Genomic DNA, 134,145 nt, shown 5'->3' on the forward strand with positions numbered 1-134,145 from the left:
TTTTTCTTTTAATATATGGTGGGATTTGGCTAATTTCTATTGCTGTATTTCCCCAACTGGCTCAGAAATAGTCCTGTGAAACTGATAGAAGAAACATAGAATGTCACCTTCAAGAAATGATTGAGAGAGTGGATTATAAATAGGAAGGTTGGGATGCCAAATAAAACATGGGCTATTTAGCAAAACCTTACCATGAACATATGTACCCAGGCCAGGCCTTCTGCAGACCCTGGGTGGTGTGGCTCAATGGATTGAGCACCAGCCTGTGAACCAAAAGTTTGCCTGTTCAATTCTGGGTGAAGGCACATATCTGGGTTGCAGGTCAGGTCCCCTGTTGAGTGTGTGAGAGAGACAACTGATCAATGTTTCTCTCCTTCTCTCCCTCCCTTCCCCTCTCTTCAAAAATGAATAAATTCTTCTAAAGTATATTGGAGAAAAAGAGAAATTTGTCTCGCTCTGTTTTGTGATGTGAAAATGTTATGTGCATTTCCTTTCTTTGAAGTGGCATGTCAAGGGAATCAATTTGACTGACCAATGATGAACTTTAATTCATAAAAAAGTCTTCTGACCACTTCACACTGAAAGAAATATTTGATAATAGAGCTAACTATGAAAATAATGAAGTGTGCAACTAAATATGGTACCAGATGAATTATAAAAACACATCTGAGGTGGCACTTTTGTCCTTCAAAGGCTATTCTGTTGGAGCAGGAGACATCCCTATGAAACTCCCTGTCCTCTGCTGGGAGCGTTGGCTTAACAGGCTTTTTAGTGGGAACAGAGCACACTCTCTTTATATTATACCACATGGTGATGGTCTTATTATAGCTTCTTGTCTAATTTATGAATTTCTTCTGGAAAGAATTTCCCACAAATATATGATGGGGAACTGTATAGCATTGATGTTCATTCTGCCTGTGAATGTCTTTAGTATTAGCAGCTGGCATCCAGGCTGGAATCCACACGTGTTCCAGTGACTGACCAACCAACACTATATGTTGCCTTCTCTACTTTTGAGAAATGGGCAGACGATAGAAAACTAATCAGATCCTAAGAGTGACTTTTTAAAAATTTCCTAATATCTCTGCACTGTTCAGAAGGTGCCAATGATAGCAATATTTTTTTGAGATGATAAAACCTTGAAACAAATTTTAGGTTTTTGTTTACTTAGTGTTTAATTTGTTTTCATTCTTTGACATCAGGCCACTGCTTATCATAATTTCTTGCCCTTTGAGATACAGGGGACATCAGATTAGGATTCCTCCATGTTCATGATTTGTATGTACTTTGTAAGTGTTATAAATATTAGGTATTTCTTGTTTTTCAATTCTAGTGAGGAAATACCATTGAATGTTGTTCAATGTTTTTCCTCTTTTGATGTGTTTGTGGAAAATTGGTGTGACCCAAAAAGCACATTAGAGTAGTTCAAACTGGTCCTTTAGAGAAAATGATATTTTCTATGAAATGGATAGAGTAAGCCTTTGATGGAAATTTTCCCATGTGGACTACATCCTTTGTAAAACATTGAAATATATGAGAATTGACACATTAGAGTTTTATTCCCTTTTATTTGTGTATTAGTAATAGTTGGATGCAAGTATATTAACATATAACTAAGACAGAGATAGTTTTCTTAGCTATGGGATAAAAGTAATTTTTAAAGGGACCCCTTATTTTATTTTATTTATCCATACTCACCCAAGGACATGCTCATTGAGTTTAGAGAGAAGGGAAAGGAGGGAGAGAGGAGGGGAGAGAAGCACCCACGTGACAGAGAAACATTGATCGGTTGTGGTGGGAACTGAACCCACAACCCAGGCATATGCTGAGACTGGGAATTGAACCTGCAACCTTTCAGTTTACAGGACAACACTCCAACCAGCTGAGTCACACCAACCAGATAGGGTTAGGGAGCCCCTATTTTAAATAGTGGAAGCTTCATATTTAAAAAAAATTTTATACTCTAATTCTAAAATCATCTGAACTATTCTGTATGGTATAGGTTTAGTCATATATCAGCTTAGATATATAAACTTCAGACATATCAGTATATAGATCAGCCTGCACAAAGAATATGATTTTAAAAGCCACAAGAATCTGTGTGCATTCACCTTTAAAAATAGCCATGAGGATGTGAAACACAGCATAGGGAATATAGTAAAAAATATTGTAATACCTATGTATGGTGCCAAGTAGGTACTGGACTTATGTCTAACCACTATGCTGTACACCTGAAACTAATACAATATTGAATGTCAACTGTAATTGAAAAAATAAAAATACTTATTTATATTCATGACTTGAACAGGAAAAAAGGAAGATGCCATTGGTATATTTGGCTTATAGACTTTAAGTCATCCTCTTATGGGCACCGATACTCTTGGCCAAGGAGCAGTGAGTACTGTGATGATCAGAGTAGGGAATCTGTGGGGAGAAGAGCCAAGTATTTCCCAAGTCATCTTTTTTTTTTAAATTTATTTAGTTATTTTTCAAGTACAGTTTTTTTTGTCAATTTCTCCCATCCCAGCCCCCCTTCCGCCCCGTCTCCCCACCTCCCTCCCATTCCCCCCCACAGTCCTCATCCCTGTGTCTTTCATACTTGTTCTTCAAAATCCCTCCCCGTTTTTCCCCTTAAATTCCCTTCCCTCTCCCCTCTGATCGCTGCCTTTATTTCACTTTCTGCTCACCTCTCAACCCTTGTGTTTACGTATGTATGCACGTACATGCACACACATCCCACATTTCCCTGTATCCCTGTGGCCCTGGAGTAATGTGTCAGAAAATAAACACTCTTTCTGCTAGAATATGCACGTAAAAAGTGACAGGACCTTCACTATAGGACAGTCAGTGGTATACATTGCTCTACTGGAGAAGGCTGGTAGATTCAAATAGCATACTGCTTCCATTTAGAATATCTGAATGAAATATCATATTGTGCCCCCATCTTAAAAAAAAACTTTTTGACACTAAAAGTTAATATTTCTGGAAGCCCTCAGAAAATGTTTCCATGTTAATGTGCTAAAATGTTTTTAAGGTGGGGGGTTGTGGTCTCTTTGTTAATAGGAAAGTATGATCTTAACAACTTCAGGCCCATCAAGATCTTTCCTTGGCGAAAATAGACTGGGCTTCTCTGGTGGGATTCTGAATTTTCATTGACTTTCATAGTCACTTGGGGAAAACAACTCTTCAACCTGCTTGGATTTTTTTCAGATCTTTATCTGTATCTTTATTTATAGTCTTTCAATTGTGAGAAGTCATGATCAACTTCAAGTGAATTCACCAAAAACAAATTTTAGAAAGTTTTCTGCCAAATGATCAATTTGTACAGTAGCCAAATTGCCAAAAATCAGTTCATCCAGAACCAACTAAAAATTTTAATTGAGAAAAAATTTAAATATCTTCCTTTAAAAATTTGGAATGTGAATTTATTTTCTCAGTTGTACATTTTATGAAATATACATAAAATTCTTCTTATGAAAATTTAGTGTCCAAATTGTGATGTTCAACACAAATCAGATTTCCAAGATTTAGCATAAAAAATAAAATATAAAATATATCACTAATTTGCTTATGTAGATTATATACTGGAATAAGAATATTTTGAATATATTGGGTCGAATAAAACATTATTTTAAGATAAATTAAAAAAATTAATTGAAATGACCAATTAAATGGGTATTGGCTGGTATTTCCTTATTGATTTTCTGCTTGGATGATCTATCTATCACTGTCAATGGAGTGTTTACCGTTCACTACTATAATTACATTTTTGTTAGTTTGTCCCTTCATTTCTCTTAGTAGTTGCTTTATATATTTTGGTGCTCCCAGGTTGGGTACATATATATTAATGTGTTAGATCTTCTTGATGTATTGTACCCTTTATCATTATAAAATGTCCATCTTTGTCTCTTGTTACATTTTTGTCTTGAAATCTATTTTGTCATCTATAAGTATGACTATACCTGCTTTTCTCAGGATGCTGTTTACTTGGAGTATCATTTTCCACCCCTTTGCTTTAAGTTTATATTTGTCCTTGCAGGTGAGATCTGTCTCCTAAAGGTAGCATATACTTGAATTTTGGTGTTTTTTTTTTTTTTTGATCCACCCTGCTACTCTGTCTTTTAATTGGTGAGTTTAGTCCATTTACATTTAGGATAATTATTGATACATGAGGATTTCTTATAGCCATTTTACCTTTTGTTTTCTGGTAGTTTTGTGTCTCCTTTGTTTCTTCTTACTTGTGTTTCTGTTATTTTGGTTTGGTGGCATTTTAATTTTTTCTCCTTTTTTATGTTATGTGTCTCAGTTCTAGTTTTGTTTGTGTTACTATTAGGTTTATGTAAAATAAAGCTTCATATATACAGTTGTTTTTCTTCTTCTGATTGCATCTTATCTCCATTCATATGTGCAAGTTCAGTTCTTCCCCATCTTCTTTCGTTTTTGTTGCCACAAATCATCCCTTTTATGCTCTGTGTTCATTTCCAAATTGCAGTAGCTATGATGTGATTTTTGAAAAATATTTTTACTTACTTTAACTTTTATGGTATGTTTAATAGTGTTCAATGCCTTATTATGAACAAGGATTGCAGTTTTCTGCTTCTGTTTATCTGTCAGTAATCTTACTCATGGTTTCGTATCGAAATGTCTTTATGCTTCAGGTAGAAGAGCACCTTTCATCATTTTTTTTTGCAATGCAGGTCTTGTGGTGGTAAATTCCCTCAGATTCTGTATGTCTCAGAAAGCCTTTATTTCTTCTTCATAGCTAAAGGATAACTTCTCTGGATACATTATACTTTGCTAGTGATTTCTCTCTTTCAATAATTTGAATATTTGATTCCACTTTTTTCCTAGCTTGTAGAATATCTTCTGAAAAATCTGATGATAATCTAATAAGGTTTCTTTTATAGATTATTGTCTTCTCTGGCTGCCTTGAGAATTCTCTGTCATTAATTGCTGACAATTTTAATATAATGTGCCTTGGGGAAGGCCTTTTTGGATTGAGATCATTAGGTGTTCTTGGATTGAGGATCCAGTATTTTAAGGTTTGGGAAGTTCTCATCAATTATTTGAATAGGCTCTCTCTTCCCTTCTGTTCTTCCCTTCTGGTACCAGAAGGTACCCGTTATTCTTATTTTGCTCTTTTTAGTGGACTCAGATAGTTCTCATAGAGGTTTTTTTTTTAACTCTTAGTTCTCCCTATCTTTCGCCTTAGTTATTTCTAGTTTTCTATCTTCCGTATCATTAATTCTTTCCTCTATCTGGTCTTAAGCTCATTAGTTCATTCTGTATTTCATTTACTTATTTCTTCAGCTTCAGAATTTGTTTGGTTCTTTCTTTGTAGTTTTGATCTCTTTGGTGAACAACTCCTTTTGTTCATTGATTTTATTTCTGAGTTTGCTGAACCACTTTTTTGAGTTTTCTTGTATCTTGTTAAGTTTTTTAAAACTGCAGTCTTGAATTCTGTCATTTAAATCACAGTTTTCCATGTCTTTAACTTTTTTTCTCTGGGGATTTTTTATTTTTGTTTTGAATTCCCTTGTTACCTTGGTTAGTCATTGTACTTGATGTATTATTTCTCTGCCCAGGCATTTGTGGGAGTAAAAGCATTTTAAAAGTATTTTACACTTCACCTTTGAGAACACTGACATGTAGAGAGCTTTCTTTTGTTTTCCAGCAGATGGTGTTGAAGCACAAATTTTTATTTTCCCTTCCTTTTACTATTGGGGTTTCCAGTATCTCTGTGGGACAGTGTCACATCAGCTGTGGAAAGTGCCCGTGTTCCCCAGTAGCCTTGGACTCAGGGCACCATGCCTGTAGATTGGAAATGTGGGTTGTGGACTTCATGGCCTGTGTGCTCCTGGCACTGTATTCCTGTAATCAGAAGCTGGCAGAGGCACTTTGTCTGAGTTGACCCAGCTGCCTCCAACAGGCTGAGCAGTGATGGGTGGGTGAGGAATAGGCAGGAACAAAGTGGGTTCACACATCTGTGGCTCTGTTCTTTTTAGTGGATTTAGTGACAGTGAGTACATACACTCACGCTGGATTTTTTTTTTCAGGCCTTTGTGCTCTGCTGAGTGATGATTTTACTGCTGGGATATGGGGTGGGCAGATTCTCACATATACAGAATTCTTTGTCTGGTGCTGGCAGGCTATGGATTGCTGCAACCCTTTGTATCATTTCTCTGCCCTTGACCCTGGGCTCAGCCTCAATGTGGGCAGGCCACAGAGGCCTGACTGCTCTTCCTGCCCCTCCAATTTGCCCAGTAGGGGATGCATACTAACCTTCATTGACATCATGTTTGCTGGGCCCATGGTGAGTGCTGGCCTGCCTGTAACTTATATCTTTGTTCTTACTCCTATCCCATCTCCCATATTCACTCTAATATGTCCACTTTCAGATGTCTCAATGTGTGTATCTCTCAGACATGTTTGTGTATTGAGCAGCTCTTTGTTGAATTGTAGCTTTTCAACTTGTTGTAACTTCAAGGGAAGAGATCTGGACATCCTCTCTTACCACCATGCTGCTGACATTACTATCAGAATCAGGGTTTTAGTAAATCAGTATATTTAACGACTTTTTTAATAGCAGAAAGGAGAGAGCAGATTTATTAAGTGATAGTACACTCCACAGAACATGGGAACAGGGCAACTCCAAGGAAAGACTGACGTCAGGGGCTGGAGGGATTGTATTCTTATAGGGCAGATCCTTCCTGGCTAGTTTTGGTGGGCTTTTATTGCCCATGTGCAACTACATAGTTGCACACATACTTTTTATAAATGGACCCTATAGATATGAGAACATCCAAACTTATAGAAAAGTTTTATAAAAATTTATTTGAGCCAAACACAGGATGTGCCTGGAAGGAAGAGCTCAACTGACTGAGGAAATGCCCCTCAGAATGGCAATTTACAGCTTTTTTTTTTAAATGTGTTTGGAATTAAGGAAAGTGTAAGGAAGTTTATTTTATTGATTAGGTTATTATAGTTGTGTGAATTTTCCACCCTTTTTCTACCCTCAATCATTGGATCATGCATATAAATTCTTTGGCTATTCCATTTTCTTCACTGTTCTTAACATCCCTCTGTCTATTCTGTATGTACCAGTGTCTATTTCTTAATCCCTGCACCTTTTCTCCCATTTTCCTCCTCCCCCTCACACTGATAACCCTCCAAATGATCTCCATATGTATGATTCTGTTTTTGTTCTGTTTGTTTGCTGTTTGTTTTTTAGATTAAATTCTTGATCATTGAATTTGTTGCCATTTTACTGTTTATAATTTTGATCTTTTTTGTTTTGTTTTTAATGTATTTTATTGATTATGCCATAACAGTTGTCCCATTTCTCCCCTTCATTCCCGTACACTCTGCACACCCCTCCCCCACATTCTCCCCTTTAGTTCATGTCCATGTGTCATAACTTCTTTAGCTTCTACATTTCCCACACTACTCTTGCCCTCCCCCTGTCTATTTTCTCCCCACCATCTATGCTACTTATTCTCTGTACCTTCTCCCCCCTTCTCCTCCTCCCATGCCCCTGTTGCTAACCCTCCATTTGATCTCCATTTCTGTGGCTCTACTCCTGATGTTGCTGTCCACTTAGTTTGCTTTTGTTTTAGGTGTGGTTGTTAATAACTGTGGGTTTACTGTCCTTTCACTGTTCATCTTTTTTATCTTCTTTTTCTTAGATAAGTCCCTTTGACATTTCATATAATAAGGGCTTGGTGATGATGAACTCCTTGAATTTGACCTTATCTGAGAAGCCCTTTATCTGCCCTTCCATTGTAAATGAAAGCTTTGCTGGATAGATCATTATTGGATATAGGTCTTTGGATTCCATGACTTGGAATACTTCTTTCCAGCCCCTTCTTGCCTGTAAGCTCTCTTTTGAGAAATCCACTGACAATCTGATGGGAACTCCTTTGTAGGTGACTGTCCCCTTATCTCTTACCGCTTCTAGAATTCTCTCCTTCATTTTAATCTTGGCTAATGTAATTATGATGTACCTTGGTGTATTCCTCCTTGGGTTCAACTTCTTTGGGACTCTCTGAGCTTCCTGGATTTCCTGGAAGTCTATTTCCTTTGCCAGATTGGGGAAATTCTCCTTTATTATTTGTTCAAATAAGTTTTCCACTTGTTGCTCTTCCTCTTCTCTTTCTGGTACCCCTATAATTTGGATGTTGGAATGTTTAAAGATGTCCTGGAGGTTCCTAAGCCTCTCTTCAGTTTTTTGAATTCTTATTTCTTCATTCTTTTCTGGTTAGATGTTTCTTCCTTCTGGTCTACTCCACTAATTTGAGTCCCAGTTTCCTTTCCATCACTATTGGTTTCCTGTGCATTTTCCTTCATTTCACTTAGTGTAGCCTTCATTTGTTCATCTAATTTGTGACTAAAATCAACCAGTTCTGTGCACATCCTGATTACCAGTGTTTCGAACTGTGCATCTGATAGGTTGGCTATCTCTTGGTTACCTAAAAGTATTGGCTCTGGAGCTTTGATTTTTTTCTTCCGATTGAACCATTTTTGCTCAGGTCATGCCTGTTATGTGTGAGGGGTGGAGGGAGCCTTAGGTGTTCACCAGGGCAGAGCCACCCTGTTGCTGGGCTGTGATGCTGTATGTGACTGTGGGGTCAGAGAGGGAATAAAGGCATTTGCTCTGCTCTCTCTCAGATTTAGGTCCCTTCTGCCACTTCCTACAAGCAAATTGGGCCCTTCTGGTGCTGGTTCCTGGGTGGGCGGACTTGTATATGTTCTAGGACCCTGTGGGTCTCTCCAGTGAAATGTCCTGTGGGTCTGGGAGCCTCTCCCGGCTCCTCAATCCCCACAAGTTTTTTCAGTCAGTGCTTTTAGGCTTTATTTCCCATTGCTGGGGCCCTGGGTTGAAGGATTTGTCTCACTGCCCATTTTTTGCCTGGTCTATCTGCGTGCAAATGTGTGTCTGTGGTCAGCCATCTGCCTTGCGTGCCTTACTGGGTTTGCTCATTTCCTCCCTGTGCCCAGGTCACTATCCACCACCTTTTCCTGCCAGGACCTCCACCGCTGGCCGCAAACTTCGCCCCTCTTACTGGTCTGGATGAATGGTTTGTTGTTGTTGGACTTCAGTACAGTTCAATTTTCTCTCTGTTCTTGTGTTTTTGTTTCTAAATCTTTGTTGTCCTTAAATTTGGTTGTGTGAGGAGGTACAGTGTTTCCACTGCACCTCCATCTTGGCCGGAAGTCTGATCTTCTTTTTCTTAAATAAGTCCTTTTAACATTTCATATAATAATGGCTTGGTGATGATGAACTCCTTTAGCTTTACCTTGTCTGAAGCACTTTGTGTCCATCCTTTTTGAGACTCTCTGTGTTTCCTGGACTTGTATCTATATTCTTCACCAAATTAAAGAAGTTTTCTATAATTATTTTTTTCAAATAAGTTTTCAGTTTCTTGCTCTTCCTCTTCTCCTTCTGACATCTTGATGATTTAAATGTTAGTACATTTGAAGTTGTCCCAGAGGCTCCTTAATTTATCCTTGTTTCATTAAATTCTTTTTTCTTCTTGCTGTTCTGATTGAATGCTTTTTCCTCCCTTGTGTTTCAAGTCATTGATTTGATTCTTGGGTTCATCTCCTTCACTGTTAGTTCCCTGTGCATTTTTATTTACTTCACTAAATGCAACCTTCATTTCTGCCCATGTCTTCTTTATGCTGTTGAAGTACCCAATGAGTTTCTGGAACATCATGATGACCAATGTTTTGAACTGTGCATGTGATAGATTGCTTATCTTCGTGTCATTGAGTTATTTTTTGGAGTTTTGTTCTGTTCTATCATTGGGGCCATATTTCTTTGTCATCTTATTTTGGCAGCCTTTCTGTGTTTTTTTTCTGTGTATTAGGTAGCAATACTTTGACTCCCTGTCTTAATGTACCTGTTAAGTTTTATGGGGCAGAGCCTTAGTTAATCCCCAGGGCAGAGCAACCTGTGTCACTACTCTGTCACTCTGTGTGGTGGAGGGCTCACAGATAGGACAGTGCTGCTGCCTGGCCTCTGGAGTTTTGCCTTGGAGGAAGCTCTCTCCCCACTTGCACTTTACTTTCTCCTCATAACCCACTGGTGCCCTTCCAGCTGTTGCCCTGGTGTTGAATCCCGGAGAGAGTGGGTCTTTGTGAGTCTTAAGTCCATCATAAGCTCTTTGAGAGGACACGGTTTCTCCCACTACCTCAACCCCCATTTATATTTATAGCCAGAAGTTATGGAGACTTATCTGGTTGGCACCAAGACTCATGCTAGGTGGTCAGGACTGGGGCTGGGATCCCTTGCTGGGATTCCACCCATTTTTTATCCACCACATGTGAATTTGGGACCTCCTGATTGGATTCCGTGCCTCTCTGCACTACTCTGAGTCTTCATGCCTCTTCACATCTCTGTCCCTCCTACCATTCTAGATGAATGAGGCTTCTTTAAATCCTTGGTTGTCAGACTTGCTCACAGCTCTATTTTCTGACAATTCTTGGTGAAATATGTTTTGTAGTCTAGTTGTACTTTTTGCTACATTTGCTCATGGAGGCAAGGTATGTTTACCTATGACTCCATCTTGACTCAAAGTCTTATGTTTTTAAAGCTTGCTTTTTTCCCCAATGTCAAAAAGAGGCATTGAAACCTTCAGAAAACTTCACTCTAATGAAGGTTCAGATTGTTTGTTTTACAGATATGTAAAAGAACAACTTTCACTGTGGGTAAAGCAGCACCTCAAAAATTAATGATGTTATATATTAAGAAAAATGTATTTTAAAAATATGAACCTTATTTTATTGTAGCTATAGAACATTTTGATTTAAATGGCAAGTGAGATGTGCTTACTATCTCTTTTCTCTTTTTTTACCCATTTATAGGAGTGACCTAGACCAAAGAATACGTTCTGAAATGGAATACCTGCCTGGTGGATCTACTGCTGCCTCATATGTACATACTTTGACAGCCAAAGACTAAAAGCTGAGACCCTTATTCCCATAATGTTGATTCTTTTAGAAAATGTTTTATTTACTTATTTTTAGAGAAGGGAAGGGAGGGAGAAAAGGAGGGAGAGAAACATCAATGTGTGGTTGCCTCTCACATGCCCCCTACTGGGGACCTGGCCCTCAGGCATGTGCCCTAGAGTTAGAATCAAACTGGCAACCCTTTGGTTCACAGGCTGGCAATCAATCCACTGAGCTACACCAGCCAGGGCCATAATGTTGATTCTTTACTTAATGTATGTTGCCAATGTGGGGAAGAAAAGTAATTTTTCCTCTACTAGGTTCTTGGCTAAGATTCCTTCTACATTCTTGGCTAAAATTCCTCTCTAGTACAAAGGTATATCAACAGAAGAAAAACGAACAAAAGTTTAATAACAGGATGCCTCATGTATACATGGATGGTACCCATGGAAAACTAAAACCAAGTAACTTTTTGAAATATCTCAAGCCATCACCTTAAATATCATCTTCAGCTAAAGAGAAAAGGTGTTGGGAGGGGTAGTTGGGAGGAGGCCAATTATGGAAGGTTACCAAAGAAAGCACAGTGAACAAAGGTAAGGTCATTATGCATATTTAATTCCTTGCCTTCTGCATTGATGAGATTTTTAGAGATTTTCTCATCCTTCTCTTCCTAGTACAGAACAGGTGACATCTTGACAAATGGATATTTTCCTTATAAATGTAAATGTTTCTTATAAGTGGTTAACTTTTACTTAGTTTTCACAGCTTCACTTGTGTCTGCTGTTTCTTATAAATAACAAGCTTAAAATAAGATGCCAAAGTGGCATATTTTGGGCTGACAAAATTCTGCTTCCTTTAGCTAACATATAAAACTTGTAATTTCAAGAAATATCTGAGCCTTGGGTGGTGTACCCCAGTTTGTTGGAGTGCTATTCACTAGCTGAATAGTTTTGGGTTCCATTCCCAGTCAAGGTACATACCTAGGTTGCTAGTTCATCCTGGTCTGGGCATGGGCACATGTGTCCCCTGGTCTGGATGTGGGCATATGCAACCCCCAGCCTGGATGTGTCTGATCCCCAGTAACTGCACAGAGCCCCAGTCTGGGTGCATATGAAGGGAACCAATCGATGCTTCTCTTGCATCAATGTTTCTCTCTCTCCCTTCCTCCCTTTTTTCTCTAAAAAGTTAAATGAAAAATGTCCTTGAGTGAGCATTAAAAAATATCTTATATGGGCATAGCATGAGAAGGGTGTTACACAGTTGTAGACATTTCTTGTTGGGAGACTGTAATGGCCATGATTGGAATGGTCCCTATAGTAGCTTCAAAAAGAATTAAGCAGTAACTAGAGGGGAGTGGAGAAGGGGATAACAGTGCGGGAAAGAAGAGGAAGGGTCATCAAGGAACAAGTATAAATAACCCATGGGCAAAGCCAAAGGTGGGTAGAATTGAGGGTAGGAAGTATGAGTGGGTGGGGCAGGGGAGGGTAGTGGAGACAATTGTGCTTGAACAGCAATAAAAAAAGAATGAAGAATTAGGCAAAGGTTTATTTCAGACATTATTGTTCAAGGTCTTTTTGACTTGTGAGTGCATTTCAAAATGAAAGTTTACTGATTTGCCTGCTGCATTAGGCTATAGACTCATGAGACTTTGTCACCCCATCAGGGGTAGAACCCAGTCCTAATTAACCTAGGATGTTCCCCATTGTCTTCTTAAGTCATTGAATGTATCATTCATTTAGCCATTCACCGAAGTTACTAGAGAGAATCTTATAGGGATACACATTAATAGAAAAATTAAACCTGGTTGTCCACTCAATGACCTGAATCTAGTCTGGGAGATAAGATAAGACTGCAAGAAAAATAGCATAGAAGAATAGATAAAGCATCCTAGAAAGCCTTCTTAATGAATGGATGGTCTTTCACCTTACCTGCCATTCCATAGGTGCATGTAACCCAGATGATTGGCTGGATCACTCCAGCGGTGACAGTACTGCAGAGGGAAAAGATGGCCTAGACATCAGAAGATTAGAGTTTGATTCCTGATTCTGCCACTTACCAATTATGTGACTGAGGAAAGTCACTTACCATGGAAAATCTCAGTTTCTTCATCTGTAAAGTTGATGAAGTAACTATCTCTGTCAGCCTACCTCACATATATGTAATAATGTCCAAAGGAACCTCATTTGTTAGTATATTGTCCAGATTCCTACAATAAAATGAAGCTTCTGAGAGGGCAGGGGCTGTTTGTTCATCAGTATATCCCCAAGTATATCTTCAACAAGGCTTCCTACACACTTTAGGCACTCATAAATTAATGTACACAAATGAATGCTAACTTTCTTCAAACATCCAAACTAAAACAGACAAAATCAATGAAATAATAGTTTTCAAAATAATAGACATTAAGCAACAAAAGGTAGGGACTCAAGACATGGGAAATGAAGGAAGTGAGCCCTATAATTGCCACCACTTATTACCCAGCAAGTCTCCAGGCCATATGACCAAGAGGGAGAACACACAGGATCCCAGTGGACTGCCTGAGTTGAGAGATTGAAGTGAGAATATAAGGAGTCTAAAGTTGTTAGCAGAGTACCGGAGGGGAGAGGGTTGCTTAGAAAAGAGTATGCCTGAGATCTGTGAAAGGAAAGAAGTATCCAAGAGGATTAGAGACAACAGTGCCAGCATTCATACACGGATGGTAGTAGTAGTCCCTGTTTCTCTCAGCCACCCTAGAAATTCTCATAATACACAGGAAATGAGGTGTAAGAGTATACAGAATGGTTTTACCTTAGTTTTGGGGAAAAATTAGCCATAGGCTAACTAGTGCTCTGGTTCTATCAAATCATTAAGGCAAGACAAAGGATCAAACTGTGTTCAAGTAGTTTACATTCCTGAACAAAGATGAAGCATATTTATAGGAAGGCAAAAATACCCAGTACCTTACAAAGTAAAATAAACAATTTCTGGCTTTCAGCCAAAGATCACCAGGCATTCAGTGAAGCAGTAATATATGATGTTTATTGAAAAGAAAAACCAGTTAGTAGAAACATGACAGAACCCCACCTGTGCTGTTCTGAAACAGTATGGGGTTTGATTGTCCACTGCCAAGAAGCATAACTCCCAATGCAAGAGTTGGTGAAAAAGGAAAGAGGTTATTTATTTAAAGGTTATACGGGTTTAGAATAAATGGCAGATCTCTGCCACTACCTTTAAAAACATCCAGTACACATAGTCCTGCCTCCCTTTGCCAAACCAGGCCAGTTTCAGAATATGGCGCTCAGAGGTACCATGTTTCAGAAAACCAGAATTCTGTAGCTTAGTATTCCCAGTCATGGTTCAGTTCCAAGCATCTCATAAATCCGGATGGATAGTCGATCCCTGCAGCTCCATTGGCTCTGCCACAGTCTTCTCCAGGCAGACTTACTGAGCTCTGGCAGCTCACTGAACTTCTGACTTTCAAACCTCCTCTGTCACTGCAGACCTTGTGTCTCTCTCTTCCCCTCTTTCAGCCTGCCCCAATTTAAATGCTTGGCTTGGAACTTCCTTTGTGATCTCATATCCTGCCCTTCCTGTAGGGCATTATGATCTGCCATTTTTGCCAGTTCCCTAGTATCTTTAACAGTCTTTCAGCTGCCATCTTTAGTCAAGGAAAAAGTTCCCAGTGACTCACAGATATCTGGGGTAGGCATCTTCCCCCTGCCTCTCACAAAGGTGCTGTATGAGCTCCCCCCAGGCTATGTCACAAGTCACTGCAGGTTCTCAGAGTCAGGTACATAACTTGCCCCAGGCAGCAGCCCTCCTCCCTTCAAGAAGACAGGGTTATTAACTTACCTTTTGTTATGCAATGTGTCTTAAACACTGTACCATATGCTCATCCCTACTCTGAGCACCACTGAGGAGGTGTATACAATGGAAGGGTTTTATAGGCAGACAGAGAGAGGGTCAAAGAAGTAATTAGCAAAAGATAAGAGGATTGTTTCAGGCTAGGTCCTCCTTCTTGGGGAGGGAAAGGCTGGGTTTTCATCAGGCAAATAACTTTACTAATGCTAGTCATAGGTCGAGTTTCTGGGAGAGGATGAAGTTACAATTACATGAGAGTAAATGACTTCATCTGTTTTATTTTTTGTTTAACAAGAGGATGTCAGGTAAGAAATAATCCAAACTGGAGCATCTTTTCATATGCCTATGGGCCCTCTATATATCCTCCTTGGACAAGTATCTATTTCCGGTCTTTTGCCCATTTTTTAATTGTGTTGTTTGTCTTCCTGGAGTGGACTCATGTGTGTTCTTTATATATTTTGGAGATTAAACCCTTGTCCAAGGTATCATTGGCAAATATGTTTTCCCTTACAGTTGGTTCTCTTTTTATTTTAATAGTGTTTTCTTTAGCTGTGCAGAAGCTTTTTATTTTGATGAAACCCCATTTGTTTATTCTTTCTCTTATGTTCCTTGCTCTAGGGGACATATCGGTGAAAATTTTGCTGCATGGAATATCTGAGATTTTCATCCCTATCTTTTCCTCTAGGACTTTTATGGTGTCATGACTTATATTTAAGTCTTTTATCCACATTCAGATTCATAAAAATATGAATCTTTTATTCAGATTTTATCTAAATCTGAATTTATTTTTGTGTATGGTGTAAGTTGGTGATTGAGTTTCTTTCTTTTTGCATGTAGCTATCCAGGTGTCCCAACAGCATTTGTTGAAGAGGCTATTTTTACTCTAGTTTATGTTTCTGCTCCCTTTGTCAAATATTAATTGATCATAAAGACTTGGGTTTATTTCTGGGCTCTCTGTTCTGTTCCATTGGTCTATGTGTCTGTTCTTATTCCAGTACCAGGGTGCTTTGATTTCATTGGCCTTGTAATACAGTTTGATATGAGGTACTGTGATCCCTCCTAGTTCGTTGTTCTTTCTAAAAATTGCTGCAGTTATTTGGGGTTGTTTACACTTCCACATCTAGTTTTGAAATGTTTGTTCTATATCTGTGAAATATGTCATTGGTACTTTAATAGGGATTTCGTTGAGTCTATAAATTGCTTTGGGTAGTATGGACATTTTGATGATGTTAATTCTTCCAATCTATGAACATGGTATATGCTTCCATTTGTTTGTATCTTCCTTGATTTCTTAATGCCTTTCTTTAGTGTTGTGTAGTTTTCTGAGTACATGTCTTTTACCTCCTTGGTTAGGTTTATTTCTAGGTACTTTATTTTTCTTGTTGCTATATCAAATTGAATTGTTTTCCTGATTTCTGTTTCCGATATTTCATTGTTGGTGTACAAAAATGCCTTTGATTTCTGAAAATTGACTTTGTATCCCGCTGTTTTTCCAAATTCACTTATTAGGCCAAATAGTTTTTTGGTGGAGTCTATAGGATTCTCTATGTAAACTATCATTGTGCAGAATTTTCATGTTTATTTAAGCCAAAATAATGACATGTGCCAGGGAGCAAAATATCAAATTCTCCAGAGAATAACAGTTCTGTAGCTTCTATCATGCATTTTGAAATTAAGGAGGGAACACAGGAAATTTACTTGAGGGAAGGAGAAAGCAAGGCCAGGATTAGATTACATCCTAGTTAAGATTATGTGTTCTCACAGTTAAGAAGGAGGGGTCTGAAAGGGAGCATTGCAAAAGTGTGTTAACCTAGATGTAGAGAAACAATGGACATGACTTAAGGCAAAGATAAGCCTTTTAGTAAAGAGGTTACATGCCTGGGGCATGACTACCCACCCTAACCCACCCAGTTAGGAATATATTACCAGATCGCCCTATGAGGTTACTTTCCATAGAACCCCCTTTTTCATCCACAAGGAATAACAAGGAGACCAGAGGAGCTCAGGCAGAGTGAATAGTGAGAGTTAGTATGGATGAAATCAGAGGTATAATGGGGGTTAGGTCAAGTAAGGCCGTGGAAACCATAGTATGGATTTTAGATTTTACTCTGAATGAGATGAGGAACCATTGGAGAGATGTGAGTGGAAGAATACATGGACTGATTGATTTATTAAAAGAATCTCTGTATTAAGAATAGACTGTAGGAGAAAGAGAAGAAGTGGAAGCTGAGTGCCCAGTTAGGGGATTATTTTAGCAATCCAAATGAGAGATGATGGTGGTTTGGACCAGGGTCTTAACAGTGGGGGCTATGAGAAGTGGTTGAATTGTAGATATATTTCAAAGAAAAGACTCTTGGGTTTGCTGACATTAAGTGAGACATGTCAGAAAAAGAAAGGAGTTAGTAATTAATTTAAAGTGTGTGACCTGACTAACTGGAATGATAGTATTCCATTAACTGAGATGGAGATAACTAGGATGCATTTGCAAGCTTAGGGGTGTTTGTTATGGGGTATAATAATGGAGTTTCAGCCTTGGAAGTTTTTATTTTTGAGATGCATATTAAGCAGTCAATTGGAAATGTAGAGCTGAACTGCAAACAAGAATATGGAAATTACCAACTTGGTTTGTTTTAAAGTAAAAAGCTTAGATGCAGTTATCAAGTGAGTAAGTATCAACAAAACTAAGGACCAAGAACTAAGTCTGGAGCACCCCCAAAGTTAAGAGATTAAGGAGAAGGAATCAGCAATGGAGAATGAGAGGAAGTAACCAGTTAGGTAAGAGGTAATCCAAGTGAAGTGATAATGATTATCACTTGAGATTTTAAGCAAACGTAAGTCTATGGGAGGAGCTAGGTCTTATGGGAGGAGTTCTTACCGTCTACATAATTTGGAAAACTCTTACAGGAAGAACTCTTTGCTTACAGTGAAGCTCTATGATTGTAACTAACTGTTCCTTCCCTTAATTTCCTTTCCTCTTCTATATAAACTTCTCTACCCTGGCATGCCATGCAGTGTGTGCATGAGTTACCATGTCTACACACACTGGTTTGCAACCTTTCTTTTGTTTCTGCAAATAAATCCTTTTTAGTGACAAAACACCTAGTCAGTATTACTTTCAGTTGACAGAAGAAAGTATTTCCAGGAGGAGGGAATGATGAACAGTGTCAGACACTGCTTTGTAGATTAGATAGGTGCATAACTCAGAAGTGATCATTCAATTTAAGACCTGGAAGCCATTGCTGAACTTGAGAAAAGTTTTGGTGGAATATAAAGTGGGGAAGGAGATAATATCTGACTGAGTTAGTTTAAGAAAGGCTGGTATAATTGGGCACATTGTATACTTTGCTTTTGAGAAGTTTTTCTGTCAAGGGAATCAAGTAAACGGGTTGTAGATAGAGGACAAATGGGATACAGAGAGGATTTTTAAACTGTATATTTAAAAAATTATACTGTATTTTACCTAGTATTTTCCCCATGTCTACTCAGTCTATCATCTTGACAATCTATAGCACTTTTTTTTCAAAAATGAATATGCAAGGATCTTTAAAAATCAGGCAAAGCACTTCTGACACTTATTCTAATCATGGGAAAAATGTGAAGATTGCGGGGCATGCTTCTGGATTGCCACTCCCACAATGTACACTCCTTTCTGGTTCACATAACCATTCATTATTGGAGCCTGCATTTGAAGTGTACTCTATGCCTAGCTTGAAAAGTCATGCTTCTCTTTTAAATCTCTTTAGCATACTGTTTGTGGAGACAATTAAGAAATAAAAGTGAAGTGAAAACTTCCCTTAAACTTGTAAAGGTATATTGATTACCTTCTTTTCTTCATGTATACATTTTTATTTCATCATTCTTTTTAACTTCTAGCATCCTCTCTTGAAAGGCTGTCTTCAGGCATTAGTCCTAATTGCATTTTAGACTGGTATCCTTTCGATTTCAAAGTAGTTTCTTTATTTTTTCCCCAGGCCAATTATACTCACTGTACATGATTTCCTATGTAAGCTCACAGCATGTATATAGATAGGCTAAAACATATGAACACACAAAATGGACATCTTAATATCTGTGTATATATATACATTTCTATTGAAAATCACCCCAGAAGCAAGGAGCTAGTGATTAACCAGTAAATTAATATAAGGCTATGATAAAAAGCAAGAAAAAGAGGACAGAGGGTGGTCATATCCCATCTCAGTGACTATCACTCCACCAAACATCTTTTTAAATAGTGAAAAGATTGCCACATCCCCAGCAACATATTGCTTATTTTAAGGAGTAAAAATTACAGTATACTGAAATAGTGGGGTTGCACAATTTCCTGAAGTTCAGATGTTGGGATTTGATCGAGGCAAGTGGGCTCCAACAAAGAGGTTCCTTGTAGAAAAATCAGCATGGGTATACATCTTCATCTGGTCCCAAAGAAAAGCAAGCAGACAAACTCTTTGTTGGCAAAGATGTAAAAGATTTCATCAATAAACCAGTCATTGTACTTAAAAAAAAAAGATCCAGTTGTTAAGGAAGTGGAAGTGGGTTGCTAAATATGAATACAATATATGCAGTTGAAGGCATCAAATGGCTTAAATTGAGGTGGTCAAAGGTTAGGGAAACAAGTGCTGGATTTCCAGTCACTGGATCCTCCCCTTTTCCCTCTCCTCTCCTTGCTCTTTTTCTCCTCCTTATTTGCTATATGACTTTTTCTTTGACACTATCAAGTGGGGAGGTTGCACTAGAAGCTCTCCAGGACCGTGTCCATACTATAGTAAAGGTACTTTTGCTAATAAGACTTTCAACCTTAATCTGTGTTAAAAACATGGAGTAGTTAGTTGTTAGTCGGCCATTCAGTTGGTCTTTTCTTTCTCTAAACCTAGGCTGCATGTGCCGGACCTCTGGAAAAATGGCCTGTCTGTGGTGGTACTGTTCTCCCCCAGCCCCCTCACCTCTATGAACTGGCACCTCTTTAAGTCATGTTTTCTTTTTGATTGGTGCTCATATTTATTATACTTATGCTTTTGGCTCATCTAAAATTTGTTTCTCTTTTAGGTTTTTGTAATATATTGTATGTGGCACCCATAATCTTTGCTTGTTGTTATCTTCTAGTGTATTTTTCATGGACATGTTTCATGGTGGTTTTGTGTTAGGTATTCAGTTGATTGAAGCAGTGTTAGAAATTATGTGAAATGCATCAGATTTTGTGCTCTGCTTGTGTTTCCTCTTATTTATATATCTCTTTGTCTCCAAATTGAAGTGTCATCTTCTCTTTTGAAAATTCCTAGGATGAAGCTGATATTATAGAGGTTAAGAAGTATAAATCAGAAGAATCTGCTAACAAAATTACTGTAGAATCTGATATATCTCATGACTCCAGCACATCTTCCATGGAAATCACAGGATTGGCAGGTAGGTACATTTGAACATTTATATAGGGAATATCAGAAGAAAAATAGTGGCCTCCAGAGTAGTTACAGTTTTTCAAATGAAGATAATGTTCTATTTATAATGGTGTGAAATCAAAAGAGTGAATTCTAACTTTCTTCATGTTCTGTAAACTTTTTGATATGATGCTTTGAGAGCAATGAAAATGAGTATCTCATCAGTGGTTTGAGTGCTTGGGGGGATGGAATTATTTCCTTTCATTTAATTTTAATCCTCTAGAGATTGCTGCTCTATCTCAGTCCTTGGAAGAACAGCATCTTATCTTTTCATATTCGTGCAATCTTTTCTGCTTATGGCATAGTAGTTGTATTCCAAAGAAATCTCTTGTTTTTAGAAACTGTACTATAAGAAGAATTGCTAGTAAAGGGAAAAACAGTAATATTTATTACATAAGTTTCAATATTAAAGACATTTTATAAACATAATTGTACAGTAATACAAAACTTAAAGCAGTGGTGGATGCATAATTCAGGCCATGTCCTCTAATTAGCTGATCCTGCTTCCAAATCTATTTTTTTTATTTTCTAAATCATTTTTAATTAGTGTTCGAATATAGTTGTCTCCATTTTCCCACTACTGCTTTCCCCTGCTTTACCCACCTGCACCTCACCCACAATCCTCTATCCCCCTTTGGCTTTGTTCATGGGTTCTTTATACATGTTGTAGATAATTTATATTATGTACTCTATGGCTGTGATACCTCTATTTTTTTTCATTGTCTATTCAGTCATCTTTTATTTCCATTAACTGAGGTTTGTCCTTTAACCCCAGTTCTAGGTTTATTTTTTCCTCATTTCTTTTTTTTTATTGTTGTTCAAGTACTGTTTTTTGTCTGTTCCTCCCACCCCTCCCACCATCCTAGCCCTCCCTGCCTCCCTCCCTCATTTCTACCCCCCCATTGTTGTCCATATGTCCTTTATAATTTTTCCTGTAAATCGTGATACCTCTATTTGTAAAAAATAACTCTACGTCACAACCTTTCCATTATTGCTGTGAATTTCAAAACTTTGTTTTAAAAAATCTTTAAAAACAAACGATTTTGGAGGGGAGGGGCCAAAATCCATGGATCCATGATTGTAATTTTTAAAATATCTAAGAGCAATTTAGTTTTAAATTTTCACAGAGTAGAAATCACTCTTTGAGTGTACAGTTCTGTGGGTGTGACAAAGGCAAAGAGTCATGTGTCTACTACCACAATACCAAGCAGAACAGTTCTGTCACCCTCAAATTCCTTTGTGTTGACTCTTTGAACTCAAACTCTGTCCTTGATCCTCTGGAAACCATTGATCTGTATTCCATCTGTTTTCCTTTCTCTAGAATGTCATATAAATGGAATCATATAGTATCAAAACTTTTTGGTCTGATTGATTGGTTAAGAAAATGCATTTAAAATTCATTCACGTTGCATGAATGGTTCATTTCTTTTTGTTTGCTGAGTAGTAATGTATCTCATGAATGTACTACAGTTGTTTTTGGAAATACATTCATCTGTAGAAGGACATCTGAGTTGTTTCCAAGTTTTTGTGATTATAAATAGAGCTGCTATAAACATTTGCATGGAGTTATTTTCACATGAATTTTTTTAATTCACTTGGATAAATTCCTGGAAGTGGGACTATTGGGTCATATGGGATGTATATGAACAAAACTGTCAAACTATTTTCCAAAATGACTCTACCATTTCACGTTAATCAAATAACATTCTCCACTTTGTTTTGGGGGGCTGTTGAAGGAACATCATGTTGCAACATGTTCAAGATCACTTCAAGAAGTCCTGAAATCCCAGTCTGGGGAACCTACTTTTTCAGAAGTGATGTATGACTAGGTTTAATTTGGCTTTTATCAGTTTGAAGGTATCAAAAGAATTGTATAATGAAAAAATACAACACTAATGGGTTTGGCACCCTCTTATGCTTGGTTGAGTGAAGGTAAAGTCATGCACTCCTTCCCTTTTCTTCATTTCCAGATATGAACAGATTTTTAAGTGATCTCTGAATTACTCCTGGCACCTGGCATGTCTAATTTTTAACATGAAATAAAATCAGGCTCTTGCTTTTATGATATACAGGAACTAAATAGAGAAATCTTTATTGTCTCTTTGATAGCATTGATACTTTTGCTTTTTGGGTCATGAATTTCATTGTGCTTTCTTCCTCAGCTATATCATCTTTGCAGAAACTTGAATTCAAACATAAGGTGGAAGATGTGGATGATGTAGTTGAAGAGGAACAATTGGAGAAGATTGATGAGATGGATGAGGTGAAAGAGGTAGAGAAGGAAAACCTCTCATCCTTTAGTGTGGCTGCTGGCATCAGCGCTCAGGTACCTCTGGGAATCTTGCCTCCCATTTATCTGAATGGCTATTTCTGGAAGGCTCCAGATTTCCACTGTTATGCCCAGTTTTGCTTTGAAGAAAGCATGCTTAAAAAAAAACCTATATCACTATTTCTGATGTATTGGATTTTCAGATGCATCTGAGAAATTTTGTAGGTTCTAGCAGAGAGGTTGGAGGTTGTCTGACCTCCAAACCTTGTTTTCCTCTTTTTTTTTTAATATAAATTTTATTTAGTTACTTTTCAAGTACATTTTTTTTTATCTATTTCTCCCATCCCACCCCACCCCCCCCGCCCGGTCTCCCCCCTCCATCCCATTCGCCCCCCCCCAGTCCTCATCTCTGTGTCTTTCATACTTGTTCCTCAAAATCCCTCCCCCTTTTTCCCCTTAAGTTCCCTTCCCTCTCCCCTCTGGTCGCTGCCCACTTGTTCTCTATTTCAGCGTCTTTGTTTTTGTTCTGTTTGCTTGTTTGTTGTTTTCCTCTTAATATGAAATATTCAAAGATACATTGTGCTTGAGAGAAAATTTGAGTTAAATAGGAGGCTTAACACCCAGAAAAGTTAATATTTTTAAAATATATTTTATTGATTATGCTATTACAGCTGTCCTATTTTCCCCTCTTCACTCCTCTCCACCCTGCACACCCTCTCCCACCCACATTCCCCCCTTTAGTTCATGTCCATGTATCATACTTATAAGTGTTTTACCTTCTATATTTCCCATACTATTCTTACATTCTCCCTGTCTGTTTTCTACCTACCATCTGTGCTACTTATTCTCTGTACCTTTTCCCTCTCTCTCCTCCTCCCACTTCCCTGTTGCTAACCCCCCATGTGATCCCCATTTCTGTGGTTCTGCTCCTGTTTTAGTTTGCTTAGTTTGTTTTTGTTTTTGGTGTGGTTGTTAATAATTGTGAATCTGCTGTCATTTTACTGTACATATTTTTTTATCTTCTTTTTCTTAGATAAGTCCCTTTAACATTTCATATAATAGGGGCTTGGTGATAATGAAATCTTTTAACTTCACCTTATCTGAGAAGCACTTTATCTGCTCTTCCATTCTAAATGAAAGCTTTGCTGGATAGAGCAATCTTGGATGTAGGTCTTTGGATTTCATGACTTGGAATACTTTCCAGCCCCTTCTTGCCTGCAAGGTCTCTTTTGAGAAATCAGCTGCCAGTCTGATGGGAACTCCTTTGTAGGTGACTGTCCCCTTAGATCTTGCTGCTTCTAGGATTCTCTCCTTCATTTTAATTTTGGCTAATGAATTATGATATGCCTTGGTGTGTTCCTCCTTGAGTCCAACTTCTTTGGGACTCTAAGCTTCCTGGATTTCCTGGAAGTCTATTTCCTTTGCCAGATTGGGCAAGTTCTTCTTTATTATTTGTTCAAATAAGTTTTCCACTTGTTGCTCTTCCTGGTACCCCTATAATTTGGATGTTGGAATGTTTAAAGATGTCCTGGAAGTTCCTAAGCCTCTCCTCAGTTTTTTTAATTCTTGTTTCTTCATTCTTTTATGTTTGGTTGTTTCTTTCTTCCTTCTGTTCCACTCCATTGATTCTAGTCCCAGTTCTCTTCCCATCTCTATTGGTTCCCTGTACATTTTCCTTTATTTCACTTGGTGTAGCCTTCATTTTTTCATCTAATTTGCGTCCAGATTCAACCAATTCTGTGAGCATCCTGATCTCCAGTGCTTTGAATTGTGCATCTGATAGGTTGGTTATCTCTTCATTGCTTAGTTGTAATTTTTCTGGAGCTTTGATCTGTTCTTTTTTTTGGGCCATTATTTATTTAATCTTGACGCACCTGTTATGTAGTAAGGGGCAGAGCCTTAGGTGTTCACCTGGGTGGGTCAGTCCAGTTGCTGCATTGTGATGCTGTTTGTGGGGCAGGGCTCCGAGAGGGAACAATGGTGCTTGCTCCACTCTCTGCTGGATTACAGTCACTTCTGCTGTTTCCCCTAAGCAAACTGGGCCCTTCTGTTGCTAATCTCTGTGTGGGTGGGTCTGCATACATTCTAGGGCTCTATGGGTCTCTCCAACGAACTCTCCTGTGAGGCTGGGTGTTCCTCCCAGCACCTCAACCCCCACAGGTGTTTTCAGTTGGTGTTTTGAGGCTTTCCCGTGCTAGAATCCTGGGTTGCACAGTCTCTCTTGCTCCCCAGTTTCCCCTGGTTTATCTGCTCATGAATGTGGGACCAGCCAGTTCACCAGTCACCTGGTGACCTGGCGCCCCTCCATAATCCGCCTTCTCGCTGGGTCCGCCTGCTGCCAAATTGTGCACCCAGAGTCTGCCAGCCACTGCTGTTTTTGCTGTGAACCCTCTCTGCCCAGCTGCCTGATTTCATCCCTCCTACCAGTCTGGATGAATGTGCCCACTTTAACTCCTTGGTTGTCAGACTTCCATACAGTTCAGTTTTCTGTCGTACTGGTTGTTTTTTTGTTTCTAAATTTTCGTTGTCCTTCTTTTGGTTGTGTGAGGAGGCACAGTATGTCTACCTACACCTCCATCTTGGCCAGAAGTTGAAAAGTTAATATTTTTAAGAGCTATGCTCCTCATAACCTGTAAGAGGATGCTAGCCATCTCACAGGAAGATGAATTTCTTGCCTACCCATACCAACACCTCTCCAACAGGGCTAGGTTTGCTCATTGGAATTTTTATTGGTTAGAAGCATGCCTTTCAGAATGTTAGATATATGAAACCTTCAAATGTCAGCACCAATGTATACGGTATGGTGCCAAATCAAAACAATTGGAGTGACTACTCTCTTGTTCTACCTCCAAATTTATGTATATAATCAGATTTAGATGATTAGACAAGATTATTAAAATCAGGACTGACAGCCAAGAAAATGAATTTATGGTCTGTTATGTGGAATTTTGTGCTTTGGTTACTAAACCTAAGATGAATTACTTCATTCCTAAGGCCAAGCCATCCTCTTCTGATGAGAACTGAAGTCTAGAAAAGAGTTATTTGAGTATGGGACCAGCAATGTGACCTTGGCACATTCTTGAGTCTCAGTTTCTCCCTCTTGAAATGTCAGATTGTCTTGCAGTGATTTGTAGACTGATATGAAAATTCTTCGATTTAAAAGAAAATTTCTGTAGAAATCCAGTTTCTCTTTATGTCCTTATTATGCTAAAAGCTTTTGGTTTCCCTTTCACTATTAACAGCCTTCTCTTCTCCTTTGAATTAATTTACAATTACAATTTAAATATAAATTTTATTTAAATTAATCAAAACAGCTCAGGTTGGTGTGGGTCAGTGGATTGAGTGCTGGCCTGCGAACCAAAGGGTTGCTGGTTCAATTCCCAGTCAGGGCACATGTCTGGGTTGTGGGCCAGGTCTTGAGTAGGGGGCTAGTGAGAGGCAACCACCCATTGATATTTCTCTCCCTGTCTTTCTCTCTTCTTTTCCTTCTCTCTAAAAATATATAAATAAAATATTTTTACAAATAAATTAGAACAACTAACAATGAGTGCATGTGGTCTGGCTCTGCATGTGATAGGGTATTAGGCTTCTGAGTGCCATGGATTGACATATTAGAGTGTATCTAGAAGATGAAGAACAGGATGGAGAGACACTGGAAAACGTCATCAGGTCAGTAGTGCAAGACACTGGAAAAGGGAGACTGGGGAGGGACAGGACAGCTTGATCCAAATAGATGCAGGGCCATCATGCTGCTGAAGTAGAAGATGTGTCTCCAGTGGATCCAACTAGGGTGGATAGCAAGCACCTCAGGGCAGTTTAGCATCCCACTCCCTTCAAGGAAGCCTTTCTGCAATGGGTTAGGTGACCGTCCCAGGGGGGTGAACCTCTCTCCTTCAGTGGAAAGGTTTGAGCCAAGCCTTGGTAGTTCATCTGCCAGGGATAGCAAAGAAAAGATTCTTTCCTGGAGAAGGGTGTGATGACCTATAAAGTTTGTTTATTTCAGTCCTGAGTTTAGAGATGATTTTTTTTGCTCTAATGAATGCCTACTTTCCTATAAGAAGATAGATACACACACACACACACACACACACACACACACACACACTATATAGTGAAAGAGGGCAGTTTAAATGCATTAAAAATACATATGTTTTTTTCCAAATAAGAAAAACAACTTGTATGTTTTTTTTCTCTCTCCTTTTTTAATAACTCAGCTATGTGCTTCCATTAGCCATAAGGGGTCGAAGGACCACAGTGTGATGCAATACATTGTCTTATCTTTGCTCTCTAGCAGTTGCACATGTATATATTTTTTTACTTTAAATAATTTATTTTAGTTTTTAAATTGACATATAATAACATATTAGTTTTCAGGTGTACAACTCAGTGATTTAGACATTATAACTTACAAAGTGATCACCCTGATAAATCCAGTAACCATCTGACACCATACATAGTTATTACAGTATTACTGACTATAGTCCCTGTGCTTTACTTTATTTCCCATGACTATTCTGTGACTACCAATGTGTTTCTCAATCCCTTCACATTTTTTATCCAGTCCCCTAAAGTCCCTCCACCACTAGCAACCATCAGAATGTTCTTTGTATCTCTGACTCTGTTACTGTTCTGCTTGTTTGTTTATTTGTTTTTTAGATTTCACATATGAGTGAAATCATGGCATTTGTCTTCCTCTGTGTGAATTATATCACTCAGCACAATACCCTCTAGGTCCATCCATGTTATTGTGATGGCAAGATTTCATTCTTTTTTTATCACAGAGTCATATTTCATTGTACAGATGCACCACCACTTCTTTATCCATACATTTATTGATAGACACTTAGGTTACTTCTATATCTTGGCTATTGTAAATAATGCTGCAATGAATATATGGATGTATACATCTTTTCAATTTAGTTTTTTGAGTTTGTTGGGATAAATACCCAGAAGTGAAATTGTTGGGTCCTTCTGTGTCTCTTATCGTATAGTGTTTTGTTAAGTTTATTTTACCTTTTATAAGTATTGCTACCCCTCCTTTTTGTTTGTTTGTTTCTGTTTCCATGAAATATCTTTTTCCATTTATTTATTTTCAGTTTGTATGTGTCTTTCGATCCCAAGTGAGTCTCTCTAGACAGCCTATGTAAGGGTCTTGTTTTGTTATTCATTCAGCCTTCATACGTCATTTAATTGGAGCATTTAATCCATTCGCATTTAAAGTAAATGTTGATATTTATTTATTGTCATTTTGTTATTCATATTTTTTATCTTTTTTCCTCCTTCTTAAAGAAGAACAATTTAACATTTCTTGCAATGCTATTAGGTTGGCCAAAAAGTTCATTTAGTTTTTTCCATAAAATCAATGACACATTTTCATTTTCCCTAATAAATTTATTTATTTGGGTATCTTCAGTAGTTAGCTATCTCCCAATAATGTTGTATAATGTGGTACAACATTGATAGTTCTCAATTAATGTCTAGATTTGACCAGTATCAAACTCAATGGGTCACTCTGACACTTGAGCATCATTCTGTGAGAAATCACAAAGGCACAAAATCTCATATATTCCACACAGCAATATTTTTACTGATATATCCCTTAGAGAAAGGGACATAAAGGAAAGAATAAACATATCAGATTTTATCAAAATAAAAAGTTTCTGAATGGCTAAAGAAAACAGCATTAAAATGAAAAGAGAACCAACCGTATGGGTAAACATATTTTCAAATGATACCTTGGACAAGGGTTTGATCTCCAAAATATAGAAAGAACTCACACAAGTCCACTCCAGGAAGAAAAACAACCCAATTAAAAGATGAGCAAAGGACTTGAACAGATACTATTCAAAGGAAGACATACAGAGTATCCAGAGACATATGAAAAGATAGTCAGATTCAGTTGCCGTCAGAGAGCTTCAAATTAAAACCACAATGAGATTCTGTTTCACACCAGTCAGAATGGTGATCATAAACAAATCAACAAACAAGTGTTAGAGAGGTTGTGGAGAAATGGGAACCATAGTGCACTGTTGGTGGGTATGCAGACTGGTCAACCACTGTGGAAAACAGTATATTATTTCCTCAGAAAATTAAAAATGGAGCTGCCTTTCCACCTGGCAATCCCACTGTTGGGATTATACTCTAAGGATCCTTAAATACCAATTCAAAAGAACCTATGCAAACCAATGTTTATAGCAGCACAATTTACAATAGCCAACTGCTGGAAGCAACTTAAGTGCTCATTGGTAAATGAATGGATCAAAAAACTGTGGTACATTTACACAATGGAATACTAAACAGCAAGAAGAAAGAAGGAGCTCCTACCCTTTGTGACACCATGGATGGAACGGGAGAACATAATGCTAAGTGAAATAAGCCAGGCAGTGAGGGACAAATACCATATGATCTCGCCTTTAAGTGGAACCTAATCAACAAAAGAAACAAGCAAGCAAAATACAACCAGAGATATTGAAATAAAGAAGAAACTGAAAATAACCAGAGGGGAGGGGGGAGAGGGATAATAGGGGAATGGCCATCAAAGAACATGTATAAAGGACACATGGACATAGCCAAACGGGTTAGGTTTGGTGGTGAGAGGTGGAGATGGGTGGGGTGGGGACATAGTGGGATGAAAATGGAGACAACTGTACTTGAACAATAATAAAACAATAGTAAAAATAATGGAATGAAAAAAATGTGTGTGTGCATGTGTGCGCACACACACACATATGCATACATATACATACAACTCTAGCACAGAACTTTGCAAACCACTTTTGACACATTATATCAGTCACAGCACCTTCTCCATACACTGCACAAATCTTTTTTGGGGGTGGGGTTTTGGTTGTGTTTTTATCTTTTTTGAAATAATAAAGCAAAATATGCTGAAAATGTGTATTTTTTTCTACATTCAATATTTAAATGGCTACATAAAAACTCAACAATTTTAAAATATTTATTTATTTATTTATTTATTTATTTATAGACAGAGGGGAAGTGGGAGAGAAGGAGAGAAACATCAATGTGTGGTTGCCTCTTGCATGCCCCCCACTAGGGACCTGGCCTGCAACCGAGTCATGTGCCCTGAGTAGGAATCAAATCATTGGTTCACAGGCCAGTGCTCAATCCACTGAGCCACACCAGCCAGGGCAAAAAGATTTCAACAATTTTAATAAATGTTTTAAGTGTACACCTATATGACAGCTGTCACAATGCAGTCTAGCAAAATTGTTTCTAATGAAGTTAAAGACAATTAAGCACTACTAAAGCCATCTTATGGGGAAAAAAAACAAACTTTTTGACTAAGCCAATAGTTTGGTGGTAATGATCTCCTTTAGCTTTTTCTTTTCTGGGAAGCACTTTATCTGTCCTTTGATTCTAAATGATAGATTTTTGCCCTGGTCACGTAGTTTGGTTGTTTAGAGCATCATCCTAATATGCCAAGATTGTGGGTTTAATCCTCACTCAAGGCACATACCAGAGTTAACCAATAAATGAATAAATGAGTGAAACAACAAATTAATGTTTTTTTCTCTCTCTCTAAAATCAATTAATAAATACAAATTCTAAATGATAGCTTTGTTGGGTAGAGTAATCTTGATTGTAGGTCCTTAGTTTTTATCACTTTGGATATTTTGTGCTAATCCATTCTGGCCTGCAATGTTCTTTTGAGAAATCAGCAGATAGTTACTTATGGAATCTCCCTTGTACATACATAAGTGCTTTTTTTCTTGCTGCTTTTAAGATTCTCTCTGTCTTTAATCTTTGGCATTTTAATTATGATATGTCTTTGTGTGGGCCTCTTTGGATTCATCTTGTTTGGGACTCTCTATGATTCTTGGACTTATATGTCTATTTCCTTCACCAGGTTAGGGAAGTTTTCCATCATTATTTTTTTCACATAGGTTTTCAATTTCTTGCTCTCTCTCTTCTTCTGGCACCCACATGGTGAAAATGTTGATACTTTTGAAATTGTCCAAGAGGTTCCTTCAACTGTCCTCATTTTTTTTAATTTCTTTTTTCTCTTTGCTATTTTGATTGGGTGTTTTGTGCTCTCTTGTGTTCCAAATAGAGATTTCATCCTCTGCTTCATGTACTGTAGTGTGGATTCCCTGTAATGTATTTTTCATTTCAGTTATTGCATTCTTCATTTCTAACTGATCCTTTTTGTGTTTTCTATCTCCTTTTTTTTTAATTTTATTTAGTTATTTTTCAAGTACAGTTTTTTGTCTATTTTTCCCATCCCAGCCTCCCCCGCCCCTTGCTCCCCACCTCCCTCCCATTTCTACCTCCCTTAGTTCTCGTCCCTGTGTCCTTCCTATTTGTTCCTCCAAATCCCTCCCCCTTTTTCCCCTTAACTTCCCTTCCTTCTCCCCTCTGGTCACTATCCCCTTGTTCTCTATCTATCTCCTTTTTTATATTTTCTAACTCTGTTGAAGTTTTCACTAAGTTCATCTAACATCCTTAGAACCAGTGTTTGAACTCTGCATCTGTTATATTGCTTGTCTCCATTTTGTTTAATTCTTTTTCTGGAGTTGTGTTCTGTTTCATTTGGGACATGTTTCTTTGTCTTCTTATTTTGGCAGCCTCCCTGTGTTTATTTATATATTTTAGTTATAGCTGCTACCTAATGTGGTGAGTGTTCTCTAGGGTTCAGTGCTACAGCCTCCCTGATCACCTGAGCTAGGCACTGCAGGCATGCCCCTCACTTGGGCTGTGTACACCCTCCTGTTATAGTTGAGCCTTGGTTGTTGTTGGGACCTCAATGGGAAGGGTTTACTCCCAGGCCTGTTGGCTTCAAGGACTGGTTGGGACCACTGTGGAGAGCCAGCTGGGCATGGACCTGCCCCACAGAGCAGGACTTCTTTCAGTGGGGCTCTGGTGCCTGAATCTACCCCTTGACTGTGTCACTTGTATAGATGGTTGGGTGGTGATGTGATGTGGTTTGAAGCTGTCCACTGGTGTGTTGGCTCTAGGGCTTTTTGGGAGGTACAGGCCAAGGTCAGTTGCCATCTGTACCCTGCCCAGAGCCACCTGGTATGAGTTACAAGTGATTTGCAGATGGCTTCTTCTTGTGCTGGGCTTGAAGTTTCCCAGGAGAGGCCAAGCTACAAACCAAGACTGTTTCCCACTATTGTCAGGTCTTGGGTTACTTAGCGAGAAGTACAACGTACACTAAGGCCAGATGCTGCTTGTTTGAGAGCTTTTAGGAAAGTCCAAAATAGGAGGCAATACAGGTCTTTTGTGTAGTAAAACCAATGGAAATACCTGGGTGGTCTTTCACATTGGGTGCGGTAAGGTCTCAGGGAATCACCAAAGTAAGGCAAACAGTGTTAGCCAAGTTGATGGAAGATTTAATATGGAACCAAGTTGCCAGCTCTGTTGTAAGATAGAGGGCTCAGAAAAGGAACAGTGCCCTCTGTCAGAATTTCAGTATGGGAGAAAGCCACCCCTCTAGCTCCTATCCCAAAGCCAGACAGTTCTAGTCCTCTCTGTATGTTACTGGTGCATTTTGAACTGCTGCCCCAGTGCAGGAGCTCAGAATGACTGAGTATGAGTAAGTCTGTGCACAGGGCCCTTTAAGGGGAACTGCATGTGACTCCAGCAACCCTCCATCTCCCTGGGCCATAATTCCTGCTGGTTTTTACAGATAAAGTTATGAGGACTTTTTTTTCACACACTGGAACCCTGGCCCGAGGGACCTGGTTTAGGGCTGGGGCCCCCTCCTCCTCATGGCGGGGGACTTCCACAGCCAGTATATTCCTCCCAGTTTTTAACTGTCAGATGTGGGTGTGGGACCCAACTCTTCTGTGCCTCTGCCCTTCCTACCAGTTTTGATGTGGCTTCTTTATATTCTTAGTTATAAGACTCCTTTTCACCTACATTTTAGGAGGTTTTGAATGATGGTTATTTTGCAGTTTAGTTGTGATTTTGATGTGGTTGTGGGAGGACTGGAGTATCATATTTACCCATACCACCATCATGACCAGAACATGTACTTTTTTTCCCATCATTATTAGGATTGTGGATTGGGTCTCTGGTTCTAATGTTGTTTATACACAGTGTCTAGCACAGATCAAGGCAAACAAAAGTTTCCAGGTCTTTTTGACTGCTTTCATAGTTCCTTTTCAAGAATTTCACCTCTTTTCTGTCCTCCTCAGCCAATCAATCGAGAAGTCCTATCCACTTTCTTAATTTCTCAAATATGTCCATTCCTTTCTATGTCTCCTGCTTCTGGTCTGTTTTAGGCCCCTCTTACGTCTATCTAGAATTACCTCCATATCCCTCTAACTTGTTTTTCTGACTCCAAGCTTACTGTCTCCTCACAGTTCATCTTCCACAGTGCCATTAGAAGGTACTTTCTATAACATAGGTCTGAGCATGTCAGTTCCCTAGTCAGGACTATGTTTTTTTGTTTCTTTTTGCCCCTGAAACTCAAACTTTGGTTTTCTTGTTTGAAATTATAGTTGACATACAATATTATATTAGTTTCAAGTGTACGACATAGTGATTCAAAATTTACATGCCATATAAAGTGATCACAATCATCAATCTAGTAACCACATTTCACTGTGGAAAATTATTATATCATGAGTAGATTACCTGTGCTGTGTATTACAACCCCATGTATTATTTATGTTATAACTAGAAGTTTATATCTCTTAGCGTTCAGGTCTATGTTTTAAAACACTCTTTTTGTCAGCAGCACAAAGTGGCTGATGAATAAAATTCGAGTTCTTCAGCCTCTTAAACTTGTATGGTCTACACAAAGCTCTTTGTCCACTTGTCTCATTCCTTCTATTCCAGTTAATCTGAAGTATTGTTTTGTCCCCTAACATGCACTCTACTTTTATAAACCTGTCCATTTTTCATTCTCAGATATGAGGCTGTTACTCAACTTAAAATTAGTTTCTAAGAGGAGAGTTACTCTCTAAGAGGAGAGTATTCTTCCAAGTACTATAACTGTGTATAATAGGGGTTGTGAAGGTCAGATCTGTAAATTTCTGTGTAGTACCTAGATGAGTGCCTGGAGCAAAATAAGTTGCAGTTGAGCATTCACTTTCTTCTTACCACATTGCTAATGGTCGTCCAGTGGGTGTTTCCCACATGCTTCCTTTGTGATCTTATCCTTGGCACTCTGACTTTTCCCCTAAGGACTCTGGGAATACCACTTCACTTCTCTGTGCCAATTCCAGGGCTTTATGTTTAGGGAAAAAAACAAACTAAATGATCCCCATGATCCAATTCTGATCTAGAATTTTTGGATTCTCTAACCATATCTTTAAACTTTCTAGAATGAATGAAATCAGGATTGGAATGCTACTGTTCTCATTTTTAATCTTTCAAAACATGGAAATAAAACAATATGGTAGGATTTGGAGAACCTAGTATCTCTATGAGTGATTTCTCCCTGCAGTCTTTACGACTACTATCACCAGTTGAAGCATACATCAACAAACGTGAGAAGGAACTGATTAAGTTGTTTAAGCAGCAGCTGGAAGAGAAGACTCAAATACTTCAGGCTGACATCAGAAACCAGAAAGATGCCATGGAAATGTTGAAGGAGCAGCTTAACACACTGAAGGGTTCCAACTTCAAGGTAAAAGACTGATTCTATGTAAGTGGCATAAGGGACAGGAGAAAGGGAAAGGAGTTAGTCAATAGGGACTGCTAGTAGGGACAGCTACTGCCCTGAGGCAGCACAGGACATCTGGAGTGCTCTTCAATAGGGACTTAAGACTTTTCCCTTCTTCTCTTGACTGCAGGAGTGGAGATGGACTTAGCCCAGCTCTGGGAGTGGCAGATATGGCTCATATATAGACAAGGCTTTAGTTTGGGCTTGCCTGTGGGCAGCTTTGCTCCATTCCCAGCATGTCTTGTGCTCTAAGGAATGATGTGACTCCTGAATACTTTGTGATACTCTGTCCTTACAGATGCAGCTAACCACTGACAGTTGTAATCCCCAATCTTTGGAACCACGTCCCAAGAAACAGTGCACTGAGCAAATGGAGAAGACCCTTACGGATCCCAGTGAGACCAAATGTTTTGATGCTTTATGTTCTTCTCATTCTTTGAAATTTCCTGAGGAGCTTCAGGAGCCTTGCAATGCCTTCACCCAGGTATGGCAAACCCATTTTAACTGTGTAGCTAAAAGGAGATTTCATTTTCATGAAAATATAGGTTCACCCAGTTCTCCTGAGGGTGTAATGACTATTCAGTTGGCTGCAGTTTGTATGTCTGCAGAGATTAAAAATCCTGCCTATTAAGACATAGATACACATGCACACATTCGTGTACACATTTGCTAGATTACAGCTTCTCATAGCCAGTAACATAACTGCAGTTAATGCCTTGCCAAACAAGGAGACAGTCACCCAGACTCCTGTGCCCAGAGAGGCAGGACTACTGCATTCTTCTACTTTGGGAAAATGGAGAGTTGTCCATCAATTTCTGAGAGGGTCTTATAGACCCTGAAATATTTTGATCTCTTTTCTTTTAATGCAGCAGTACCTATAGGAGCAAGAACAATATCTGCAACTACTGCAGGAGCAGCAGCCCCAGCAGTATAATATCATTGTGAAAAACCAGACACTGTAAACATCCTTAACAAACGCAGCTGACCTCTCTGGGCCCCTCCCTCTATAGCAACTCTCTTTTGTTCATACAGGCCCAGTCTACTGATGTTCATCTCCAATTAGAGAAAAACCTTGGGGGCCAGGAAGATGAAAGTCAAGGGTAAGAAGTACATGGAATAGTGGTAAGGGTTAAGGTCACTGTTACCCTCTCATGGCCGAAACCATGGGTAGCTTGCCTAAAGGGCACCAAATGTCTGTTCATCAAAAGCAGTGTGCTCCCACATATCTTACACTATGGCCACAGGACCCCTTGCCTCTACATGCACAGTGCATAGCCAAACATGTATTGATGGGACAGAGGAGTCTCCATGACTCCATCTGGAGTCATGACAGGAGGACTAGATAAAGAAGCCTCCCATCTAGGGAATTAGCATACATATCTTGAATTTGTTTAACTTCATCCACTAGAGCCCAGTCTCATTTTTCAAGGTATCTAAGAGAAGTCTTGAGTGCCAACAGCTGAATAACTCCCGGGCTCCCAGTTTTTGTCTCCCACTTCACTGAGATCTGGTGATCACAGTAATTAGGTGATTACTGCCTGGCATTGACAACCTATATGAAGGGAGCAGGTGTGATACAGTCGCTAGATCACCATTAGATACCTAAAGAGTCAAGAACACAGGTTTTAGTGCTGGAAGACAATATGAATACGTGATCACATTTGCAGCTCAGTGATAAAATCTTTGGTCTCAAATGCCAGAAAGAGGATTTGTTTCACTTTGGCAAATTGAGACTTATTCAGGCCAAAGTGAAAGTACACAAAAGTGAATCCTGATTTAGCCACACAAAAAAATGTGCTTTAAGTATGTACCAATGAACAGAACAATTTTTTTCCTGGGACATTATGTAGAGATTCATATCATTGCAGCACATATTTTCTCTTATGGTTTTGTTCCTGAGGACCAGCAAGAACAAACTTCCCTGCCATTGGCACATAGCCTAAATGGTAATGCAATTTCTTCTGCCAGCTTTTCTCAATCTCCCATAACTTATGATTCAATCACCCTGGAGACCCCCCAGGATTATGTCCAACTTGGGCAATAGCCATCAGATCCACAGAATCACCTCAATATCCAAGTGAAAGATTGGCCTCACAGTGAGCAGGAGGACCAAGCCACCTTGCCCCAGGTATACCAGCCCCTCCTCCTCTGCTCTCCAACTGAGGTCAGGGATTCTGCATAGAGTCGGGGCCCCTCCCCATAAGGTACACATCATGGGCTTATGCTCTGTATGGAATCCAGACTACAAAACTCAATAAGTTTGAGGGCAGTTGCTCACATGGTGGTAACATTCATTGTTGAGTAAAAAGATTCTCAGGCTTCTATGAAAAAGCAAGCAGTCCTTATGGATAGATAGTAAATGCATTCTGACTTAAAAACTTCTCAAAAAATATGTTATTTGGGCAAAGGGGGTCATGCCATTGTGCTGAGCCTACTGCCCCAGACCAGACACCTTTATGAATTTGTGGATTTTTAGTTCTTCTGCAAAGTCCAGGACCTAGGTGTGGGTGTGTTTTCTCATACTGAAAATAAACCAAGGGTCCTCCTGTTGAGTGGGCTTGTATACATCTGTGAGGTGCCCTGTATTTGATAGGGTAGATCCCTCTTTTAGGACTATCTACAATGCTGTGTATCCAGGGCAGTGGTGGCCTACATGGCAGTCACATAACAGGCTTTTGTCACAGGTACACTCCCAGAAGCCCCTTGGGGACCACAGACTCTCAACCTGATGAATAGCACTTAACAAAGGGTGTTTTAAATATACTTTAATGATTATGCTATTGCAGTTGTCTCATTTCCTCCCCTTTGTTCCCCTCTGCCCTGCACACCAACTCCCACCTGCATTCTCCCCCATAATTCAAGTCCATGGGTCATACATATAAGTTCCTTGGTTTTACATTTCCTGTAGCATTCTTCACCTCCCCCTATTTTGTACCTACCATTTATGCTTCTTATTCCCTGTATATTTCCCCCTAATTCTCCCCCCTCCCCTTCCCTGATGATAACCCTCCAAGTGATCTCCATTTCTGTGACTGTTCCTGTTCTAGTTGTTTGCTTAGTTTGTTTTTGTTTTTGTTTTAAGGTTTGGTTGTTGATGGTTGGGAGTTTATCATTTTACTGTTCATAGTTTTTATCTACTTTTTCTTAGATAAGTCCCTTTAACATTTCATATAAGAAGAGCTTGGTGATGATGAACTCCTTGACCTTGACCTTATCTGGGAAGCACTTTATCTGCCCTTCCATTCTAAATGAAAGCTTTGCTGGATAGAGCAACCTTGGATGCAGGTTCTTGCCTTTCATGACTTTGAATACTTCTTTCTGGCCCCTTCTTGCCTGTAGGGTCTCTTTTGAGAAATCAGCTGATAGTCTGATGGGAACTTCTTTATAGATAATTGTGTCCTTTTCTCTTGCTGCTTTTAAGATTCTCTTCTTATCTTTAATTTGAATAATGTAATTATGATGTAGTTTGGTGTGTGCTTCTTTGGGCCCATATTCTTTGGAACTCTCTGAGCTTCCTAAACTTCCTGGAAGTCTATTTCCCTTGCCACTTTGGGGGAAGTTCTTCTTCATTATTTTTTGAATTTTTCAATTTCTTGCTGCTCTTCTCCTTCTCCCATTCCTATAACTTGGATGTTGGAATGTTTAAACTTGTCCCAGAGGTTCCTAAGCCTCTTGTCATTTTTTAAAAATTCTTGTTTCTTCATTCTGTTCTGGTTGAATGTTTATTTCTTCCTTGTGATCCAAACTGTTGATTTGAGCCCTGGTTTCCTTCTCATCACTGTTGGTTCCCTGTACATGTTCCTTTATTTCACTTTTCATAGCCTTCACTTCTTCCTCTATTTTGCAACCATACTTAAGCAATTCTGTGAGCATCCTGATTACTAGTGTTTTGAACTGTGCATCTGATAGGTTGGCTATCTCTTCATCACTTAGTTCTATTTTTTTCTGGAGCTTTGATCTGTTCTTTCATTCGGGCCATACTTTTTTTTGTCTTGGTGTGCCTGTTACATAGTAAGGGGTGGAGAATTAGATATTCGCCAATGCAGGGCAACCCATATTGCTGTATGTGGTGCTGTATGTGGGGGAGGGGTCCAAGAGAGAACATTGCCACTTGTTCAGCTCTCTGCCAGCTTTCAGTCACTTCTGCCACTACCTACAAGAAAATTGGGTCCTTCTGGTGCTGATTTCCAGGTGGGTGGTTTTTTGTATGTTCTAGGACCCTGTGGATCCCTCCAGTGAACTCTTCTCCCAGAAACTGGGAGTTTCTCCTGATGCCGCAATCCTCACAGGTTTTTACGCTCAGAGGTTTTGAGGCTTTATTTTCCCATGCTAGAACCCTGGGTTACATGGTCTCTCTTACTCCCCAGTTGTTCCTCTTGGTTTATCCACATCCAAATGTGGGACTGCTCACTCCACGAGCTGCTACCTCACTTGGTCTGCCAGCTGCTGCCTTGTTGTGAGTCCACTCTGCCCAAGTGCCCATCTCCACCCCTCCTACCTGTCTGGATAAATGTTTCTTCTTTAACTCCTTGCTTTTTGGACTTCTGTATAGTTTGATTTTTCTGTTAGTTTTGTCTGTTTTTTGTTTTTGAATTTGTTGTTGTCCTTCTTTTGGTTGTCCCAGGAGGCATAGTGTATCTACCCATGCTTCCATCTTGGCCAGAAGTCAACAAAAGGTGTTTTGATTCTGGCTTAAAAATTCTTCACAGAGTCTTACCTCTTTACCTCTTTTAAAAATTAAGAAAAAAACCCAGCAAGCTAAGGCAACATGAAAAAGTTTGGATATTTTAAATGGTTAGACGTATGTTTAATTTCACATGCACACCCTAAGCAACTGGGCTGCCAGATGTCTAGAAAGTTGATCAATTAGAGGGACTACCCACACAAAGAGATCAGATGATCAGTGGATTCTGTGGTTCATTTACCAAGCCAGATTCTGGTGAGACCCTTCTCCAAGCCTCCTCTCAAAGTGCTTACCCTGACGATGGGCCCAGAGAGGCAGAGCTAAGACAAAGCTGAGAACATATCCCAGGGAAATGGAGAACTGGGGACCCAGGAGGAGTGAGCAGATGGGAGAATACAGTGGAGCTGCCAAGGGAAGGATTGAGTGTGTTCTTCCTTGTCTGTAAAACTTCAGGGACTTCCCACACTCTGTCCTGGCTCATCTCTACTACCTTCTGGGCTCTCCCTCTGCCTGGATTTCCAGACATCTCCATCTCTACCCATAGGCCAGCCTTGCTCCTTCTGTTTTTCCTATCTTCTTTTCTACTCTGTTGCGTTATACTTGTCAGAATCGTGCATCACCTTAAAACCAGTCCAATTCTCTCTTTCTCCATCAGAAAAAGCTCCCACAGCCCATTTTGTGTAACACCATTTTTTTGTTTGTTCCTCCCTCTCCCTTCCTCTACAGCTCAGAGTGAGTTGTTACTTTTCATGTCATGGTGTTCAAGTGGGCTAGGTAACTGCTGACGAGGCTTAACACAGAAGCCTTAGTCCAAGCAGAGCAATGGCAAAGTTCAAGGGTAGGGGTATGGATAGACCTTTTAAGGCCTTGGCCAGCCATGGCTCCCAGAGAAGCTGGGACAGGTAGGGCCAGACACAGGACCCAGTATCTTTAGGCATTAAGACAAGTATAGGAGAATCCAAGAGGCCTACTTCTGCTAGTCTTTAAGTTAAAATTTTGTTGGGACAAAGAAGTGGGGGAAAATCCCATTTCTCCAGCTCTACCTTTCTACCAGCCCCTTGCAAGTTTGTGTTCCAAAGTGGTACTTTTCAATACCTTGCTAACTTAAACTAAGGGGTCCTCCCACTGTTGTAAATCAGTCCCAGTAACCTCTAACAAAGGACTTCACCTTGTTTCCTTTTTGCTCTGCAGGCACTAGCTCTTGAGGCAGGAGCCCAGAGATCTTTAGGTCCACAGACTTCCCAGGACCCTGCTGAAGATCCACCAGACCAGATCATCTGTTCTTTACCTGCAGAACAATCTCACCTGGAAAAGCAGCTGAACCAGCAATGCTTTCTTACCAAGCCTTGAGTTGGGGAGACAAGTCAATGAGACCTTTGAGACCTTCATGGCTCAAGAGTCCCTTAGAGTTCAGGATTAATAATTACTTGCCTTTCTTGTGAAGTTATTTTTATAGTTGTTAGTTGAACATGACCTGTTTCTTTCAAGTGGTAATACAGACACAGTTTATAATCCTTAGTATACTAGTATGTGACAGCAGCAAGGCCATAGCAGGAGACCGCTGTCTCCATATACCCTGCTCTACCTCACACACAACTGTTCTACCATAGGCAGACAGGCTGCGGAGTCTGCTCAAGTTAGAATACCCTTATTCTGCCAAGAAATATTTCCAGCATGGTTTTCATTCTAGTAAGAAGCTGTCCTGTCTTAAGCTACAAGAATTCTGAGGCCTTGGCCTTGATTGTCAGGCTCTGCACCTGCCCTATAGTGTTATTGGGGAAATCTGCAGAGAATAGAATTCTAACTGTGAGGTGCTTTGACCTAATATAATCTCAGCTTCATTGCTTAATAAATGTTTCTGAACTTATGACTGATTTTTTTGAACCTAGAAGTGATACTGACTCAGCTGACTGATGCCGAGGTCTTGAGTGAAGGGTTCATTTGCTGAAGTTGTGCTCCATGTGTGTGACCTGCTCCCCTGAATCTCTCCTTCACACCTCAACTCCCTGCCACACTTTTAGAGGTTATTGGCTTCTGCTTTTCCAAGTGTCTGTGCTCAGGCCCTCTGTGTGGCTGAAGCCTGCTGGGTCATTCATTGACACTAAGGGCAGCCACAGTCTCACCAGGCCCACAACAGTTGGCCTAGGGGCTAGCTACTTTCTAGACTGTACTCATGCCTTAAATCACCTTAGAGATGAAAATAAGGGCAACTTTGTTTTTGCCCTTACTTTGCATGCAGCTTCATTTTCTCCTACCATAGCCCTTTTGTGGGGAGAGTTTACTCCCTGGAGAAAAAGAGATTAAGTGATGTACTCTGTGGTCAAGCATCAAGGAGAATATCTTTACAGCTGTCCACATGGGAGGGGGGCTTGGATAACTTTACCATAAGTCATTGTGTGCCTTTAATATATCAGTCTTAAGGTAATGAACCATTGCTGGATAAAGGTAAAGGAAACCTCCAGTCTCCAGTAGCAAGTTAAAATAAAGGGGGTATGTGAGTTCTCACACCTACCAGAGGATCTTGACATTCTTCAGCCAGCTTGATCTCTACAGGGGTGCTATGGACTGAATGTGCCCCCCACCAGTCATGTCAAAGCTCTGCCTTCAATGTGATGGTATTTGGAGGTGGGGCTTTTGAGAGGTGCTTAGGTTTAGATGAGGGTGGGGTCCTCCTCATAATGGGATTAGTGCATTTATGAGAAGAGACACATAGAATTTACTCCATTTTTCACCTTGTGAGAACAAAGAAGAGGTCCACATCAGCACACTACAAGATGGTGGGCTCTTACAAGCCAAAAGAAGAGATCTGAATAAAACCTACCTTATTGGCGCCTTTGTCTTAGACTTCAGCTTCCAGAACTGTGATAAGTAAAGGTTGTTGCTGAATCTCCCTATCTATGGTATTTTCTTATACCATAGCAGCTGGAGCTAACACAGAGAGGTTGTTTGCTTTCAGTCATGTCTTTTTGTAGCCACTGGGGAGGAGCAGCTGAAAGCCCCATCATTTGTTAGAATCACTACTTGTCACTTAGAGGTACATTTCCCATTGTGATTAGCAGATGTAAAACATTTCCTAGGTCCAAGTTTCTTTTAGGCTGCCCAGCAGAGATAGGAAAAGAGGTCAGGGACATTTTTGACACCTTCTTTGACATTAGAAGTGACTGGCATTCTAGGCTGTTTGCAGGGACTGTTCGCTCTTGAGTTGACAGCTGTCTCTATTGAGAGGCCGACTTGGGAGGCAAAGACTAATGCATTTGCTACTACCTTCTCTTGGAAGGTCACAGGGCCACCACAACTCCTCCTGCCACAGTACAGGAAGGATTTCACATGTGTGAGAGTAATAAGGAATTGTAAGAGAGCTAAAGGTACTGCTCCACCGGCATGGAGAGTGGGCCATGCTCTAGTCAAGGGCTGCCACATAGGTGGAGCATTAGGGCATGCAGGCTCCTTATAGCTACTTAGTATACTGGTAGCATTCCAACCACGGGGGCAGCTGAGATCATAGGCTTATTGTGCAACATTAGAAGTTACCAAGCCTGATTTGGTGTTCCAAGCTGGAAAAAGATTTGTCTCTGTCCTGATTCTCCCTTTACATGAGAAGGGAGAGGTGGTCAGGCAGGTCCTAGAGTGGCACACACTCAGGAGAGGCAGCTGAGTCCCCATTCTGCCTTGGAGAAGTCACTTAAGTTCTCTAGGTCTCAGTTTCTCCAGAAAGAAAAAGAGGGAGGAGAAGACCATGCCTTTTCTACCTAGCTCTCAGAATAGATGGGGCTAAATGGATTGATAATACTGAAGGAATCTTTGAGAAGGGTACTGTAAAAGCTGCCTACACTAAAGCCATTCTGTTGGGGTCATTGTTTGAACTGAATATTCAGAGTATGCCTGGGTCAGGATTTGTCTGACCTAGCCCAATTTATGCTGGCTTTAGCACCACCTGGATTTCAGACAAGGATTCTGCACTAGAAAGTCTGCGGTCAATTCAAGCTCTGCTTCAACCTATTGCTCAGCATCTGGATCAGCCACAGAGCTAGGTTTCCATAAGGTCAGAGGGGTCAGCTGCTTGGATCTTATTCACAGGGACCCCCACAGCAGTAACTTCAACACACCATCTTATAATAGGGGAATTTGGCAGTATAGGAGCTGAAGGTCAGAAGCAGTGTTCACACGAAGAATCATCCAGTTGTGAGTTTGTTTTATGTACTACTGAAGTCAAACCATAGTGAGTGTGTTCTTTGCAGCCTATCAGGTGGTTCTGGGCTCTATCTGTACTCAAAGAATACTGTGTATGGAACAAGCTTCCAAGGACACACACAATATGGAAATAGCTATGGTTGTCTTGATGCTCTGTGTGAAACTGCTCTAAGAGGCTCTGGGGAGACTGCAGTCCATACCACAATGTTTCACTGGGGAATACTTCAAATGGACCCCATACCTGGAACTACTGAGGAAAAGTATTTTCTGTCACCCTCCTTCCTGGCCCCACACTGCACACACAGTGCACAACTCACACAAGCTACATTGTCTTTACTTCCAGGCTCTGCTTCAGTGTGGGAGAAAGCAGAGAGAGATGAGCTGCTACTCCAGCAGCCTGTGAGCAGGTAAATCCTGGGGAAGGGAGTTAGGAGAAAGAATCCAAAGGCAAAACTGGCTTTGCTCCCAGGACACCACCCCCAGTACCCCAGCCTCAGTGCCTGGCTTTTCTTCCTGGGTAACCTGGAAGAAATGAGGGCATTCCACTTCAGGCCCTGAGCACAATGGCCCACACAGTACTCAGTGGCTTGTCACCTAGCTTGGGACACAAGTGCTGCCTGTTCCCAGACTTCCCTGGCCTTGCTGTGTACCTCTGCTTGGACAGCTGTCGCCTTCTCCTTCACCCCAGCTGTCTGGCCTGTACCAGCTTCCCCCTTGAGGAGGAGGTAGAAGCACAGAGGGGACAGGGCTTGATGATCTTGTAGACACAGGGTTCTTGTAGCAAGAGTGGGCCCAGACAGTAGATCTAAGAGTCACAGGTCCTGGGCATCCTTCCCTCAACACAGTCACCAGCAGCCCCAATATTCAAAGAAGGCAGCCCCCAATAATGCTGTCAGGGAAGTGGCCCCTGGCTGAGGCTATCATCCCTTTACCATTACCCCACAAGACTTGCTAGTGGTTCAGTGTGGATTTGTCTGCTTCTTTGCATGAAGCCCACTTTGCTCCCCCTGTGTGGGAAAGCATAGAAGTTGCATTTCTCTGCTGGTTGATGGGGTGGAGTAAGTTGGAAGGATGTGACAGAGATGCCCTGCCTGTCAGACATGGCAGAGATTCTAGGTACAGCCACCGCAACCCACCATCAACTCATTTCCAGGTGGGCAGCAGCATGGCCTCTTCACTAAGACTCTGTCTGGAAGCAGTAGAGTATTTCATGCATAGACTTAGCTAAATATTCATAAATGTTACTGTTCCCAAATGCTTTTGAAAATAAAGAAGGAAGAGTGTTATTAAAACTGTTAGCTCCACCTTGACTGGGTTGTTGGGTGGAGCATCTTCTCATGCACCAAAAAGTTGTGGGTTAGATTCTTGGTCAGGGCACACAACTAGGTTGTGGGTGTGATCCCTGGTTGGGGTGCATACAGGAGGTAACCAATCAATATTTCTTACATCAATGTTTTCCTGTCTCCCTTTCTCTCCAAAATCAATAAACTTATACTTGGATGAGAATAAAAAAAAAAACTGTTAACCCCAGTCCATGTTCTTTCTTGCCTCCATTTATAGCACACAGCACAGCTAATGCCTTTTATGGTACCTTAAATGTTCCAAGTAATGTAAAGACAGTGAAAGTGAAGGGCTTGGAATTTGTGGGGAGGGTGTGAATGTTGTTCTCTTCTGCTGAAATTACTGGGAAGGAAAGGTTGAGTGAAAAAGGTTGGGCAGAGGAGAAGGGAATAAGGTGGACACAGAAACTTGGAATTTTGCTTCTCTTACTAGATGTGAAAGGATGGTCAGCATCACTAGCCATCAAAGAGATGCAAATTAAAACCACAATGAGTACTACACACCAGTCAGAATGGCCATCATTAACAAATCAACAAATACCATATGATCTCACCTTTAACAGGAAGCTAAACAACAAAACAGACAAACAAGCAAAATAAAAACAAAGACACTGAAACAGAGAACAAGGGGACAGTGAGCAGAGGGGAAAGGGGAGGGAATTTAAGGGGAAAAATGGGAGGGATTTAGAGGAACAAGTATAAAGGACAGAGGGACAATAACTAAGGGGGTTGGAAATGGGAGGCAGGTGGGGTGCATGGGGCGGGGGAGGCTGGGATGGGAGAAATAAACAGAAAACTGTACTTGAAAAATAACTAAATAAAAATAAAAAAACAGAAAACGTAAGATTTCCAATAAAAAGTAGAAAAAAGGCCCTGGCTGGTGTAGCTCAGTGGACTGAGCGCGGGCCTGCGAACCAGACAATTGCGGTTCGATTCCCAGTCAGGGCACATGCCTGGGTTGCAAACCAGTTCCCTGCAGGCCAGTTCCCAGCAGGGGACGCATGAAAGGCAACCATACATTGATGTTTCTCTCCCTCTCTCCTTCCCTTCCCCTCTAAAGATAAATAAATAAAATATTTTTTAAAAAAAGTAGAAAAAAACAAAAAAACAAACAAGTGCTGGAGAGGTTGTGGAGAAAAGGGAATCTTAGTGCACTGTTGGTGGGGATGCAGACTTGTGCAGCCACTGTAGAAAGCAATATGGAATTTCCTCAGAAAACTAAAAATGGAACTGCCTTTTGACCTAGCAAATCCACTGCTGGTATTATACTTTAAGAATCCTGAAACACCAATTCAAAGAACTTATGCACCCCAATGTTCATAGCAACACAATTCACAACAGCCAAGTGCTGAAAGCAACCTAAATACCCACCACTAAGTGAGTGGATCAAAAAACTATGGTACATTCACACAATGGAATACAACACAGCAGCAGAAAGAGAAGGAGCTCCTGCCTTTCATGACAGCATGGATGGAACTGGAAAGCATTATGCTAAGTGAAATAAGCCAGGTGGTGAAAGACAAATACCATATGATCTCACCTATAAGTATAACCTAATCAACAAAAGAAGCAAGAAAAATATAACCAGAAACATTGAATTAAAGAACAAACTGACAGTAACTAGAGGGGAGGGGGTAGAAGAATAATGGGGGAAAATAGTGGAAGGGCCATCAAGGAACATGTATAAAAGACACATGGACAAATCCAAAGAGGGTAGGTTTGAGGGTGGGAGGTGGGAATGGCTGGGGCAGGGGGCTCAGGTGTGGTAAAAATGGAGACAACTATACTTGAACAACAGTAAAAAAAATTAGTTTTATAAATGTAGAGAATTATTCATGTTATAAACAAAATATACATCAAGATGATATTAGAATAAAACAGGTATTTCCACTTAAAAAAAAAAAAGCTTCTCTTACTAGAATGAGAAGAGGAAATCAGTTCTCTAGGACAGGACCATGTCTCCAGTCTAAGGAGAAACCATAGCAAAGTCCACCCCCATCTCTCAAAATGGACTACGACAACTTTCATGAAAACTCTGGTTTATAGCAAAGACCCAATTAAATGTTCCATAAGGGATATTAAATAATTGGGATGTGTTTCTGTTTTCATGGGTAAGCAAGAGAATGTTGAATGGTTTTCCACTGATAATCAAATAAAATTCAAGTTCTTATCCTGACTCAGTTTGGCCTTCCCTTCCCTCCATAGTTGCATGTCTGTCTTCATTTTATATATCCTGCCCTCAGCCTCACTAATCCATTGAGTTTGACCCAAGCCCTGGCCTTTCTCCTCTCATGGATTTGTCACCATTCCATATACCTGGAATGTCCTTCCCTCCTATCTCTGCAGTTCCAACCCTTACCCATGATGCAGAGCCCAGCTTGGAGGTTCCCTGTGGTCCATGCATCCCCCAACCCACCTCCCTGTGCCTCACTTGAAGCCCTTGTGCCTGTTCGGCTCCTGTTGTACATGTAGCATCTCAGTTTCTAGACTAAGCTACACCTGAGCAGCAACTGAGGCAGGTCTTTGAGGTCCCCATGCCGCAATGCCTTGCACACTGAGCCTTCCCTCTACAAATGTTCCAAGAACATTTGTAGCCACCTGGAAAATGTTTCACAAAGGTCCTCAGCAGCTACCTGGAAAATGTTTCACAAAGAAAAAGAGCTGCTTGGGGTAGGATCATCCTGCAGAAAGTAAAACTGGTGAGGCTCTTGACCCTTCTTGGGCAACTTCCTAGCACCTGGGAGGGGCCAAGAAGTCTCTAGGGCCAAAAGGTAGACTACACACCCAGCCATGGGCAACAGGAAAAACTTTCTCCTTCACTCACCCTCTATTTAGCTCAGGCATAAGCATTCTTAAGCTTCTCAACATTAGTTGGTATCCTGGCAGCCCTTCTTCAGACTTCTTTCTCAGGGAGGTTCTCAGAAATGAGGGTGTGCACAATCTGTTGAAGTGCCCTGAAGTGGGGGAACAGTTCTGGCATTTGCATTGCCACTTTCCTATGGGACTGGGGGGAGGAGGGCACTTGGATAAGAGAACAGGGTGTAAGTTGGAGTTAAAAGTACCACACTCAAGTGTGCAAGTGTTCCTAATGGTGGCTCTGATGAACATCTGCAAACCCCTTTGTGGCACACAAAAGGCTTGAACACTGCAGGGAGAAGGGGGAGGAGAGCAGAGAAATTGGCAGTGACAACTAAGTGCCAAGAGGTCCAAACTCCAGGACCCATGGGTGTTTCCTGCCCAGATGGAGGTCCAGACCCTGAGGGTCGAAGGGTAATTAAACACATGGTCACCTTGTTAATGAAACAGAATCTACAACCCTAAAGAATCAAAACACATCGAAGACATGGAGGCAAGGGTCAACAGCACAGACATTTGCAGTATTTAAAATCATGCACACAGTGAACTAAGGACCCCTTTTCTCCACAACCACTCCAACATTTGTTGTTTGTTGCTTTGTTTATGATAGCCATCCTGACTGGTGTAAAGTGGTATCTCATTGTGGTTTTAATTTGCATCTCTCTGATAGCTAACGATATTGAGCATCTCTTCATGTGTCTCTGGATATTCTGTATGTCCTCCTTGGAGAAGTGTCTGTTCAAGTCCTTTTCCCATTTTTTAATTGGGTTAGATGTCTTCTTAGAGTGGAGTTGTGTAAGTTCTTTTTATATTCTGTGCAGCAGAGAGAAAGAAGGAGCTACTACCCTATGCAACAACATGGATGGAACTGGAAAGCATTATGCTGAGTGAAATAGGCCAGGTGTTGAAAGACAAATACCATATGATTTCACCTTTAACAGGAAGCTAAACAACAAAACGAACAAGCAAGCAGGAAAAAAAAACAAAAAATAAAGACACTGAAATAGAGAACAAGGGGACAGTGACCAGAGGGGAGAGGGAAGGGAATATAAGGGAGAAGGGGGGAGGGATTTGGAGGAACAAATGTGAAGGACACAGGGATGAGAGCTGGGGGGGGTGGAGATGGGAGGGAAGTGGGGAGCACGGGACCGGGGGGCTGGGATGGGAGAAATAGACAAAAAAAACTGTACTTGAAAAATAATTAAATAAGAAAAAATAAAATAATAAATAAAACCATGCACACAAGCATTTGTGTAATCTGATTAGGGCTCTACCCTCAGCCAGGGAGGAAGGTAGTGGGGAGAGGGGTGGGAAGTTCAGCTGCAATGGGAGTGACTTCAACCAAAAACTAGTATTGGGTCTTTGGGTAGGAGCTCCACTCACAGAGAGATTTACATCCAGAACCTTGTAGCATATGATATGTTAGAAAAGCTGAGGGGCATTTGTGGACAGCAGTGGACCTGGGCAGGAGGTGGGGGCATCCAGTTTAATGCTGCTGCTTTATTCTCTTCCTTTCACCTGCCTGCAGTCAATGCCCATCAATTTTCATCTGGGATGTTGTACCCAGGATGGCAAGGCATCAAACTTATATTTTAGATTTCTACCTGCTATCCACTTGCTCTGAAATATTGGGCAAACCGCTTCACCTGTCCATGCCTCTGCAGACTCTGTGGAATATAGGGGGCAAAGATAAGAGATATGCACTAGATCAAGAAACCAATGAATGAATGAGCAAAAAATATCCTCAGTTTATTCCCTGGTTGTCTAACCCCTATACCCCCCTTAGCTCCAATGAAGAGACAGCAGGGGTTCCTTGTTCTTGAGAGGACAGATATACTACAGAGACCACTCACCCCATTGTTGCCTTCACTTTCCCCTCCTCTCCTGTACCAGTCTTTTCTTCTCCACCTATAAGCATGCTCAGGATTGCAGTCCCCTGGAAGCCACTTTTTAGACCCACCTTCTCCGTTGATTACTGCACTTTACCCTCCTCAGTCCCCAGCACCCACCTGGGAAGTGATCCATGACTCCCAAACTTCACTATTCACCTCTGCTCTCCCCACTGGCCTCCAGACCCTTATATCCAATTACATAATGGACATCTCCCTGTGTGTGTCCCTCAGGCAAGTCATCATCAACAACACCTGGAACAGGCTCTTTAGCATCTCCTAAAAGTGGCTCCTATTTCAGGGTCAGGCACTTTTATCCTCTCTGAAACTAATAGTCAGACATCCACCTTGACTCCTCCCTATCCCCAGTCTATCTCCTTGGGCATAATTGCCTGTTTCTTCAACTAACACATAGTAGGAAGCAAGAAAATTATGAATAAATGAGGGAATAAATGAATTAACAGATGGCTGAATAGTCTTCATTGTCTTATCTTCAGCATAGGCTGGGCATATAGAAGGCACCAGGGAATTTCTGTTGAACAATGGACTCACTCCTCTCCACCAGAGCCTCCCCAGGCTCCTGTTTAAGCAAAAATGTCTTTCCAGGGTCTGGGAACTTAGCTCTAGGGGCTTCTAGGTTGATGCTAGCCTGTGAGGATATATACCATGGTACTAGCCAAGTCTGATGGTTTGGTGTCCAGAGCCAGTGCATATGTTGGGCTTTTTGTACTAAATTCCTGTACTGTAGGGTACCCAAGAACACTCAGACACTTCCTGTGGTTTCTCAGGGTTGAGGCATTTTCCAGAGTCAAGATATGGAAGAGGAGTACAGGATCAGTAAGAACAAAGGAGGTTCCATGGTTTTTGTCTTGGGCTTCATGGTTTTTTTTGCTCCTGCACAACACACTCCACCAAACAAATCATCTGAGGATTCCTACAGTTGGCTCCAGCTTCTGTAGGCATCATCATTCACCTCCACACCATAGGGAAGTTTAGGTAAGGCAGGTAGGTCCCTGGAGCTCTGGGCACATGACTCCCAAGACTTTAGGAGGAGCTTGGTCAGACTCATTTCTTATCGTCTCTTGCCCCTTGGTGTATGATTGCAGTATTGCAGCTCATCAGTAGCTTTCCTTGTGACCAATTCAATTAGCATTCCTGAGCACCAAATCTGGGCCAGACCTTATGACAGACAAATTCCTATTCTCAAGATATCAGTTCAGCCCTTTGTCAGTTCCCTGGTACATCTTCCTTATCTACTTTCCAAGAGCCCTCAAAATCTTTGATCATATAGTCACTCACTCTTTCCCTCTGTCATAACTGACTGGCAAATCCCCAACTTTGGATGAACCCAACTATTTGTCCTCCATGTTTCTGCACTTAATTTTCTCTGTGTTGCTAGAGAGAATCACATAAGCTGACAGATTGTGCATTCCTGTAGATTTATGATCTCCAACTTCACCCGAGCATACCTCACTACTCAGAAAGACTTCCATGTTTTGGATTCCTTCAGCCCCATTATCAGAATAGTGATTTGCTCTCTTTTCAAAGATCCCATGTCTTCCCACTTTGCTCCTGCTTACCTTCCTTGCTCATATTCAATTCAGAAAGTAGAACATACTGAGACTTCCAGCCAAGTTGGAGGCATAGGTAGATAACATTTTGCCTCCTTGCTCAGCCAAAAGAAGGACAACAAATTAAAAAAAAATAACCAAAAGTGACAGAAAATTGAACTGTATGGAAGTCCGACAACCAAGGAGTAATACGAAGAAACATTCATCCAGACCAATAAGAGGAGTGGAGATGGGCAGCCGGGGCAGAGAGGACTGGTGACAAGGTGGCAGCTGGGGGACCAGGGTGGGCAAGGTGGCAGCTGGCTGACCAGGTGAAGTAGCAGCTGGTGGATGGGGCAGTCCCACATTTATGTGTGAATAAACCAGGAGGAACAACTGGGGAATGAGACAGACCATGCAACCCAGGGTTTCAGCAGAGTGAAAGAAAGCCTCAAAACCTCTGACTATAAAAACCTGTGGGTGTTGCAGTGGCAGGACAAACTCCTGGCCTCACAGGAGAGTTCACTGGAGAGACACACAGGGTCCTAGGATGTACACAAAGCCACTCACCTAGGAATCAGCACCCAATTTGCTTGTGAGTAGTGGGGGAAGTGACTAAAAGCCATCTGAGAGATGAGCAAGCAGCATTGCTCCCTCTTGAATGCTTCCCCCACAGACAACACCACAATTTAGCAATGTGGGTTACCTTGCTCTGGTGAATACCTAAGGCTCCACTAAAACAAACTAAGCAAGCAAGTACAACAGGAACAGATTAGAAGAAAGGGAGATCACATAGAGGGTTATCAGTGGGGAGAGGGTGGGGGAGAATGGAGGAAAAGATACAGGGGGAAAGAAGCATAATTTGTAGGTACAAAATAGACAGGGAGAGGTTAAGAATAGTATAGGAAATGGGGAATCCAAAGAACTTTATGTATGACCCATGGACATGAACCAAGGTGGGAGGAATGCTGGTGGGAAGGGGGTGCAAGTAAGAGGGGAATAAAGAGGAGAAAAAATCGGACAACTGTAATAGCATAATTAATAAATATATTAAAAACAGAAATTAGAAGATATTTAATGGAATTTACTGCATGACCTTATCACCAAGCCTATTAACCTGCCTTCCTCTGTACTCATCCTTTCCTTCTGTCCTCAAGCTAAAATGATAGAAGTATCCATTCTCCTTTTTAAGACTGATACTTTTTCTGCATTCTGGATCCCATACTCTCCCATAGCCCTCTTTTCAGTATCAATTAATTTTTCTTCTCTATTTGATCAGTTCCACCATTATGCAAATGTACTGTAATATTTCACATCTTATAAAATTATCACTAGATTCCTACATCCCTCCCAGCAATTGTCACATTTCTCTGTTCCTTGTCAATGCACTTGTTGGCAGGTACTGTCTCCACTTTCTCTCTCTTCCAAAAGTAGTCATCAACACATTCAAATCCAGCCTCACCTCCTACTACTACACTAATAAAGCTCTTTCTGTGGTCACCTATGAACTCCATGTTGTCAAGTTCACTCTTCACTACTGTGCTCTAGTGTTACTTTGGCTCTCAGTGGTGTTGATTCAGTGAACAGCCCCTTTTCTTTGTTAATATCACCTTCTTTAAGATTCTATGACACCTCATTTCTTCTTCCTCCATCTCCTATGTCACTGGATGCTCCTAATTCACTCTCCTTTCCTGGTTCTTCCTCCTGACTTGGAGGGCCCAGACCTTGGATTTTTCTCTACCTTCTTACTTCCACATCCTAGGTGATCACATCTTGTGTCCCCCAAACATTCATGTGGTGAAGCTTTAACCCCCAAGTACTTCAGGATGTGAACTTATTTAGATATAAGGTCATTGTAGAGGTGATTAGTTAAGATAAAGTCATATCAGAGTGGGCTCTCAATTGAATAAGACCAGCATCCTTATGAAAAGGGAAATTTGGACACAGACACCCACAACTCCGTGTGAACAAAAAGGCAGAGATTCAGGGAAATGTTTCTATACTTCAAGGAGTGCTTAAGATTTTCAGTGAACTATCAGAAGCTGAAGTTGAGACCTGGAACAGATTTTCCCTAACAGTCCCCAGAAGGAGCCAACCCTGCCTACATCTTGATCTTGACATCTAGGTTCCAGAACTGTGAGATAATAAACTTCTTTTGCTTAAGCCACTGTTGTGGACTTAATGGTGCTCCCTCAATTTGTATATTGAAGCCCTAATCCCCAATGTGACTGTATTTGGAGGCAGGAATTTTAGGGAATTAATTAAGGTTAAATGAAGTCAGAAGTATGCAGGCCTAATCTAATAGGACTGGTGTTCTTATAAGAAGAGGAAGGAACACCAAAGACTCCTCTCTCACTGTGACCATGTAGAGGAAAGTCCATGTGAGGACACTGAAAAGGCAGCCATCTGCAAGATAGAAAGAGAGCCCCCACCAAGAACTGAATTGGGCAGCACCTCAATCTTGGTATCTTGGACTTCTAGCTTCCAGAATTATGAGAAAATAGATGTCTGTTGTTTAAGCCATCCACTCTGTAGTATTTTGTTATGACAGCCCAAGCTGAGACAACCACCCAGTTTGTGGTACTCTAGCAAAATAGTACACTTGGAATCATCCTTAACTACCTATTTTTCCTGAACTCTCCATATCTACCCAATATCTCCTATTGCTGGCTCTACCTACAAAATTTATCTAGAATCCATCCACTAACTACTCCTTACCCCCAAAGTTCCCATCATCATCTTTCGCATGTCTTATTGCTATAACCTTTTAAACTAGTCTCCTTACCTCTATCCTTGCACCTTATAGTCCATTCCTTCCCTATACAGAAATCAGAGTGGTCTTTATAGAACATAAAACCAAGCATTTCACTTGCTTGCTTAAAACTCCCTGGTGCATTTCATTGCACTTTTAGAAAGAATGTGAACTCTTTCAAAGTCCTCAAAGGCCTTACATAGATTGGCCCTGGCCCTTTCTCTGAATTCATCTGCTCTCATTACCTCCATCCTTGCTCACTATGCCTCAGCTACACTGGCCTCTTTTATGACCCTAGAATATCAGTCACTTTTACGTTTGGGGGTTTTGCACTTGGTATTTTTTCTGCCTGTGATACTTATGTCTAACCCCTTGCACCCACTTCACTTGACTGTATACCTTTAGGTCTCAGTTTAAATGTCACTTTCCATTGGCACAGTGCAATTGTGAGTGGAATCTTTTTTCTATTATATTTTTTTAGATTACTGCTGATTTATAAGAAAAGTGTTAAGTTTTATCAAATTGTCTTGTATCTATCTACTTTGCTAGAAATATTTCTTAGTTAATAATCTTTAGCCTTCTGACAATTACACAATTTGCAAGTAATGATACGATTTTTGCAATGTATCATTTCCAATAGGTATTCTTGTTTCTTTGTATAATCTTACTACATAATTTTAACTAAAACCTTTTTCATAAACTCTCATAACAGCACAAATAATCTCATTTTGTACTTATATATTATTTTCTTTTTTAATTAATTTATTTAATTATTGTTCAAGTACAGTTTTCTGTCTTTTACTCCCATCCCAGCCCACCCCCCCAGTGCTTCCCACCTCCCTCCCATTTTCACCCCCCTTAGTTGTTGTCCATGTGCCTTTTATACTAGTTCCTCTAAATCCCTCCTGCTGTGCCCCTGAAATCCCCTCCCCTCCCCCCTCTGGTCGCTGTCAGCCTGTTCTCTATTTTAGTGTCTTTGGTTATATTTTGCTTACTTCTTTGTTTTATTGTTTAGGTTCCTGTTAAAGGTGAGATCATACGGTACTTTCTTGAATAAATGAGTATAAATGTACTTAAATATATTGAATAAATAACGGTTTAGCTTCTTTTCCCACCTTTCATTCCCCAGTATATTCAGAGTCCAGGGAATAGGGTGGACAATCATTAGATGTTGAAAGAAAAAAGAAAGAAATGGCAATGTTCTAATGGAAGTGTGTAGTAGTTTGTTGTGTGGAGGTAGAAATGATGGTGAAACCATTTCTCATTAGAAGGGGAATGTCAGTGCAGGCTTCTACTGGATTTCAGCTTCAAATGGATGTCACCAGTTGGAAAAGGGGCAGGGGTGAGGAAACAGTTACAGAAAAACCTGGGAACTATGAAAATGTTGTAATCCACATATCACTTTGTGAGTTTCCAACTTTTCTGGGCCTCTGGATTTATTTTTTTCTCCAACTATAAAGCCACAAAAAAAAAACCCTAAGATAAGGGTCTATGAAATATTTTTCTAATCCCTGGGTAGATGAGGCTTTGTATGTTTAAAAGAAATGGAAAGATTCACAAAGGAAAATTAAAATAATAGATTTATGTACATTGAAAATATAAACTTCTGTATGCCCAAAAGATAAACAAGAAGGAAAACAAGAGAGTAGTTATGTGCTACTTGTCAGTGTATCTAATATGCAAACAGCATATGTTAATCAATAAGAAAAACACTAAAGACTTCCAGTCAAGATGAAAGTGTAGGTACACATGGCTCACCTCTTTGCACAACCACATCAAAACTACAATTAAATTACAGAACAACTGTCATTGAGAACCATCAGAAATTGATTTGAATGGAAGTCTGACAACTGTGGAACTGAAGAAACCATATCCATCCAGGCTTGTAGGAGATGTGGAAATGTGGAGGTGTGAAATAGGCTGATACTATACCCACATGTGGTGAATAAAAATCCAGGAAAGATATCTTGGGAGAGAGGGGTCCCAGCCCCACACCAGGCCCTTCCAAGTCCAGGGTTCCAGTGCCAGGAAGATAAGCCCCCATAACTTCTGGCTGTGAAAGCCAGTGAGGTTTGAGTTGGTGAAAGGAACTAGTGGAGTCTCAAACAGTTCCCCTTAAATAATATACACATGGACTTACTCAGACTTACGTTTTCTGAGTTCCACAACCAGGGTAGCAGCTTGAAAAACATCAGTGGCATACAGGAATAAACTGAAGTGTCTAGCATCAAGGTGAGTGCTGAGGGATAGTTTTCTCCCAGATAGAAAGTTGGGCAGAGGCCATTATTCCTTATCTGAGCCCTCCCCACCATGGACCCACAGAGCCATCATGTGGGGGCCATATATGGGACTCCACCAACCTGGTTCACATGGTTTGCTCCACCTTGGGGAATCCCTGAGCCTCCACCCTGCTCAATTTGTGGCCCACCCAAACTGTTAACAGTGAATTTCCAGTGAATGGCTGGTCTCAGCTGAGGCTTCAAATCTTCTAAATCCTCCCAAACAAGCAAAAAACAGCCTCGGTGAGGCTCTGTACTTCTGACTAAGTGGCCCCAGACCTGGCACTAGTAGCAGCCAGCTTTGGATCACAATTTGGCTTCTCCTGGGAATCTCCAAGCCCAGCGCAATTAGCAGCCATCTCAAAGCCAAGACAGGGTGGCCCCACAGCATAGCATAAGTAGTCGCTGTCCCTGGCATGTACCACCCAGGAAACCCCAGAGCCTACATACCAAGTGGACAGCTACAGACACCTTGGAGCACCACCATCAGCACAGCTGATCCTCCACAGAGGGCAGAGGTTGGTGGTCAGTGGTCACAGCCAGTCTTTGCAGCTGACTGATCTGGGTAATTCCCTCCCATTGACCTGCCAACAGCAATCAAGGCTCAAATATAAGAGGAGGGTGTACTTAGCTCACATAAGGGGTGCACTTTGAGTATACAGCTTGGGTGATAGGGGAGGCTGTGCCACTGTACCCTACAGGACGCCTATTACATTAGGCCATACTACCAAGACACAAGAGTCAAAGCAGCTCTAATGCATAGAAACAAATATAGGAAGGCTGCCAAAATGAGGAGACAAAGAAACATGGACCAGATGAAAGAACAGATCAAAACTCCAGAAAAAGAACTAAACAAAATGGAGATAAACCATCTATCAGTTGCAGAGTTTGAAACACTGGTCATAAGGATGCTCAAGAACTTAGTAAGGACCTCAACAGATCTAGTTAGTAACAAAGAATACACTAATTGAAATAAAGATCAATTTACAGGGAAACAACAGTAGAATACCATACTCCTGTCTCCTGTTCCCTAACCCCCATTCCCCCTTTCTTGTCCCAAGCAATTTTTTTTGTTTTCCCAATTTAAAAAGTCTTCAAAAGGAAATGTTTTGCTGATGTGGAAGAGGTGAAACAAAAACGGACAGAAACACTAAAAGGCATCAAGATTGACAAGTTCAGCCCTGGCTGGTGTGGCTTAGTGGTTAAGTGCTGGCTTGCAAATCAAAGGGTTGCTGGTTTGATTTCCAGTCAGGACACATGACTGGGTTGCAGTAGGGGCACATGAGAGGCAACCACATACTGATGTTTCTCTCCCCCTCTTTCTCCTTCCCTTCCCCTCCCTAGAAAATAAATAAATAAAATCTTCTTAAAATTTTTAAAAAATTGACAAGTTCAAAGTTTGTTTTGAGCAGTGGAAAAAACCTTAGTAGGTGTACTTAATGTATCAAATGGAGAGCACTTTTGTGGAGACTGAAGTTTAAACATGTAAGAATCAATACACAATTTTTTATAAATAAATTCCAGGGGTTTTTTTAGCCTACCTTCATAGCCTACCTTCATGTATATAATATAATATAATATAATATAATATAATATAATATAATATAATATAATATAATATAATATAATATAATATAATATAATATTAATGTGATTAATATGATATAATTGATACAATTCATGCTATATGTTAACATACATAATGCTATATATTACATATAAACTATACATAAAACACCAAAATATGCAGAACCTACAAGAAAACTAGAAAACCTTACTGAGGAACATCACACAAGATTTAGAAAAATAAATAAGAATTCCAAGAGCTTCGTTGAAAGTATTTACATTGTAAATATAACAGTTTTTTTCCAAATTTAATCTATAAATTTAATGCAATTACCACCAAAATAACAATGGCATTATTTTTTGTTGCTTTATTAAACTCATCTGTAGAGTTTAGATAGAAGAGTAAATAAGCAATAATGAAGTTTTGGGGAGAAAGAAGTAGACACATATGGGGGCAAGGGGTGCAAGGGTGTTTGATTCATCATATATTAACAGGTATGTTAAAGGTGCATTGGTCCCAATAGTTGTGACTGACATAGGAGGAGATGGACTAGACCAGGGGACCAAACCAGAAACACAGCCAGCAATATATAAGAAAGACATGGTAAGCCCTGGCTGGTGAGGCTCAGTAGATTGAGCACTGGCCTGTGAACCAAAGGGTCACAGTTTCATTCCCAGTCAGGGCACATGCCTGGGTTGTGGGCCAGGTCCCCAATGGGGGCGTGCAAGAGGCAACCATACATTAACATTTATTTCCCTCTCTTTCTCTCTCTCTTCCCCTTTCTAAAAATAAATTTAAAATCTTTAAAAAAACAGACATGGTAAGATTGGTGTTTTCATCAGTGTGGCATAGCTGTAGCTCCAGAGTTCCTTGTGGGGGTCTTTAACTTGTAGCCCACAGGGCCACATGCAACCCAGGATGGCTGTGAATGCAGCCCAATACAAAATCGTAAATTTACTCAAAACATTATGAGATTTTTTGTGTGATTATGTGTCTCAATGTATTTAATGTGTGGCCCAAGACAACTCTTCTTTTTCCATTGAGGCCCAGAGATGCCAAAAGGTTGGACATCCCTGCTTAGAGACAAATTTTTAGGGTGGCTCTCTGGTCTGTAGGGAAGCCAGGGAATTACTGAAGTCTGAGAAAATATTAATTGTGCATATCAAAGAAATTTCAAGGTGGTTACTGAAATTTGATAGGGACTCAAATCCCCTAAGCTACCCCTTTTCTTCCATGCTGGTGGAAAAATGATGTGTTCTTCAAACAGATTAAACAGAAAAATGCAGGTAATCTGCAGTTTTAAATCCTAAACCAAATTCAAATCCAAACAGATTAAAATTGTACATGTCAACTAATGAAAGCATAAAAATGTATGGTGAAAACAATTTTTTAAAAAATTTGGGGGATGGAGAAGGCCCGTGCAAGCATGAAAGGGAGAGAAAATGGTCAAGTACCAAAGATTTGTGTACAAGCAAGGTCATAACCACATTCTTTACAGAGGAAAAAAAAAAAAGAAAGGGGAATGGGAATAGGAAAGACATAGACTATATAGTAGGGAGTGTTGGTTCAACCACGCTCTGTATTTTATTAATGAGGAGAAACACCCATGAGATCACCAGTTTTTGTTGAAGGGAAAAAAGCAGTTCGCGATTCCTTTGTGTTTGTGAAAAAAATGTGTATGTATAAGAAAACATACAAAGGGATCTATCCAAATAGCGAACTGATTCTCACCAGGTGGTGGGATTATGGTGATTTTAACTTTCCATTTTATATATGTCTGTTTTGGCTTAATATTTTTACAATGTGACTGTTATGACTTTTATAATCAGATAAAAACAAAGGAAATTAAAAACTCTGTATATTGTATGAACTAAATGATGTAAAATTGGGTTTGTGTAGTGAAAAACTGGGATAATATATACAAATTTTAATGATGGCTTTATCTGGCTGGTGGGATTGTGAGTGATTATTTCTAAAATTGCTACAATGGGAGCAAATAATTTTTATAATCAGAACTGAAAAAATATAATTTCTAGGCTATGTGGTGGGAAAAGATTAGAAAGGCAAAAAGGGGCTGAGGCTACAGAGAGGAGCTGATAATCTGATTGTGGCAGCAAGGAAACCTGGGTGAACCCAAAACATTACAAAATGGCAGATACAGTGAAGTAGAGAAACCAGGGTGTGAGATGTAATATAGAGGAGGAGAAGTGACTTCATCTATGCTCCTCTTTACCACTCTTTCACACTGAGCTCCTGTTACCACTTTGTGTCCCTAGTTCCACAAGGGTCAGGTGACATGCAAATACAAGTGGTGGGGTACTCTGTTGCTGATAAACCAATTCCATAGTGCAACAAAACAGTTGCATAGCAGTTGTATATAAGGTGAGGAGGAGGCTTGGTGGAGAGTCCCATCCCTAACTGGAATCAGAGAAGTACAGAAATTGCCTCATGGCACTTTCGCATGAGAGATAAAGGCAAATGAGAAAGGGTCTTATGACAGCCTCCCACAAGATTGCTCACCCTCTGATGCTCCTGGGAGGATCATGGGTCATTCCATCAATACTTGAGTCAGGCTGTGGTTGTGCCTTCTCCTTGACCTGTGTAGAGATGTGCAAAGTAACTGGAATGCCATGGCAGATCTTTTCCCTTGCACTCCTTATGTCTCAAACATGGGAAACACACTCTTGCTTCAGGGCCTTTTAACTTGTTGTTCCTGTTTTCTAGAATACTCTTCCCCCATTTGTCTGCACAGCTATCTCCATTACCTGCTTTAAATGCTGTTCAAGTAGTACCTCTTAGTGAGTGGTTCCCAGTTCCTCACCTTTCCATACCCTCTTTCTGCTCTATTTTTTCTACACAGGCCATATCATCATCTAACATGCTAAGAACTACATGTTATTATGAGTTGAAATAAAATGTTAATTAGAAAACCTTTACAGAATATGAGACTTGTGAGCTGACAATACACCTAAACAGGAAAAAAAAGTCTTATTCAAGCACAATCATATTTTAGTTACTTTTCCTGGGTATGAGAATTGTTAGAGCAAGTGTAAGTTCAGATCCAGTTGATTGAGATATATCCCTTTAATATAACCTCTGTTTCAGAGACTTATTTAAGAAATACATTTTTATTTTTATGTTTTGCTCACATTTCAGTCTGGGAAATAAGGATGCCTGTCATCTTATAATAAGTACTGCTAGCTGGGCACCAACCATGACATAAATAAAAACAGCAAAAGACCAACATAAAGCCAGCAAGGTGAGTGTAGGTGTTGAATTAGAGACCCTGACTCAATAGAGAATCACTCCTTTACCATCTAGGAACCAATGGCAGTTGGAACACAGTGGGGAGGTGGTGCTGAGGTGATAAATCAAACATGATCAGTTAGATTAGCTACATTACCCAAGCAGGAGTCCAAAGTGAGCTAGTCTCTGAGAATCAGCCTGTTTTAGGGCCTGCAGGGCACCTCCCCAATACTCCTGATGGCAAAGAGGACTATCCTGGGTGGAAAAGCAGTCCATCTAATAGTCTCAGTCAAAAAGTAATTCAGGTGAGTTAGCCTCAGAATGTAAGGAAGTTTCCTAAGAATCCTAAAACATCAATATCAAAGAACCTATGCACCACAATGTTCATAGCAGCACAATTTACAATAGCCAAGAGTTGGAAGCAACCTAGGTGCCCATCAGTAAATGAATGGATCCAAAAATTGTGGTACATATACACAATGGAATTCTATGCTGCAGAGAGAAAGAAGGAGCTACTACCCTGTGCAACAACATGGATGGAACTGGAAAGCATTATGCTGAGTGAAATAGGCCAGGTATTGAAAGACAAATACCATATGATCTCACCTTTGACAGGAAGCTAAACAACAAAACAAACAAGCAAGCAGGAAAAAAAAAAAACAAAGACACTGAAATAGAGAACAAGGGGACAGCGACCAGAGAGGAGAGGGAAGGGAAGTTAAGGGGAAAAAGGGGGAGGGATTTGGAGGAACAAATAGGAAGGACGCAGGGACGAGAACTAAGGGGGGTGGATATGGGAGGGAGGTGGGAAGCATGGGGCGGGGGAGGCTGGGATGGGAGAAATAGACAAAAAAAACTGTACTTGAAAAATAACTAAATAAAATAAAAAAACAAAACAAAAAAAGAATGTAAGGAAGTTTACTTTCACCAATTTATTTTGCTTATATTTTCCTTTTTATGCAAGCACTAGAGAGATCCATGATAAAAATCAGTGTCTTATGAAGTCTAAAAGAGCTCTTTCAATAAGTACAGAATAAAAATTGTATGTACTAAGAAAGTGTTGTATTATGGCTTAATTAGAAGCATGGCTTAGTTGTGAGATCATGCAATTGATAATTACCTTCCATTTGATCAAATATAATCCATATATTGCTGATTTATTACTGTGTTATCTGTCTTCCCTCACTGTAATGTCTACGAAGGCAAGACCTTTTTACAATTTGGTTCACTGTTGTACCCTCAGCCTCTTGAACATACCTGTGCATAGTGGGTGTTCAATAAGCATTTGTTACACACTTTCAACAAAGAGGATTCCAGGTAAAGTGAATCGGTATAACAAATCCTAAGGTGAGAACATGCTTACAGTGTTCCTGAAATAGCAAAGAGGCCACTATGGCTTGACCTGGGTGACTTCCTGGGTGGTTTGAAGCTGTTCTATTTACTCTGACTGCTAAAAAAGTTGTCATTTGACTTCTCAGATTCTTCACTGGCGACTTCTTCCTTAAAATATCCACTTCCAGAGACCAGGGACTGGTGGCTGGTATTAGCTTGGGTGCTTTGTGAATGTTCCAGTCAAGGCAGTGGCTCTAGGAGGCTCAATTCTTTCTGAAAACCTGCAGGATGTCACTGTCTCACCCAAATCATAAGAATCAAGGGCAGGGAATGTATCTGGATTTGAGTTTGGAGCCCTTAAACATTGTGCAAATTGTGTGATGTGGTATCCAGAGAGGCCTGACATAGGAAAGGAATGCCCTTGTTCTTGCCCATAAGGGAGTGAAGGGTGGGGGAAGGGGTGGGGGAATAGTGGTAGTGGTGGTAGTTCTGGTGTCCACATTGTCTAGGATGTGGCAGTAAGGAAAATGAAATGCACTGAGGTGTGGGGTGGGGGTGAAGTCCCTGGGAATTTGTTTGCTTAAGCATCTTTTCCTGGAATAGGGTATGTGTGTATGTTGGATAGAAGGGGTGTGTGGTTGTGATAGGCTATATTAATGGCCACCTAGCCCTGGATTGAACCTTGTTGGTCCAGGTAACCTTACTCAGACCTCTTGGGTGCCCTATACCAGGCCCTGAGATGCTCTTGATGATTCTTAAAGTTTCTAAAGTCCTCATATGCTTACTCACTTGACCTAAATCTCAGATCAACCAGTTTCCTCTTACAGTCCATCTTCTGGGAGCCCTCTGCTAGGATGTGTGTGTGTGTGTGTGTGTGTGTGTGTGTGTGTGTGTGTGTGTGTGTGTGGGTATGAGAGAGAGAGAGAGAGAGAGAGAGAGAGAGAGAGAGAGAGAGAGAGAGATTCTTCCCATGCAGATTAGAGTAGTGTTTCTGAAAGTTTGGTCTATCTAGAGTCTTGCATCCATGTCATCGAGTCATTGGCACACTGGAGTCATTGTATTTCTGTACAAGATATTGACTAAGACATGAGAATTGCTATGATTAAAAAGCAACTCAGATGATTTCTGTACATTACAGTTTTTGAGAAATGCTGGCCTAGAGGTTCCTTTGACCCTAGTCAGGGCAAATGGACAAATGAGACAATGATTGCAGTGAAAGGAAGGAAGTTCCACTGCCAGGGCAGAGATGCCAGGGACCTTTCAACCACTGAGGGAATTCTGTCTTCCTCTTTAAAGTAGGTCCAGACTCCCATTTCGGGCTGTTCTTCAGCTATTCTCAAGCTCCCAGGACTCTGGACTCTCAGATCTTGGCTGCCCAAGGAATGCTCAGGGAATCTCAGGGAATGCTCAGAAAATCCCCGCCCCTGAACTGATTGCTGAGAGGCAGTTCAACACCAGCTGGGGAGGAAGAAGCTGCTCTGACACTCTTAGCCCTGCTAACTCACTTCCTATCCCACTTTCCCTGTTAGAGTTTGTCAAAAGAACATCAGAGCTTGCTGAGAGTATCCAAAAGCCCTAGGTGCGGGTGGAGGGTGAGAGTAGAAACTGCATTGTGATGGTATGCAGATGTCCAGGATGAGTATCACCTTTGGGATGAAATAAAATCAACCTAGAAGTATCCACTGTGCCAGAACATTTGCCCAAAACTAGTATGTATCTGTAGCTAGCTTTGACTGAGACTCTGCTGAACCAGGTGCTGTGCTAAACCCTTAACTTGCATTATCTTATTCAGTCTTTACAAGGACTTTTCAAAGTGAGATCTCTTATCATCGAGAAAACTGACATCTAGAAAGGTAGTGTCATTTGCCCAAGGCACACAGTTTGCAAGCACAAAGGCTGAATTTGAACCTGGGCAGTCTGACTCTAGAACTTGTGCTTCCTAGCCAGGAATGATATAAGAAATGTGGATGCAGGAAGTGTAGGGAGGTGGTGTATAGTCAGGGATGGGATTGTCAGAAGATGCAAGATGAAATGAGGGGCAGCCAGAGGTACTGACAATTACTACAGCGGTAGAGAACTGGAACTAGAGTAGGAGCTGGGATGGGGGTGAGGGAGGAGGCATGAGATACAACAGGGTCTGAGCAAGGTTTTGTGTAGGTTTGGGGTAGGGCTCAGGGATAGACCTAGGATCAGGTGGGTCTGGATTGAGGAGTTAGAAGGGTTCAGGGATGGAGTTGAGATGGGATTTGTCTAGAAGTGAGAGTCAGGGATCGGGAAGCTTCTTGGAGGAAGTAAGTGTCTGAACAGTGCAAAACTTAGGGAGAACATGAAGCTCAATGATGAAGCTCAGTTGAATGTAAGGGACAGATGATAATCAAGGATGTCACTGGGGACTGGTCTGGGGTTAAGCCCAGGAAGAAGGTGAAGGTCAGTGCAAGGGTTGCAGTAGGAAGACTCAGGGAGTGATTGAAGCCACATATTTTCACCATGGGCTGGCCTGGGGTGAGGATCCCACAGCCTGGGAGGCTCCAGGCTAGCGCTTGATTCTTGGGTTGGTTTTCTTTTTCTGTACTCACTCCCTCGATGATCCCATCCACTCTCATAACTTTTAATACTGATTAGATGCTACTTATTCTGCAAGTATATCTATAGCCCTGATGATACTTTGTACTCCAGACTCTTCATCCAAATTACTCCATCCTTCATCGCTGTCTTCCTCAATTCAGCTAATGTTCCTACATCCTTCCCATTCTTCTGACTAAAATCCTGAGAGCTATCCTTGACTCCTTTCTTTCTGTCATAGCCCAATATCAACCTGTCATCAAACTGTAATGACTACCATCAAAACCAGCCCAGAATCTGCTTACCTCTCACCACCTCCACTGCATCACCTCATGTAAGGCACCATTGTCTCTGACTGGATTATTTGAATAGTCCCTAAATACTCTCCCTGTTTCTACCCTTGACTCTCTTCAATTGCTCTCATAAGGAAACTAGATTGATCATATATATGAAAATGGAAATCAGATCATGTTACCCCTTACCTCAGACCCTTCAATGCCTCTCCACATCACTCTAATAGCCAAAGTCTTCACAATGGCCTGCAAAAACCCTGTAGAATCTCTCACCACTCCCATTGTGGCTTCTCTGGCCATATCTTCCACCATCTTCCTCTCTAACTCTTTCCATGTCAACACACCAGCTTCCTGGGTAACCCAAGGGTGTGCTAGGCATGGCTCTGATTCCAGGGCTTTTACACACTTAGATCTCTCAACCTGGAACAGTATGGCCCCTCAGCTCCTTTGGGTGATGCTATCCCTTTAGCATTATTATCCCTTGGTTCAAATGCTATCTTCTCAGTAGGGTCTTCCATTACCACCATATTTAAACACTCCATACCCCTATAACTTTCTCTGTTTCATTTTCTTCATAGCACTGATCATCACCTAACATCCTGTATTTATGACTTTGTCTCTTTGTTTAATCTGCATGACAATAAGAGTTTTTGTTTGCTTTGTAGGCTTCTGGTATCCTGGGTCCTAGAAAAATACCTGGCACATTGTACCTCTGAGTAAATGCTCTGCCCAAGCTGCCATACAAAGTACTACAAAACTAGGTGACTTAAGCAACAGACATTTATTTTCTCCCATTTCTGGAGAGATCTTGCAGGAGTCTGAGATCAAGGTGTGAGCATGGTTGGTTTATTCAGAGGCCTTTCTCCTTGGCTTGTAGATGGCTGTCTTCCTCCTGTGTCCTCACATGATCTTTCCTTTGTGTGTCGGTGCCATAATATCATTTTGTTATAAGGATATCAGCTATATTGGAGTAGGGGCCACCCAAATGGCCTTGCTTTACCTTAGTTACTATTATAAAGACCCTGTCTCTAATATTCTAGGGTAAGGGGATCAGGACTTCAACACATGAATAAAGTGGAGCACAATTCAGCCCATAACACTTGATTAATCGGTTAATTAGTTTGCAGAGATGAATTGAAGCTCTTATGGTATAAGAATCATTGTTTAGGCTCAGGGATGGAGTGAGGCTTGGTGAGGACATAAGGGGATGGGTAGCAACAGAGCTCATAGAAGGGTTCAATTCTGGGGTGAATAAGGGTTGGGTAAAGAGTGAGGTGCCAGGAGTGATTGACATTGGGAGAGGGTACTTGTCTCAGCCAAAGGATGAGACACAGGAATGGGGTTAGGGAGAGGCCATGTAGAGGAAGATGAACAATTCGTGCATTGAGAGGTAAGGAAAGGAGAGATTGGTCAAGGCTTGACGAGAGGAGGTGAGAAGGGTTAGAAGGATGGCAGTGTTGTTGAGACCCTGGGACAGGATCAAGGATGTTGGGGATATCACTGATGGGCAAGATCACCTACTTATTTTGCAGGGTCCAGTGCAAAATGAAAATGTAAGTCTCTTGTTCAAAAAGTATTAAGAATTTCAAGATGGCAATAGCTAAGCCTTAAAACCAAACACAAGGAACCATTCCAAGTGCTAGGCCCTGTCCAAGTTTATAGTTTCAACACTCATGAAGCTGGTATTGCCTTATGGGATCTGGATCAGAAATGGAGACAGTGTAGAAGTTTGAACAAAGTTGGGTGGAAGGTTTGTCCTTTCACACTGTATTGGGAAATTTTTTAAAATCCTCACCCAAGGACATTTTTATTGCTTTTTAGACCGAAAAAGGGAGGTAGAGAAACATCAGCTCAACAGAGAAACATTGATGGGTTGTCTCCCATATGTGCCCTGACTGGGGATCTTATGTGCCTGGATCGGTGATCAAACCTGCAATCTAGGCATGTACCCTGACTGAAAATTGAATCAGCAACTTTTTAGTTACAGGATGATGCTACAACCAATTGAGCCACACTGGCTGGCGGGCCAGGTTTTGGGAATTTTTATTGAAATTTGATCTGCCTTTTGTCATCTTTTAAAATTATTAGCAACTGTACTTCACATTTTTTTTGTACCTGGGACCTCCAATGATCCTTAGTACCCTACACATGTGATTTTGATGTGTACTAAGGTGTGTTTGTTGAGATTGCCAATGCAGTGAGTAAGAGAAGGGTACATGATGAATGTGGCAGAGATGGGGAGAGGAGTCAAGGCTCACAAGAAGACCAGAATATCTCTCCAGAATTTAGATAGTGAAGATCTAAACTGTGCCAGTAGCCTAGGGCAGGTTAAAGTAACCATGATTTGGTTGATTTAAAAAAAAAAGTGCACCAGTGCCTTGGTTGGTGTGGCTCAGTGGGTTGAAAAGCAAACTGGTTTGTTTCTCTGTCGGGGTGCATGCCTGGCTTGTGGGCCAGAGTAAGGCTTGCAAGAGGCAATGGATCCATGTTTCTGTCCAACATGGATGTTTCTTTCTCCCTCCTTTCCCCTCTGTCTAAAAAATAAATACAATTTTTTAAAAAGTTTTTAAAAAAGTACACTGTTGACTGGGCAAGTCAGATAAGTCAGTGGCCAAGCCCTTCCCATCTTATTGAGAGGGTGATTATTCAAATCAAGCTCTAAAGCTTGTGGGGCTGGGTGGGAGATGGTGAAGAGGAAGGGCTTCAGACCTCCCCAGACAATCCCTGCAAGTACCCGAAGTCATCCTGAGGGAAGTTAGAAAACCCTCTGAGAAAGCCAAGATCTGGAGGAAGCCAAGATTCAGACTCCTCATGGAGAGAAAGTAGGGACCTGTTGGGACATCTTGGTGTTAAATTGAAGGCCGAGCTTTGCTGCAGCTCCACACCTTAGCTCACCCTCTCTCACCTCAGCTTTGCAAGAATCTAGTGACCTTGCGGCAGATGATGCTAAAGACATATGAAGACACAAGGTCTCTGACTCCAAGGTAGAGGAGGCATGTGTGCACCCTGTGAGCAACCAAATAAACACAATACATCTGAATATGGCCAAAGCTGACTTGTATTAGGCTCATACTAAGCACCAGGCACACTTAATGTGATTATCCCTCTTGCTCTCCTCCACCAACTTTTGAGGCAGGTACTATTATTATCATTCTCAATTAACAGATGAAGAAAATGAGATGCAGTCAAGTTAAATCACCTGCTGAGGGTCATAGAGTTGATCAGTGGTACCAGCAAATATTGAAGCAGGCAGCATGTTGCACAGGTGTTAATATTCTTCCCACTCTTGGCATTTACAGAATCCCCCCCTTTATAGTTTCTGCAAACTGAGTACTGAGAATGTAACAGTCAACACAGGTTGGGGTGGAGAATCCCATAAGACTTCAGAGTGGAGATGTCATCTGAACTACGTGGGAAGAATGAATACAGCACAAAGAGGCTGATGATAGTGGGAGGAAAGGCATTCTGGGCTGAGAGGAAACTATTAGACTAGTAGTACTGAAGCCAGAAGCTTAGGTAGGGGGCTGGGAGGAGGGCAGAAACAATAGATCCTTGCTTCATACACTGAAAGCTAGGTGAAGTCTCCTGTAAATATAGTGGTTGTTAACTTCAGGATGGGGACATGGTGGTGGACTAAGAGGCTTCAGGAAGTAAATTTCTGAAGATTTCCAGTTTCCCTATCAGCCATGACCCAGTCTCCCTCCCCCTGAACTGAGAGTGCCAAAGACATATACAGTGTTTGGGCCCCCAAGGAGCCTCATTCTTGTTCTCATGTGATCCTGTTTTTTGTTGTTGTTGTTTTTTTGGGGGGTGGGGAACCCACCTCACAGGCTAGGGGCTTGTAGTCCTGCTGCCTTCAATGGGGAGAGGGTGCTGAGGGTCTTTCCTGGGCAGGGAGGGAGCTCCTGAGGCCATGAAAGAGTAAGCAACCCAGGAGCAGACTCTGAGAAGTGGAAGCAGAAATGGAGGGGAAGGTGCTATAGAGAATGGGGGAGGGGGGAGAGGAGGCAGTGAAGAAGCTCACCCAGCCAAGGCTGTTTTCTGCTAATCCTGAGAGCTGGGTGAGAACAGGCCTCGAGGTGATGGAAATCTTCCCCTACTTCTATTTTCCCTGTCACCCTGCTACAGGACAGGTTGGAGTTTCTCTGCCTGAAATCTGCTCCAAAGCACCAAATTGGGAGGGAGGGTGCACCAACTCCAGTGCCTGGCTGGGCTCCAGAGGTACAGAGAACAAAAAAAGCCCTGAAAACTCAGCAGGGCACACCTGATCCCTCCAAGGAGGCTTTGGCAGAGGAGATCCTGAGCGCTCTTAGAAAAGTTCACCTCATTGCCTGGTTCTTCCTAGACTTGTATCATCATTCTATTACTAGTGTCTTGTCCTGTCATGCTGAACCTCCCACAGCACTGCCTCCTGAGTGTCCCCATTCCCCCACCCACCCAGCACTCCCCATGCAGGCCTAGGAGATTCCTTCTTCTCCCCTTTCTGACCTGAAGAGTTTTCCAAACCTATTTCCTCTATTTCGCTGCAGTCCCGCTGCAGTATCCTTCCCATTTCCCAGATTTGACAGGAGACTTGACAGGAGAGAAGCTGGCCATCACCTGGCAGGGTGGGGAGATTATAAAAGAAGAAGCCAAGGTCATCCAGTCATTGGTGGAAGGCGGCATCTACCTGGCCTTTCTTCTGAGGGGCCCGTTGGAGCCCTGGCAAGGCGGACCCAGGCTGTTGTCTCACTCCCCTCTTTTCTTCGCTGGCATTGGAAGACGGCTGGCTGAAACGACAGGTGAGCCACAATGGGGGACAGTTGTGGGGTGGGGCTGGGCTGTGTGGGGATGCCTGATGTGTGGGCCTTGGACTCGGCCCCTCACGCCTGCACTGTCACCTGGGTTTCCTAGTACCTGCGTCTGGGAGCAGGACTGGAACCCGCACCCTTGGCTAAGTAAGGGTCGCTGGCGCTACCCTGGCCAGCGGGCCAGGCCCCGCCCCCACCACCCCGGGCTGCACGGGCGGGGGCAGGGGCGGCGCTGGTGGAGTGGGGCGCGGGCGCGCAGTGCTTGGTGCGCGCCGCCGCCCCTCTGGCCCAGCTCACCCACCGGCCCTCCCTACCCTGCTTGGAGCTCTCTCATCGCCCCCACTCCTTCTCCTATCCTCTGCCTGGCTGCCCGGTGCGCGGTGCGCGACGATTGCGGCCTGACAATCAGGTCACGGTTGTCGTAGCGCTCGAAGGTGGCGCGCCTGGCGCGGGCGTGAGGCCAGACTTGGTGCGGCGGGGTGTTGGGGGGCGGGCAACGGCGGAGCCCCTAAAGGAGAGCAGGGCAGGGGGGTACCGAGGTAATTATGGTAACAGGCCTGGGCTCCCGGCTGCGAAGGGCGGGAGCTCCAGGTGCACTTCGACCTCCAGCCTGGGAGGCACCGGGGCACCCAGGGCGGCGGGAGGGCAGCGGGCGGTGAGGAAGAGAGGAGGAGGCTGGGCTGGGCTGGGGGGCTTGGCCGACGGGGAGCAGGTGGGCGGGGACAGGGGCCCTGCTGGAAAAGGCGCAGCAGCGAGGTGGCGGGCTGCGTGCGCAAACAGGGTGGCGGCCTCCTGGGCCCGGAGAACGGTGAGGCTGTTTGGGTTGGGCGCCTCAGCCCCGAGGGCACGGTTCGGTGTCCAGGACCACTGAACCGGGCGCAGGGCGCTACTGGGGGAGGATCTGGAGGCCTGGCCGGGCCAAGGCGTTGGGAATCTGGAACAGACCCAGGAGAAGAGTGTTGTTGGGCCAGAAGCAGGAGTTCGTGGGCAGGGCGCTGGTGGCTTGTTATGGAGGGCGAAGACAGGCACTTTGAGGGCTGGCATAAGGGAACAAGAAGGGTCCAGAGTTTCAGTTGGGAGGGTCCAGAGGTTCAGTTGGAGCATAATTTGAGAGTTCCGAGTCACGGGGTGGGTTGATGAGTCATAAGATTTGGAGACCATAGGAGCTTTCCTATTAATCAGTTCTAAGTGAGAGAAATTAAAAGGGCTTGAATTGGGAGAAGTGATTTGGAGGCCATGTCTTGGGACTTCAGGTCTGATGGTCACCAGTCCCCATGCAAGGGACTTTGGAAGCCATGTCCCACAGCACTATGATTCAGAAGCCTGGGGTGGGGTTAAGGAAGGTCTCTGTGGTGGCCTTCCTTCCCAGGCCTTCAGGATTCAGCTGTCTTCCTGTGGGGAGTGGGTTAAAAATTTCTTTGGCCTACAGTCAGCCTTACAGTATCCACCAGGGGCAGGAGGAACAGATACATGCGTGACTGCTGCAGCATTCTCTGTGATGGAGTCCTCACGCTTCTTCCCTGTTGCCATAGTAACAGCCTATCGATGGTGTATTTATAGGGGAAAAAGCAGGCACTACATTTGGGAGAAGGAGGGGGAGGGGGCCTCATAGCAGCAGCAGCAGCAGCCACAGTTCTTTGACTACAGAATTGTTAATGGAGTGGGATTATGCCCTGTGAGCTGCTTGGGGTAGTTCTTGGCTTGTTTGAAGCTTAAAAATGACCTAATGATTTTTGCAGGTGTCAGAATAGTACACATTTTGGAATATGAGATGTGTGGGTGTGCACATACCAAAGGCAAGTGTTTTGGGTCAAAAGGTGGCTATATGTAAGCAGTTATGTAATTTTTCCACATAATTGTTTCTAAAAAGTTGCAGTTTCCTTTGATAAGCAATGAAACATATTTTTCTGTCTTCACTTATTAGCAAAATCTTTACTCATTCTTTTCAAACCCGGGCACAAAGGCTCCATTTTTCTTCAATCAAAAATCTTGCTGTTAGGCATGCTAGACCCACACCCTGGTCATATGACCAGAGCTGGCTCTAGGGGAACCTCAGAGACCCACAATGGAAGCAGAATTTAGAGCTAATATTCCACCTTCACTCTCATAAACATTGAGGTCAACTTTTTTTTACAATAGCTGGCCTATCCATTGACAGATTCACATGTTGATACTTTTGGGTGGGATTGTTCTGGGATTTAAAAGAGAAAAGCTCTTTCGACATGGTGTTTCCATAGATGGATGTTAGATTTACTGTTTTTCCTTAGCTTTAGTTTTGCTTGTGATTTGTATTCTGTTTGCCAAACGGATTAGAAAATATATTTTAAGTATACTTAGGACTCTGAAAACAAAAATTAAAAAGTGTATATCATGGCACAGGGGAGAAACATAAGTGCTTAACAGCTGGGCGTCCAAGGTGTTTGTGTTTGATGGTCAATGTTAATGCTGAACTTCCTGGCAGCCTAGGCAAAAGGGTAGCACAATGGGTTACACCATCCACAGGTCCTGCATTGAGTTAGTCATAAAACCAGAGCTTCTGCTTGGGGAGGGCAGCAGTGAGGTGATTGCTCCCAGATGTGGACAGTTTGGCTAGTGCTCTGGAATATGTGTGTGAGTGGGAGTATGTATTGCAGGGAACAATGTGTTGTGGCTGGGGTTAACATACTGGCTGGATAATTTCTGAGCAGGAGCAGAGTTTTCAGACAATAGCTCACATCAGAGGCAACACTTGCATTGAATTAGCATCTCAGTTTTGATCACATCAATTGATGTCTTGGTATTCTGCTGCAGTTTTCTTTAACTTAAAGAGAGAAGAGATGACTAGTTTCAGGAGATCCTTACCACCATGTCTGGTGAAAATGAATGTAGCCGGTCACTTTTGAGATGGTTATTGTTGCCATGGTAAGCTTTGCCAGTGACTGGTTCTTAAATATGTGCTGTCTGTTTTCAAGGAATGTGCTTGTCATTAGAGGTATCTGGGACTTGCCATTGTGAGCAAAAGTAGGTCATCTGTCTATTGCTGTTTATTTGCTAGGCCTTGCCTAAGTCCCAGTATCTCTGAGGTCCTTTCCAACTCAAAAGTGCACAGATTCCTTAAAGGAAGCAAAGGAGGAACCTCAGCCTGTAGGAGGTTTACTTAAAAAAAAATAAAGTCAAGGTCTGGGTCTTCTAGACTCTCAGAATATTCTTGGGGAAAAGAACTATAAGATTTTCTTTGGACCCTGCAGGACCTCGGGCAGCTCTGAAGGAGAGCTCAGGGTAGAATGGGAAGCAACAGAGCTGTGAGTGGCTGTATAGAAAGTTCTGTGCCTCATAAGGTAGTGCTTTGACATTTGGCCAAACTAGTGGGGGTATGGTTCACATCTAGGGCCAAGAGGGTGCCCTATAGGTTCTGGGGTGTGATTTCACTGTGCCTCTGTTTTTCTCCTTTGCCAGGAAAGTGAGAGGCTGCATCTGAGGGAGCACTATGGCAGGTGAGTTTTTCTGATCCTAGGCCAAGTTGCAAGCACTGTGCCTAAGAGCTCATGGAAAAAGTGCATATCTGCCTTTCAAGCCCTTCCTAGCTTTCTTTGCCCCACTGTGTCCCTGTGGTCCCTGTCCCATTAGCTATTGTGGAGCACATGCTCACCTGGAGATGTGCACCTATCCAGGCCACTATGAAATAAACTAATATGGTAAGCCCTGAGGCCTGGAGAAGGGTGCCTACCTGCTGGCAAAGTCCCACCTGTCTGGGCATGAGAGGGACTGGTTGACATGAGAACTAGGAAGTCTTAATCTCTAGGGGAATATCAGGAACAGATGTTACCTCTTATATTCTCAAAAGTCTCAGGTCAGTCTTATGGAGGTGCATTGCTCATAATATGCCAGTCAGCTCAACTGTAGCTGGGTTTCTCCCTTTGGAATAAGCAGATATGGCTACCACTGAATGACATTTTTCCAAGAGGCATCTGTGCATAGTCAATAAAGGCTTAGATTCTCCCTACGAAGCATGTTACCTTCTTCCCAGGTTCTTGTACATTCAGTCCTCTGATTTACCCCTGCCTGGGTTTCTGCTATACTGTTTTGGGCAAGGCTATTAATGCCAGGTAATCTGATGGCAGGGGTGGTCATTCAGGTGGAAGAAAGCCACCCTAATAGAGTCTTATGATGCTATTTTGTATTGGTCACCAGCATCAGCCTCAAAGAATAAACTCTCATGATAAAGGCTCTGATTTTCTCATTTTGACATGGGGCAGGATATACTAGGTGTTTTTTCACTGATGACTACAATACTTAAACTCCTTCGTGTCCATCATTTCTACAAAACATGCACTCCCCATTTTCCTCCATAGCGCCAGGGGCCTGAGTCTTGTTGGGTCCATGGTGTTCCGGGCAGATACATCATGGCATCACAGAAAGTCAGCCATTCCACCTCTGTTACTAAAAGCCAGCCATGTCTGGGGTGCTGGCTAGCCAGCTGGCTTTGCTTTGCTTCCCTCCATGATTGTGCTTCTGTGCCTGGGCTGAGTCTGGTTTGAAGGAGCCACTGGGCACCTCCTCATTCCAGGCCTCAGTACAACTTTCTCCTCAGTGTTTCTGGAGGCCAAGAATGCCCATTCGGTCCTGAAACGGTTCCCTCGTGCCAATGAGTTCCTGGAGGAGCTGCGCCAGGGTACCATCGAGCGGGAGTGCATGGAGGAGATCTGCAGCTACGAGGAAGTCAAGGAGGTGTTTGAGGACAAAGAGAAAACGGCATGTACTGCCCTGTGGCTGGGTTCTGGGAGCAGAAATAGCCTCAGGAATAACAAGAGCAGGCCCAGGTGCCTCAGATGAATCAGAAGCAATGAAGGAAAGTCAGTCCAGTCCAAGGCAAGGCTGTCGGGACCATAGAAGAACAGACAACATGTCTTTAGAGTCCCATCTGCCTGACTCTGGGGGTCTGCTCACTTGGGCATGTTGCTCTTTGTCCTTGGTGCATTCCATAGCCTCTCTGATAGCTCTTAGAGCCAAGTCAGATGGGGTGAGATGGGAAGCAGCCTTGCGGAAGATCTCTGAGGTCCATCTGGGGCATGAGCACTTGTGTATAAGTGTAAGCGGCCCTTTTTCTTTTGCAGATGGAGTTCTGGAAGGGGTACCCGAATGCAGTCTACTCAGTCCGAGACCCTGCACAGAGCTCAGATGCTATGTATGTGGTGGTGCCTCTTCTGGGGGTGGCGTTGCTGGTTGTTATTGCCTTGTTCATCATCTGGAGGTGCCAGCTGCAGAAAGCCACCCGTCATCACCCCTCATATGCTCAGAACCGGTACCTAGCCAGTCGCGCTGGGCACAGCCTGCCCCGGGTCATGGTGTACAGGGGCACTGTGCATAACCAAGGGGAGTCTTCTGGGCACCGAGAGGCAGGGAGTAACCCACAGATGGTGCTGGGGCATAGTCGGGGGGGCAGAACTACAGTCCGCCTTGAGAGCACCCTCTACCTTCCTGAGCTCTCTCTCTCCAGACTATCCAGTGCCACTCCTCCCCCATCCTATGAGGAGGTGACTGCACCCCAGGAGAGCAGCAGTGAGGAAGCAAGTGTCTCTTATAGTGACCCACCCCCAAAGTATGAGGAGATAGTGGCTGCCAACCCTGACTCAGACAAGTAGTGGGACTTGTGTCCTATCTGGTATGAAAGCTTCTTTCAGGGTTCTCCGATTTTCTTTTTAACTTTTTAAAAACTGTGCCACCACAAAACAGCCTTAGCCTCCTTGTTGCCAAATAATTTCCTAACTGTGGATTTGTAGGAAGTCAGTTGTCAGAGACAGGTGTAGAGGGGTAGGAAACATGCATACCCCTGGAAGTAGCCACAGGCTAGAGAGCCCAGCTCTTCCAGAAGCCCCCATGCCCCACCATTCTGTCCTCTTGTCAGTGACTGGTTTCTCTTATGCCAAAGGAATCACCCCATGGAGTTGACTATGGCCAGAATGTGCATAGCTTTGGACCCCAGGGCCAAGCAGCTGACTGGAGACCTGTCTGTGTCTGGAAGCCTATGCCACAGAGATGAGGGAGAGAGGACAGCATTTTAGCACCCTTTTCCCTCAACAGTCCTGTGCTTACTGTCCTGGCTTCAGTTTGAGGAAAGAAATAGTACTGAACAAAAACCAAAAAGAATTATAACAAACAAATAAATAATGAACATAATAAAATACGACATTATAACCTAGGCTATTTATACGGGGCCAAGGGAAATCAACTTCACAGATCTGTGATACGTCTTTCCCCCAATGCCCAACCCCACCCTCCTGACCAGGTTAAAAGGAATATCTAGAGCAACCTGGAGGAGGACAGGGTGTGTAAAGGATTAGGGGCAGGGATATGTTTAGCAGAACTGCCTCCTCCAGACTGAATTTTGCCATCCTGGAGTGGCAGCTCTGGTTCTGGTGCATTTAGCCTCTCCCAGGCCTTGACTCTCCAGACATGTGTACTGGTTGTGTTAAAACTGCTGCCCACTGGCATGAGCCCAATCATAACCCTGGGACAGCCTATATGGCTAACTGTGCCTGCAGAGTCCATGACCTCTGAATGGTTGGTGTACAGGCTGGGGCAGAGAGCTGAAGTTTTCTCCTCATGAGATTGATTGGCCCATAGCATGATTAAACTCGTGAACTTGGCCTCCTCAGCACTGTGCTCTCTGGTTTTGAACTTTTGGGATACTTCCCTTTTCATGAGTACATGTGTTGAGTTGAACTTGAACTTTAGATGGCTCATTTCTCCTTAACAATGGTGCCCTTCTGGGGAAAAGATCCTAAGTGTCCCTTTTCAGAAATTTCTTTGCAAGGGAGATAGGGAAGCCCATGATCTGGGGTAGAAGGCCCATCCAGGATTAGCCCTGTCATTGCCAGGTGCTGGTCCATTTTTAGTAACCCCTTCCTGTGTCTCAGGAGCTGTTCCTTTCCATTTCAGTGAGTTTTTGGACAGCAGTGGGGCAGAGGTGACCTGTCTTTAACTGTTAGTGACCACACAAAAGACTGTTGATGCCGTCTCCCTGACCCTTCCATGTCCATCCTCCTGGCCTTGGTGCCAAACCATTTTTCCTCTGTGGTGCTTTTAAAAATGTAGCAAATTTTTGTGGAGCCCAAAAGAGTGCACAGCCAGGGTCTCTTGGAAATGACAGCAGTTTAAAATCTACTGAAAAGACAAGCTTCTCTCCAAGGCAATCATCAGGCCTTCTTGTTTGAATGCAGCCCTGCTTTGTAGCTACAGATGACATCTGGAGGTCCCTTTAGTCCTGGACCCTTGCCCTGAGACTTGATTCAAATCAGGAGGCTTGTGTTCTTATCCCAATGAGACTACCAGCTTGGACAACTTGAACCTATGGCTGGGGTTTTCCACCCTTCCCCCTACCTCACAGGCCTATTTGGAGGCTGATTAAGCTAATGTCTGTGCAGAAAGTTTGTCCTTAGGAAGATTCTTCTAGAAATGTGGAGGTCATAGGGGACCAGTGTTAGTGGAGGCTTTCATATATGTTTAGTCTCAGTCTGGGAAGTCAGTCTCCTGCCAGTTGACACTTTCTGCCCCCTTCCTGCTTCCATGATGCCAGAGGTGCTGACTGGGTAGCATTCCAACTTTCCTTCCTTCCTCTTTTCCTCCCTCTTGGTCTCTAGCACTATACTCCTACCCTTCCTCATGAAGGCATTTTTGGCCTAGAAAGCCCCTGCTTTTTCCATAATGGAGGCTGAAGTCAATCTTATTTGGCCATGTTGGAGGATATGGGACAGCCTGAATCTTCTGAACTAGTTCCTGCTCTTCCCACATTTCCTCAGGCAGGTGCCTGTGTGTGACCTGGGAAAAGACACTTCCCCCTAGGTGTCTCCTCTCCACTGAGCAGGAAGCTAGGCATGGGCCTCATCAACCAGAGCCAAGGAATGCCTGCTGCCTTTGGCAACTGTTGAGCCCTTTCTTACAGAGCTGCCAGGTAGTTTGCAGCTGGGTGGAGACAGAATAGATCTGGAGTCAGGAACCTGGCCCAATGGAGGGTGGCACATGTCCTTCAGGCACTGAGCACAAGTCTGTAGGGAGAGCCCACTGAGAGGCAGTTCCATAAGACCCTGTGCTCTCTGGTTCAGGTGCTTTGCAGCACTCTTTTGGGTGGGGTTGCCACCGTGGTCTCTGGGATCTTTTTCCCCCCAGTATATTGTAGAAAAAGATTGCATAGTCCACAATGGTCATTATTTTTTGTGGTGCACATTTGGCTTATGTGAATGCTCTGTACATATCTTTCAAACTCTGTCTTTGTATGGATGTTGACTTGATACAATGTTAATGCTACAGTAGCCACATTTTTGTTGTTTTTGGACTGGTGTGTGTGTGTGTATGTATATACTTGTGCACATTGCCTTTTCTCACATGCTTGAAACAATAGCTGGTGTGTGGCTATACTTGTACCAGGAAAGAGGATTCCAATCGGAAGGGAAGACTGTCCCCTCCTGGGGCTGGGCAGCCTGATGACAGATCCCTGACTGAGGAAAGGTGAGATTTGCTGTCAGAGTCCCCTAATGTTGCTATCTTTCCCCCCAACAAAAGGCTTTGAAAAAGACAAAGCAGCTCCATCCTGAGGGCCTCTGCCTGCTGGGACCCTAACTCACACACCCTTTGTATTCAGTGCCCTTGGCCTTGATTCTGTTCTGTAGGTATCAGCAGCTGAAGGAATTCTGAGTGCTCCTGAGACTTTTTTTTTGTTCTTGGTGGAAAGATCTGTGACTGTTGACTTTGGTAATGGTGGGGCTAGTGATGTAGATAATTTTTATAAAAAAAGAAAAGGCTTAAAAAATCCTTGAAATCACTCATTCTCAACCAAAAACTTTCTAAGAAGTTTTAAAATAAGAATTCCAATATTGCTCCTCCCCTGCTGCTCCCTATCATCCAGGGTTTTCAAAATGAAAGCACAAGAGAAAGAGTGTAGCACACAGGTGTCCAGTGTGGGTGCACAGCATCAGTATTATGCCCTGGCTGATGAAAATGCAACATAGAACAACTGGAGGCCAGAGGCCTCCACTTCTACTTGCCAATCCCACTGCCATTAGTGTGAATTCCTTAGGGTGCTTTGAAAAAACAGGAATCTGCCTGATTTGTTTGACATTGTCTTTTTTGTAGCCTGACTATAAGGAATTCAGGACAAGAAAGTGTCTGTTAAGGATATGGAGCCAGATGGTTTCTCTCTGGCTGGCTGGAGTTTGATCTTTTGACAACCAAATAGCATCCCATGAGAAGAAGAAATAAACAACACTGCCTCTAGATTGTTCTTTTATCCCAGAGAGATAATTGAGAGAGACTCTTACTCACCTGTGCTCTTTTCTTTTAAGGAGTATATACTTGTGCTATGTGTCATGTGTGTGCCCTCACATTCAAGGACAAGATGTAAAGCTGGGCAGCAGAGCTGCTAGTGTAGGGTGATTTTCAGCTAGATTAATAATGAAGCTCCATTTCAGGATTGTGCTGATTCAGAAACAAGCACATCCTCCCCTCTCCTCATACTAATTTGTATAATTAGCTAATTTAAAAGTACTGTAATCAGACTGCCTGCAACGATGGTGAAAGCCCATTAACTTGAAGCCCACTAATTCAGAACTTAAAGAAAATCACAACTTAAGGTAATTCATGGTATCTGTGATTCTTCCTCCATAGAAGTATTTGAAATACTCTTTCCTTTACTCAATTTTCAGGGTCATATGTGTAAGAGGGATCTAGTATAAAATGAATACCTTTTTCATGTAAAAGGATCAAGATATTAAGGATCCCTGCACTGTGCCTTCTGCTTTGGTGTTCAGCAATTATTATATGTAAGGCTTTTTCTGTACTGGACGATCTCTCTCCATCGTGGGGATGTCGGGTATTACAGGTTTTCATTCTATTCCTTTATATACCCTAGTAATAATATAGTTTGTGAACTGGACTGCAATTTAAAATCATAAACTGTGTATCTTGCTAAATATTCTGTAAAGCACATGTTTTGCTATCAGACTGGACACTCCTATTATTCGCCCCCAAATATTCAAATGTAGGAAGCTTTTCCTTTTACAGGCTGTGAGGTGATGAGACTCTCTTTTCTAAGAATTTCTCTGACAAAGATATCCAAACAGCAAAGCCCCTTGGGCTCAGTGCGTCAACAGTTGTTCCACTGTACTGAAATAATCTGCCCATTGAACAGTGCCTGCCCTTCTCCTGCCCATGCCCCAGCATTAACAAGATATTCAAGATTGAGACAAATCCCACAGCTGTTTTTGCCTTCGAATCCTTCTCCCTTTATGGGTGCCACTTTCCCAGGCCCAAACACACCTGCTATTTCACTCTGTGATTGTGAATTTGTGATAGTGGACAACTGAGCTTATTAGACATGATTACTGTGGAATGGATTGATTTTGTTCTCATTTTAAACTGTGTTCATATTCATGTGTTGACTCATGTCAGCTGGGGAATCTGTGCATTCAGTAATAGGTCAGGATTTCACTAGAGCCTGGGGGCAACAAACGAGTCTGATCTCCCACACATTGTAATTGAGTTTAGCTGTTAAATTTTGTCTCTTCCTGCACAATAGGATAATGAATAACAATAAAGAGCAAATGCCATTCACTTGTGTCCTGTCCTTATCTATTTTGGATTCCCAGACTTCCATGGGGCATGGATGATTGTGGGCTCAACTGTTTTTTCCAGAAGTCAGACTATAGATAAGGAAACATCCCAAACCAGTTTGGGAGCAGGAAGCAGAGATGCCCAGGATCCTAATATTTGTCCCCATGTGTGTAAGATGACCTTTTGACCCACCCCCCGGGATGAATTTAGTAAGATCTGGCACAAATTACATCAGCCACTTCCCTGTCACCTGATCCCTGGTTACTAACAGAGGTGTCCCTTGCTAGAAGGATGTCTACTTCATTTCAGAGCTGGGGGAGAAACTGGAGGGAAGATTTTTTCTAGTGTCCTTTGTAGGTGGTGTATGATACTCAGACTTTACCCTGGATCAGCTTCCTGAATTTTGAGGATGGGGAGAGTCAGAGGCTATTCAGAGGGCAATGACGTCCTAATCTCTTCTTCGGTAGAAGTGTAGTGTTAGCTTTGAACACTCTCAGCTGCTGTGTGAAATGAGATATGGCCATGGAACATTTCTGGCACAAGTTGTGCCAATCCCCAGTAATGAAAGTAATCTACTCTTTAATAGGAAAAGTCCTGGCAGTGATGAAACAATAGCAATAAAGTTCAGGGCCTCCTTTAAGGGTTTAATGTAGAGGCTAAATGCCAGGAGTGACAGCCAGAGGCATTTAATTCCATTCTTATTACAGTCTGGCTTGTTGAGTGATGCCAATATTCTGGAGATGCTGGGAAGTGAAGTGAAGACTATAAGCAGACCCCAGCACACACATGGGATTGGAACTTTAGGCTATTTGCCAGAAACAAGCATTCTAGGCAGTGACTTAGGGTCCCAGCCTAGCCTATACAAGGAAGGTAACTCATGAGGGAGGTCTTAGGCTTCAAGTCCCCCTTGGGGTACTATCCAAGGAACTCAGCCTCCATTTCTTATCTGCTGGCTATATAAGAAAACCATAGATTCTAGAGCAAAGGCAGTTAGATTGCTTGTAAAGGATGAGGGAAAGTTAGGAACAGAGAGGTACTTAAAGAAGTGATGGTGAAGAGAGATAGTCCTATCCCAGTCTCTCTCAGTCCCTGCTGGAGAAGACAAAGGGAATTGGATGAGGGCCAGAGACTGTGCTTCAAGGCTGTGGCTTGGAAAGTTGGGATTCCTGTTTTCATCCTTTCCCCACTGCCACATTCTTATAGCAGTTGTCCAGAGACTTCATGGAGTGAAGGAACAGAAGGACATTGGGGAGAATCCATGAGCTATGCTTGGAATGGAGACTGCCAAAGAAAGCCTCCCTGAGGAAGCTACGCCCAAATAAAGACTAAAGGATGAGTAGAAATAAGTTAGGCAAAGAGCATAGAAGAAATATCAGGAAAAGGAGAAGCTCATGAAAAGGCCTGGAGTCCAGTAAGGCCACCATGTTTTAAGAAAGCAGAAGCCTCTACCTTTTTACTTATGTCACTTAAGGGTAGCATAAGTCGAAAGACTTGTGCAAGATGAAATCAGAAAGGTAGAGGAAAGCTCATGCAGAGCTCCCTAGGCCACACTCATAGCTGTAGTCTTTATTTTAGTGATAATGGAAGCCACTGAAGAGTGCTTTAAAGAGTATGATGGCATGGCCAGGCCCGTTATGTTTAAAAAAGTCTCTCTACTATGTGAAGAATGGACTACTACAGGGGATCATGATGGGATCAGAGAGATAAGGTAGAAGGCTTTTGTAGTCATTCAAGCAAAAGATAATGATAGGATTGGCTATGTTGGTAACAGAATACAGAGTGAAGTAGAATGTTAAGATTTTTGCTCACATACTTAATTATCTACTTAGGAGATTGTATTAGGGTTCTTCAGAGATGCAGAATCAATATAGAAGTAAATAAATAAATAAGGATATATCTATATCTATATCTATATATGATAGAGTTATATGGATATATTTATTTGAAGTTGACCCTTGAACAACACAGGTTTGAACTGTGCGGGTCCACGTATACACAGAATGTTTTCAACAGATATGCAGTCAGCCCTCCACATTCCCAGGTTTTGTATCCACAGATTCAACCAACCTCAAATCAAAAACAGTATTTTTTATTTGTTTCTGGATATCTGAGTATATGGAGGGCTGACTGTATGCATTGTTCTATGCCATTTTATATAAGGGACTTGAGCATCCAAGGATTTTGATATTTGCACATTGCAGGGGGCAGTCCTGAAACCAATCCCCAGTGAGTACCAAGGAACTGTAGCTAAATATTTTGTGAGTCAAACGTCATATGTGCATTTTCAACTATGCAGAGTCGAGCACTCCAAATCCTGTGTTGTTCATGATTCAATTGTATATCTGTTTATCTACCTATCCTATCTATAAATATATTCATTTATTTTAAGGAACCTGTTCATGCAATTGCAATTATAGAGGCTGAAAAGTCCCACAATCTGCCCTCTGCAAGCTGGAGACTCACAAAACCAATGGTGGAGTTCCAGTCAGAGTCCAAAGACTTGAGAATTACAGAACCAATGTTGTAAGTCCCAGTTCAAAGAGAGAAGACTAGTGTTCCAGCTTAAGTAGTCGGGAAGACATATATGAGGAGGGACCCCCCAAAAACTCGGAATTATCTTCTGCAGGGCAGGCCTTTGGCAGTACAGGCTTCCCCTGCTAGGTGCATTTTCTAAGAAGTCATCAGTATCAGTGTACCAACTGGTGTCATTGTGAGAGGCTGCACTGGGCTTCAGTGAATTTTTTTGAAGACTCTTTCAATGTGTTTGCCCATTTCATGATGAGCAATTTACAAGCACACTTCCGCGTAGTGCACTGAGTGTTCAGCAGTTTTCAACCAAAAAAGGATGAGCCCCATGCCCCCTCCTTCCCTATTCATGCAATCTTACCCCAAGCAACTTGTTTTTGTTTACCTGGATGAAAAAGTTCCTCAAAGGGGAAACGTTTTGTCGATATGGAAGTGGTGAAACAAAAAACCAGTAGAGACACTAAAAGACATCAAAATAAGTAAGTTCAAAAACTGTTTTGGGCAGTGGAAAAAACATCTGGATAGGTGTATTGCATCAAATGGAGAGTACTCTGAAGGTGACTGAAGTTTAAACATGTAGCAATTTTTAAAATATTTTATTTATTTATTTTTAGAGGGGAAAGAGAAGGAGAAAGAGTGGGAGAGAAACATCAATGTGTGGTTGCCTCTCATGTGTCCCCCACCGGGGACCTGGCCTGCAACCCAGGCATGTGCCCTGACTGGGAATCGAACCAGTGACCCTTTGCTTCACAGGCCTGTACTCAGTCCCTTGAGCTATACCGGCCAGGGCACATGTAGCAATTTTTAGAATAGTCTTTAATGCAATAAATATTACTTAAATGACAAAAACATGTAGGAATAAATACACAATGTTTTATAAATAAAGTCTGGGTTTGGGATGTAGGGAGAGAGAGAGAGAGAGAGAGAGAGAGAGAGAGAGAGAGAGAGAGAAGATAACGCAATCTTCTTTAGCTGCCTTTTTATTCTATTCAGGACCTTAATGGAGGGTATAATGCCTACCCACATTAAGGAAGGCCATCTGTTTTACTCAGTCTACTTATTCAAATGTTGATCTCATCTAGAGGTACCCTCACAGACACATCCAGAAATGATGTTTTAATAAATATTTAGGCACCTCTTGGCCCAGTCAACTTGACACATAAAATTAATTATTACAGATGGGACACAATCATCCATAGTGACTAATTGCATTCCAAGGGAGCGTGGAGGAGTCCTAGATGACTCTCAGATTTGGGGTATCAGACAGTTAGGTAGAATGTGGAACCATTCACTAGGAAGGGTCTAAATGGAGGAGGAACAGTTTGGGGAGGGCATGCTGAGTGTGTGATGTGGAGTGTGTCAGAAGGGAACCAAGTGGGGAGGACTAGGCTGAAGCAGTGGATATCAGAGTATTTTAAGTTACCATTAAGATAATAACTGAAGTCTTGGGTGTAGACCCAAGAGGCCAGGAGAGAGACCAGATAGGCAGGGGGGAAAACTGTAGGAGTGGAGAGTTCTGGAAACCAAGGGAGGAAAGTGTTTCTAGAAGGAGAGAGAGGGTAATGATGTAAAACACTTCCAAGAAGTCAACTAAGATGAAGAGTTGATTCATTGGATTGAGCTGCCAGGAGGTCATTGGTGACCTTGGCCTGGGGGGTTTCAGCTGAGTGGTAGATTCCTTGTACATGAATCAAAGTTGACCAAATAGACAAGTGATTAAACCCCTCTGGGTTTCCAAATTTGCTTCCAATCTTTTGGGGGATTCTTGGACCAGCAGAGAAGAAGAAGGAGCAGTAGGGACATCAGCTGGCTATACTATGAGGCAGGAGGCAAGCTACCCCCTTTTTGGTATTTGTTGCTACTCTTAGCTCCATGTGCAGGGCCATTCTGAATTATCCATTGGATTATCAGCCAGGAACAATTATCCTAAACTCACTGCAGCTCCACCTGATTTATTCAGACAGCCCATCCAAGCAATGGGAAAATTTAGGGGCTTATCTGAAGGAATACAGAGGAACAAAGCATCTCAGCAGCCCTGCAGGTTTGTCAGCCAAGGCTAAGGCTCTGTATCAGTGTCTTTAACCCACCTCTGCTGGAGCTGCTACCATAGACTGGACTAGAGTTCAGGGGGCATTACCAATATTTTTGCCCAACTTGGAGAAGGCCTTCTACCAATCTGAGCCTCCTTGAGAAGAAGTGAGTTATTTTGGAGGTGTATAGTCAAAGGTTGAAGGCGCTAAGAAAAATGGTCAGGCCCTCCCTCTTAGGTTGACAGTGCTCTAGGGAACCATCACACTCCCTAGGAGGCACAGTGTGGCAGGATAAATGGCAAGACTATCACAAAAACAACCCCTACTACTGTCCCCACAGACTCGTGGACTTTCTGACTGCCCATATGTTTCTATATGCCCTCTACAGCATGAGCTCCATGAGAACTGGGACCTCAGCCTTACCTCTAGTACCTGGCACTCGGTCATTTTTGATTCAAGACAGCCATAATGAATGAGAGGAGTAGATGCTTGGAAATCAAGATGCTTCTTATAATCTCCTGGTGGTTGCCTTATTCCCATGGGGGCTGGGTCCAAGGGTTACCCCAGGTGATTCTGCCACTTATTTCCTTCTTTCTACTCACAAAATGACCCTCCTTTCCTGGGCCAGATATAGTCACTGAAGTTTGATCTGTCCTTCCTGTATCTTCAAGGAAAGGGAATATAGCTGCAAAGTTCTGCTAGTCCCCCTTCCCCTTTTCCTCTGGCTGGGGGAGGACCTGGGGCTCCAAAGATTACCTCAGTACCAGTTGCTTCCAGGAGCAGGAAGGAAAATTGTTTACAGGTTCATAAGTTTTATTATCAAGTGGAAAGGAAACTCCCACATGTCTAGAAGATCTGGGTTTGCAGCCAAAATCGGGCTTGCTTGGGCTTGGGATTGTAGTTGCCTGAGATAGGGCCCTGAGAAGAGAAGGCAGCAGACAATCATGCCCATTGACTTTAATGTTTCTTCTTCCTTCCTTCCGTTCTCTCTCTCTCTCTCTCTTCCTTCCTTCCTTTCCTGAAAATCAGTTTATTGATAACCTACAGTTCAAGTGTGATAAAATGAAATTAAAGGGTTTTATAGAGCTATAGTCCAATAGTATTGCATGTGATAATGGTTTCCTGCTTATTTTTAAATTTATTTATTTACATTTAATATTATTTTGTATTCATTTCAGGAGTATAGCATAGTAGTTAGACAATCATATATTTTACAAAGTATTTCCCCCATATTTCCAGCACCCACCTGACATCATACAATATTATTATATTATTGACTATATTCCCTATGCTGTACTTCACATCCCTGTGACTATTCTGCAACTGCCAATCTGTACTTCTTAATCCCTTTACCTTCTTCACCCAGTCCCCCAACCCCTTCCCCTCTGGCAACCATTAGTCTGTTGTCTGTTGCTATGAGTCTATTTCTGTTTTGTTTGCTCATTAATTTTGTTCTTTGGGTTACACATATAAGTGAAATCATATGCTATTTGTGTTTCTCTAAGTGACTTATTTCACTTAGTATAATGCCTTCTAGGTCCATCCATGCTATCACAAATGGTAAGATTTTATTCATTTTTATGGCCAAGTATTATTTCATTGCATATATGTATCCCAATTTTTTATCTACTTATTTTCATACCCATTGGCTTTGAATGCCTTCTTCCAAGGAATGCCAATATAAGAAAGTGAGGAAAGCAGGACTGGTCTGGTAGAAAAGAGGCTAGAGTCTTCCCTGAAGTCCAGGTAGCTCCAACATATCTTCCTGAAACCATGAAACAGATTTTGAAACAGTATTTTAGCCCAAACTCCCATGTGAAGATGGGGATCTGAGGCTCAGAGCAGAAGAAGCAAATTGCCTAAGATGACATGGTTAGTACTCACTCCCACGTGTACTAACCCTGGGCCTGGATCCCTGCCACCTCCCACTGCTGCTTGTAAGGGAGGTGGGAATAGGTAGCACACAGACCACCAGACCTCAACCTAGTCAAGAATCTGAGTAGAGTGCATGGCTGATTAAATAGCTGGAAGAGGCCAGTGGTGAGAAGGCATTGGTGGAGGCACGTTGTGTGGCAGACAGAGAGACAGACTAAAGACAAGGGCAGACAGGCAGATAGGAAAGTAACATCTGCCTGTGCTTCACACCTGCTCTGTGGGGGGCTGGATCCTTTCTAGATTTCAACACAAAATTGGATGCAATTAACTGTGTTTGTTTGGTCCTAAGTGGAGGCTCTGTGTTCACTATCACCTCCAGGGAAAATGATGACATGTTTTCTTTAGAGATGCTTAACTTGAAGAGGGTGAGAGCCTTTGCCCCCCATCCTTTCCTGTTAATAAAACAGCTCTTATTTTAAGAAAGATCCAAGCTCTTTAGTACACAGGTCACAGGAAAGGAACAAAGAAGTGAAATAAACATATGAAAAATTGTTCAGGTTTATTCATAATCAAAGAAATATAAATTAAGGCAACAATGCAATAGATATCATTTTCACCCATTATAATGATGCCTTTTAGAAAGTTTCATAATACAGTATCTTGATAAGGCTGTGAAGAAACTAGCACTTTCTTCCCCTTGGTGAGATCCCACTTGGTAAGCCTCTTCAGAGGAGACACTGGTAATATCAGTCAAAATTGTCAAAACATGTATCCTAGGACCCCACAATACCTCTTCTAGGAACCTGCTCTACAAAAACATTTACCCATGTGTGTTGAAGCATGGCCAAGTAATGCTTACTGCAACATTGTTCAAAATAAAAGTTAAAAGCCCTAGATACCCAAAATGTCCATGAGCAGGTCAATAAACATGGAAAAATACTGTGCTATGTTTAAAAGACTGAGCTACATTTGTTCTGACATGGGAGATTCCCCAGGGCACACAGTTCACTTTAAAAAGTAAGTTGTAGAATAGAACGAATCTCAAATGTGTGATCTCATTTGTGTAAAATACTGCAAACATATACACATGTTTCTAAGCCAGATGTTCTCTAGGCTCCTCCCTCCCCAGAAATGTATATGTAATCTTCTGAGGGAAGAGTTTTGGGTCTCATGGCCTTTTCCTCTGGGAGCCTTCCACTGGGGGCTAGGTCTTTGCAGCCCATCACTTACACTTGGCTATGGGCCATCTTCTTGGTTCTCATAAAGTTTGCAAATCTCTCTGTACCCAGGGATGCTTTAGTCCTTCATGTCCCTGAGGCCAACATATCAGGCAGTGAGGGATTTTCAGAGTGTTTGAAATGAGAGTTTGGGGGAAATTTCGGGAGAATTTATGATTGAGGGAAAGGTTTAGCATGCTAGAGAGACATATTAAGGGACAAGTCCAACCCCCTTCCTCTGCCTACCCTTAAAGAAGCCACATATCCTCTGCACTGTCTGGGCAGATAATCTGTGGCAGTTCACCTCTTATGTCCATGATCTTCTCCAACCCAAATCTTCCCCATAAAGAAGGACTGAGAAAGAAACAGCATGCAAATTTTGTTGTCTATCACCCAACCATCTTTGGTTCCCAAGGTGAAATGCCAGAATTTCTGCATGGTATTGGGAGATTGGCGGGGAAGTCTCTCCATCCATTTTGTTTGGCTTTAGGTAGTGAGTTCCTTTGCCACCAGGGGATAGTGCCTCTGCATGCACCTGGCCTAGTGCACCAGTGCTCAAGAATCCCCAAATGGTTAAGGCCAGTTGACAGTCCGAGGATAATCTGATCTGAGGTTACTAATGCAAAGCCCTGCCTACGCCTGTCTGCACTATTTTGACTCTGCTGATTGAGTGCTTTTCCAATCCAGCTACCCTACAGGGAAAGTATTGTTAGCTCTATCATCCAATGGAGAGACTGAGGCCCCAAGAAAGGAAAGGTTAAATTGAGGGCATAGGGTTGCTAGATGAAATATAAGATATCCAGTTTAATATGAATGTCAAGTAAACCATGAATAATTTTTAGTGCAAGTATGTCCTAAATGTTGCATGGAGCATACTTACACTAAACAATTATTTGAAATTATTTTTTGTTTATTTGAAAAATTCAATTGGCATCCTGTATTTTTATTTCATCAGTGTGGTAACCCTGGTCTGGGAGAAACCACTGGCTCCTGCTTCTCAAGCTCCTGAGTCCCACAGAGCACACTTCTTTGCCCCTAAAGTGCCCTCCAGAAAGCTCAGATTTCATGGCAGATGCTTTGCTGCAGCTGGGAAGGGCTTCTTCAGGGCCCTAAGCAATGCAGTCAGGGCCTGTGTCAGCTCTGCTCCAGAGAGCTTGGTCCCAGAGCTGGACAAGTGGGGCCAGGGAGGGGGACAGGCAACCAGAATTACACCACCTTCTCTAAAGAAGTCCTGGTCCCTCCCTTTCTTCTCTTTTGCCTTTTCCTTCCTCTGTTCATTCTTCTCTGTCCCCTATTTCTTTCCCTCGGACCTGCCCCCAGCTGTGCTTCTTTCCTATTACAAAAAGCCTCCTCTTCCCCTAGGGGCACTGGGGCTGTTACTAAGAGCTGAGGGTTCCCAAGGGTTGGTCCATACAACCTTTGGTGGTCGTATCAGTCAGGGTTCTTCAGGGAAAAGGAACCAATAAGATGGATGGATAAACATGCATATGTGTATGTATATAGATTTAGTTTAAGGAATTGGCTCATGCCATTGTGCAGCTAGGCAAAGCCAAAGTTTGTGGGGCAGGCCAGCAGTCTGGAATCTTAAGCAGGGGTTGATGCTGCAGTCTTGAGACAGAATTTCTTATCTGGGTAATCTCTTAGGGTCTGCAAACTGATTGACTGAGGCCCACCCACATTATTGAGGTGGTCTTCTTTAGTTAAAGTTCACTGGTTGCAAATACTGACCACAGCCACAAGATACCTTCACAACAACACCCAGACTAGTGTCTGATGGAATGACTGGGAACTGTAGGCTTGTCAAGTGGCCACGTAAACCTCAGAGTGGTCTAATCAGTAGGCAAGTTCAGGAAGAACTTAGACTTAGATCAGAGGGTGCAGGGCCTGGGGACCCTAGAGGTTCTAGTGTTGATAGGCAGATCTCTCCTTTCCTGTTCTTCCTTCCTTTGGTTCTCATTGTTCCTTCACAGACTGACTCAGGGCTTCTAAAGGCCACCTCTTCTGCCTGGGAACTCTGGAATGGAGGAGGCAAGATATAGTTTGCAAAGGATGCATTTGGAGGATGGTTCTATTCAGAGCTGGGCTTGCAGGAGCCACAGCAGGCCTGGGATCGCTCTGATTTGGTCACTGACTGACTCTGGGGTCCTGTGTTAGTCTCTGTCTCTCTCTAGAAATGATGGAGGGTGGGCCCACATGCACCCCAATGGGGCCAAATCAGATGATCTGGTAGCCAGAGTTCTAAAAGGCAAGGATTCTGACTCTCATCTCCTCTCCTATGTTGCTTACAGAGTAGCAGAGGAGAAGGCCGCGAACCTTGCCAACAAGATACAGCAGGAACAGAAGGTGCTGGTCCAAGGCATAAGTCCAAGTGGGAGTCTGGCTCCACCCTCATGACAGGTTATATTAACCTTGAGTTCTGACCTCTCAAAGGGCTGATTTTCTGAGTGCTTTCCTCTCTGCTTTGCTTCCCGTGCATCTTTGGCCACAACTTACAAGTGAACAACTGGTTGTGATGGCAGGAGTCTTCCCTGGCACCAAGGAGGAGACAGAAATGTTCATGCCTGAAGACTTGCTTCCTGGAAGCCATGGGCAAAGTCAAGAGCACCTGGTGATAGCAGGTGAGGATCCCCAGAAACATCGTTTTCCTTGAGTGTGTGTGTCTGTGTACATGTGTTGGAGAAAGTGTGTGAGAGGGTGGACAGACACTCATATATATGTGTGTATGTATTAGAATGCACGTATGGGTTATGTGTGATTGTTTGTGCCTTTGTTTGCAAATACATGTATTTGTGGCTTGAGTGACGGGAAGCTGAAGTGAAAGGGATTGATATGAACATTTTGTAGCCCATGAGGGAGGAGGGTGAGACCAATATGTGTGGTCCCTTGGTCTCCCCTTCATCCAAGTCACCACTGTGTGTATTGCAAAACATTCAGAGGGCTTAATTTATAAGATCAGTCAGATCAATTCTCTCTTTTAACCCTGGCCTTCTGCTGCCCTTTAGAGTGAAATCTAAACTCTTACCTTGTCTACACGATCTGATCAAGATCTCCTCCTCTATATATTTCGTGTCATGACATGGTGACCCACACTCCATGCTGAATTTATGTTTGTCCTTATAACACCCCAAGACTGGCTCTTCCCCACAGCCTTTGTGCAAGCTGTTCCCTCTGCCGGGAATGCCATTTCCCTAGATTTTCCATGGCTAGACTCTTTTTCTTGTTCAGGTCTCTGCCTCAATGTTGTTTCTGACTTTTCTAGAAGTGGCCCCTTCCTTCTGTCATGTTGCCCTGTGTTTATAATTTTGGAAACATGTCTCTTGATTTGAATTTACAATGATGGATTGTTTTCTGTTTTTCCCTTTTATACACCCTGTCAGTTTCTTGATTGCTGCAATTTTATCTATTGGTCATTGTTCTGTTCCCAGTAACTTAGCACAGAGCTTGGCCCTCATTTAATACTTGCTAATCTTTTGAACATATGAACAAACTGAGGCCTTGGATTGGCAGCAGTTAAGAGCAGTGAATGGGTATTGAGTTATTCATAAGACGTTTGGGGACCCAATCTCTTTCTGGTGTGTCCTGTGCCCAGGAAACCTTGTTAAAGCCTTTATGGATGTTCCTGGGGCCTTTGTTCTTCTCCCCAGAAATAACAGAGCATGGATCCCGGTCCCTGGGTGTCTCTCCACGGCAACAAAAGTTGGGTTCAAAAGCTCCTGGCTCTGCTGCAGGCCAACCAGTTTGGAATATGACTGCCACTCGACCCAAGAAGGTGATATTTTATGGGGCCCTTGGCATGTGGTGGCTGGGTTGGGGTTGGGAGTACTGGCTGTAGGGGCTCCAGCCTGATGATAGTGAAATATTGACTTGAGGGGGGAGGAAGAAGCAGACAAATGAGGCCAGAGATGTCCAGCAAGAGGTCAGAGCCATCCTTTGGTAGACTAGGAGTTTAACCTTGAGAGTCCACAATGACTGAAGCACATTCCTTGAGGAGTACGTATATACTTTATTCTGCAAAACTCTAGTGTGTGTGAATGATGCTTCCCTTTATTAAAAATAAATAACTATATATTGCTCTCTACATATCTAAATATTCCTATATCTCAATATTTATATTTTATACATTATATATAAATATATTTCTACATATAAATATACATATTTTAAACCACAATTGTATTTAAATAAAAATATATATCAGGGCTGGAACAATGATAAGGCAAGTGTTGTTCCTATACTTCCTGGGTGTTAGGAAGTCCAGTCAATGGAATCTGACAATTGTGTAGCCAATCCTTTAAGCTACATTCACCAGGGTGAGGGAGTATTTGAGGAAAAAAAACAGTGGCCATATTGTAGAAAAGATGCTGGGAAAAGGCTGCTGATTTGGAATGGAGAAAGACCTGTTTGTTGTAGGAAATCACTTGAGCCCAATACTTCTGTAGCAAATTTTGTTAGCTACATTTGTGGGTGAGAGCAAGTTAGAAAAATGGTTGTTATATTATTGCAAAGGTTACTATGGAGAGGCAACAAGGTTGGAGAGCAAGAAGACCTGACTGTTCTAGGGAGTGGATTAAGATAAATGCTGAAATGATTCCAGGGTTCCCCGGTCAGGGACTTCCTGGGAATGAAAATAAGCCAGAAATATTGAATGGGTATCCCATGTCCGTCCAAATGCTGAAGCCCAAATTAAGCTGCTCCAACAGGCCAGGCTCCATCTAGGAAGCCACTGAGGACCCTAAAACTGAGCGAGTGGTGGGAGTGGTTCAACCCCTGGATTAATTAAGGTTACCTGTTAGGAACAGAGAATTACACTTAAAAAATAATTATTATATGAACCTTAGACGCAAATTTAGACATTTAGAATTAAGAATTTTATCAATTCTATTTATTTATCCATTATTTTGGAGTAAAAAATGGAACTGTTACTGCCTCTGGAGAACCACAACATGAAAAGACAAACATATAATGATAGTATTCTGCTGATTTGGGAGAAATATGTGATATGCCTTAAACAGTACATGAAAATAAAAATAACACTTTTAAAATTACTTAACAGCAGGGCCCTGGCTCGTGTGTCTCAGTGGATTGTGCACCGGCCTGCAAACCAAAGGGTCGCTGGTTCAATTCCCAATTAGGGCACATGCCTGGGTTGCTGGCTAGGTCCCCAGTAGGGGGTGTGTGAGAGGCAACCACACATTGATGTTTTTCTCCCTCTCTTTCTCTTCCCTTCCTGCTTAGACTACCTGCAGTTCATCAATTTTACTAATATAAAGCTCTTGTGCTTTATAATGTATATAATTCTAAATAGAGGGTTTCTAAAATTAAAAACCAAAAAATAAAGACAATTATTATTTTTTAATTAATTTTATTTATTTACCTTTAGAGGGGAAGGGAAGGAGAGAGGGAGAGAAACATCAATGTATGGTTGCCCTTTGCACATCCCCTGCTGGGAACTGGCCTGCAGGGAACCGGCCTGCAACCCAGGCATGTGCCCTGACTGGGAATCGAACCGCGATTGCCTGGTTCGCAGGCTAAAGAAAATTATTTTTGAAATTAGACCTATATTATGACAGGTGATGACAATAAATTATCATTGAATTGTAGATGTTGTTAAATTAATTCTTATTACATTGATGTTACAACAAACTACATTATCACAACAAAACAAACTCCAGTCACTCACCCTTATTTGCCTTCAAATTTCTCAAAAAACTTTGTCTTTCTAATGTCAATCTTTAGGAAAATCAAGGTGATGGTGTGGAAATTGTTCCAGGAGATATTATCCATCAATTTTCCTCTTTATAGTCCTGGGGTCTTCTTGACACGCACTGTCCTTTTAATGCTATTTTTGAGGGTTTTTTTTTTTAAAGTGAAAGAAGAAAATAAAATAGTGTGACTTGGTACTGTTCCCCAAAAAAAGAAAAAAAAAAGGAAAGAAAAGAAAAAAGAAATTCACACCAGTATCTGTGTGCACTTTTGAGAAAAGAAAAATTTGCATTATTACAGAAAATAATGCAAAATTACAACCAAGGCACTGCCAGGTGGGGCCCTCCTCAGCTGCTCTCCATCTACTTCTGAGTCACATTGAGGCTTGCTTCACTTACCTTTGCCTTCCTTATTGGCACTTCCTGAACTCTACAATCTTGCTGAGCTCTTTCATTCTACCATTGCCTCTACCATTATCTTCCTTCTTGTGGGCTTATATCATTTTACTGTCTTCACTCTTTTCTAAATGGAGTCTTAAGGGGAAGCAGTGTCAAGTATGAAGGTTATCACAGTGTAATAGTTAAGAGTAAAACCTCTGAAACAAAATGTTCTGGATTCAAAATACTGTTTTGCTTCTTACTAGTTACATGATATAGACAAGTTATTTGGTCTCTCTGTGTCTCAGTTTTCCAATCTTTCAGAATGAAGTGATAATAATACCTGTGTCAAAGGGTCATGATTAGGATTTAATGACTTAATATTGGTAAGAGTTCAGAGGATGACATAGTCCCTGGCATGTTGTAAGTGTGTGTTAAACAAGAATCTTACGAGATATTTCATCTTGCACTGGAAACCCAAAGCTGAAATTCAAACCCAGGTGGGTCATTCATGTTCTGCTCCTCTAGCTCACACTGACTCTTTAATTCACGAAATACTTCTGGTCCCAAAGCTCTGGGCCAGAGACATCCACTGCAGACAGGCATTAGCATACAGAGAGAAATGAAAGACATAGGGATGGCTGGGCCCACCCAGAGAAGGACAAGGAGGCTGTGGTTTCCTAGTAGTTAGACTTCTATCCCAGGTTCTGTGACATCTACCATGTATCCTTGGGAAGTATAGTCAGCTCTCCAGGAGTCAATTTCTTTGGCTCTAAAACTGAGATTTTTCCATTCTTCATTAGTGGGTGCAGAGAGTCAGCTGATGTCTGTATGTGGCAGTGCCGGCACAGGATAGGGATCCCTATCACTGCTTTTCCATTGCTGCAGCCTAGATGACCAGGAGCTACTGAGGATCATGGTGTGGGTGGGGTGGTGGCAGGCAGCCAACTTGTGAGGTTCCCAGGCTCCCCTAATGGTCCAAAGCTTCCAGCCTGATTCTGGAGGATCAGACACCACATGACTCTTGGGGAGAGGTATACCACTAGTCCTGGGCAAAGTATGGGACAGCCAAATATCTCAACTAGGGATGAGAAAGTTACTTTGACCATTCCTTTACTTAGGGTACTCAGCTGCCAATGCCCAGAATATCAAGAGAACCAGTCCATGGGGATGTTCATCCCCAGGAACATCCTGGTGGCTTCCAAGGCATGAGATTCCATTATGAGCGGTAAGATGGGTCCTAGAAACTCTCCAAGAGGAAAGGAGCTTTATGGCCAGGGATCAGGGTGGGCCAGAGGGTCTGGTAAGCAGATTGACAAGGGGAAGCTGGCCATGATTTTTGGGGACCTGTTGCCTCCTCTCTGCAGTCCCTGCCCCTCCTGGCCCCTTGCCCATTTTAGTTCTCTCAGTTTTCCACAGCTGGGCTGGGCTGGCTCTCAGGACCCACTTAACAAGTTAGGGAAGGGCTGGAGGTTGACAGAGGTCCCTGCCCAAAGAGGCCCCTGACCTTACACATTTTCCCTTATGGCCTTCCTGTGCTTCCTGTCGGGTCTGACCTGGGACAACCAGCAACTGTGACTCACTGTCTTTTCTGATGTCCCAGCAACTCAGAAGCAGATATAATTGCAGAGATGGGCCCAAAAGAACCAAATGGACTGGAGATGGAACTCATGAGAAGACAGGTGAGTGTCTGCTTTGCTGAGGACTCACTTGGAGGGTAAAGGCAGAATCATGGTGTTTTCAGAGCAGATGGGCCACAACAGTGCTAAATCTATCCTCCTTAAAGTTGCACAGTCAGTCCACTCATCTTATCCTTAAGCATCTATAGTGAGGTCAGGCTCACTACCCCTACCTCTTAATCCCCATGTCTGTGGAGTCCCATCTTGCTGTCCAGCCTTAAGGCTGCCTCTCTCCAAAAATATGGGAAAGAAATAGGGGAAGAGAAAAGGATGACTAGGAGGAAATATAAGAGGATGGAGGCATCTATGCAGAGAGTGGCTCTGAGGTCTGATAGAGGGGTCCTCTTGGGTGGGCAGAGTGTAGCAACCATGAGCATGGATGTGGGCATGGAGAGCTATTGGCCTGGTGGCCCCCTCTGCAGCAGGTTCCCCTATGCCAGCCCTCTCCAGGATTAAAATGCCCCTCCCCACTTCACAGCTGGGAAAGGCTGGCTTCATCCAGACAACCTAATGCACTCAGAGGAAGGTGCAAGGCAGCTCGGCTTGTCCACACAGGCAGTCCAGCACACTCCAAGCCTGTAGTCTCAGCTGCTTCTTACCCAGAGGCCCTTTGGCCTCCCAAAAGGCAGCAAAGCCTCTTCCTGTTCTAACTTCATACTTTTTCCCACTGGTGGACTGTGGGCTTCCACAGAACAGCCTTGCTCACCAGCCTGCTCTTGGTCTCTCTGCAGCTGCGTGAGATCAATGGGCGTCTCTGTGCCTTGGAGGACCAGGCAGCCATCAGTCGCCAGAGAGAAGCTGTGTTCCTCACCATGGTATTGTCAGCCTGTATTGCCAACCTGTGGCTGTGGATGCGCCAGTGATGCTTCACCTGCCATCCTGCTGAAAGAGCTCTCTCCTCTTCTTTTCTTTTCTTCCTTTGGACCACCCTTTTTCTTCCTCCTTCTGTTTCCCAGCAAGCAACCAGCAGCTGCAGGGCCATTTTCCAACTCTGGTTGGATCCCCTGCTGTGGAAGGCCTTAGCTGCTGGAGAGGTTCAGAAAGATCTGAATGGGCCGAGATGCAGCCCTTTGGAGGTTGAGGAGTGTGGCATATGGTCTTCACAGTAACATCAGTGTCAAGTACTTCCTGCCTGTCCATCAGGACTCCATGGTGACCATCTCATCTCTTCTGTTCCATCCTATATGGCAGGGTCTTGGCTGTATCTTCCTGTTTTCTTCCATGTTGTGCACAGAGCTCTGCACAGAGAAAATGCTCAATAAAGGTTCCCTGATAGCAGCAAACCCTGGCAGCTGAGCTTCTTGAATCCATGACTCATGTGGGGCTCTGATTTCCTCTCCCTTCTCTGTGCCACTGTCCACCCCCCAGGCAGTGGTCTCCTTAAAAGCAAAGCTTGCAGGCTCTTCCTGTTGGGATCAGGCCAGCAAGTGCCTGTGGGGAAGTGTTTCTGCAGTAGCTTGTCCAGGCCATGTATTGCAGAGATTCAATCAGTGGAAATCTCCTTGAAGGGACCAGAAAACTTTTCATTTGCCCAAGAGAAAATTGAGTTCCAGAGAGGGGGAACATGGCCCCAGGACTGTACAGCAAGATTAGGACAAGGCTGAGTGTAGGATGTGTTCTCCTGAGTACCTACTATAGACTTGCTGAGGATGAGTCCCCTACTCATCTCTGGAGGATGGATTAGAGGCCACATGGAGGAGCTTTGAATTTCATTCACTCATGTCCACAGCCCTGTGAAGCTCACCTCAGACAGGGTGGATTGCTGGATAGGGCAGTGGGACTCAGGCGAACAGTGTCACCGCTTGGGGCCCAACCACAGGGCAGAAGTGCCAGGTTGCAGGACTCCTTCAGAAGAGTGGTTGTCTCTTGCCCTGGGACAAAGAGATAAATAGATGTCTCTTGAGAGCAGGGACCCTGAACATTCTCATTGGCTTTAGTGGCTAACAAGACCATTCCTAACTCCCCAAATTTGTTGTGAGTTCTCCATAATAAAGAAGAGAGAATGTGTTAGTCAGAAGAAATAAAATAAGCATGATTGCATGTGCGTGTTTTTGAGAGAGAGAAAGAGGGGGGATGGAGAAAGAGTGAGGGCAGGAGGGTGAAGGGAGGCAGAGAAGAGAGACTTGAGTCTTTGAGCCTGCTCTACCCCTTCCCCACCTCTCTCTGGTCCTCCATAGCCCCATGCAATAAGGGGGTTCCTCTACTCCTTATTCTTTGGGGCTTGCAATACTTCCAAGAACCAAGAGGACTGACGCAAACCTGCAGCCTCCTTGCCTCTTCCAAATGGGCCCTGGAGCCCCTGGAATCACCAGAGAGCTAGGAGGAAAACTGGGGTTCTTCCTTGCCAACCACACCTCTGTTCCTCACCGCCCCAGGACAGACCTAAGGTGTGGGAACTAATTAAGGGGAGCAGCCCATTGTTCAGGTTTAGTGAAAGGCAGCATGCATAGCTTCCTGCCACCAGCCCCAAATCCCAACTGCCTTTGATGACATGGAAAGTAAGCCAAGCAGAGTGGAGTTGGTTGAAGCTAAAGATGCCAGAAGGCCTGCCCTTGAGTTGTTCTCCTCAAGCTTTCCCTTTATTCTGCTCCAGCTGGAATACACAGGAAAGCTAAGAGGAAGAGATGGCTATTGTGGGGTGGGGCAAGGCCTGCCTTTGGGATATGGGTGTGCATTTGTGTGACCAGACACGAACATATTTGCAGGAAAAGTCTGGTTGGAAATATGTTGTGAAACAAAGATTCACCCTTGGGAGCAATTTACCTGAGATGCAAACAGTGTGGCAGCCCCATGGAGAAATGCCTCGTGGGCTGGGGGAGCTATCCTTCCATCCACCTTGAGTTGTAACTGGCTGTTCCTATCCCTGACTGTCTGCTCCATTTCCAGGGTCCTCTAGAGGAAAATCAGAGCCAGAGCTGCCCCATGCTGGCCTCCATTGCAGCCTGGGAGATAGGCAGTAGACCCCTCTGCAGGGTTCTGTGAGGGGCTGCATTGTGGGGGCTGGCACCTCCTGCCTGACTCTTTGGATATTATCTGTCTGGAATGTCTGCATCATTAATGTTATTTCCCTGTCAAGCTGCCTTGGCCTTGCCCAAGCTCTCCAGCATGAACCTAGCCCTTTCCCAATAAACCTGGAATTTCCCCATCAACAAGTAGAAGGAAGGGCAGTACTCATTTACAGCTGAGGGTACGGAAAGGGTTCTGCATCACGTTGTTTATTGTTCTTCTGTGAAATTTCCCATGGGTTGCCCAGGCTTGGTATAAGAGGGGTATACTGTCAGTCCCCCTCCCCACTGGGTCAGGAGCTGCTTGAAGGCAGGGGCTAGCTTCCCTTGCTTTCCACATCCATGGCACCCAACATAAGTAAATGGCTGGCCAGAAGGCCTCTGACCAGGGCTTCCAGAGAGCCATTCTGAACTAATTGCCTCCTGAAGGAAGGGCTGATTTTGCCTTTATCATAGAAGTCTGGCCTTTAGGGCATGACCTCTGTGGAAATGCCTCCTGCAGAAATGTCAGTTCTGACCACTACTTTCTCTGTTGTGTGTGCTATATGCCAGCACATTACAATTTAAAAATATTGTATCATTATACTCTGGTTTATCTTCAGATCATATAAATCTTTTGCCTTTTACTAAAAATATTGGATCACACAAATACTACTTCATGATATCCTCCTGAAAAATGCAAACATTACAGGTGTAGCTAACAAAGCCCCTTGCCTCCAAAGTCAAGCCACCACAGACCTAACTCCCATGGTTGGCTGGGTGTGGATCCTAGTAAATTCTTGCTCTCACATGCAGATATGTGCAGCTGTATGTGCCCTGGGATTTGTGCACAAGGCCTCACAAAAGCTGCTTCACACAGTATGCTGAGAGAGGGGACAGTCCCCCAAGTCATGTGTGCAGGTGGGAAAAGCTGTAAGCCTCTGGTCATGCTACTCTGCTGGGAAGACCACAGACCTCTGTTAGCCCCAGCAGATGCTGAAACTCAGTATTCCAGGTGTTCTGTCTCCAGTTGGTTTCCTGCAGCTGGAGGGAGGCAGGCAGAAGAAGTTGGCCATGTGGGTGTGGGAGATGAGGGTATATGGAGGAGGGCTGTGTTGTACCTGGGAGCAGCCTAACATCCTAGCTCCTTCAAAAGGAGCCAATGACTAGCCATCTAAGGGTTCTTGCCTACTTTTCCCTCCTGAACCCCCACCTTTCTTGGAGGCCAAGTCCGAGGAGCTCTGGAAGAGAAGAAATGGATTCCCCCCCCCCAGCCCTCCAGGTACCTCTTCTCCCTCCCAGGTTTCTCACTGGCTTGCCCTTGGCCAGGTAGGCTGGCCAGGACGTGACCAAGGCTGGAAAGCAGGAACATGAGGGCAGTGAGCTGGTGGCTTTGAGTCCCCAGATACAAAGCCCCGAGTGATACATGCTCCATGTAAGGGAGGGCTCCTTGGGGAGCTTGGGAGGGGCTGCCTTCTGGATCTGGGCAAACAAGCAGCTTCCACAGCTGGGCAGCTCAGCATCCAGTCCTCATCTGCTGTCAGCCTAGGGTGTGTAGGACCCACAGTGAGAGGTTCAGCTATCTAGACAGCAGGCAGGACAGCTTCTCCAGTGGACAGGTGCCATCCTGGACCAAAGTCTTGGGCTTGCTTCAGCAGTGGACATGAGTTCCTCTGGATCACCACCAGCCTCCCCTGCTGGCATCAGGAAAGATGGGGCAGCTTTCTGACTGGGAGGCTGCCAGCTGTATTGGGGTTCAAAGAACCTACTAACCCAGAGACAGGAGTGCCAGGTGGTCTCTGCTGGCTTCAGGTGCTAATGAGTCCCCAGGGGCTCATCTCTGGTTGGAGGCTTCACAGACAGAACAACGGGTGCTGATCCTGCCTCTGAAGTCATCTGATTGGTGAGGAAAGGGGCTGACATTGGGCTGAGACAACCACTGACCAAGGGCTGACATCTTCCTGTGGCCACAGACCAATGGCTTCTACAGGGTTGGGGCTGGAGCTCATGAAAATGTTCAGGTCCTAGAGCCAGTTTTAACATGAGCCTTCGTGTGTCTGGTCTGAGGGAAAAGTGACGTGTGGAGAACATTTGTTTTTTTGTCAAAGCAGCCAAATGAAATCCTGGGGCTCTAGGAGTATGAAGGCACTGAGCGTTATGCTAGGCTTGTCCCAAAGCAGCTGAGCCTTTGTTTTTTCATAGGAGGGCATTGGGGAGGTGTCTGGTGAACAATTGGAATAGAGGGACCAAGGGGTTACCTGGCCAGGCAGGGTTTGGTGGGAGAGAGGAAAGAGCCTGTGGGCTTCACCACTTGTACCCACCTCCATTGTCTGCCTACAAAGGTTATATCAGGGCATCCCAGCCTCAGAGCATGGAAGTGTGCTACTAGGAGTTCTGTGGCTCTCTGTGTATGAAGAGTAATAGAGATAGGGATGTCGGGTTATGTGTGCTTCTCCTAGAAAGCTTGCTGAAATTGTGGCCTTCATTTTCACCCCTTTGAGCTGCATCCTGGCATCCTCAGGAGAACCTTGAAAGCCTAGGCTTTGGGAGCCTGCTTGTCTACTATTTGGGCAAAGCATCTGTAGAGAAGCCTTTACAGCTACTGATTGAGGGATGATTCTAGAACCAGGAAGAAATACTGGAGTAGGGACTGGCTCCCCATTTTGTCTTTGCAGCTGAGTTTGCCCTTCATCTCCACTTGAGCCTAGACCAGCAATTGTCGACTTCCTCCATGTCACACTGCAGCCATAGGAGGCAGTTATTTCTGGGGTAGCCTGTTTTCTAGATCTTCTGCCAGTGTCTAGGCCTTGCTGTTTGAAGAGCATGGGCAAATTCTTCAACAACATTTGTCAAATGGAGGCTCCAGGGTGGTAGCTGCTTTCTCCAGAGGGGAAGACACTTAGTGCTTGGACTGGGCACATGTACTTCAAGTTGAACCACAACTGTGCTGAGAGAATGTGTACCTGATATGCCCTCAGGTTCATGGTGGCCTCAAAACCTCCAGGAGCAGTTCTGGCCATACTTCACCAGGCTCCAACATGAGATGGCCACATGAAAGATGAGATTGCAAATATGACTCTAATGAGATCTAGAAGTGGTTTGAATGCCCAAGAGCAGAGCTTAGAATGTATTATATAAATGACACCTCCATCTATTCAACAGGTATCTGACACTATCCTTAGTCTTGGGATGCAGCAGGGAATAAGTCCCACCTGGTCCTTGCTCACATGGACATGACCATCTTGTAGGGACAGACAATTAGAAAGTAAATAATTGTCAGAGCATGATATATCTATGATACTAATAAAGTGGGGGGGAAGTGGACTAGAAACAAGGTGTGGATTTGGGAAAATACAGAGCAAGTTTAGGGAATGCATTCATTCATTTACTTCTAAATATGCACTGCTTATCACTGACCTAGGCTCTAGAAATTATTGACTAAAGAAAATAAACAAGCTCCTGCCTTAAGAAAATTTATTTCTAGGGTGAGGGCATTGCATCTGTCCATTGGTATTAGAAGCAGGAGTGACAGACAGATCCAGGTGTGGGCTTACTGAACTCACCCTGGTGATATGAAAGGTAGAGAAGAGGAAAGGCTGGGAATCTGAAGATTAATAGGCAATGAGGCAGAAGACTATGACAAGGGTTGAGGCCAGGCCTAGAGTAGCAGCAGTCAGGTTGAACAGGGATGAGGGTACTGGAGAGAGGTTTCAACAGAAGAGCCAACAGGATTTGAAGCTTGGGTAGGGGTATTAAAGATGACTCCTAGGTTTCTTGATTGAGCACATGTGGGGAGAGGTGCTTTTCTCAAGATAAAGCATTGGGAAGATAGGACCTGGGGCTTGTGAGAAAAAAGTTATGTCAGTTTGTGATATGGTGAGTCTAGGGGCACAATGACTGCTCCCAGGAGATAGAGATGGCCTCCAGGCACCTGGAGATCTGGAGCACAAGAGTAGTTTCTCAGTGAAGACAGAAGGGGCTTGGATCCAGCCCATTTCCCCTGGGAGGAGCCTCCCCTGGAGTATCAGCTGAACATGGCTGATGTCAGATGCTCCAGCCTTATCTTTTTAAAGACATGAAGACTTTCTTGGAATAAGTAGCCCAGCCATGGCAAATTTCTGATGTAATGGTGTCCACACTAGAAGCTCCAGCCCTTTGTCAAAGTAGTGACCAACCACGCTGGCTTGCCAGGCCTCTTGGGCAAAACCCTTCATTCTGTGTGTCCTACTGGAGATTTCATTTACTCAGCAAATAGTTCTTAAGCATCTGTTTTATGAAGGTGCTAGATTGGAGCCTGAGCTCAGGGTAACTGACTATAGCCAAAGGTGAATCAGCATCAAGGACAAACTGTCTGCCTAGTGAGTGCCAAACACTCTCTTCATCTCCAGCTGGAGGCTGCACACCCCCAGGTCCTGCAACTCTCCTTTGTCCTGACTGGGCTCCCTGCAACTGTCTCCCTAGGCCTGGAGCACAAGGTGGTAATTGCAGCTTCAGCTCCATACTGAAAAGTCAGCCCCAAGAGCCTGCTGAGCCTGGTGCAGTTCTGACCTAACTCTCTTTTTGCTAGTGTCCAGGTCCCTGGCTCTGTTTACCTTCCAGACATGTCCTATGGCCCAGTGTGCTTTTGAAGCCAGATTGCTTGCATGTGAATCTCCGCAATGAGGATAACAATAGTATTAGCCTTGTCAGGTTTTTGTGAGGATTAAATGAGTTAATTTAGGTAAAGAGCTTAGCCTTTGGTAACTACTCAATGAATAAAAACTTACCTCTTGGCTCCCCTTGCTGCTTGCTGTCTGCCTGCCTGCCCACCCCCCTGGTTTCGTTCCAGCTTACCCTATGCCCTGCCACCCATGATGTGCATGACCCTATGCTTGGCACCACATTCTCTACCTGCTGCCCAGGACTTTTCCCACTACAATGGCCAGAATTGAATATCTGGGGAACTGCTTTCTGGATGAGACTTGGAGCTTGGCTTCTCAGGCCGTTAGTTATGGAAGAATTCCCTTCCCAATCACAGTGGAAAAATTTTGGCTGATAGTACCATGAATCTGCAGACAGGATGGCCTGTGGTATAAAAGAAGCTGGGCCACTTGGCCACCTGAAGGGTTTTATATTCCTTCTGGGAAGACCCACTGGAGCTAGTCTCTCCTGCTATCAGCTGCACCTGATTCCTCAGAACTGCACCAAGGTCTAACCTTCATGCGTTATTTTCTTTTCCCCTTTCTCCCTTCTCTCCCTCCTTTTCTTCTTTCTTCCCTCCATCAATGTGTATGGAGTGCTTTCAGGAGCCAGTCCCAGTGATATGTGGGAGTGCAGTACATAACAATGCAGACACTGAGACTTGCCCTCAGGCAGTGCACACTCTAGTGAAAGAGGGTGCTGGCAAGAAAGGTGGCATTGTATGGGCTGAGAATTTTCCCCAGGACCTTGGAAAGGTGGCAGGAAACTGTGCACAGGCAGAATGAACATGAAAACTATCTTCAGGAAGAATTTTGAGTGCCAAGCCATCCTGAAGGCCAGAAGCTAAAGGCTTGAAGCCTCAGTCTGTCACAAATGTCTGTCTAAGGGCCAATGGTGGTGATGAATTCAGGGTGATTGGGGACAGGGTGAGTCATACCTGTCCAAGGGAAGCCAGAGTGTAATGCCCAGCTGGAATATGTAAGAAAAGCCCGAAGCTCAGCAGAAAGGTGCTGCTGTCATCCTCACCTTTATTACTGGACATTTGATGTCATCCTTACTTTTGTGACTGTACATAATATATTTTATTTCTCTGACTACTTCTAAGATTTTCCTGTTATCAATTAAATGTGCAGTTTGATTATAATGTACCTTGGTCTAGTTTTCTTCGTGTTTCTTATGTTTGGGTGTCATTAAGCTTCTCATATTTGTGGATTTATATTTTTATGAAATTTGAAAATAATTTGACCATTATTTCTTCAAGTATCTTTTCTTTCCCCCCTCCTTTGAAAACTTCAATTACACCTATATTAAGCCACTTCAAGTTGTGTCACAGTTTGCTGATATTTTCTCCTTCTTACGCTGATTTGCATTTCTCTCTGTGCTTTATTTTGGGTTGTTTTATTATGTTGTGTTAAAACTTACTAATCTTCTCTTCTGCAATATCTAATCTGCAGTTAATCCCATCTAAAGTATTTATTCATCTCAAAATATGTAGTTTTCATCTTTAGAAGACTGATTTGGATCCTTTCATATATTTCATAACCATACTTAACTTTTGAATATACAGAATGCAGTAGTTATGTTAAGTTTTTAAATATTTCTGCCTGGTAATTTTTATACAGATTTTATCTATTTATTTTTAGAGAGAGGGTAAGGGAGGGAGAAGGAGAGGGAGAGAAACATCAATGTGTGGTTGCCCCTTGGGGGCTCCCTACTGGGGCCCTGGCCTGCAACCAAGGTATGTGTGCCTTGACTGGGAATCAAACTGGCAACCCTTTGCTTTTCAGTCAGGTGCTCAGTCCACTGAGCTACACCAGTCAGGGCTCTGCCTGGTAATTTTATATTTGTGTCAGTTCTGGGTTTATTTTATCACCCAGATGCCTTAACATCTGTAAACGAATTGTCTTCAAAATACTTTCAACCAGGGTCCAAGACACTTCTTGGGCCAGGCTAGATTTTCTATAAAAGTCTTTGGCTGGTTGTTTAATTTGTGGATGAGGAGAAAAGAGACCCAGAAGTATACCATGATTGATATTGGGCTTTTTATAGAATCATTGTGCCTGATGCTTGGTTTAAAAATCTCCCTCCTTGAGGATTCCACTTTCCATTTAGGACCTCTACTTATCTGTTTTCTTTGTGTCAGATACATGGTCTGATACATGGGTCTTCCTCACCCATCCCAGTCCTGCCCTCACAATTGTTTGGTTTCCCCTATTCATCCCCACAGCAACTATTGCAAACCTTCTGGTCTCCTCTAAAGTCTGCATCTATTGCTGCCTGATGCCTCACTCATTTCACTGAGAATGCTGAGGTTTTGTATGAGTGAACCTCTTCAACTGTCTCTCACTGTAGCCCACCCCCTTCTAGACTGTTTGTCTAGCACCTTTTTCCCTCCTAGTCTGTTCATCAGTGGACCCTCCTGCTGTGTGCTTGACAAGTCTTTTCTCACCAACTTGTGCATCTGGACCCACCCATTATATCCATCTTTTTTTGAGCTCCAGCTTCAACTGGAGTTGGTCACAAGCACAGATATTTTCAGTATGTATCGAATCCCTCCTTAAAGCCTTTGCACTCACTTTATCATCCTATTTCTGTAAAAGGATAAAAACAATAGCAATATAGAGAAACTGTTGCAACCCCATACAATTCAGTTCGTACCTTATCTCTCTCTTTTCTCTTTCAGTTAAGATTGTAGAAGGAGTTAGATACATTCTCTATCTCTTGTTCCTCACCTCCTACTACTTAGTCTGAAACTCTAAAAATTATGCTTCTTTTCCCACCACTTCTGAGGCTGCTCTGGATAAGGTAACCAGTGAGGCCCTTGTTGGTAGATGCAGAACCCCTCCAGATTTCATCTCAGGGAAAAGAAGATGCAGACTGTATAGGTAGCCCTGCTTTTCCTGACATGGGGGCAGTGTGTTGGCCTTGTGGATTCCTCCCTTCCTTAGACTCTCCCATGAGTCCTGTCCTCCTCAGACTTCTCCATTTTGTCAGTTCTTCAAGCCATGTGTCACCTTTGTAGCTCCTCAGAACTCTCGCTCACCTTCCATTTTGCTCTTATGCTATGGGGAGGATAGCTCATCCCTCTGTGAGAGCTTTAACTTCCAGCTAGCCCTGATGGTGTCCATGTCTCTCCTGTAGTCCAGACTCCAGTGAGTGCAGGGCCAGTCAGAGTCTGATATAGCAGGCATGGAATAATAGCGAATGCTTGAGACCAGAACAAGGCCTTGGGTACAGATGGCAGTACTTGGACAGATCTTTGACACTTTGGGGAGGCAATTGACTAAGTTCAGAGACTGCTTGGATATAATAATTGAAGAAAACAGGAAGTATGGTTGACATGGAGGTTCTTGGCTTAGGTGATTGGGTAGAGGGCAGGCCCTTCTATGAGGTGGGTAAACTGGAGGGAAAGGTAATTTTTTTTAAAGATTTATTTATTTATTTATCTTTAGAGGGGAAGGGAAGGAGAGAGGGAGAGAAACATCAATGTATGGTTGCCTTTCATGCGTCCCGTGCTGGGAATTGGCCTGCAGGGAACTGGTCTGCAACCCAGGCATGTGCCCTGACTGGGAATCGAACCGCGATTGTCTGGTTCACAGGCCCGTGCTCAATCCACTGAGCTACACCAGCCAGGGCTAAAGGTAATTTGTATTTGATGGTGTCAAGTTCGGTTTTTAATCTGTGTTGCATTTGAGGTGCCTCAAAAGAGAAGCAGCTGGAGATATGGGCGGGAGGATAAGGAGAGATGCCTTGTTTGCAACATGATGGCAACTGAAGCCTTAAGACTAGATGAGGTTTCTTTTTTTTTTTAAGATTTTATTTATTTATTTTTAGAGAGAGGGGAAGGGAGGGAGAAAGAGATAGAGAGAAACATCAATGTGTGGCTGCCCCTTGCACACCCCACACTGTGGACCCGGCTTGAAACCCAGGCATATGCCCTGATCAGGAATCGAACCAATAACCCTTTGCTTTGCAGTTTGGTGCTCAAGCCACTAAGCCACACCAGCCAGTGCTAGGTGAGGTTTCTTGAAGAGAGTATGAAAACCACTGGCCTGTTCCCTGGCAAGTGATCTGAAGGAGCAGTTCTGATGTAGGGGCATGTGTATGGCAAATCAGCCGCCTCTGGGCAGCCAGACTCAGGGAAGGGCTTGTTCCTTGCAAGGAAGGATCAGGAATCATGGGAGAACAATCTCTCTTGGTGCCAGAACCTTAGAAAGGGCATAACTTGTGTTATAGCCCCTGAGCTACCTTCTTGTGGGCTCAGGGTCACTGCTATTGGGGATCATCTGTAAGGAGGGAAAGAATCCAAGTGCTGGCAGGCAAGGCCTGCACAGTCTCTTTATCAGAGAAAGATGTTCTCCCAAGTCCTCTGCCTGGTGTTCTCAGCCTCCCCAGGCTGTCCTTGGCCTCCTTTGCCTTTTCCTTGTAAGCACAGCTCACTCTCTAGCCCAGACCCAGGCTCCAAATACCAGTATTACCTCCATCCCTGCAATGGACTTCTATTTCACTGTCTCTTTTCTACTTTTACCCTTCATTCAATGTGGTATAGCCCCTCTTAATCTTTAGGCTTCCAGAAGGCTAGTCCCGAAACCCTGATCAGTATGAATGGCTTAAGCTTTGTTTGTGTTGCTTGGAAATTTCAGTCTCTATGGTCGGCTGCCTCTAGGGCCCAAGCATGTTCCTTTCCCTCAGTGCCCTTATTAGCATCCCAGTTCTGTAGTCCCACAGAGAGCACCAGGTGAGCATCTCTGAGGCTGTTTGTTATTACTACTCACCACAGAGGTCAACATGCCTGCTGTTGTCATGGTGACAGCTCCAAAAGCTGGAATAAGCTGGGGGGAAGTGTGCCAGCAGCAGGGGCCACAGACAATCTAGTGGGTGTGCTGACCACTTCTGACCAAATCTGGTGGGGCATACTAACAAGCCTCAGCAAGGAAGAGCTCTTTTGCTCCAGGCTACCTGACTCCATGGCAGACACTTTGGAACACAATCTTCTGTCTCTCTTCTGGCTTTTTCTCTCTCAAGCTGCTTTTTCTCAGTCTATTTTGTGGGCACCGCCTACTCTACTCTGCCCTGGATCCTTACTCTGTATTATTTTCCTGCATGATCCCACTCAGTTGCTCTCCCTTGATCCCCACACTCAATCCTTCTCTGAGTGCTGTTCATTCTCCTTCCTAAATATTTTTCCACTCTGCCCTGTGTCAGGCTTCAGTGGCACCATCTTTCCAGCTTTCTTCCTACTCTTCATTTCCACTCTTGCTTCCCCTATAATCTAGTCTCCATATAGCAGCCACACGGATCTTTCTAGAATATAATGCTGTCCTTGTCATGTTCCTGATCAGCCCTTCCAAGACTCTCATATCCCAAAGGAGAGAGTTCTGACTTGGACCCCTGCCCAAGAAGCCTATTGAGGCTCTTCCAATAGACTATAGCTACTTCTCACTTCCTTCCCCACCCATGGGGCTCCTCTCTGTTCCTCAGCCTGAATGATATTATTTCAGGGTGCTGGAGTGAATGAGATTTGAGCTGAAAGGAACCCCAGAGACAATGCCCCTGGTTGAAAAAGTCAGTGAGAGATGGGACTCCTACCTGAAAAGCATGAGCTCTGGGAAACATGAGCTTTGGTTGGGAAAACCAGAGAGCACTTGAGTCAAAGAGATATGTCTCCTCCTGTGGAGCAGGACTTTGGGGATAGTCGCTGCTCTGGAGGTGCTCAGCAGCCTAAGCCTCTGCCAAACATCTGCAAATGCAGGGCACCATAGATAGCTTAGATTTCTTTTTTGTTTTATATTAGCTCTGATAGTTCATATGCCAAAAATTTCAATGAAGTAAAAGAAAAACACATTTTGCAACTTAGCACCATTTTCCTTTTAAATTATCTATTAGAGTGGGAATAGCACTAACATCTTCTTGGTGCTTGGACCTTGACATTTAGACAATGCTGGGTCCCCTTGCCCTGAACTGCCATAGTAGTACCCAGAGGTGCTGGTGCTTACCAGATGGGCCCTGGTTCTCTTTTCACTGCTGTCTTGCAACTCTGACTTATATGGGTGCCAGAGACCTTTGTGACCTTCTTATTTGCCCTCCCCCTGGCAGGTGAGGGTCCTAGTTGCACATAGAAGATGACAGAAAAATCTAATGGTGTGAAGAGCTCTGCAGCCAATAACCACAACCATCATGCACCTACTGCCATCAAGGCCAACGGCAACAATGACCACGGGACCAGTAGCGGGTGAGTGTCCTGAAGCTGAGTCATATCAGAGATGGTCTTCAGGCTGCTACTTCCTCCAAGCTCTGCCTCATTGTCACAGAGTAAACAATCTTTGACTCAAGAACATCCTCTAAAGGAACCATGAGGTATCTAGGTTTCTCACAGGAGGAGACAGTGCCGATAGAAAACAAGGTATGCTCAGGAAACCCTTGGACAACTGCTTCTTTCTCTGTAGGCCACAGTCTGCGGCTGAAGATGACACATCCTCAGAACTGCAGAGGCTGGCAGAGATGGATACACCCCAGCGAGAGAGAAGTGGTTTCCGCAGGTGGGTTTCACCACAGTCCTGGTGCTACACCCTCCCGCCCTTGGGGTCTGTCAAAGTGGACACTGTGGCTCTCCTTCTCTCAGTCCCACTGCGATTTTCCATTAAGATATCTGGGAAACACTGTCAAAGCTGTCCTTGCTCAACTGTTTTCTCCTGAGGAAGCTTATCTAAATAAGCTTGGAGTAGCCAAAAGAGGCTTCCCTTTGGATTTGCTTATCTCAGCATCACAGGGGAGGGATACTTCCCAGCAGAAGGGCCTATGTACAGGGCCCTGAGGCCTGATGCCCAGAGCTGTGCATTTTAAAGGGAAATCAGGAAGCTTGGAACAACCTTCCTCCTGGCCTGTCCTCTCTTAGGACAACCTCCATCTTCCCTTGGAGACCTCCTATTTGTTTTTCACAATCAACTGAGATGGTATCTCTTACAGGAAGTCTTCCCTTTCACCTCAGGCTGCATTCTGAGTCATGACTGAGCCCCATCTACCTGATCTCAGCCCTGGCCTTGATCCCAGTTCTTAGAACTGGGAAATAATGGCCTGACCCATTTCCTATCTCACTCTTCAGACACCAAGCTCCTGGGCACAGGTTCTGAACACACAATTCTCTCTGGCTCATAATCCTTCTCTTACCTCTAGGATCGTCCACCTGGTGAGGGTGATTAGAGATTGGGCCATTAAGAATTTCCATGAGGAGGAACCAAGACCTGACTCATTTCTTGAGCGTTTTCGTGGTCCTGAACTCCAGACTGTGACAACACATCAAGGGGATGGCAAAGGCAACAAGGACGGCGAGGGCAAGGGCACTAAGTATACCTGTCCAGCCTGTGGAACTGGAAGGGCTCCCAAGCATGCAATTGGAGGGCTCAGTGGGGTTTTTTATGTCATCACCATGGGCAGACTGGGGTCTACACCAAACCCTGCCATGGCAGAGAAAGGAGTGGGCAGAGAAGACCTGCTATGCTTTTAAATCTAGAAGTTTCCATTGTCCCAGCCAACAGTTTTTACAACAGCCAGTGGCCCACTTGCCGCAAGAGCCCCTAGTGGCTTCTCTCACCTAAGCTGCCCCTTGCCAAGTTTCCTCTCACTGCCCATGAAGCAAGTATCAAGGGAACCCTCGTATAGAAAGGGGGAGGGCTCAATTGAACCCTCTGTTCCAGCAGTCAGTATAAACATAGAGAAGAGTACTATTATGGACTGCTGTTGAGAGTGTGCCCGTACCGGTGCCAGTATGGGTGCAGAATTGGGCCTTTAAAGAGATCATGCTGGAGACCCACTGGCAGGGAAGGCCTAGGAACAATTCAGCAGGACAGGGTGGGGAGAAGGTAGAGATGGGAGGTCTGTTCTCAGAAGAATGAGCAGGCAACTGCAGATGTCTGGCCAAGCCGACATTCCTCACCTCTGGCCAGCGCATTATAAGAATTCATGCCAAGGCAGGATACACCATCTGGGAAAGTAATTTGGGGGCTGGAGACCAGGGAGTAAACAGGGATCGGGTGGAGCAGGTGGGGTGGGAAGGAAGCACATGGCACTCATTTGCTTGGAGTTCCTCTCTCCAACTCCAACCGCCAGGAGGGTTGTAGGAACAGGTCCTGAGACCTTATTACTATTCTGTGAAAGTCCCTCTCTAGTCTCTGAAGCCCAACCCAATAATAGCACTGTCCCTTCTCATTCACTCTGGACAAGGTGGCCTCCAGAAGGTATGGGAGCCACTGGGCTTATGGGAAGTTAAATAGGAGAAGGGGTGTCCTTTGCCCACATGAGTTCTGCTCAGATTCCTAGCACCAGGTTGTGGCTCCCCGAGAAACAGGGCCCTAAGCCAACTTATCCCTCATCCTGCACACCCTCTTAATTATTGCTTTTTAGGAACCCTTGAACTCTGTGGGTGGGGGTATTACCACACAGGGGACCTGGTCCCCAAGCCTGGCCTTTATCTGTCTCCTCAGGAAGAAATTTCAACTATTTGTCTTAGACCCAGCTGGGGACTGGTACTACCGCTGGCTGTTTGTGATCGCCATGCCTGTCCTCTACAACTGGTGCCTGCTAGTGGCCAGGTGAGTAGGGAGAGTCTGGGAAGGGGTAGTCAAAGTAGCCCAGAGTCTACAGGCCCTGGGGTTGAGAGCAAACTAGTTCTAGCTGTGAACACAGAACTTACCCCAAGCCAGCCCTCTTTCTGGATTCCATGCTTGCCAATGGCACCTCCTTCTGCCCTGTTAAAGATCCCCTTGATTTAATATGCTACCAAAACCTCATGTCTATCTTTTTATCCTTTTCCCTAGCATCTGTAATATGTTCCTATTTTTCCATTGCCACCAATACTGTCCTAGCTGAGGCCACCTTCCTCTCTCCTTAGCACAACTATAACAGCCTCACACTTCTTTGCAGGCACTCTTGGCCCCTCCAGTTTATCCTCCACACTTGCAACTTGTATGGTTGGTAGAAACTGGAACTTGATTATGTCAGTCCCTACACACAGACTCGTCAATGGCCCCCTATTGCCCGCAGGATGAAGTTCAAGCCCTCAGCATGGCCTTCAAGGCCCTCTGTACCTGGCCTTCTCTCTAACTCCACCTTCTGGACACATCCAGCCCCAGCATTCATTATTTCTTGGACTCAGCATGGTGTTTCCTCAAAAGAAAATTTCCTCTCCCAATTTTTAGCCTATGAAGATTCTTCTCTCAGTCTCAGTTCCAAAGCCAATCTCCACATTAGCTTTCCCTGACAGCATTTCCCACCCCACATATCCCCACCCCACTCACTCATTAAGCAAGGATTTGACTGAGAACTAGGCTGACTGTGACTCTTCAGTTCCCCTTGTAGCCATACCACACTCTGCACTCAGTTTGGGTCCTCTAGGGGATCTTGGATGGCTTTGAGGTTAGAACCTAGCCCTGTTTTCCTATAGAGCCTGCTTCAGTGACTTACAGAAAAGCTACTACCTAGTGTGGCTGGTGCTGGACTACTTCTCAGATGTGGTCTATATTGCAGACCTCTTCATTCGATTGCGCACAGGTAAGTAAGCAACTGAGATGAGCAGGCAGGACCACGATCCATATGTCCAAAAACCTGAGTCCAAAATTTCCAGAAGCTATCATAACACAGTGATAGACTCAAGTGCCTGGCTGGGACTCAGGTTATTGTCTTCTCCTTTTTGAACCTCTTGGTGCTTCCATGCTTAGTGAGGTACAGACCAGGGGGTGTTCTGTTAAGGTCCTTCTGGTCAACCTTGCTGCATGAGTTTCCTATGGGAACTAACCCTTGGGAAGGAGGATTGGACGAGCAGTTGTCCCTTGATGAGTGTTAGCCTATCAGAAGGGAGAGGCCTTAAGGCAGAGGTCATATGTTTCTTGGCTTGCATCTCTACTAGGTTTCCTAGAACAGGGGCTACTGGTCAAAGATCCCAAGAAGTTGCGGGACAACTACATCCATACTCTGCAGTTCAAGCTAGATATAGCTTCTATCATCCCCACGGACCTGGTATATTTTGCTGTGGGCATACACACCCCTGAGCTGCGTTTCAACCGCCTTCTACACTTTGCCCGCATGTTTGAATTCTTTGACCGAACTGAGACACGCACTAGTTACCCCAACATCTTCCGCATCAGCAACCTGGTTCTCTACATCTTGATCATCATCCACTGGAATGCCTGCATCTACTATGCCATTTCCAAGTCCATTGGCTTTGGGGTTGACACCTGGGTTTATCCCAACATCACTGATCCTCAGTATGGCTACTTGGCTAGGGAATACATCTACTGCCTTTACTGGTCTACACTGACCCTCACCACCATTGGGGAGACACCACCTCCTGTAAAGGATGAGGAGTATCTATTTGTTATCTTTGACTTCCTGATTGGTGTCCTTATCTTTGCCACCATTGTGGGAAATGTGGGTTCCATGATCTCCAACATGAATGCCACCCGAGCTGAGTTCCAGGCCAAGATTGATGCAGTCAAACATTACATGCAGTTCCGCAAGGTCAACAAGGAGATGGAAGCCAAGGTCATTAAGTGGTTTGACTACCTTTGGACCAATAAGAAGACTGTGGATGAGCGGGAAGTTCTCAAAAATTTGCCAGCCAAGCTGAGGGCTGAGATAGCCATCAATGTACACCTTTCCACACTCAAGAAAGTGCGCATCTTCCAGGATTGTGAGGCTGGCTTGCTGGTGGAGTTGGTATTGAAGCTTCGTCCTCAGGTCTTCAGCCCTGGGGATTACATTTGCCGCAAGGGGGATATTGGCAAGGAGATGTACATAATCAAGGAGGGCAAGTTGGCAGTAGTGGCTGATGATGGTGTCACTCAGTATGCCCTGCTCTCAGCTGGGAGTTGCTTTGGAGAGATCAGTATCCTTAATATTAAGGGTAGCAAAATGGGCAATCGACGCACAGCCAATATCCGCAGCCTGGGCTACTCAGATCTCTTCTGCTTGTCCAAGGATGATCTTATGGAAGCCGTGACTGAGTACCCTGATGCGAAGAAGGTCTTGGAGGAGAGAGGTCGAGAAATCCTTATGAAAGAGGGGTTACTGGATGAGAACGAGGTGGCAGCCAGCATGGAGATGGATGTGCAGGAGAAGCTAGAACAACTGGAGACCAACATGGAGACCTTGTACACTCGCTTTGGCCGCCTGCTGGCTGAGTACACAGGGGCCCAGCAGAAGCTCAAGCAGCGCATCACGGTTCTAGAAACCAAGATGAAGCAGAACAATGAGGATGATTACTTTTCTGATGGGATGAACAGCCCTGAGCCAGCTGATGCTGAAAAGACATAAGGGCTTAGGCCTAACTGCCTCTCCAACCTTGGCCTTGACCCTAGGAGCTAGAAGAGCTGTGTAGGTCTTCACATTTGAATAAATTATCCCCATATCACCTTGAATTCTCCCTAAAGATTCTCTGTCACCAGGTTTTTGGCTCAATCACCCAAGAGCCCTCCTCTAAGTACAGCTAACAGCTCAACTTTTGCACAGTCAAGACTGTGTTGGTTTGCTTTCCAGGAGCTTTTAGCCTGTTCCAGTCTGAGGAAGGAAGAGAGGAGCAGCTGAACTGTCTTCAAGGGGTCTCTCCTGGTACTGGGAGCCTAGGCAATAATTTTTTCTGAAGAAGCCCATTTGCAAATGGAGTGGTGTGCACTCTGCTGTAGCACTCTCTTATCTCTGGGCACCTTTGCACCTAGCCAGTTCCTGCTCTGTTCTGGCCCTTGCTTTTTCTAATATATGTTTTGAATATCCCCATTTCCATGCACGTGTATGTAATTTAAACATTGGTTGCAGACATTTAACACAGGTACCAAGTGTCTGTCTCCTAAAGCAGGAAAAGGATGTGGAGGGGTTAGGGAGGAGGGTGCTCACTTAGGGGTGCCTCTTCCTGCCCTAAGGGCACTACAACTCCTGTTCTGTTGATCTGTCTATCTGCCAGCCAAGAGTGGAATTTCTACAGTCTTCTCTGGACCAGAGAGATGGTGATGCTTCTAGCTTCTGGTCTACTCTAGGGCAGAGAATGAGGAGCAAGGTAACTGGAAGTCAGCCAGCAGGCAATGCCACCAGGTGGAGGCATTCTGGAGCTCTGACCATCATCTCTCTGTACAAAATAGTCCAAAGAGGCCCTGAAGGCTGGTGGTGGGTGGGAGACTCTTCAAGGCAATATCTGCAGTGGAGGCACATACAAATTAATAAATTTCTTTGAACCATTTGTGTTTATTGCTCAGCTTTGCTATTCACATTCTTTCCCTTACTCTCTCAACTCCTCTTCTCCCCCAACACGTACTACTTCTCTCTCCCCCTTATCTTGGACTCACTTATCTAGAACACCCTCTGCAGTCTTTGTACACCTGCCTAAACCCTACTAGTCCCTTAGGGCTCAGCTCAGGTACCACATCTTATTGGAGATGGGCCCCTGACTGTACTTGCTCCCATGTTATGCAATCAATAGCCCCCTCTAAACATTCACAGTGCTTGTTGGCTCATAGCACACTGTGGTTGGTTTTGAGGGATCTGGTTTCCCCCAAAGACTGTGGGCTCTGACAGCAGGGCCAATACAGTCTCCCTCACAGTTCTGTCTGCAGCCTTAGCACAGAGGACAATGTTTATACACTATGGCAGTAATGAAACACACCAAAGCTTTTATGTTTCCATTTGCCAGCAGCAATATCTTAACAGAAATACTGACAATGTTTGGGAAGTTGGGGAGGATCTCCTAGAGGAGCAAATATTTTAGTGGGTACCACTGGATGACCAGGAGCCTAAAGTGTGAGTGCTAATTAGTGGGCAAGAAGATCTTCCCAGCCCTTAATTGTGGTACAATACACACAAAATTTGCCATTTTGAATATTTTTAAGTGCAAAGTTTGGTAGTGTAAAGGACATTCACATTGTTGTAAAACATATTTTCAGAACTTTTTTTATCTTCCCAAACTAAAACCCTGTCCCCATTAAATAACTTTCCTTCCCCCTGGCACCTAGACCCTGGCACACAGTGTTGCACTTTCCATCTCTATGAATTTGACTACTTTAGATGCTTCATAAAAATGATATAATACACTATTTATCTTTTTGTGGCTGGCTTGTTTTACTTAGTATAATGTTCTTAAAGTTCATCCATATTGTAGCACGTGTCAGAATTTCTTTCCTTTTTAAGACTGAATAAATATTCCATTGTATTAAAACCACATTTTGTTTAGCCATTCATTCATCAGTGGACATTTATGTTGTTCCCATCTTTTGGCTACTATGAATAATGCTGCTATGCACACACATGTACAAATATATGTTTAGGTTTATGCTTTCATTTCTTTTAAGTAGATGGAATTGCTCCATCATATATAGTAATTCTATTGGGTTGGCCAAAAAGTTTGTTTTCTTTTTTCCATAAGATGGCTCTAGTAGTGCTTAGTTGTCTTCAACTTCATTCAAAACAATTTTAGATTGTATTGTGATAGCTGTAATATCAGCATGCATTTAGAAAACTTATCAAAATTGGTTAATTTTTGTGTAGCTATTTTAATATTGAAGATGGAAGAAAATACACAACATTTTTGGCATATTGTGCTTTTTTATTTCAAGAAAGGTAAAAACAACTGAAATACAGAAAAATATTTGTGCAGTGTATGGAGAAGGTGTTGTGACTGACAAAATGTGTCAAAAGTGGTTTGTGAAGTTTCATGCTGGAGATTTCTTCTGGATGATGCTCCACAGTTAGGTAGACCAGTTGAAGTTGATAGTGATCAAATTAAGACATTAATGGAGAACAATCAATGTTATACTCTGCAAGAGATAGCTCATGTCAGCTATCCAAATATCCAAATCAAAAAAGTTATTGGTGAAAATGAAAAATGTCTCTTTTATTTTAAAGAAAAAAAACATATGGATTTTTTGCCAACCCAATATTTTAATTTTTATAACTTTATTTATTTTAGATTTTTATGTATTTATCTTTAGAAGAGAATGGAAGGAGAGCTGGAGATAAATATCAATGTATGGTTGCTTTTCATGCAACCCCTGCTGGGAACTGGCCCCTGCTAGGAACTGGCCTGCAACCCAGGCATGTACCCTGACTGGGAATCGAACCACAATCTTTTGGTTTGCAGGCCTGTGCTCAATCCACTGAGCTACCCCAGCCAGGGCTCAATATTTTAATATTTTTGAGGAATCACTATACTGCTTTCTATAACAACTGCTTCATTTTACATTCACATCAACAAGTGCACAGGCTACTAGTTTCATCACATTCTCACCAACACTTGTTCACTGTTTTTAATACTAGCCTTTTTGTGGGTACAAGGTGGTATTTCATTGTAGTTTTGATGTTCATTTCCCTAATGATTACTGGTGTTAAGCATCTCTTCATATGCTTGTTCAGGCCATTTGTCTTCTTTGGAAACTGCCTATTTAGTGTTTAAAAATTTTTTTTATTTATGTATTTTTAGAGAGAGGAGAAAGGAGGGAGAAAGACAGGGGGAGAAATATCAAATGTGCGGTTGCCTCTTGCGCACCCCCTAATTGGGACCTGGCCTGCAACCCAGGCATGTGCCCTGACTGGAAATCAAACCAGCGATCCTTTTGTTCACAGGCTAGGCACTCAGTCCACTGAGCTACACCAGCCAGGGCTCTATTTAGTTTTCTGCTCATTTTTTAATTGTGATGTTTGGTTTTTCTTTGTGGTGTTGTGATTTTTAAGTTGTAGGAGTTCTTTACATATTTTCGATATTAACCCATATCAGCTATATGATTTACAAAATTTCCCTATTCTATATGTTGCCTTTTCACTCTGATGCTTGTGTCATTTGATGCACAGTTTTAAATTTTGATGTAGCCTATTTATCTTTTTAATTTTTGTTGCATGGTTTTTGGTGTCACCATTTATTTTTATAATTCATTTTTCTAGCTTTTTTATAAAAAAGATCTTATTTATTTATTTTTAGAAAGAGAGGAAAGGGAGGAGAAAGAGAGGGAGAGTAACATCAATGTGTGGTTGCCTCCCATGTGTTCCATAATGGGGACCTGGCCCACAACCCTGGCATGTGCCCTGACTGGGAATCAAACCTGCAACCTTTTAGTTCGCAGGCAAGCACTCAATCCACTGAGCCATATCAGCCAGTGGTCTAGCCTTTCTTTAAGTTTATTGTAATTTCTTGTCAGCTTCCCTAGTTTATAGTAATAAATCTTAACCAAGGGAAGACTCACTTGAAGGGATATGTAACATTATTCATGCCTAGGCTTTGGTTCCTGAGAATGGTAGCAAATAGGAATGCAACATTCATGATGTAACAGTGTTCTGTATATGGTCTCCCTTTGAGTGCTGGGTTGGGAGAAAAGGCTCTAAACCCCTTTACTACAACAGAGGCTGAAACAAAAGGAGGTGTAGTCCTTGGAGACCCAGCCAACTGCTTGCCCAGATGCTTGTCTCTAAAGGTACACTAAAGAGCTCAGTTTTCACCATATGGTGGAACTTGGAGTCGATGTTAGTTTTGGAGCCCTAGGATGGTACTGCACAAAGAGGCAGAGGGATAACTGTACTGACAAATGTTTCACTTGTTTCTGCAAGAAATCTGCAGCATTTCTTCCTGGAGCCTGGATCACCCTCAGTGAAGCCCCAAAGGGTGTCCGATTTCCAGCCTGCTTGAATTGGGAAGACATTGCAACTTGAATCTGTTTTTTTCCCAGGGCAAAGCAGGTGGTCATCTGGGTCACATGGGGAACCCAATGGCTTGGTATGGACACTTCAGTCTCAGCTCTCACCCTCTCCCAGCTTCCTTTCCCTCAGTCATCGTTGGGTCCAATCACTTGTGACTTTTTGCCTATGTTCTTTTAAGCTTCCAGTACCTTTCTTATGCTGATTATACTGCCTGGGTCCCCCTTTTATGTCTTTTCTTCCTCTGACACTCAGTTCACAGACCCCTCCTTTGAGCCCCACCATAGCCTTCTATGCAAGCCTCCTGTTATACTGGACTACAAGTATATATTTAGCAATTGCTCTCTCTTCATCTAAACACAGTTTGTTCATTGAGAAAAGGATGAAGAAAGACTACGTGTGTGTGCATGTGTGTGTGTGTGTGTGTGTGTGTGTGTGTGTATGAGAAAGAGAGAGAGAGAGAGAGTTTGTGTATGTACACCTGCGTGGACACCTGTGAATGTGGTGTGGATGGTGTGGGTGCTTGTCTGAGCACCTGGTTGTCAGCCTAGTCAGACAGTGTTTATCTCTGCTGCTGTTCTCCCAGCTCCCTTCCTGGTTGCTCTCTCTGCAAGTGTGACTCTCCCCTGCCTGTTGCTAGCTGCTCCCCCACCACTTCTCTTCCATACTGGCTGTAATATCAGAACTGAAGTACACTTTCCTCTATGTGTTATATTTATTCAGCACAGTCTGATGTTCCCTGCTCCTAATTTAAAAATATTTAAAGTGTTTTTAAATTTTTTCCTTTGAAAAAACCCAGCTAAGGTAAATTGCTATATTTGTATATGGCCACCAATTTCCTTTTCTCTGCACTGATAAGCTTCTATGGAAAACAAAAGCCCCTGCTCTCATCCACCACTTTCCCTCCCTTTTATGTCTGAGCCTTGGTAGCCCCTTCCTGTCTTGCACACTGCCACCTGTACCTCAGCCCTGCCTGAGTCCCAGCTTCAGCAGCATCAATCTGTCTGTCAGTATCTATCCTAAAGCTAGTCTGACCTTTTCCCCTTTCCTTTCCAGGAGAGGCCAAGGCAGAGGGCCCTTCTCTTCTGTGTAGCCTGAAAACTAACTTAGAAGCCCCGAGTCCACGAAGACAGAAAATTCAGCCACCAGAGGGCAGATGAACCTAAGGAAAGGGTGCTGGTCTCTGCTCTGTGAATACCCCTCTCCCATGACCATTGAAGGGAGGGCTGAGCAGGGCCCACTGAGGCAGTTAAATGGCTGCCCCAGGGCCTCACTGAGCTGTAGGACCAAACATCTCTCCCTCAATACCCCACTGTTATTCCTTAAATGCCTGCAGATTCTTGAGTGTCAAAACCAATGGCCCAGTTCAAATTTGTGTATGCCAGGTGCCCAGACTCTACTGGAGACAGGTGATGGAGGAAACATCAGGATTGAACCACAATGGGGTGTAGGAACTATGGTTGTCATTATTTTAATGTGCATGCAGAAAAGATACTAGTAGTCCACAAACCCCTTGATGTTTAGAATGTTATTGCTTAGCATGGAGCTAGAAAAAGTGATATGATTTAACTTTGATTTTAAAGCAAATAATTTTTCCAATGACACATGAAGGTAGTGCACAGGTAATGGTAAATATTCAAATGTCTACCTGACACCACCCTGGTATTTCAGAATTAACACTGTCACAACTTACCATTTGATTGTTTTCTCCCTAACCAGCTCCTTCTCATCTTCCTCAGTAATGGTACATCCACCTTTCCAGTTGTTCAGGCCAAAACCTGTGAAGTCATCCTGGACTCCTCTTTTTCCTTGAACTATCATATCCAATCAGCTTGGAAGAATTATCTGCTTAATTTTCAAAGGACAATGAAAATTTGTTTACATCTTCTACATCCATTGACCCCATACTGGTCCAGACCATGACCAGCTTTCTTCTTGATATCTGCAATCACCTCCAGGCTGGTGTCCTTGCTTTCACATTTGCCTTTATGTAATCCTCTCCACCCAGCCACCAGGGTCTTAAAAAATGAGAATCCTGTCACATCACTCCCCTGTTTAAAACATCCCAGTGGTTTGTTTCTTATTATTCTTATAATAAATCCCAAACTCATGACTGTGTTCTCCAGGTTCTCTCCATTATGGCCCCTGCCTGCACCTTTAACCCCATTCTCAGTCTTTCTATCCTCCTGCTTCTCTCCACCCCAGGCCCTTCAGTCTCTGTTTAATCCCTTGAACATGCCCGCTAAGCTTCTTCCTGTCCTGGTGGCCTGGAAATTGCTGTCCCTCTGCCTTGATTTTTCTTCCTCTGGACCTTGCCATGGCTGGGTCCTTGTCTTCAGGGCTCTTAAGGGGCCCTTCCAAAGGCCCCCTTCCAAAATAACCCCCTTTTCCTCTATCAATCTTGTCTCATCACCCTGTTTGGCTTTATAGTGTTATTACTCTCTGCCATCATACTGTTTCCCTGCTTATTGTCTGTTTCCCCCATTTGACTCAACCTCCTGAGGCACACATTATTGCTGGTTCCCCATTGCACTGCCAGTACCTACAGCAGCCATTAGCATTTTATAGTGCCCTTTATTTTCTTTTATTTTTAAAAAAAATTAAATGGCAAATGTTAGGAACTACTTGAGTGCCTGGCTTCCTCTCCTCTCTCTAATGGATTAAAATCACATGTTCTCAGTCTCATCCATCTCTGCCCAACTTCATATGCCCTGGGAGTGCTGTGGCCTCACAAGACTCTTTAGCATTCCATAACCCACCTGGAAATGTCCCACAGGAAACTCAACTCATACTTACCTCTTCCTTCAAATTTCTACCTATAGCATCCTTCTCCTCCGTCAAAGTCAGTCTTTTGACATCTCCTCCCTGAAGCTTTTTTTGATTCCTTACAAGCAGATGTATTGTGTTTGTTCTCACTGTTCATTTGTATTTGTGTCTTTCTTCTCCTTGCTCCTTGGGGAGAGGTCTGTGTGGGAGTCAAACTACCTTTTCCATATTCAGTTCTACTTCAGTTTGGGCCTGTGGGTGGAGACTTGGCTCCTAAAGGGCCCTGATGAAGACAGACCTCCATAAGCTCAGCAGTAGAGAGCTGGGACAGACAGGCATGGAGTGTCATTTTGTCCTAGCGGGAGGAATGGCTTGACATATTGGCTGTGGGTTCAATCGTAGGTCATCTTGTCCCACCCATGGCAAAGTCCAGAGGAAGAGAGATAAAGGCAGAGGGACAGCAAGTCCCAGGCCATCAGAGATACCACATAGTAAGTGATTTTCCTTCTCTCCAAGGCATAAATTTCCCTGAAAGGATAATTCTGCCCTGATTTAGGGTCCAACAGCAAGCCAGCTATAGCTAGTCCCAGTTGGGAGGGTTATGAACATGCATTTCTCTAAAAGTTTCTCTAAACACAGGTCCAAAAGGGCTCAGTGCTGTGGCTGGGACCAGAGCCATGCCAGTGGAGGTCCTGATAGGGACACTGGCCTGGGAGATCGAGAATGTAAGGAGGGTTTTGTTCCACCCTATTTGCTGGGGACTGGGAAATTTATGCCCTCAGAAACCTGAGGCATAGCACAGTGGGGAAGTCAGGAAAGAAGACATTTGGTTTATTTCTAATCAAACCATTCTGTCTTGGCTTTTCCAGGCCTGGTGAGGTCCTGTTCTTTTTCAGTACTTTTCACCTAGTTATATTCACATGACTGAAAATGGGCAAAGTTCTAAGGGTACTGGAGCAAGTTGCTACTTTGCTCTTTATAGACAGATTTGTCCTTGAGAACTTGATATTTGCCCAGGGTCTTGAAGGATTCACAAGAGCTGTCTGGGTAAATAGGATAGGGTGCCAGGTCTGAAGAGCCCATTAAGCAAGGATGTTGGAGAAGAAGGCCAAGGGCCCCAGTCTATGGCTGGAGTGGAGCATGAACCAAATGCATTCTTGGGCTCCACAGACCATGGAATTAACTTGGCCTTACTGGCTAAGCTTAGACAAGTTTCTTTCCCTTTTAGGCTCAGCTTCCCACTTATTTAAAAGAAAAAGTTTTCCAGGGCTCTTTGTAGCCCTCCTGAGGGTAGGGAGGAGAATGGGTTTATCTTTTCTCAACTCATAACTTTGTGTCATTCAAGTTTGTCGAGCCTCTAATTTCCAGGCAGATTTTCCAGTTTCTGTGGATCAATGTATTTAAATTAGATGGGTTTTCTTGTTTCTCTGATTGAGTAAGCCAATTAAATTGGGCAATTTGTTGTTAGGTCATTCAAATGCCAACTTGGTATCATAACCTTGGCTTGTGCTACATGCAGGTCCTCTCAACTTATTCTCAGAGTGGTAGAATCAGAGGCTAGTTGTAGGAGTGGTTATTTCTGGGACATGTAGGTTGATTCTTTGACTTTTGAGGGCAAGGTGGGTGGGCAGTTAGAGGGACTTCAGGACTAGTGTTAGATAAGAGAAGTGGTGGGATGATAATAACCAGAAGTTCCCAAAGTTACTCATGAACAAGGGTCTACCTTGAATTTTCAGCATCCGTTTTCATATCTGTATGGTAGGTAAGGTCTCTGGAGACTCTTGTTCTGGCTTTTAGGGGCACTCAGGTTCTGGGAAAGCAAGAACTGACACAGGTTGGAGGGCTACGCAGTCTTTGGGACCAAGGTCTTGGAAGCCAAGAGAGTTGGGGTGGGCAGGCGGTTGGGATCAGGGTGAGCAGCTGCCTGAGAAGGGGTCTGGAAGGCACCAGCTAGCCAGGTTGTCACGTCTTTGGCTCAAGACCTCTATTCCAGTTGTTGTTTCATTCCTGGCCATATGAAAGAGTAGGGGTGCTCTCACAAAGCGAGTAGAGTATGGCTCGAGATTTCCAAGCCCTTGCTTACCCTCCACTTAGTGGAAGACCTTTCCCAGGACCTGTACTCCAGGGAGCAGGGCCACGTCAAGGCCCTCAGAAAAGGAGTTTGAGCGAGGTTAGAAGTACGGCTGCAGTCATAGGGCATGGCAGGGAGAAGCTATCCAGGTGACTACACCTGATCTCTCCATCTCTTCTATAGACCCAGGAACCTTTGTCCCCTCCTTTCACTGCGGGGGACCTAACCACATCTGCCAGCAGAACAGTGTCATGCTACAGAACCTTTGTTCCCTTTCCTTTCTAGCCCTAGGAAAGGCAAGAGGGGCATATCTGTGGATCTCTCTGGAACTTGCTCTGAGGGAAGGTTGGGATGGGGTCACTAGGCCACCTTCTTGGTTCTTAGAGCCACAAGAGTGAGAAGGCAGGTCCGTAATCAGTCTGCCCAGACCTGTTGAATTAAGGAAGATAGTGACAGGATGTAAAAGACATACAGGAACAATGTCTGGAGAGCTCTAGTAGGGGTGAAGGACAGGCATTCTAGGCATGGGGTTTGGTAAATAACATGAACAAGGCAATAACCTGAGTAGGCAAATTAGGAATGCAGACAGGGTGCCATGACTGAGCTGGCTGTTTGCCTATGAGTCACCTCTGCAGATTGATTTCATCACTGAGCACTTTAATTTGCAATGTGTTTTCAAAAAGAGGTTGTGTTAGAGCCCTCCCTCAAAACAGTGGGACAATTTTGGGTGCCTGACAGTAGCCCAGGAGCATTGCCTTTTCTTTTTTTTTTTTTTTGGGGGGGGGCCTACAGAAATGAAATTTATTTTTTCCTTTCTTTTTTTTTATTTGTTTGTTTGTTTAATTTTTTTTTACTTTATTAGGGTGACATTGGTTAATAAAGCCATGTAAGTTTCAAGTGTACATCTCTACAATACATCACTACTATATATATTTATTTAATTTTATTTAGTTATTTTTCAAGTACAGTTTTTTGTCTATTTTTCCCATCCCAGCCTCCCCCGCCCCTTGCTCCCCACCTCCCTCCCATTTCCACCCCCCCCCTTAGTTCTCGTACCTGTGTCCTTTCTATTTGTTCCTCCAAATCCCTCCCCCTTTTTCCCCTTAACTTCCCTTCCTTCTCCCCTCTGGTCACTGTCCCCTTGTTCTCTATTTCAGTGTCTTTGTTTTTTGGGTTTTTTTTTTCTGCTTGCTTGTTTGTTTTGTTGTTTAGCTTCCTGTTAAAGGTGAGATCATATGGTATTTGTCTTTCAGCACCTGGCCTATTTCACTCAGCATAATGCTTTCCAGTTCCATCCATGTTGTTGCAAAGGGTAGTAGCTCCTTCTTTCTCTCTGCAGCATAGAATTCCATGGTGTATATGTACCACAATTTTTGGATCCATTCATTTACTGATGGGCACCTAGGTTGCTTCCAACTCTTGGCTATTGTAAATTGTGCTGCTATGAACATTGTGGTACATAGGTTCTTTGATATTGATGTTTTAGGATTCTTAGGATATAATCCCAGCAGTGGAATTGCGGGGTCAAAAGGCAGGTCCATTTTTATTTTTCTGAGAAAAATCCATACTGTTTTCCATAATGGTTGTACCAGTCTGCACTCCCACCAACAGTGAACTAAGGACCCCTTTTCCCCACAAACTCTCCAACATTTGTTGTTTGTTGCTTTGTTTATGATAGCCATCCTGACCGGTGTAAAGTGATATCTCATTGTGGTTTTAATGTGCATCTCTCTGATAGCTAATGATATTGAGCATCTCTTCATGTGTCTCTGAATGTTCTGTATGTCCTCCTTGGAGAATTGTTTGTTCAAGTCCTTTTCCCACTTTCTAATTGGGTTGGGTGCCTTCTTAGAGTGCAGTCGTGTAAGTTCTTTGTATATTTTAGAGATTAAACCTTTGTCTGAGGTATCATTGGCAAATATGTTTTCCCATACAGTTGGTTGTCTTACTAATTTAATACTGTTTTCTTTAGCCATGCAGAAGCTTTTTATTTTGATGAGATCCCATTTGTTTATTCTTTCCTTTACATTCCTTACTCTAGGGGACATATCAGTAAAGAAGTTGCTGCGTGAAATATCTGAGATTTTCTTGCCAATGTTCTCCTCTAGGACTTTAATGGTGTTATGACTTACATTTAAGTCTTTTATCCACCTTGAATTTATTTTGGTGTATGGTGTAAGTCTGTGCTCAAGTTTCATTTTTTTGCATGTAGCTGTCCAGTTCTCCCAACACCATTTGTTGAAGAGGCTATCTTTACTCCATTTTATGTTACTGCCCCCTTTGTCGAATATTAATTGACTGTAGAGAGTTGGGTTGATTTCTGGGCTCTCTGTTCTGTTCCATTGGTCTATGTGACTTTTTTTATGCCAGTACCAGGCTGTTTTGATTACAGTAGCCTTGTAATACAGTTTGATATCAGGTATTGTGATCCCCCCTACTTTGCTCTTCTTTCTCAAAAGAGCAGCTGCTATTCGAGCTCGTTTATGGTTCCATATAAATTTTCGAAGTGTTTGTTCTATGTCTGTGAAATATGCCATTGGTACTTTAATAGGTATTGCATTGAATCTGTATATTGCTTTGGGTAGTATGGACATTTTGATGAGGTTAATTCTTCCAATCCATGAACAAGGTATATGTTTCCATTTGTTTGTGTCTTCCTTGATTTCGTTCTTCAGGGCTGTGTAGTTTTCTGCATACAGGTTTTTTGCCTCCTTGGTTAGGTTTATTCCCAGATATTTTACTTTTCTTTTTGCTATATCAAATGGGATTTTTCTCTTTATTTCTGCTTCTGCTGATTCACTGTTGGTATACAAAAATGCCTTTGATTTCTGGATATTGACTTTATAACCAGCTGTTTTGCCAAACTCATCAACTAGTTTGAGCAGTTTTTGGGTAGAGTCTATAGGATTTTCCATGTACACTATCATGTCATCTGCAAACAGTGACAGTTTTGTTTCCTCCTTTCCTATTTGAATGCCTTTTATTTCCTTTTCTTGCCTGATCGCTGTGGCTAAAACTTCCAATACTATATTGAATAGAAGTGGTGAAAGTGGACAACCTTGTCTTGTTCCTGATCTTAGTGGAAAAGCTTTTAGTTTTTTCCCATTGAGTATGATATTGGCTGTAGGTCTCTCATATATGGCCTTTATTATTTTGAGAAATGCTCCTTGTATTCCCACTTTGCTGAGTGTTTTTATCATAAATGGGTGTTGTACCTTACCGAAAGCTTTTTCTGCATCTATTGATATGATCATGTGATTTTTGTCTTTGCTTTTGTTTATGTGATGTATTACATTTACTGATTTGCGAATATTGAACCATCCTTGCATTCCTGGGATGAATCCCACTTGATCATGGTGTATGATCTTTTTGATATATTGTTGGATGCGATTTGCCAATATTTTGTTGAGGATTTTAGCATCTATGTTCATCAGCGATATTGGCCTGAAGTTTTATTTCTTTGTTGTGTCTCTATCTGGTTTTGGAATTAGGATGATGCTGGCTTCATAAAAAGAATTTGGGAGTTTTCCATCCTTCTGAATTTTTTGAAATAGTCTGTGGAGAATAGGGGTTGGCTCTTCCTTAAATGCTTTGTAGAATTCTCCTGTGAAACCATCTGGTCTGGGGCTTTTGTGTGATGGGAGTTTTTTGATTACTGCTTCAATTTCTTTTGCTGTTATTGGTGTATTTAGATTTTCTGCTTCTTTTTCACTGAGTTTTGGAAGATTGTATTTTTCTAGAAATGTGTCCATTTCCCCTAGGTTTTCAAATTTCTTGGCATACAGTTCTTCATAGTAATTTCTTGCAATCTCTTCTATTTCTGTGGTATCAGTTGTAATCTCTCCTCTTTCATTTCTGATTGTGTTTATTTGTGTCCTCTCTCTTCTTTTCTTGATGAGTCTACTTAAAGGCTTGTCTATTTTGTTTATCTTCTCAAAGAACCAACTCCTGGATTCACTGATCCTTAAAATTGTGCTTTTAGTTTCTATGTCATTTAATTCTGCTCTAATCTTGGTTATTTCCTTCCTTCTGCTTGCTCTGGGCTGTCTTTGTTGTTGTTCCTCAAGTTCTTGCAGGTGTAGGGTTAGGTTGTTTGTTTGAAATGTTTCTATCTTCTTTAGTTAGGCCTGTATTGCTATAAACTTCCCTCTCAGGACTGCCTTTGCTGTGTCCCATAAGTTTTGGGTTGTTGTGAGATCATTTTCATTTGTTTCCAGAAACGTTTTGATTTCTTCCCTAATTTCATTCTTGACCTATTCATTGTTTAATAGCATACCATTCAGTCTCCATGTTTTTGGGTGCTTTGGGTTTTTTTCTTTGGGGTTGGTTTCTAATTTCAGTGCCTTGTGGTCAGAGAAGATGCTTGGTATGATTTCAATTTTCTTGAATTTGTTGAGGCTCGTTTTGTGTCCTATCATGTGGTCTATCTTTGAGAATGTTCCATGTACACTTGAAAAGAATGTGTATTTAGCTTCTTTGGGATGAAGGGCTCTATATACATCAGTTAAGTCCATTTCATCTAGGGTGTTGTTTAATGCCACAATATCTTTTTTGATAATTTGTTTGGAAGATCTGTCCATTTTTGATAGTGGGGTGTTCAAATCCCCTACTATGATTGTGTTGCTGTCAATATCTTTCTTGAAGTCCTCTAAGATTTTCTTGATATATTTGGGTGCCCCTATGTTTGGTGCATATATGTTTACAATGTTAATGTCTTCTTGGTGGATTCTTCCCTTGAGTATAATGAAATGACCTTCTGGGTCTCTCTTTACAGCCTTTTTTTTTTGAAGTCTATTTTGTCCGATATCAGAATTGCTACCCCAGCTTTTTTTCTTGTCCGTTTGCTTGGAAAACTTGTTTCCAGCCTTTCACTTTTAGTCTGTGATGGTCTTTTGTCCTGAGGTGAGTCTCTTGTAGGCAGCATATGTGTGGGTCATGCTTTCTTATCCATTGAGCTATTCTGTGTCTTTTGATTGGAGAATTTAATCCATTTACGTTTAAGGTTATTATTGATAGGTACTTATTCATTGCCATTTTTGTACCTGTGTTCCTCTCTGTCTCCCTCTTATCCTTCCTTCCCTCAAAGCAGTCCTTTTAGTATTTCTTGTAGAGCTGGTTTGGTGGAGGCATATTCTTTTAGACTTCTTTTGTCTTGGAAGCTCTTTATTTGGCCTTCTATCTTGATTGAGAGCCTTGCTGGGTAAAGTAGCCTTGGTTGTAGGCCTCTGGTTCTCATTACTCTTGCCATTCTCTTCTTGCTTGAAGTGTTTCCATTGAGAAGTCAGTAGCTAACCTTATTAGGGCTCCCTTGTATGTTATTTCTTTTTTCTCCCTTGCTGCCTTTAAGATTCTCTCTTTGTCTTGGAATTTTGCCATTTTGATGATGATGTGTCTTGAGGTGGGCCTCCTTGGTTTCCTCTTGGTTGGGACTCTCTGTGATTGCTGGATTTGTGAGACTTTTTCTCTTATCAAATTAGGAAAATTTTCTCTCATTATTCGTTCAAATACGTTTTCTATCCCTTGTTCTTCTTCTTCTCCTTCTGGTATTCCTATTATTCGTATATTATTACGTTTCATATTGTCTTGCATTTCTCTTAATCCCTCTTCATTCTTTCTGAGCCTCTTTTCATTTTCTTGCTCTTTCTGTGAGATGCTTTCTACCCTGTCCTCCAACTCACTAATCCTATCCTCTGCTTCATCTATCCTACTTTGGAAACTTTCTACTGTGTACTTCAATTCGGAAATTGTATTCTTCATTTCCTCTTGTCTCTTGCTGATGGTTTCCATTTCCTTTTTGATGTTGCTGTAGTTTGCAGAGAGATCATTATAATTCCCCTGTAGTTTCTGGTAGCTCACTGTGAGCTCTTTGAACTTTGTAATAACCAGTGCTTTGAATTCACTGTCTGATAGTTGATCAGCGTCTATTTCATCTAACATTCTTTCTGAAGTTTCTGCTTTTTCTTTCATTTGGGGATTGTTTCTTTGTCTTCCCATTGTTTGAGACTCTTCTTGTTAGTCTCTGCTTCCAAAATTGATCTGTTCTGAAACACTGGTGTTATGGTGTAAACTTCTGTGGTATGTTCCTTGTGAAGTTCAGTGGTACAGACTCCTTGAAGTTTCTTGATGTTCTTCATCTCCACCTACACTCACGCTGGTCCTCGCACTGGTCTCTGCGTTGGTCGCCTACCACTGCTGAATGTCCCGGCTCTAGTAGCCGCCTCCTCAAGCACCCAGGCCCGTTACTAGGGCAGTGGCACAGAGGCTGGGAATGTCCTGGCTCCCGTATCTGGCTCTCTCTGCCGTCCAGGGCCGTCACAGGGGCTTGGAGTGTCCCGGTTTGCGTACCTGACTCCCCGGTGTCTAGTCCTGTCTCTATGGCAGTGGCACAGAGGCTTAGAAAGTCCCAACTCCCGTACCTGATTCCCCAGTGTCCAATCCCCTCGCTATGGCAGCAGCACAGGGGCTGTGACCCTCCCAGTTCCCGTAGAGGGATCCTCTGCCACCCTGGGCTGTCTCAGGGGTTTGGAGTGTCCCGGCTTCCGTACCTGACTCCCCTGCTTCCAGTCCCATCGCTATGGCAGCGGCACAGGATTTGAGAGCTTCCCGGCTCCCGTAGCTGGCTCCTCAGCTGCGTCACAGGGGTTTGGAGAGTCCCGGCTTCCGTACCTGACTCCCCGACGTCCAGTCTCGTTGCTAGGTCAGCAGCACAGGATTTGAGAGCTTCCCGGCTCCCGTAGCTGGCTCCTCTGCTGCGTCACAGGGGTTTGGAGAGTCCCAGCTTCCGTACCTGGCTCCCGGTGTCTAGTCTCGTTGCTATGGCAGCGGCACAGGATTTGAGAGCTTCCCGGCTCCCGTAGCTGGCTCCTCAGGGTCCAGGCCTGTCTCTATGGCGGCGTCACAGGGGCCTTTGGTGTCCCAGCTCCTGCAACCGACCCTTCCGTTGCCCAGGCCAGTAGCTATGGCATCGGCACAAGGGTGTCCCCGCTCCGGTTCCTGACTCCTCTGTCTCCCAGGACCGTCACAGGGGCTTGGAGTATCCGGCTTCCGTACCTGACTCCCCGGCTCCCAGGCCTGTTGCTCTGGCGGCAGCACAGGGGCCGCGTGAGACCCAGGTCCAGTAGCTGACTCTGCCGCCGTCTGGTCTTTCAGCGTCAGTCACAATCTCTGGTCTTTTAATTTCATAAATACTGGGTAACCGATGGTTTATTGTGCTGTTTCTCCATAGATCTGCCAGGATTTTCACCCATGAGTACAGGAGCTAGTATCCGCTCCATCTTACTCCGTCGCCATCTTCCCAGCATCTCCGAGCATTGCCTTTTCAGGCCAGGGCCAGAAGGCATGGCTTTTGTCTTCTCTCCTTGGCCACTATTTTGTAAGGCCTGGGATAAGTTCCCCAGGTTTCAAGTTGAAATTTACCTTCTCCAAAGCCACCCTGATTTGAGGATCTCTGAAGATTCCCTCAACCTCATTTGATCAAGTCTCCTCTTATGGCTCAATCTCCTTGTCCCTATTCACCTCCTGGTCCAGAGAAGATGCCAATAAATATTTGTGGAAAGAATGAGCAAACAAGTGTATTTATCTAATTTTTTAATGTGCTTGGATTTCTGTGTGTACTCTACCTATGAAATAAAAGTACAGTCCTTTAAGAAAAAGGGATGCTGGGAAGACGGCGACGGAGTAAGACGGAGCTGATGCTAGCTCCTGTACTCATGGGTGAAAATCCTGGCAGATCTATAGAGAAACAGCACAATAAACCATCGGTTACCCAGCATTTATGAAATTAAAAGACCAGAGATTGTGACCGACGCTGAAACACCAGACAGCTGCAGAGTCAGCTACTGGAGCTGAGACACATGCGGCCCCTGTGCTGTCACCAGAGCAACAGGCCTGGGAGCCGGAGAGTCAGGTATGGGAGCCGGACACTCCAAGCCCCTGTGACGGTCCTGGGCGACAGAGGAGTCAGGAACTGGAGCTGGGACATTCTCGGCCCCTGTGCCGATGCCATAGCGACGGGACTGGACGCCAGGGAGTCCGGTACGGAAGCCGGGACGCTCCAAACCCCTGTGACGGCCCTGGGCAGCAGAGGAGCCAGCTACCGGAGCCGGGACATTCCCAGCCCCTGACCGCTGCCATAGTAATGGGCCTGGGCTCTTGAGGAGGCGGCTACTAGCGCCGGGACATTCAGCAGTGGTAGGCGACGAACACAGCGACCAGCGCGAGGACCAGTGCGAGAGTAGGTGGAGACGAAGAACTTCAAGAAACTTCAAGGAGTCTGTACCACTGAACTTCACAAGGATCATACCACAGAAGTTTACACCATAAAACCAGGGTTTCAGAACAGATCAATTTTAGAAGCAGAGACTAACAAGAAGAGTCTCAAACAATGGGAAGACAAAGAAACAATCCCCAAAAGAAAGAAAAAGCAGAAACTTCAGAAAGAATGTTAGATGAAATAGACGCTGATCAACTTTCAGATAGTGAATTCAAAGCACTGGTTATTATGAAGTTCAAAGAGCTCACAGTGAACTACCAGAAACTACACGGGAACTACAATGATCTCTCTGCAAAATACATCAACATGAAAAAGGAAATGGAAAGTATCAGCAAGGGACAAGAGGAAATGAAGAATACAATTTCCGAATTGAAGAACACAGTAGAAAGTTTCCAAAGTAGGATAGATGAAGCTGAGGATAGGAGTAGTGAGTTGGAGGACAAGGTAGAAAGCATCTCACAGAAAGAGCAAGAAAATGAAAAGAGGCTCAGAAAGAATGAAGAGGGATTAAGAGAAATGCAAGACAATATGAAATATAATAATATCCGAAATATAGGAATACCAGAAGGAGAAGAAGAAGAAGGGATAGAAAATGTATTTGAACGAGTAATGAGAGAAAATTTCCCTAATTTGATAAGAGAAAAAGTCTCACAAATCTAGCAATCACAGAGAGTCCCAGTCAGGAGGTACCCAAGGAGGCCCACTTCAAGACACATCATCATCAAAATGGCAAAATTCCAAGACAAAGAGAGAATCTTAAAGGCAGCAAGGGAGAAAAAAGAAATAACATACAAGGGAGCCCTAATAAGGTTAGCTACTGACTTCTCAATGGAAACACTTCAAGCAAGAAGAGAATGGCAAGAGTAATGAGAACCAGAGGCCTACAACCAAGACTACTTTACCCAGCAAGGCTCTCAATCAAGATAGAAGGCCAAATAAAGAGCTTCCAAGACAAAAGAAGCCTAAAAGAATACGCCTTCACCAAACCAGCTCTACAAGAAATACTAAAAGGACTGCTTTAAGGAAAGGAAGGAAAAGAGAGAGACAGAGAGGAACACAGGTACAAAAATGGCAATGAATAAGTACCTATCAATAATAACCTTAAATGTAAATGGATTAAATGCTCCAATCAAAAGACATACAAAAGATGAATGGATAAGAAAACATGACCCACACATATGCTGCCTACAAGAGACCCACCTCAGGACAAAAGACCATCACAGACTAAAAGTGAAAGGCTGGAAACAAGTTTTCCAAGCAAATGGACAAGAAAAAAAAGCTGGGGTAGCAATTCTGATATCGGACAAAATAGACTTGAAAAAAAAAAAGCCATAAAGAGAGACCCAGAAGGTCACTTCATTATACTCAAGGGAAGAGTCCACCAAGAAGACATTAACATTGTAAACATATATGCACCAAACATAGGGGCACCCAAATATATCAAGAAAATCTTAGAGGACTTCAAGAAAGATATTGACAGCAACACAATTATAGTAGGGGATTTTAACACCCCACTATCAAAAATGGACAGATCTTCCAAACAAATTATCAACAAAGAGATAGTGGCATTAAACAACACCCTAGATGAAATGGACTTAACTGATATATATACAGCCCTTCATCTCAAAGAAGCTAAATACACATTCTTTTCAAATGCACATGGAACATTTTCAAAGATAGACCACATGATAGGACACAAAACGAGCCTCAACAAATTCAAGAAAATTGAAATCATACCAAGCATCTTCTCTGACCACAAGGCACTGAAATTAGAAACCAACCCCAAAGAAAAAAACCCAAAGCACCCAAAAACATGGAGACTGAATGGTATGCTATTAAACAATGAATAGGTCAAGAATGAAATTAGGGAAGAAATCAAAACGTTTCTGGAAACAAATGAAAATGATCTCACAACAACCCAAAACTTATGGGACACAGCAAAGGCAGTCCTGAGAGGGAAGTTTATAGCAATACAGGCCTAACTAAAGAAGATAGAAACATTTCAAACAAACAACCTAACCCTACACCTGCAAGAACTTGAGGAACAACAACAAAGACAGCCCAGAGCAAGCAGAAGGAAGGAAATAACCAAGATTAGAGCAGAATTAAATGACATAGAAACTAAAAGCACAATTTTAAGGATCAGTGAATCCAGGAGTTGGTTCTTTGAGAAGATAAACAAAATAGACAAGCCTTTAAGTAGACTCATCAAGAAAAGAAGAGAGAGGACACAAATAAACACAATCAGAAATGAAAGA

The 134,145-nt window shown here is 43.0% G+C and overlaps 2 protein-coding genes across 8 annotated transcripts; both read left to right on the forward strand.

Moving 5' to 3' along the window:
- Window positions 1-69,720: 69,720 nt before the first annotated feature.
- Window positions 69,721-96,727, forward strand: LOC119040360 (transmembrane gamma-carboxyglutamic acid protein 3). Of its 7 annotated transcripts, none has more exons than XM_053670211.1 (9): window positions 69,721-70,002; window positions 72,899-72,936; window positions 74,557-74,627; window positions 89,984-90,092; window positions 90,215-90,313; window positions 91,340-91,464; window positions 94,897-95,003; window positions 95,379-95,457; window positions 96,186-96,727. In XM_053670211.1, exons 2-9 carry the CDS (start codon window positions 72,930-72,932, stop codon window positions 96,315-96,317), a joined length of 729 nt encoding a protein of 242 aa, XP_053526186.1. In that variant the 5' UTR covers window positions 69,721-70,002; window positions 72,899-72,929; the 3' UTR covers window positions 96,318-96,727. The 7 variants fall into 7 exon arrangements, with proteins under 7 accessions (XP_053526186.1, XP_053526189.1, XP_053526192.1 ...); XM_053670214.1 differs by having other exon boundaries at window positions 91,349-91,464; XM_053670212.1 differs by lacking the exon at window positions 69,721-70,002 and adding an exon at window positions 70,060-70,118.
- A 12,495-nt stretch (window positions 96,728-109,222) lies between these two features.
- On the forward strand, window positions 109,223-114,425 carry CNGA2 (cyclic nucleotide gated channel subunit alpha 2). The gene is made up of 6 exons (XM_037133296.2): window positions 109,223-109,350; window positions 109,565-109,657; window positions 110,292-110,462; window positions 111,599-111,706; window positions 112,558-112,664; window positions 113,020-114,425. Exons 1-6 carry the CDS (start codon window positions 109,241-109,243, stop codon window positions 114,423-114,425), a joined length of 1,995 nt encoding a protein of 664 aa, XP_036989191.2. The 5' UTR covers window positions 109,223-109,240.
- The last annotated feature ends 19,720 nt before the right edge of the window (window positions 114,426-134,145 follow it).

Source organism: Artibeus jamaicensis, unplaced genomic scaffold (genome assembly GCF_021234435.1).
Source record: "Artibeus jamaicensis isolate MK-2021 breed Jamaican fruit bat unplaced genomic scaffold, CSHL_Jam_final contig_554, whole genome shotgun sequence".
Classification (NCBI taxonomy): domain Eukaryota; kingdom Metazoa; phylum Chordata; class Mammalia; order Chiroptera; family Phyllostomidae; genus Artibeus; species Artibeus jamaicensis.

What these genes read in the sequence shown, in the direction of transcription:
- LOC119040360 (XM_053670211.1), top strand. An exon ending in ATGAGATTCCATTATGAGCG is followed by an intron (nt 95,004 to 95,378) that starts GTAAGATGGGTC and finishes CTGATGTCCCAG; the next exon opens with CAACTCAGAAGCAGATATAA. An exon ending in TGGAACTCATGAGAAGACAG is followed by an intron (nt 95,458 to 96,185) that starts GTGAGTGTCTGC and finishes GTCTCTCTGCAG; the next exon opens with CTGCGTGAGATCAATGGGCG.
- CNGA2 (XM_037133296.2), top strand. Translation starts at nt 109,241, where the DNA reads ATGACAGAAAAATCTAATGGTGTGAAGAGCTCTGCAGCCAATAACCAC. An exon ending in GAGAGAAGTGGTTTCCGCAG is followed by an intron (nt 109,658 to 110,291) that starts GTGGGTTTCACC and finishes TCTTACCTCTAG; the next exon opens with GATCGTCCACCTGGTGAGGG. An exon ending in GGCGAGGGCAAGGGCACTAA is followed by an intron (nt 110,463 to 111,598) that starts GTATACCTGTCC and finishes CTGTCTCCTCAG; the next exon opens with GAAGAAATTTCAACTATTTG.